General features: G+C 39.7%; 2 protein-coding genes across 3 annotated transcripts; one reads left to right on the forward strand and one right to left on the reverse strand.

Moving 5' to 3' along the window:
• Window positions 1-11,232: 11,232 nt before the first annotated feature.
• APOO (apolipoprotein O) lies at window positions 11,233-66,089 on the reverse strand. The gene is made up of 9 exons (XM_055393328.2): window positions 65,879-66,089; window positions 40,824-40,931; window positions 39,534-39,653; window positions 36,983-37,037; window positions 34,206-34,301; window positions 29,307-29,398; window positions 25,878-25,958; window positions 14,945-15,010; window positions 11,233-11,418 (listed from the first exon to the last, which is right to left on the reverse strand). The coding sequence occupies exons 1-8, from the start codon at window positions 65,885-65,887 to the stop codon at window positions 14,975-14,977; spliced, it is 597 nt and encodes a 198-aa protein (XP_055249303.1). The 5' UTR covers window positions 65,888-66,089; the 3' UTR covers window positions 11,233-11,418; window positions 14,945-14,974.
• Window positions 66,090-66,220: 131 nt separating this feature from the next.
• Window positions 66,221-88,240, forward strand: CYHXorf58 (chromosome Y CXorf58 homolog). 2 transcript variants are annotated; one of them, XM_055393326.2, is made up of 9 exons: window positions 66,221-66,407; window positions 68,850-68,985; window positions 70,275-70,371; window positions 72,240-72,334; window positions 72,759-72,870; window positions 79,002-79,133; window positions 84,245-84,474; window positions 86,871-87,033; window positions 87,581-88,240. In XM_055393326.2, exons 2-9 carry the CDS (start codon window positions 68,870-68,872, stop codon window positions 87,755-87,757), a joined length of 1,122 nt encoding a protein of 373 aa, XP_055249301.2. In that variant the 5' UTR covers window positions 66,221-66,407; window positions 68,850-68,869; the 3' UTR covers window positions 87,758-88,240. The 2 variants fall into 2 exon arrangements, with proteins under 2 accessions (XP_055249301.2, XP_055249302.2); XM_055393327.2 differs by lacking the exons at window positions 72,240-72,334; window positions 72,759-72,870.
• Window positions 88,241-135,445: the final 47,205 nt, after the last annotated feature.

Below are 135,445 nucleotides of genomic sequence, written 5' to 3' on the forward strand. Positions count from 1 at the left end.
CAGAAAACGAAGATCATGGCATCTGGTCCCATCACTTCATGGGAAATAGATGGAAAAACAGTGGAAACAGTGTCAGCCTTTATTTTTTTGGGCTCCAAAATCACTGCAGATGCTGATTGCAGCCATGAAATTAAAAGACGCTTACTCCTTGGAAGGAAAGTTATGACCAACCTTGATAATATATTGAAAAGCAGAGACATTACTTTCCCAACCAAGGTCCGTCTAGTCAAGGCTATGGTTTTTCCCGTGGTCATGTATGGATGTGAGAGTTGGACTGTGAAGAAAGCTGATCGCCGAAGAATTGATGCTTTTGAACTGTGGTGTTGGAGAAGACTCTTGAGAGTCCCTTGTACCACCAGGAGATCCAACCAGTCCATTCTAAGGGACATCGATCCTGGGTGGTCATTGGAAGGACTGATGCTAAAGCTGAAGCTGCAATACTTTGGCCACCTCATGCGACGAGTTGACTCACTGGAAAAGACTCTGATGCTGGGAAAGTTTGGGGGCGGGAGGAGAAGGGGCCGACCGAGAATGAGATGGCTGGATGGCATCATCGACTCTGTGGACATGAGTTTGAGTGAACTCCAGGAGTTGGTGATGGACAGGGAGGCCTGGCGTGCTGTGATTCATGGGGTCGCGGAGAGTCGGACACGACTGAGCGACTGAACTGAACTGAACTGAACTGAGCTAATCCCACAATCACCTAAGCCAATTCCTTGCAGTAAACCTCTCTCTGTATATATCTCCTAGCTGTTCTGTTTCTCTAGTTGAATCCTGATTGATAACCGTTAACTCCACTCCCACCCTCCACAGTCCTAAGTAAGCACTAATTTACTTTCTTTCTCTCTGGATTTGCCAATTCTAGACATTTCAAATAAATGGAATCATACAATATATGGTTTACAATACGTGACTCATTGCTTTCACTTAGCATAAGGTTTTAAAGTGCCATCAATGTAGCCTTTATCAGTATGTTATTCCTTTCCATGGCTGAATAATATTCCACTGTGTGAAAATACATTTAGTTTATCCATTCATCTGTTGATGGACATTCGGTTATTTCCACTGTTTGGCTGTTATGAATAATGATGCTGTGGACATTTGTATACAAGTTTTCATGAAGACCATGTTTTTTCTCTTGGGTATATAGCTAGAATTTCTGGGTCATATGAAAACTCTAGGCTCAATATTTTGAGTAACTGCTGGACTGTCTTCTCCACATTCTCCCCATTTATTATAGCCATTCTAGTAGATGTGATGTGGTATCTCACTGTGGTCTTCATTTGTATTCCCCTAAAGACTAAAGATGTTGAACATCTTTTTTTTTTTTTGTCTGTGCTGTGCAGCTTGTGAGATCTTAGTTCCCAGATCAGTAAATGAACCTGGGCTCTTGGCAATGAAAGCAAGGAGTTGTAACCAGTGGACCACCAGGGAATTCTCATGAACATCTTTTTCATGTATTTATTGGCCATTTGTAAATCTTCTTTGGAAAAATGTCTGTTCAAATCCCTTGCCTAGTTTTAATCAAGTTATTTGTCTTTCTATTGTTGAGTTGTAAATGTTCTTCATATATCTGGACACAGTCCCTTATCAGATACACATCTTACAAATATTTTCCACTGTCTTCTTTTTTCCAATTTTTATTGGAGTATAGTTGATTTATAATGTTGTATTAGTTTCAGGTATATAGCAAAGTGAATCTGTTATATATATAATGGGTTGTCTTCTAATTTTCTTAAAAGTATTGTTTATAAGCACTAGAGTTTTTAAATTTTGAGGTGGCTCAGTTTATCTGTTCTTTCACTTGTGCTTTTGTTGTTGTATCAAAGGAACCATTGCCCAATCCAAGGTCATGATTTACTCCTTTACCAAGAGTCAATCGACTCTTATGTTGTTTTCTGAGAATTCTGATTTTAGCTCTTACATTTAGGTCTATGATCCCACAGTCTAAAAGTCTTACCTATTTGGTAGTGCTTTTCCAGGGAAATAGTTACGGTACCATCAAAAAACAAACAATTAAACTATTGTGTTTAAAACAAAATGTGCAATGTGTGCTCTTTAGCATTCTGATCTAGGCTGAGAACAATATTTTTGAAATGAGCTAGTGCTCTCTCTGTAGGACAAATAAATGCTTTCAGAAGTACGTCACTTTTGAATGGAGTACAGTTTATGACCTATTTACTTATGAACTAGCCCAAACAGTTTGCCTCCATAGCGTGAGGAAGAAGAAAGACTCTATTGTAAGAATTAGGGGAAAAAAATCCAATCACTAATTTGGTCTAAACAAGGGAGCTTAGAGTTTTCAGTGGCTTTCAAAAACTACTTTCTCTTTGCTTAAAGAAAATGAATAAAAACTGTTTTAATGTCTTTGAGTACTGCTAGGAAAACTAGTCAACCACTTATAAAAGAATGAAACTAGAACACTCCCTAACACCATACACAAAAATAAAGTCAAAATGGATTAAAGATCTAAAAGTAAGACCAGAAACTATAAAACTCTTAGAGGAAAACATAGGCAGAACACTCTGACATAAACCACAGCAAGATCCTCTATGACCCACCTCCCAGAGTAATGGAAATAAAACAAAAACAAACAAATGGGACCTAATTAAACTTAAAACCTTTTGCATAACGAAGGAAACTATAAGCAAGGTGAAAAGGCAGCCATCAGAATGGGAGAAAATAACAGCAAATTAAACAACTGACAAAGAAGTAATCTCCAAAATATACAAGCAGCTCATACAGCTCAATTCCAGAAAAATAAACGACCCAATAAAAAAATGGGCCAAAGAACTAAACAGACATTTCTCCAAAGAAGACATACAGATGGCTAACAAACACATGAAAAGATGCTCAACATCACTCATTATCAGAGAAATGCAAATCAAAGCCACAATGAGGTACCATTGTACTGGTCAGAAAGGCTGCCATCAAAAAGTCTACAAACAATAAATGCTGGAGAGGATGCGGTGAAAAGGGAACCCTCTTACACTGTTGGTGGGAGTGCAAACTAGTACAGCCACTATGGAGAACATTGTGGAGACTCCTTAAAAAACTGGAAATAGAACTGCCATACAACCCAGCGATCCCACTGCTGGGCATACACAGTGAGGAAACCAGAATTGAAAGAGACACGTGTACCCCAGTGTTCATCACAGCACTGTTTACAATAGCCAGGACATGGAAGCAACCTAGATGTCCATTGGCAGATGAATGGATAAGAAAGTTGTGGTACATGGACACAGTGGAATATTACTCAGCTATAAAAAGAGAGTGCATTTGAATCAGTTCTAATGAGGTGGATGAAGCTGGAGCCTATTATACAGAGTGAAGTAAGTCAGAAAGAAGAACACCAATACAGTATATTAACGCATATATACAGAATTTAGAAAGATGGTAACAACGACCCTTTATGCAAGACATCAAAAGACACACAGATATAAAGAACAGATTTTGGACTATGTGGAAGAAGGCAAGGGTGGGATGTGAGAGAATAGCTTGAAACATGTATATTACCGTATGTAAAATAGATGACCAGTGCAAATTCGATGCATGAAGCAGGTCACTGAAAGTTGGTGCTCTGGGACAACCCAGAGGGATGGAGAGGAGAGAGAGTTGGGAGGGGGGCTCAGGATGGGGGGACACATGTACACCCATGGCTGATTCATGTCAATGTATGGCAAAAACCACCACAATATTGTAAAGTAATTAGCCTCCAATTAAAATAAAGACATTTTTTAAAAATTTTAAAAAACTGTTTTAAAGTCTTATGACCTGGAAATATTTAATGTAAATATAATAGTCTTTTTATTTATGCTTTTCCTCTAAAGCAGAGGGAGATGGCACAACATAAATAAAACAAATACCATTTTGATATGCTGTTTTGGGGGGGTCCCCAAGGTTACCCACACATTCAACAATTCGCTGAGATGACTCACAGGACAGCATACAGTTGTCCTTGTCGTGTAGGTTTATCACAAAAAAGGGTACACAAGGCCAGCAAGGAAAAAAGACAAGGGCAGAATCTGGAGAAATGCATGCACAAGCTTCAGAGGCTCTCACCCTCCCAGCCTGGGAGGAATACATGAGCATTTTCCTTTCTCCAGTACAAAAACTGCAGCTTAACATGTGCAATGCTTCTGCTGTAGAGAAGCCGATTACAGAGACTCAGCAGCCACAGTTCTTACTGAAGGCTGGTCATAGAGGCAGCCCCTGCCTAGCAACTACCAAAATTCATGATCCCCAGAAGGAAATCAAATGTTTACCATAAATCACAGCATTTGCACAAACAATCTATGTGACCTGACAGAGCAGAATCTGGTGTCCCAGTCTTTATCAGATTGGGGACTTCTGAGAAGCTGTTTCCTAAGGGCCAACCCTGAGGTCTCTCTGGAGACCACAGTCTCAGAACTGCGAGGTTAATTTTCTTACTGCACAGAAGCCATGACACTCACTCAAGCTCTAATTTGAAATTTACTTAAGGAAACATTCAAACTTGGGGTCTAGTAACAGTCTGATTTTGTCATCAGTTTAGTTAGATGAAGTTTATACTATCAATGAATTTTTTAAGTATATTACAACAGTAAATATTGCATGGTGTGTGTTTTAAGCTAAGAGATTTTTCTTTTTGGGTGTGCAAAAGAATGTTTAATGCAGACTGCACTTAACAATTAAAAAAATCTAAATGTCTACCAATAGGGAGAACAGACAAGTAAAATGTGGAATATTCATACAATGGGATGCTATTAAAAAAAAGCAAAAAGATTTTTAAAGGACAGTGGTATACCTTACTATGCAAATGGGTATTAATTTTAATTTTTTCCTATTTTTTTTTGCCACATGCAGCATGCAGGATCTTCGCTTCCTCACTAGGGATTGAACTCATGCTCCCTGCAGAGGAAGCATGGTGTCTTAATCACTGGACTGTCAGGGAAGTTTCTAATTTCAAATTAAGTATATTTATTCATTAAAGCACAACCTGCAGGATCTCACCTGGTGTAACTCTTAGCCAGACATTTAAATTCTTATTCATACTGAAAGTAATAAGACATTAAATCTTTTCTATATGCAACACATGTGCAATAACATTAAGGAATAAGCTAGAAGAATACAAGGGTGCCTCAAAAGCCCAACCCCAGGCTAACTCCTGCTGAACTTACTGTGGAAGGTGTTCCAAGGAGAAACAGCGATCACACAAAGACAGCACAAGTTAGGTCCTAATGCAGTAAAAGTAAAATCACTCATTCAATGTCCTGTTTTACCAGGCTTGTTTCCTCTGATTACTTGACTTCCTTCTCTGAAAAACAAATATCCTTGGGTGCTTCTTTGCACAAGACCAATATACAGAATCACTGTCTATAAGACAGTTAACCCGTATGGTATAATGCTGCTCCCCTGTAATTATTCTAATTGTTTTGTGTACTTGCTTTGTCTTTGCATCTGAATTCAAACTGTATTTCTCCTATCAAAACAAAATATCTAGACCATGCACTCAACTGATTCTTAATAAATCTAAAGAGAAAGTTACAGGGATTGAAGGTCTTTACAGAGTACTCAGTCCAATCTTCTCTGTTTTGGAAATCAGAAACACAGGGAAACACAGGGACACACACTCTCAGACAGGTGACAGTGAAACAAATCCAATGCCTATGGGTATCCTTAAAGATTAAGGAAAGGAAACAATGGACTTCCTATTCTGGAAAACGTGCCCCCCAGTGCATCACAGTCCCCCTCTTGAGCAATGCTGCAATCAAGGGTTGCATTCCTGATGAAGGACTCAGAAAATGAATCACAGATATCAACCACAAAATGCCATAAAGACAAAGACACACCATAACCTTCTCAACCTTTAAAAAATGGGGAGAAATGTATCACAATGCATTCATTACAGGAGGGGCCCCACTGGACACATGAAACCAAAACATACAAAGTAAACATGAGACTTTTAACTTTCTTCCTTTACTTAGAATTTAAGTATTTTCATTATTTTTCTTTATGTCAATGTTATGTGGGTACAGGGTTTCAAGAGCTGAACAGTTCCACTAAGTCTGCTGTAAAAAACAGAATCATATTGTCTGCCTCTCCCTAGCCTTTCCTAGGGCACTAGTGCCATCTTAACCCCTTTCTTCTCATCTTCCCAGGGTTTCCAGAGAAAGTAATGTATGTGTTCAGACTCTATCATTACCTGAAAGTTGTTTTCTCATAATTCAGAAGAGTTATGGAAGATAAATGAGATGGTTGATCTTTAAAAGCTGCTGTTTTCCCTGTAGTGAACAAAAGCATATAAAATCATCCCTCCAACCACACTCAAATTTGGAGTCACTAACAAAATCCCAGTCTGCGCCAAATGAGCATATGACTTTACTTCTGAGTGTCAGAGCAGCCTTTGCATCCTGTATTTTTCTCCATCTTTGTCTTTTGCTTTTTCTTCCACCTGTCTTGTACACTCCCAAGACAGGCCAGCACTGAAAGAACCCTTCAGTGTACCTTCAGCGTGTATCTGAGAGGAGAGTTTATGGACTGACTCTGCCAATGCTGAGTGTGAAGACTACTTCACAGGTGGGAGGGTTGGCAGGAAACAGAGTCACTTCCTTCGCTTTTCTTTTGCCTTCAAGTGTCATAGCTAAAGACGAACAACGAAGCACTAGAGCTGATTAAGAAGATAAAGGCTCTTAAATGTGAAATACAGGTGACTCAGCACTAAACAAAATGTGAAACAGGTGAAACACTTGTTTATGAAAACAAACTTTTCTCCCCCTGAGAAATTTGCTTGGCTATCATTTCATAAACTAAATAAGCCTGAACTTCGGTTATGTTTGGAGTTTGACCTAACTGTACCCTTAGAACTATGTGCTGGCTATTTATTGACTTGAAATCTGAACCGATCAGAAGGTAAACAAAACATCAGACAGGAGGTGGATAAGGTGAATACCAAAATCTCAAGTGTTTCTTTCAGTGGTAAACAAAACCATGACTGCAAATACTGACTTTTAATTAAAATTAAATCTCAGATGAGGGTTCATTGCACAATATACTGCTGGTCCCTCTGACAGTGGTTTTTCCATTAACTTAAAATTTCCATTAACAAATTAAAAAGTGAAAACTTACACGCATAGTAAATCTCTCAGCTCATATAAATTATCATGAATAATGCTGGTCACAAAGAAAAATGTCCCTCTAAACATCCAGCCTTTTTCAAAATGTAAGTGAAAAGTGTGTTCATAGAAAAATGAGGAAAAATCTCTTTTTGTTGTTGTTGAACTCAAACATTCTTTTATTTTTATTTTAAAATATTTTTATTTATTTGGCTGCACTCGGTCTTAGTTGTGGCATGTGGGGTCTAGTTCCCTGACTAGGGATCGAACCCAGGCCCCCTGCATTGGGAGTGGAGTCTTAGCCACTGGACTACCACAGAAGTCCCAGAATTTTATTTTCAAACTAATGAAAATCATTACTCTTTACTTGGCCTAATTTTAACTGTCATTTTTGTTGTTGTTGTTGTATAGCTAAGTCGTGTCAGACTCTTTGCAACCCTATAGACTGCAGCACACCAGGCTACTCTGTCCTCCACTATCTCCCAGAGTTTGCTCACATCCATGTCCATTGAGTAGGTAATGCTATCTAACTATCTCACCCTCTGCCACCCCCTTCTCCTTTTGCCTTCCATCTTGCCAAGCACCAGGGTCTTTTCAAATGAATCAACTCTTCGCATCAAGTGGCCAAAGTACTGGAGCTTCAGCTTCAGTCCTTCTAGTTAATATTCAGGGTCGATTTCCTTTAGGATTGACTGGTTTGATCTCCTTGTTGTCCAGGGGACTCTCAAGAGTCTTATCCAGCACCACAATTCAAAAGCAGCAACGCTTCAGCACTCAGCCTTCTTTATGGATCAACTCTCACATCCATACTCGACTACTGGAAAAACCATAGCTTTGACTATACAGACCTTTGTTGGCAAAGTGATGTGATGTCACAGATTTGCTATTTAACCACAAGTAAGTTGCATTTTTCTATCTTTATATGTGAACACAGGCATTATACATACATTTTGAATTTTCTTTGGGTCATTTAGATATAATGCCACTGATCCATTAGGGAATGCCACTGATCCATCTGCATCACATGGGCCACCACTGGGCTGGAATCCAGCCCTGCACTTAGCACAAAAGCTGCTGACCCAGCGGCCCAGGCACCTGCTACTCCACAGCCTGGATGGGGCCTTGATTCTTCTACTACTATTACCGTAACTTTGTCCCTAGGTGTGACAGGAGTGATAAGATTGATGAAGGCATTCTCTAGTATCACTAGTCTCTTTTCCCCCCCATTGAAACAACTGCTTTTAAATCTTGATTTTTGACACAGCAATCTTTCTTAGGACATATTATCACAGAACAGAGCATGCCACATTTGTCTCTTCAGAGAAGCTTAGATGACGCTGTATGGTAAAGAAGCTTCCTCCAAAGCATTAAAGTTATCCAAACAGAACTACCCTGATTAAGTTACAGATAAATTGCATTGACAGTCAGTCTTGTTTTGTCTTTTGGCCATGCTGTGCAGCATGTGGGATCTTAGTACCTTGAACAGGGACTGAAACTGCGCCCGCTGCAGTAGAGGCATGGAGTCTTAACCACTGGTCTGCCAGGGAAGTCCCCAAGAGTAAGTCTTATTATAAGAAAAAAAAAGGTTATAAGAAACAGAATAAAAAGTGTAACTGTAAATAGAGAATATTAACTCAGGATTTAAAAAAAAACAGAGTACAAATGCAGTGAGGTAAGGAAATAAGCCATAAAGGAAAGATACAAAATGGTACTCTGGAAAGTATGAAGTGAAGTTAAAGTGTTAGTTACTCAGTCATATCCAACTCTTTGTGACCCCATGGACTGTAGCCTACCAGGCTCCTCTGTCCATGGGATTCTCCAGGCAAGAATACTGGAGTGGGTTGCCATGCCCTCTTCCAGGGGATCTTCCTGACCCAGGGATTGAACCCGCACCTCTTACATCTCCTGCATTGGCAGCCGGGTTCTTTACCACTAGCACCACCTGAGAAGCCCACTATAAGAGTATAAAGAGCTAGGCAAATGCAACATATTATAAGATGCAAATTTGATATACCCTACAGTTCAAAGTTCATGAAAGGCAGGCAAAAATTATTAAATACAAACAAAGGCAGCATTAAATCCAAACAACCATGAAAGGAAAAGATGATAGTATAAAAGCAACTGAGTTACCATGGGTGGGAGGTGATTCCCTTGTTATCCTAAATATGGACCAGAAACTACTGGGCACTGGCTCTGTGAGACCTACTTTCATCTTCCCCTCCTTGGAGGAGTTAAGAAGTTTCAAAGTAATGTTTCAATGGGATCAAAATGTTCAAAACGGAAGTAAATACCTTCCAGTTAGGAGGCACTGAAACACCTTTTTTTTTTTTTTGAAACACCTTTTGATTGAAGATCTCCCAAGCACACTGTGGTGGGGGCCATCCCTTCACCTTCTCTAGATCAAGAACAAGGAAACCTGTGGATTCTCTACTTTCTGGAAGCAATGTAGGAAGCCAAACCAATGGGAAAAGTCTGAAACGGTAATAGTATGTTTGGACTATGAAGAAAGCTGATCTCCGAAGAACTGATGCTTTTGAACTGTGGTGTTGGAGAAGACTCTTGAGAGTCCCTTGGACTGCAAGGAGATCCAACCAGTCCATTCTAAAGGAGATCAGTCCTGGGTGTTCATTGGAAGGACTGATGCTAAAGCTGAAACTCCAATACTTTGGCCGCCTCATGCGACGAGTTGACTCACTGGAAAAGACTCTGATGCTGGGAAAGTTTGGGGGCGGGAGGAGAAGGGGACGACCGAGAATGAGATGGCTGGATGGCATCACCAACTCGATGGACATGAGTTTGGGTAAACTCTGGGAGATGGTGATGGACAGGGAGCCCTGGCATGCTGTGATTCATGGGGTTGCAAAGAGTTGGACACGACTGAGCGACTGAACTGACCTGAATGAGATAATTTAGGCATAGCTTTAATATATTTGGTTGATTGATATGGTAACACAAATGTATTTCAGTATAAAAGGAAATAAAAGATTTCTGGGTCACTTGGGGGATTATTCTAGAGACAAATATGCTTTGGCTCATTAATCCAGTAACAATGCTGGCACCATTCCTGGCATCTTGGTTCTATTGATTGTATTTAATATTAACATGTGCATGTTCCATTTGTGTATTACTATCTTACCAACTGCTATCAGTTCTTGAAGATCAACAATTTAGGAATTAGATTGATGCTGATGGATGCTGCAAGAATACAAACGTGACTTGTAATTTTTAAGTCTGACTGAAATTTAGCAAGTCTCAATTCTTCATCTAGTTTCCCCCGCCATCCTTCCTGGCTGGCTGACAAGTCAAAAGAGACTCCTGCCATTCCCACCAGCACTGGGAAGATGGAGTTCAATGAGCTGGGAATTAAGAGGTCACAAAGGCAAACACAAGGCCTACATACAGAGAATCAACACACACAACCACATACCATTCCTCCACCAGCAGAGGACAGAGATTACTGCATTACATGTCTCCCACTGGCAGTCAAGAACTGGAAGATCTATACAAGCTGGGAGGCAATGGTACAAAACAAGGAGTCATGGTCATTGTTTTCTTTTGTATGTCTTCTCATTAGGGCCAGGCAAACTATTACTTACAAGTTTTGTTCCTTGGGCTGGCAAAAGAAGCATGATCTCTCAGCTCCAGAGCCACTCATTTTTTATTAAAAAAAAATTTTTGTTTACCTACTTTTGACTGCATTGGGTCTTGGCTGTGGCGCACAGGCTCTTCATGGTGCTCGGGCTTCTCTCTAGTTGTGTTGAGCAGGCTCCAGAGCACATGGACTCTACAGTTGTGGCTCTCAGGCTTAGTTGCTCCACAGCATGTGGGATCTTAGTTCCCTGAACAGGGATCGAACCTATGTCCCCTAGAGCCACTCTTCTTAATGCAACCTTTGGAGACTGCCAGCTGATGCTAAGAAGAGTGGATGGTTTTCCTTAACACACATACACACATAACATGTACACACATACATGAACACTCAGACACATACCATATATACACACAGGGAAGGGACATCAGGTATACTTAAACTGTCACTCAAATAATATCAGGAAAAAAAAGGACAATTTTTTTAACTTAGATCTTTAATTATGTACATAAATAGCAACATGAGAATGAGGAGTTCTGAGGCTTATACATTATCTCCAGGTGGAAGAATTTTATTAGTCCACTTGGAGTATGGCATCACCCAAGATAACAAAGAGGCCTAGGATAGTTTTTCCAGAAGAAGAATGCCAATTTACTACATTCAATACTGACTTCTCTGCCATTTTTCTGTAGAAATACTGGTTTACCATATGGAGTTTCCAATGTTTACCTATAACTAAAAGAAAAAGAAAAACATAAATACAGTGTCCTCCCAGATAAAAACAGCTCTAAGAGTTTGCATTTTTAAAATTTCTTAGGTTTAAATAGAGAAAGTCACATCAAATACATATATTACCATTATATGACATCACAATGAGCTGGTGAAAACTGTAATTATTCCTATTTTATAAAAGAGTACACTAAAAACCAGAAAGGATTTTGGTTTATCCAATACTATATGCAGATTCTCGACTGGCTGTATATCTGAGATAAATTAACCAGATGGATGGGTGAATAAATTAAAAACAACTGCTTAAATGGCACAATACACACTACATTCCTCCCCTTCTGAAAATCAAACAACTATATTTCCATCCATCTGCTAGGGGAGAGCATGATGATATCACAGCACGTCCGACACATACCTTTCCTCACATCACCCCATCATTCTTTTCTGGAATGAAACATACATCAAATCCAAAGATAAAGCAAAGACAAGCCAACTCTTCTTCAGATTGCTTTTCTCCTAATATGTAATGAATCTACTTAGTAATTAGAGATTTATAAAAATTTTAGAGGCCAGTGACTACTTCTTTGATCTTTTAAAATAAAACTAAACATTTTTAAACTTGTAAACTACTAGCTTACCTTTTCTATCTCAGTTTATTAATCTGTTTTGAACTTCTCTAAGAATTCAATAGATTTACTGCATTGTTAAAAAAAAACCCAAAACTTCAAACTGCCAACAATCTATATTAATAACATTTTAATAGATCATAGCAGTCCATACTAGGAAATTATTAAGCAGCTAAAGGAGGAATAAGTACCAACAGGAAAAGACGTACACAATATATTAAGTGACCAAAAGAATCAAGCTAATGCATAAAATAGATAACTAATGAGAACCTACAGTATAGCACAGAGAACTCTACTCAATGCTCTGTGGTGACCTCTGGGCAAGAATACTGGAATGGGTTGCCATTCCCTTCTCCAGGAGATCTTCCTGATCCAGGGATTGAACCTGGGTCTCCTGCACTGCAGGCAGATTCTTTACCATCTGAGCTACCAGGGAAGTCCTGTCATTGATAGCTGATTCACTATGTTGTACAGCAGAAACTAAGGCAACATTGTAGAGCAACTATACGCCAATAAAAATTAATTTCAAAAAAGAAAGTTAATTCATTCAGCACAGCTAAACATAGCAGTGTCTGCAAAGTATTCTTATCAAAAAATTGAACCTAAATCTGATTAAGCCTTCAGATCCAACAGTCAGTTTATGGGAAATGCAGAGAGGAGAGGAACCAAGAGATAAAACAGAATGACACTAAATGGATACACGCAGCCACAGCCAGAACATGGGAAATTTCTAAAAGACAAATAAGCCCGGTTTTTCAACAAATAAATGGAAAGAGAAAAATGAGGGAGAAGGAACTATTACAGCTTAAGAGGGACTTAAAATATCTGAAAACACAGTTTATATCTTGGTAAAAAAAAATGAAAGAGACTTAAGAAACTCATCAGTCAAATGCAATGGGCAGATCTTGTTATGATCCTGACTCAAACAACCAAAACAACTATAAAAAGTTACTAATGAGACAATCAGGGAAATTTGCATACTGTGAATATTAACGGTATTAAGGAATTAGTGTTAATTTCTCTAGGTGTGATAATAAAATTGCAATATGTGCCTGCATGGAGCTTTTGGTGTACTTGCAAAACAGTACAAGGAATATGATCTCATTCTATCAAAAACCCAAAAGCATATTTGGATGTGTGTGTGTTACACATAGAGAAAAAGTTTGGAATGATATACCAAACTATTAACAGAAATTACCTCTGGGAAAGGAATGGAAGACAAAACAAGCTTTCAAAACATTTATCTAAAAATAATTCTTTATGGCAAATATGTATCATTTTTATAATTAAAAACTGCATTTTCAATAAACAACTTAGAAAACAAAATCAAGTTTGTATACACAATAAGCTGAACTCTGGCACGGAACATTTTTGAAAAAACGAAATGAATATGTACACAGTTTCCCTATATTCTGTGACTCATTGTCCCTAGAGAGAAATATAATCATATCCAGTGTCAAATCTCTGACGAACATGTGTGACTTCCTGGCTGCTTACCCACTAGTCACCCAGATGCACATCTGGCCCCACTCCCCAGAGATGCCAATTGTGGGGCGGGGCTTAAGCCTCTGCTTTTAACAATCTCCCACGTAATTTGTATCACAAAATGTGAGAAATGCTGACCTAGGGTTTCTATGTGAAGGGCTGGGATATGAAAGAGGATCTGAATTTATTTTCTGTGACTGCTAAAGCAAGATCAGACCACTGTGGAGGAGTTATACAGAGACATATTTTTGCTTAGTATAAGAAACAGCTTCCTAAAAATTAGAACTGCCCAAAGATGGCTGCCCCGTGGGGTGCTTTTCCTATCAGTGGAGGTAAAAAATGGGAACACACAGGGTTACAGAGAATTTTGCTTGAGGCTGGGTGTTATACCAAATACTTCTTTAAAATTCTAAGATTATATGACTCTCTGGGTCTCCAAAAATGTGGGGACAACATGAGAAAGAAAAAGCTCAGACCTAGAGCTTTCATGAGTTTTAAACAGTAGCCATGACTTACGATAAATTAACACTGATTTTTTAAAACAAATTTCTATTATAAAAGAAAATTTACATTCATTGCAAAAATTTAAAAATACATAGTTATATAGAAGAAAAAGTATAAAAATCATCCATAATTCTACTACCTGAAGATACATACTTAAATTTTTTTTGTATTTTCTGGTAATTATCCTCTCTAAAAATGTATTATACTAGCTTCTTTTTTTCATTTGATAATTGTGCATATGTGTGTCTGCTAAGTCAATTCAGTCGTGTCCAACTCTTTGCAACCCTATGGACTGTAGCCCCATAGGCTCCTCTGTCCATGGGATTTCCAGGGAAGAATATTGGAATGGGTTGCCATTTCCTCCTCCAGGGGATCTTCCCAACCAAGGGTCTGAACCCACGTCTCCTGCATCTTCTGCATTGGCAGGTGTATTCTTTACCACTGAGCCACCTGCGAAGCCCAGCCTCAAGTTACTCAATCTTTAAAGAAAGAAAATTACACCTGTGAATTCCCTATGTCACTTATTCTATATAATCTCGCGCGTCTCTACCAAAGTCATGCATTCAGCAAATGTTTATTGAATGATTATTAGGTGAATACAAGTGTGCTGACTATAGTGAAATGCTGTCTGAACAAAATAAGCTTAAGAAATGATCGTCTGAAATAGGTTTGTAGACAAATCGCAACTGTCGAGTTCTAGCTTGTCTAAAAAACCCAGGTACTTCTCAGGTACAAACACAATTAAAGAAATCATAGCACTTAAGCCTGGAAATTAAAGATGAAATATCATCCTGGCCCTTATGTTTCCACCACACAAAGTTTAAACGGCTATAATTAATTTAATTAATTAAAGACAAGTCATTTCAATTGGTGCTAATAATGCTAAAAATAACCACAAAGTTTTTTTTGTTCTTTACCTGATTAAAATGGGCAGAGCATGGAGTATTCTACTTATTTCCAGGTGAGTTCTTCACATTTCCTGACTTGTAAAACAGAAAATAAGAATATTAATGCAGTTTGAAAAGAAATAGCAAAACTTCTAAAGAAATAGTGCACTGTTTCAAAGTGCACATCTTCACTATTTGAATATTATCTGATGCAAAGTGACCCATGTCTCCATAAACTAAAGGAATGACTAGGGCTCCCTGAGGGCCCTGTTGTAGAAACTGACTAGGGCCCAGAGGAGGAAATAAAACTCCAGTAATCCTCACTAAACAGATTTGGCCAACAGCTGATTCGATAAAACATCCAATCAACAGTGAAAAGATTTCTTCACTACTTCATGTCATTGTCCTTGTTAAAGGTTACTGAATCACTTTGCTGTATACCTAACACAATATTGTAAATCAACTAAACTGCGATAAAATTTAGAGGAAAAAAAAAGAATAGTCACTATGATTGGAACATCAAAAAAAAAAAAAGGTTTTACACATATGGTAATACTTCCTGTAGGTAATCTACTCTGTATATCGTTCACTGGAGGGGTCAAATCACAAAACGTGTTTATTCTGAAAGAGGTTATAATCAGACCACACCCATCCCGCCTGGCTGTCATCTGAGAACATATAATTAGGTCATGTCATCCATGAGAAGTGATGAAGGAAAGGTTCTAGAGGGAAAAATTCATGGGCTACATGTTTAAGACCTTACTCTCTTTCCCATATGTTCTTAAGACTGTAATTCTGCAAACACATTAATAAGACCTGATGTACATGAAGGAACTGAGCTCCCATGAGTGGCAATCTGAAAAACACTAGGCTGCATTTGGGTGAAAATGGGGCTGTGATTCTGTGGGCGACTTGGTGCAGGTTCTCCTAGTGGCCTTCTCTCAGAGTTACCCATGAGTGAAGGAGGGGGAAAGTGAAAAAGCAGGAACAAACGCCTAACCCTATAATTTCAGAGCATGGTTTCTAGGCAACGTCAGGCTTACTGTAGGGACTAAGAACCTGTCTCTAAGCACAGTGATCATACATTCTGGTTTGCTCAAGTTATCCATACTGGTTTATACCCGCTGTTTCAGTATAATTAGTAAGTGTCCTCTTTCACTCTCAAGGGTATCCTGTTTTGGATGACAAATTATATGACCACTGTATCTACAGACCACAACCACTTGATGATGGAGTTCTGGGGAATAAAGCAAGATGTATTGCTTGGTGGTTCATCATACAATATCCAAGTTCACTTGCTGCTCTGAATCTACTCTCTCTCTCCAGAGCCTCTTTCTCACACAGTCACGCACACACCAGAGGCTCTTCCAATTTGCCAAGCTCCTTCCTGGGATAAGACCTTTGCAAAACAAATCCCTTGACTTAGACTGGTCACTCCCAATTTTCACCTGGCTAAATGCTATTGGTCCTTTAGATCAAAGCTGTCCTCTGTCCTTCTATTCAGATGCTCTCTATTCACAGAGATAGCACCCATGCACTTCCTGATTTGAGGAATTCTTTCATTCATGTTTGAATCCTTCACTAATACATGTTTCACAAGGGCACAATATCCCTAGGACCTCTTAGCACAGAGCATTCAAACATTTGTTGAATAAACAAATGGAATGAGGTAGAACCTAGAAATCTGATGAGTGTTTAAAAAAAGTTTGGGCATGTAATTAATGAAGAGATTAAAAACAAGCTTCTGAAGATAAGTGAGATAACCATGTCCAACAACTGGGTATGTCATAAAAATCATGTGGTTCCCTACCTCGTTAAATGTATTTCAGGTTTGAATTACCTTAACATAATGCTTGCCAAGTGCTTTCAGTGATATCTTATATATTCTACTATGGGTATTTGCCAGCAACTCGATCTCAAAAATATACACTGCTAAGTTCATAAGCTTTTTAATCTTTTGGACATTAAAAAAAAATGAGCACATGAAAACATTCTTCTGGTTGAAGAAAACAACTCTGTTGCTAGGAAATTTTTCTTGCTTGATTATGTATTACTTATAGTATAATAAAACATGACAGTCAAATATCTCACTAATGAAATAGTGAGCCCATCCACGCTATTACAAATCAGATCTCTCTTGGCAGAAATCATCCTGATTTCAGCAAAAACAATATTCTGACTTCAAAAGACAGTTTGTGACTTAGCACAAGTCAGAAATCAATTTTTTTGCATCTCCAGATAGTTTTATTTAAATATTTTACAATGCAACCATTCTCCTTATAATTTAATTTTAATACATATTGGGTTTCACTGTTCTTTTTAAGTGATTAATGCATTTTAACCCAACACATCTAAAAAATATTATACTATTATTGCAATCAATAACATGTAATCAATATAACATCAATCAATATTAAAATCCTGAGATAGTTTACAATCTTTTTAATTTAGACCATGTCTTCTAAATTTTGTGTGAATTTGCCCTTATAGCACACCTCAGTGCAGATCAGCTACACTTCATGTAGTCCATAGCTGGTATCTGCCATATTAGACTGCAAAGGGCTACAGGAATTAATCAAAATATTTATTTCTAATTAATATGTATTGCCATATGAAGGGGTATTTGTAGATAAACCTTTAAGGTATAGTAACCCACTGAAATGTCTGAGCCCTTCACTAGCTGAATCATTTTGATTAATTACTTAACTTCTCCAAAATGCAATTTCCTCAGTTATAACATGGGGATAATAATAGCTGGTTTAAAATTCAATGTTCAAAAAACTAAGATCATGGCATCTGGTCACATCACTTCATGGCAAATAGATGGGGGAAAAAATGGAAACAATAAATCACTGCAGAGAGTGACTGAAGTCATGAAATTAAAAGATGCTTGCTTCCTGGAAGAAAAGCTATGACAAACCTAGAGAGCATAATAAAAGCAGAGACATGACTTTGCTAACAAAGGTCCATATAATCAAAGTTATGGTTTTTCCAGAAATCATGTATGGATATGAGAGTTGAACCATCAAGAACGCTGAGTGCCAAAGTATGATGCTTTTGAACTGTGGTGTTGGAGAAGACTCTTGAGAGTCCCTTGGCCAGCAAGGTGATCAAACCAGTCAATCCTAAAGGAAATCAATCCTGAATATTCATTGCAAGGATGGATGCTGAAGCCGAAGCTCCAATAAGTTGGCCACCTGATGCAGAGTTGACTCAGTGGAAAAGACCCTGATGCTGGGAAAGATTGAAGGCAAAAGGAGAAGGAGATGACACAGGATGAGATGGTTGGATGGCATCACCATTTCAATGGACATGAGTTTGAGCAAACTCTGGAAGATGGTGAAAGACAGGGAAGCCTGGCATGCTGCAGTTCATTGGGTTGCAAAGAGTCGGACATGACTGAGTGACTGAACAACAAATAATAGAACCTGCTTCACAGACTCTTCCTGAGCAAAGAGTTTAGCACCCAGGGCCAAGCTCCCAGCAAGTACTCCATAAATGTCACATATCCTATGTGGTAGGTCACTTAACTTTTTTAATGAGGAAATAAAAGGTAAGGGAAAATGACCTGTCAAAACCCCAATGAAATTCCAGTTCACTGGATGTGGTAGGCAGAATAATGGCCCCCCCAAAGGTGTTTGCATCCTAATCCTGGAACCTGTGACTGTGCTACTGTACATGGCAAAGGAGAATTACAGTGGCACTGGAGTTAAGGTTGCAAACCAGCTGACCTTACGATAGGGAGATTATCTTGGATTATCTAGGTTGGCCCAATTGAATCACATGGGTTCCTATAGCGTAAGAGAACAGAAGACAGGGTCAAAGAAATAGGATGTGAACAGGGCTCATCTGCAGAGGCTGGCTTTGAAGACGGAGGAAGAGCTGGAAGACAAGGAATGCTGCAGCCTCTAGAGGCTGGGAACTGCCCTCAGCTGACAGCGAAGCAGACCTTGATCCTATAACCACCAAGAAACTGAATTCTGTCAACAACCTGAATGAGCAGGAAGCGGATTCTCCCCTGGAACCTCCAGAAAGGAATGCAGTCCTGCTGACAACTTGATTTAGCACCGGACGTCTAACCTACAGAGTCTAAGAAAATAGATTTGCATTCCTCTCAGTCAGTAAAATTGTGGTCATTAGATAAGGCAGCAAACAGATACAAGGACTTTTGACTAATGAGTGTAATAAGCTCTATGGCTCCATTTTCCATCAGATGTTACCTTCTCCCGTGCAGATGTCACATGACATCTATCACGGCTACCATGTCTAAAGTTGGTCCATTTTCTCTGCTTCTGACATGGATAAACCCACTGAATCCTCGAAACAACCCCCATTTATCAGAGCACCAGAGCAATTTCCCAAGGTTCCCTGGTGACTCAGCTGGTAAAGAATCCGCCTGCAATGCGGGAGACCTGGGTTGGGACGATCCCCTGGAGAAGGGAAAGGCTACCCACTCTGGTCTTCTGGCCTGGAGAATTCCATGGACTGTATAGTCCATGGGCTCGCAAAGAGTCGGACTCAACTGAGCCACTTTCACTCACTCAAGGATTGTAAGAGGTGGGGGTGGCGTGGGAGTTGGAGAAGACCCTGACGTGTCCACTATGGAGTCTACTCTCTTGGCTACCAGGTCACGCTGCATCCTGCCTTGTCTACGTTTTCTGATACCAAAAGTGTATGTCTTTCAAAAAAAGGAGAGACTTTTTCTTTCAGGATTTCTTACTTTTTATTTTGCTAAGTAATATTGTTTTTAAAGAACAAAAGAAAACTCATTGCCTAGTACCTTTATTTCTTAGCATTTTAATAACAAAAACTAGAATGGCAGAAATTCAGAACAAATTTAGCTTTATGGAAAACCCACTATACTGTCCTTATTTTTATTTTATTGTGGTAAGAACACTTAATACGAGATCTGTTCTTCTGACAAATTTTAAAGTGTACAATACTGTAATGCTAACTATAGGCACTATGCTGTACAGCAAAACTCTAGAATTATCCATCTCATATAACTGAATTGTATACCCATTAAATAGCAACTCCCCATTTTCCCCTCACCCCCAGGCCCTGGCAACCACCATTCTACTCTGCTTCTATAAATCTATTTTAGATACTTCATGTAAGTGGACTCAAACAGTATTTCTCCTGTGACTGCCTTATTTCAGAGATGATCATTTTATTTTTTATATTAGATTCTGCTCTTATATTTTATTTTTAAAATCATATCACTTACAGTTAAACTTGAGGGTGTTTAGAAAGCTGAGGAATTTTGAATGGAGGAAGAGAAAACAGGATTTACTCAGGATGGTGGCCACTGTTTCCCTTTTATTTTCCTGCTGAGCTAGCAAAGGCTTGAATACAACTATTAAAAGCTCAGCATTAGAAATTCTGCTCAGTTTTCACATTAGTAACAGGTTTATATTTCTTTATATTTTCCTGCCCTTCAAAGAAGTATTAAGTTCTTGGCTTTTAGTTATTGTTGATCTTTAACAGTCATTTTATAATTCTTTGATAGTAAATTGTTACAAGTTTTTAAAACCTAGTGAAAATTAAACATGACTTTTACTGAAACACATTGCTGTGTTTGGTTAATTTAGAAGACAATTCCAAAAGGGCCATCTGTGACCCTGGGGCCTGACACCCACCACTGGCCTCCATCTCTGAAACTCAGACTTTGGGCTGGGACTATTCTGAAGGGGTTTCAGATTAGCAATGAACAATCAATGAATACTTTCCTGCTTTTATTAAGTGCCTAGAGTCAAAGAGTGAAAACTGTAATGGAAGCGATCTATGAATCAACTATATTAAGAACTCCTGATCATCATCAAAAGACACCAAAACTGAAAAGACTAGCCTCAAACCGGGAGAAGACATCTGCAAACATGTGACCACAATATTAGTATCTAGGAAAAAATTAAGGCTTTTACATCAATCATTAAGAAAGGAACTAATGACCCACATAAAAAATGCCAAAAGACATGAACAGGCATTTCAAGAAGAAACCAATAAACATGTGAAAAGATGTTCAACCTCATAATCAAAGGAATGTACACTAAAACAAAGAGAAATTTGGAGACCACTGTGACATGCCAGACAGCCAGGAAACTATTGCAGAGTTCTTGCATCACATCAGAGGACACAGAGCCACCTTCTACCAGCCAAAATGAGCAACCTGAACTCCAACAAGGATAAGAATTACAAAGCATTCAAACCCAAATATGTTTAAATCGACAAATTCAAAATGATTGTTAAAAAAAAAAAACTAGTTGGAGACATTCTGAGGATGTAAGGGAACAAATTTATTACTCTGAAAGCCAGACAAATTCAAGAGAAAAAGCTGAGCATTTATCTTGTCTTTCCTATAACTAACTAAACAGTTTATGAGGGGAAGGAGTTCTTTATTCAAGTGCTCTAGCTATCATGTGAAAATGAAATGACAGAAATAGAATATCACCATTTTGCAACTCCCAGTGAATCAGTGAGTCTAGGCATTGATCCTCAACAGCCACTAACACCAAAAGTGAAGCAAAAACTTAGATGCCTGTGGACCCAGCAGCCAATCTTCAGGAAACGTAGACAGGAGAGGAACACTTTCAACTGCACCTAAGTGTGTAATCAGTAAAACCCAAACTGTTGGAAACTCTACAAGTCCAACATGCCAGGTCCTTTTAACAGATACAGTGTAAGGAAAATAAGAGGATGGAAGGAGAAACTGTAGATTAAAAGTGACTCAGAAGGGGAAAAAAGCCTTAAAAGAAATATCATGTCAGAGATAATAGTGGGCAAGACTGAAGAGACAGGGATATATATTTAGGTGATAAAGCTATTAATAGTTGCAGGAAAGTACATTATTGGGGCAACTAAGGAAATCTGACTATGGACTGCATATTAGATAATGTCTATGTAAACAAAGAAATGTCAGCTTTCCTGAACATGATAATGGTACTGTGATTCTATCAGTAAATGACCATATTCTTTAGAAATACAGGCTGAATTAGATATGGGTAGAAAGCGCCATATCTATACGTCTCAAATGGTTCAGAAAAATAAAATACACATGTGTGAGTGCCCAAGCATGTGTAAACAGACAGACAAAGCAAATGTAGCAAAATGGTAACTGGTTAATCTAAGTGAAGGGTATATTCATTATACTATTCCTGCAACTGTTCTGCAGTTCTGAATTTTTCTTTCAAAACAAAAATTGGGGAACAAAACAAAGCCACACATACATACACCCCACAGTGAAAAACTACTTCAAAGGCACCAGACTGGCAAAAATAGAAAACTTGTCATCTAATAAAATTGATGTGCAGACCCTATGAACTAGGAATCTCAGCCTAGAAAGACTCTTAATAAACCATGACACACGTACAAAAATATGCTCACAGCTGTGTGTGCAACAACAATATACTGAAAACCACCCAACTAGCCATCAACATGGGATTTTCCCACAAAGAAATATTCTATAGCAGTATAAATTAATAAACTACGGCCATACACAGCCCATAAACATAATGCTTAGGGAACAAAACAACTTGCAAAATAATACGTATAGTAAGACTCCATCTAGACAAACTATATATTTATTTATATGTGTATCTGATATAGTTACTTATGTTAAAAGGCAAAAAACAGGCAAGCTGAACTATAGTGTTTTAGAATAAATATGTATGTGGTTAAACTACAAGAAAAGTTTAAAGAAGAACAAAGGAATAAAAACTTCAAAATTCTGGATAGTGGTTCTCTCTGGGTAGACAGAGGGGCACAGGAAGAAGTTGAAAGACATTGGTAATTTCCTGTTTTTAAAGATGGATGGTTGGTTGGTATATGAATGGTCATTATATTGTTGGATTTTAAACTGTAAATATACATATACACAGTTATTGTACATATATTTTATATATTCTTTTATCCCCAAAAAAAATAAAAAACCCTGACCCACTATGATGACAATTATTCTGGACACACCCATCTTTGCTTCACAGTTCTGCCAAAGCAAAGAATTCATTTTAGCTGAAGCAGATTAATTCCTCTTCACCAACCAATCACAGAACTGAAAGATCACCTCATTCAAATTTCATTGGTAGAAGACTCACTGCAAACATTTAGAATTAATTCCTAAAAGGGAAAAGGGATGTGGCGGACCAAAAAACGCCACAGACTTCCTTAGGGTTTTTGAGAGCAATACAGCTCCATGGGAAATAATTAACAACTGAACTATCATTCATACCACTTATAATTTCAGGGCCCCATTTTAAACACAATGGCCACAAATTTCTTTTGATTATTTACAACCAAAAGTATGTATATCTGTTACATGATTGTAGTACAAACAATTACGAATCAGACTGCACTGAATTTGAGACTAGTAATTAAAGCCTGACTTGAAAACCAATTTCTAAACATGCTAAGAAACAAACAAAAATCTCCCCCATGAAGTGTTCCCCAATTCCCTTCAAAGAGTTCCTGAGCTCCAAAAGATTCCTGTTCCAGGGTAGCTTAAATCTTTACTCTCATTAGTAAAGAAAAAACAAACAAAAAAATACTGAAACTCACAAAGTCCAACAAGGGGGGTGGCAGGGAAATCAATAAAAAACAAAAGCATTTCACTATCAAATAATTCCCCAAATCTAAGTACATCAAATCTTGGATTAATAGGGCCTTCTGATATTTTTCACTTAGAACTTGTGCTAAACGTTTAAGTTGTCAATATCCATTTTATTACCTTCTAGTCAGGACAGATAGCTGTCAGGAGAACTGTGCTTTGAGAGTAAATGAGTGGAGCTCTCAGTGATGCTCAAGAGGGCAAGGGCACAGACAGGAGACCAGAGAAGAAATATAGACCAACCTCAGGCTAATTAGGCATCTTTGCTACCTCACTCCCCTTATCCAGCATTTTCAAACAGCCATAAAGTGCTGGCCTGTTCAGCTTGCATTCCAACCACAGTCCAGTTGGTGAGCACGCGTCTGCCTGATACCACAGTGACCACTCAGACTCCCAGGGGACACCACCCCCCAACCATGGCTTTTGTGTGCATCAGTTCTGTATTGATGCCACAGCGAGCATGCAGAACTGAGGTGGAGTTTCATTTTCCAGATTTCTTTCTAAGGCTGTGTGTGTATAGCTTTCCTGACAGTCTACTTCCTTTCTCATATTAAACTCAGTGTGGACTTAAGGAATTTTTTAAACAGGAAAGAGAGCTTCCAAAGAAAATGTCAGAGAAATGAAAATAAAACTATGAGTGTTTATTCTTTAAAATGGATTGCCAAAGGGCACTTGATATTAATATACAACTTCCTGGCTGGTTTTAAACAGGCTCAATAGAGGTTAATTCCTTTAGAAATCACCAGTACAAAACCTAGTCTTAAGATTTCACTGGAAGACTATTTATGTAACAAATGAGAAGGGCTTATAATTTATTCTACAATGTTACTTTCAAGTTCCAGTTTGAAATCCTGGACTTTAATTTTGAGACAAGTATTTATATTTTTTAAAAAGAGTATTTTGATTTGACATGACCAGAATCAAGTGTTCTATGATAAGGTATGTTAATAATAAGAGCCCTAGCTGATCGCCGAAGAATTGATGCTTTTGAACTGTGGTGTTGGAGAAGACTCTTGCGAGTCCCTTGTACTGCAAGGAGATCCAACCAGTCCATTCTAAAGGAGATCAATCCTGGGTGTTCATTGGAAGGACTGATGCTAAAGCTGAAACTGCAATACTCTGGCCACCTCATGCGACAAGTTGAATCACTGGAAAAGACTCTGATGCTAGGAAAGGTTGGGGGCGGGAGGAGAAGGGGATGACAGAGAATGAGATGGCTGGATGGCATCACCGACTCTGTGGACATGAGTTTGAGTGAACTCCGGGAGTTGGTGATGGACAGGGAGGCCTGGCGTGCTGTGATTCATGGGGTTGCGGAGAGTCGGACACGACTGAGCGACTGAACTAAACTGAACTGAAGTGAATTCTTCCTCATTGAGCTGTGCCTCTGAGTGCTCAGAGAAGACATGATGCCTTGTTCTACACTTACTCTTCCTTATCAGAGGAGAGAGAATGTTCCAGCAAACATGGGCAACATTTAATCAGCTAAGTGGCTGTGAGAAGAGACAAAAAATGGCATGTCCTTATAATTCCACAACCTCTTCCCCTCTGATGCTCGCCCACGAGTCAGTAGAGTGGCCTGTAACTGGTGACTGGGCCCCTATATGCCCTTAACTGGGCCCAGAGGCTAGGGGATGAACAGATACAGTACTGATAAAGCAAAGAATGGAGCCTATGATGAGTGAAATAGCAAGAGGAGGAGTCTCGGCTATTCATCTTCTGCTGGGAACATACCCTGTTTCCATCTATTCTAGTTTTGATAAACCTTCAGATAATACGCAACACTCTGAACAAATTATAAATACAAAAGAGTGGAAATTATGGTCTAAGACTGAAGTGGAATGCATTCTATGATCCCCACTTATATTCAGCCCTGCTGCTGCTGCTGCTGCTGCTGCTAAGTCACTTCAGTCGTGTCCGACTCTGTGTGACCCCATAGGTGGAAGCCCACCAGGCTCCCCCGTCCCTGGGATTCTCCAGACAAGAACACTGGAGTGGGTTTCCATTTCCTTCTCCAATGTGTGAAAGTGAAAAGCGAAAGTGAAGTCGCTCAGTCGTGTCCGACCCTTAGCGACCCCACGGACTGCAGCCTACCAGGTTCCTCCATCCATGGGATTTTCTAGGCAAGAGTACTGGAGTGGCTTGCCATTGCCTTCTCCGATTCAGCCCTGCTAAAAACAATCAAATGTATAGAAGTTCTATTGCTCCTCCAATAAAGGCCACCCGAGAATCTGAGCTACAAGCATAAGGAAATACAAACACAAACAGCAGCAGCAAGCAACAGGGTTATCAAGAATTTTATAAAACCTGAGAGAAACCACACATTTAAACTGAAAGGAAGATAATGAAAAACATCTTTCTCACCTTTTGAAAGTTCTCCTTCCACAAATCTTCTACGACAATGTATCCTCGTAAACCCCAGTCATACAATTTCTCTCCACTGACCTTGAAATAAAATATAAAAGGATCCATTGCTATTCCATATATGAAGTGGTAAGGAAGAGAATTTCTTGCTTTCTTTTGTCCCGTTTCTAAAAGAACTGTATTTAAGCATACAACTACCACAGGAATCTTGGTTGAACACACACATTAAAGCTATACAATGTAAGCAAATAAAAGATAGCAAGAATGATAGGGTAAGAAGAAAAAATAGTTTGCCCATGTATAGCTACTGTTTAAAATAATGTGCCATAAATTATAGGTATATATTTCAACCTTTCACAATTTCAAGGGAAAAAATGTGGGAAAAAATGCTGATATGAGAAATTCCTAAAAAATCAGATAAGAAAGAAGGCTTCTACCTATCACATCTAACACGTAACAGCCAATCAAGTCTGAAACTCAAGATGAAAATCATTCATTCATTTTAGGGGCTAGGTAAAAAAACAAGTGAGCCCAGTAAAGATGGTCAGTCTTCCCAGATCCCTCAAAACATAAAAGTCTTTGAGTTTCTATAGGACTTTTGCTGTCTGCTCCAAAACCCTTTCTACAACATGCAGAAAGGTAGGCTCCAGGGTCAGAGAATATTTTGGGGGTAAGTGAGCTCCCTACCTTAAAAGGTGCTGATCCACCTTTGGCCTGCTGACTTTAATTACTGGAAACTTTTTTAAAAAATATTGAGCTTTCTTAAAAATAAACTTCCAATAATTTGCATTCATTGGTCCTACTTATGACAATATTGATTAGTCTTCTACATGAAACTACTCTGATTTTCTGAAAGCAGTTATTATGCTCTTCCGAATTTTTATAATCATTTGTCTCTATATAGCATTTTACTTTACCAAGCACATTCACATGATTTATCTCTATTCCATATAACAATCCTATATGGTAAATAGGCAAAGATTAATAGGAAATATTCAGAGGCCAAATGACTCATCCAAGGTCACAATGCTAGTAAATCCAGCATTTGGCTGCAACATACTTGTTTCTTACAAGTTATATTCTTCCAATTGTGCCAACTGTTCTTAAAATACGATATGATTCTCAGACTCACTGGTAGATGTAACAAGCATTTACTATCAGTATAGCACTGTTCTCAGTGTTTTAAATTTCTGAGAGAAAAATAATACTCGCCCATCACTTTCAGAGTTTTCTGACAATACTATTCTCCAAACACTACTGAACAGAAAACAAAACATGAGTGATTAAGTGGCTTGTCCAAGGTCATGGCATTCATTAGGAGGGAAAAAAAAAGAGGAAGTAGAAAAGAAACTGTGAAATAGGAACTAATTCTCTTTCAATCACTGATGTTTATTTTGTTGTGCAAAATACACATGATATAAAATTTACCATTTTAACCACTTCTAGGTGTACAGTTCAGTAGTAATTACATTCACAATGTTATGTAACCATCACCACCACTATTTTCAGAACTTTTTCATCATCCCAAACAGATCACTAATGTTTTATATCTAGTGAAAACAGTTAATTGTTTTGTTCTGGCTTACTCTAGGTACAAAAAAAAAAAAGACAAAACTCCATCCCACTCACTTCAAAAATAAATTACAATACAACTCAGATTTGTATGTTACTATCTTGGTTGTGAATATAAAAAATTCTTTTGCAATGCATGCTGTGGCATGGAAGATAAAGACCTCTACTCAGAGGGCTACTACATATGCTTCTCAACCACCAGCCAATTTACTATTTAAACCATAACAGACTGAGATGATATTTGATTATTTTTGTGATCTAGGGCTGGCAGACATGATTCACTGTTCCAGAGCTGGGACTGAAGCAGACAGAGGATTGGTAACTGCCTCCAGGACTGCTATAAACAACGCCAAACCCATGTTATAAAGATTGTACTGGTATTTGCCACCAAAGCCAACAATTTCCCACAGCTGGATCCACTGGGCTCCCACCTACAGCTAGAGCACCATCCAGGCATCTAGACTTGATGATATTGCAAGGACTCCAGGGGGCACAGTGTCTGGTCAGACTGGCTCAGAGCTTCAGGAACTAGTTCTGGTGATGGCACTGCTCTTCTTCCTAGAAACCAGTCTCAGTGTGATATGGCAGTCTAGCAAATGAATCCCCATCTCCAAAAGCTACCTAGGATCTCAAAACTTTAAGTCGGCCTCGTTCTTGCCAATTTTCCAAGGAATTTCAAGTGTACAGTCCCTCCAAGTCCAGACACCATTGCCCTGAGGGAGTCTAGTCTTTATCAGTGGTTCTCAAATATTATGGGCTTGCAAAAATCCCACAGAGGGCCTGCTAAAACACAGACTGCTGGCTCTAACTCTCAGTGTCTGAGTCGGGGCCTAAACACTTGAATTTCTAATAAGTTCCCAGGTGATTCTGATCCCACTGATCCAGGGACTACAGTCTGAGAACTGCTGGTCCAGCTGTTATGGACTGAACTGTGTCCCCCAAAACTCATGTGTTGAAGCCCTAACCTACAATGTGAATGTTTGGAGAAAGGGCCTTTAAAGAGGTAATTAAGGTCAAGTGAAGTCATAAGGGTGGAGCTCTAATCCACTGGTGTCAGTATAAGACAAGGATGACACATCAGGGAAGTGTGCATACAGTGACAAGGCTACACAAGGACACGGAGAAGGTGGCCGTCTGCAAGTCAAGGAGAGAGGCCTCAGGAGAAACCAACCCTGCTGACACCTTGTTCTTGGGCTTCCGGTCTTCAGAACTGTGAGAAAATAAATTTCTATTATTTAAGCCTCACAGGCTGTGGTATTTTGTCATGGCAGCTTGAGCTGACGAAGGCATAAGCTGTACTTGTGTCTCGGCCACTATGTTCTACCTGCCAGGATGCCATCAAGCTGAGGCCTCAAGGGTAAGAAAGGAGCAGCCAACTGACAGCCCTGAAAAGGGCATTCCCAACAGAGCGAACTGCACTCCCTAAAGTCCCCAGCAAGGAAAGTGAGGCTGGCACCAGAAGAGGGGGAAGGTGGCAGAGGGCCAGAGCACAAGGCCCATGCCTACAACGCCAAGGAGGGCAGGCTATGACCAGGTACACCCAAACTGAGAATGATCTGTAAACACCAACTCTGGAATTTGAGTCTCTAGGCTTCCATGTAATTATACAAAAAAGGTATATTAAATTTTCTTTGATGAATCTTGCCTTCTCTGAATACTGACATTGAAAGGAGGGCCAGAACTGAGGTATACAGTGGAGAAAACCATTTAAATTTGCTGCAAAACCATTTAAATCTATATGTGCAAAGAAATTTTACTCCGGTGTTATAAAGTCTGAAAATAAAATTAAATGAAGCAGTAAACCCATATATACATGAGCAAGAACAAGGGACATGCAAGCTTACTGATATAACTTACCTGGACAAATACAATGGCTTGTTGTGGATAATAAAGAGAGGCAGCAAATCCCATGAAACCAGGTGGATACATCAGCTTCTTTATCTTTGAACCTATTAAACAGAAGGTTGTGGACACCATCAGAGGATTTATTATCTCTATCATCACAGCTTGCCTTGTACATCTAACACTGTGTAAGACTCCTCCACACCATGCCAGTGCCAAATTGCTGTGGTCAGGGCATCTCTCCAGACAAAATCTTAAAAGGGGCACAAGGTACCTCTAAAGAAATGCCATAGATTTGCTGCTGAAAGCCAAGACAGCTGGTGTAATGGCATGCGTGTGTTAGTGGATAGAGTCCAGCCTCGCTCAGGTGGGCATTGTCACCACTCTCCTTTAAGGTCAGTTCCCTCTCAGCTCACCCAGAGACAGAACCTGCTCCCCAGCAAGTCCCATCTATATGTAAAAAGTTCTTATTAGTTTCAATCACCTTGCTCTTAAATACAACTGTACAACCGAGGAAAGGTGAAGAAAGCTCACAACATAAAAGAGAACATCAAGACAAGAAAGACAGAAAAATGACCGAGGAAAAAGAACTTAAAACCAAATTAAACTTATTCTTAGGAATCATCAATAAATTTAAGAAACTACTGCATTAAAAGAAAAATGAGCTCTGTGAAACAGAGCAGAAAAGAGCCCTTGGAAATGACCAAAGTAAAATAATTCAAAAGAAGAAAATAATCTAGAATATATAAGAGAAATCTGACAGGGGCTCCCCAGAGGGCTCCATGGTAAAGAATCTGCCTGCCAGTGCAGGAGACGCAGGTTCGATCCCTGGGTTGGGAAGATCCCCTGGAGAAGGAAATGGCAATCCACTCCAATATTCTTTCCTGGGAAATCCCATGGACAGAGGAGCCTGGTGGGCTATAGTCCATGGGATTGCGAAGAGTTTGACACAACTGAGCGACTGAGCACTGTGCACAGAGAAAGCTGATAGGCAGCTGCTCTTGGGTTTCTAGCTCCAACTAATGTACACAATGAGCTGGGGGTCATAGAAGTTCTGGAAGGAAGTACAATCCCCTGCTTCCCTGCCTGTTTCCACCCCCACACTTCCCAAGAAGCCAGTGATGTAGACTGTAACTGTCAGCATGGCCAGAGGGAGCCTCCAGAAGGCAACAACAAAGGGCAACAACCACCTGTCCTCCTTGAGTGGCCTGGCTGGGCCTACTCTTCTGAATAATCACCCATTCATCTCTCTCCCAGAGAGATACCTCTTGTCATCACCACAGTCCTGGCCACCCTCATCACCATTATCTGCTAAATGCACAAGAAACCTATCCGTATGATCTGGCAATCCCTCGTCTGGGTGTATATCCAAAGGAAATGAAGTCAGTAACCTGAAATACCTCATGTTCATTGCAGCATTATTCACAATAGTCAACACATGAAAACAAACTAAATGTCTGGAGTGGAGGAATGGATAAAGAAACTGTGGTATACATTTGCAATGGAATATTATCAAGCCTTTAAAAATAAGGACATTCTACCATGTGCAAAACTATGGATGAACCTAGAGGACATTATGCTAAGTGAAATAATTCAGACAGAGAAAGAAAAAACAGCACATGATCTCACTGATATGTAGAAGCTAAAAAAGTCTAATATACAGAAGCAAAGACTAGAAGGGTGGCTATCAAGAGTAGGGAGGTGGGAGAAATGTGGAGATATTGGTCAAAGGATACAAAGATGCAGTTATGTAGGATGAGTAAGTCTAGAGATCTAACGTGTAGTATGATAACTACAGTTAATAAAACTGAACTCTGGACATTTACTAAGAGAGGAGATTTCAGATGCTCTCATCACAAAAAAGGTAACTATGTGAGAAGATATATTAATTAGCTCCACTCCAGTAATCATTTCACTATTTATACACATATGTTGTTGCTGCTGTTGTTCAGTCGCCCAGCCGTGTCTGACTCTTTGCTGCCCCATGGACTGCAATACACCAGGCCACTCTGTCCCTCACCATCTCCTGAAATTTGCCCAAGTTCATGTCCATTGCATTGGTAATGCCATCCAGCCATCTCATCCTCTGATACCCTCTTCTCCTTCTGCCCTCAATCTTTTCCAGCATCAGGGACTTTTCCAATGAGTCAGCTGTTCTCATCAGATGACCAAAATACTGGAGTTTCAACTTCAGCATCAGTCCTTCCAACAAGTACTCAGGGTTGATTTCCCTTAAGATTGACTGGTTTGATCTCCTTGCTGTCCAAGGGACTCTCAGGAATCTTCTCCAGCATCACAGTTCGAAGGTGTCAATTCTTCACTGCTTTGTCTTCTTTACAGTCCAGTTCTCACAACCGTATATGACCACTGGGAAGAGCATAGTCTCGACTATACAGACTTTTGTCAGTAGAGTAATGTCTCTGCTTTTCAGCACACTGCCTAGGTATGTCATAGCTTTCCTGCCAAGAAGCTGCCTTCTGATTTCATGGCTGCAGTCACCATCCATAGTGATTTTGGAGCCCAAGAGGAAATCTGTCACTACTTCCACCTTTTCCCCCTTTATCTGTCATGAAGTATGGGGACAGATGCCATGATCTTAGTTTTTTAAAATAGTTAGTTTTAAGCCAGCTCTTTCACTCTCCTCCTTCACCCTTATCAAGAGGTTCTTAATAATTCCTCTTTGCTTTCTGCCATTAGAGTGGGATCATCCACATATCTGAGGCTGTTGATGTTTCTCCCACCTATCTTGATTCCAGGTCATAACTCATCCAGCCCAGCATTTCTCATAATGTGCTCAGTGTATCGATTAAACAAATAGGGTGACAGCAGACAACCCTGTCATATAGATACATACATATCAAAACATCAATTTGTATACTTAAATACATATATATTTTTATTATAGATTATTTTCCTACTTTAAGTACAACATACTCTATAATAATTAATATTACTTTACAAAATGGGGAGGGGGGAAATTATGATAAACAATTGCCTAGCATTTTAGAGATATTTACTATCAAAAAAAAAGTCCTGATTATAAATGAAACCTGTCTATTGAGTTGTCAAGCCCTCGTTAATTTGTATACAGGCAATTCATACAACTGTGTGTACTTAAGAAAAAAACTGAATTTCTTTATTCAAAAAATAAAATAAAATTATATTAAAATAAATACAATGTTTGAAAAAAGAAAGAAAAGAAATCCTACCAGGACAGACTTAGCCCATCATACTGCTGCCAGCATCTACCTAAAGGGGCCTGCAAATCACTCTGACCACACATAAACATACTTACCCTCCCACTCATTTTGCTTAGGAACGCCCACCCAATGGTGTTTACCTCAGGCTCCTGTATCCCAGCACCCATGGGAAAAGATCTATTGTACAGTATGTCTGCATGTGTACTTTTCTGGAAAAGAATTAAGGTTTTAAAGTATTTTAGTACAACTAGAGCCCTCTCAGGAAAAGGAAAAAGAGAGGGGAACATTTAAACAAACAAGCAAATAAAGAAAGACAAAGGCAAAGGCCCCACAGCAGCAGATGTCCTTCTGTTGCTGATCTGCTCAGGAGAGCACAGTTCCCGGTCGTCCTCAGGACGGTCAGCCCAGTGGATGTGCGGAGGAGGAACACAGTGTAGAGCGCATGCATGGCACAGGGAGCTGTAAAACTGTTCCATGTGCTCTCCCCACGGAGAGGGAAGGAGGAAGCTAATCTCACTTGATTCCACATTCCTGGCTCCCTAACAGTCAGTCAACATTCCAATACCCTGGCCTTGGGATCTCCATAAATTCTAAACACTATCTAAATAAGATAGGAATGCTTTTTTGGACAGCTTTACAGAAGGAGGGGAAAGAAGTTTGGGACAAAAAGCTGATTCAACTATTGCCCAAGTCGATTAGCAAAAATAAACTCTGCTTTTAATTCTTATATATTCTGTGCCAAATGGGAGGAGGACACAGAAACTACAACAGGAGTTCATTCCACATGCTCGGGGAGTGGCATCAGGACAGCCTTCTTCCATATTGTAAAAGAACGGTTAAGGCATGTATAGAAAGGTTCTTAATATTGAGAAATGGTTATCAAACTAGCCTCTATAGTCATCTCTTATGGGAACCTGATTACAGGGTTCATAATCTTTCTAATTAAGAAATTTTTGTAATCTGAATTTTACAACCAGTGAAACTTCCAAGTAGTTCATAACAAATTCATCTCATTACGGTAAAGTATTTTATCATCCTGTATTTTCTATAAAGACTTTGTAATCCAGTAGTAAAGTGTAGTAATATCTCTAAGTTGATATTTGTTAGCTTTTAACTTTAAGTATTTTAAAAGATTTTTTATCATCACCGACTGAAGCTATAAGACATCAAGAAATTATAAGCCCTCTATGAAATCACTGTACTGTGATTAATAGCCTGATATTTTTTACTAATCTTTCATATTACAAAAAAATACTAGGGTGCACAACCTTGAACATATGCCATTCTACACGTGTACAATAACATCTAAGACGTAAACTGCCAGAATTCCAACCAATTAGCCTGATCTTAACAGTGAAATATTTAGAAACAGTTTCTCAGGTGTGACAGGTCTTGGTTTACAAAAGTTCACTTTCTGTACTAAAGAGCAACAGGAATTTGACCAAGTAAATGAGCCTATGAAGGATAACTAACTTCTTCTTTAAATCAAAAGTACATAATTTTTTTCATTTTATTTTTTTTTTACAATTTCTATATATGTTTAAAATCAAATATACTGAAGAAAATAATCATATCAATTATACACCAAGAAGGCCATATGCAGAAGCCAACTCATTATTCCAAAAACTGATAAATGAAAACAAAGAACCAAACATATATCTTATCTCTGATTTATGAAGTTTTTTCCTTAAAAAAACTGCAAAATTGTACCTACCTCTAGCCAGAACGAGTCCAACAACTCCAGCAAAACCAATAACACCAAGTCTTGGAAAAAATCCAGGAGGTGCATTTTGGAGATATTCATAGCTGTCTACAATAGAATCAGATCAGAAAATAGTACCATAAATTGCTCATTAATAAATAAAACACACACACCAAGTATATTTCCATTAAAAATAATAAAAAAAAGAACAAAACAAGAAGTCATATATAAAAGTATATGTAGTATCAAACACTTTTCAAATAATGTAGTCTGCTGTTAATATGCTTCAACAAGTTCTTTTCATGTGAGAGATAAACATGATTTACTAGTCACATAGTAAGTATCCAATTCTCAAACACTTTTTAGTCTGATGATAATCTGGCAGTAACATTAGATTATCTTCATAATTCTTGAAGGCAACAGATCTGAATCAATTATTTATAAGGGGAGAAATATAAATTCAGGAATCTCTCGCTATTGAAACACAGGATCAGAATAAACTTGGATAAATCTTTGGACAGATGTGTCACTGTCTGAAGCTTTGCTAATTGCTCTCTAAAACTCAGGAACCAAATATATCAGACTCAGGGGGGGACAAATGTATCTTTTGCCATCTGAATTCATTATTCAGACTCAAGAAATGAAAAATCTGAACACTGAAGGAAACTTGCAGTGCAAGTACATGCGGGAAATAGTCACTGTTGATAGATAAATACAAACAAATGCGACACGTGAGCCTATTTGCAGGCCTTAACATGCCTGATGACCTCATTTGCACGATGCCTCCTCAGAACTCCTTCCCTGACTGCTTCCATCTCCCCAATCTCTGTTAAACTAGTCTCTTTCCTCTGTACCTTCGATGGTGGTCTACGACTGCCTCTGTATTTGAGACAGTATTGAACACTTTATTATATGCACCTCAGTGATTGTGACCACTGTCTTCCTCAGCCTCTCTCTTCAATGCCCGCCATGGGGGTGACTTAACAAATGAAAGTGGAACTGAACTAACTGGAATACTCTGTAATTCTCTCCTCCAGATAAGACTAGACACATGCCAGTTTTCCTTTTCTTGGGTTCTTTGGGAACTGTGGTGATGATCTGAAATACTGCTATAGGGTTTGTGCTGCTGCTACTGCTAAATCGCTTCAGTCATGTCTGACTCTGTGCAACCCCACAGACGGCAGCCCACCAGGCTCCCCCATCCCTGGGATTCTCCAGGCAAGAACACTGGAGTGGGCTGCCATTTCCTTCTCCAATGCATGAAAGTGAAAAGTGAAAGTGAAGTCGCTCAGTCGTGCCTGACTCTTTGTGACCCCATGGACTGTAGCCTACCAGGCTTCTCCGTCCATGGGATTTTCCAGGCAACAGTACTGGAGCGGGGTGCCACTGCCTTCTCCAATAGGGTTTGTGCCGTTTGCACCAATTCCTGTCTTGCCTTTAACCTGATTTTAACTTGCCTGGGTCATTTGAGGCAATTTTCTACTTCTCTTTATTTTTGCCTACCAGCATGTTATTTTCAACTGTAGCCATGAACACAGAGCAGGTGATAGGACACTCAGATGCCTTGGTGAGCTGAGCCAAAACAGGAAAATCACAAAGAAATGGGACTCTAAGACTGCACTGAAGCCGAAATCCAGCTTCTAGTTAATACATCTTGGCTGTGACTGCCAAGATGTGGACTGGTTGCCTTGGCAGACAACAACGCAACTCATAATAGAATGTTTCTTCTTAAGAGCCTTTGCAGTAACTGGGTCCAAGAGAAGAAAAAAAAGACTCATATTGCAAATACTGCTTACTTCTATGGGAAATGACAGGTGACAGCAAAGAGATCACCTCAGTCACACAGAGATAAAATATCAGGACATCTTTAGCTTCCTGAGGGGAAAAAAGACAGTAACAAAGTACCTAATTGCCAGGGTTGTTATGAAGACTCTACATCAATTAATACTTGCAAGTCACATAGATTAGCTCCTGGTACTTAATAAGCACTGAATAACTGTTTTTAAAATTAAGATATTAATCCACATGAATAATTTAAAGAACTGGTAAGCCACTAATATGTCTATCTTCAAAGGAAGACTTTATTTATATGGTAGGTAGTCTCAGGGGTATTAGCACATCAGTGCTCTGATGATCTTCACAGAGAAATAAACTGCACTCATGTTTATTCTGTCATGGAAACAAACACTTGTAAAAAGAAGAGGATGATCGGTTTAGATGTCCAATAAAGGAAATAAAATATGATTAATGTCTATTAATTTCCTAATATTAGTTGAACACAAGACTGTGAAATCAGTTTATGGGTGTATGTGTTTAAGTGAATGTGAAAAACAATTAAAGATGATAAAAAACAAATGAAAACATGTAAGAACACATGAATCATGCAATAAAGCCTTTCCTAGGCACACTAGCCTAGTTCCTTCCTGTATCTAGACTTCTATAACATGTGTTAACAGCCATGCCAATGAGTGATCCTGATTTCGAAAACCTATAAATGAGCTAGGACACTGCATCTGGAAACAGATTTTTAAAAAAGGAAGCCCAGTGTATCTGCACCTGCTAGGTCAACAATCCTAATGATCTTGAAGAGACTTACCTGAATGGGGACACTAGTTTTCTAAAATCTGATGGAAAAAAACAGATCCTCTTTCCAGAAATATCCAAGTAGCTCTAAAATTCTACATATAATTTTAAGGAATTCACAGACCCCCTGGAGCCCATCCATGGAATACCAGTTAAAACATCCAATGTCAAACAAACTGACTGTGCCTAATTAAAAATCAACTTACCTAACCCCCATTGAACCAAACTCTGCATCTTGGGCTTATTTTGGGAGTACTTTTCCTAAAAAGATAAGAAAAAAGAATGAATAGACTTTGTTGATTAGAAAGTAACAATAGATATGTATTTGTCTTTACTGAATAAATTATCATGTTATTAGCACTTCTTGAACAAAGGGGTCTACTGTCTATCTGAAGGGTTTTGTATTGTTTCTTTTTTCTTTTGTAATTTCCTGTTCACCACAAATTGCTTAGCAGAATGGCTTATCATTGCCACAGGAAGCAAAGATTTCAAGTAGAGTGGTTTCAACAACCTGGCCTTTTTATTCTTCTACTGAAACTGAAGAGGATGAAAAACACTCAATCCCCTTGATAATTAAAGTGGAAATCCTTTCCCTGTGAGATTAAATCTTTCATATTAAGTCTATTTCCTGATTTGCCATGATTTTAGAGCCTGTATCTGAAAACTGCCCATTTGAAGCAGAAATGACCCGATTTAATGTGACAAAGGAGTCTATATCCAGATTTGGAGACATGTGCCCCAATCCTGAGCAAATGAAGTATTAACATTCTCTTAATAACAATAAAAAGACTTTTTACATGAACATCAGATGATCCTAAAGTAAACAAGGAACTAGGCTAGAAGATATCCACCTTCAAGAAGTCTACAGTAAAAAATGGAAAAAGAGATATGTGGGTATTAGAAGATATCAGAACCAGCTGCCACTTGGAAAATGATTTGTTTATTTTAATTTGGTTCAAGTCACAGCAAGTTATACTAATACTGTTAAATGGCCTTAAATAATAAATGCTGAATTTAGGGGAGGACATAGAACATTAAAAAAAAAACTTGAGTATTGCTTCATTAAAATCCATTATTAGTTTTTTCTGCACATAAAAAAAGAAAAGCTACAGATCAATGTCTAGACTGACTGCCCACTTCTTCTGCTAGCATAATCTGTTAACTATGAAGAAAAACTAAATCGGTTCTTAAGAATTAGAATCAGTTCTAATTTAAGAAAATTAAATTAGTTCTTAAAGAAAGGGACTAGAACTTGTAGGTCTGAAAATGGAGTCAGGAATAAAAAGTATTTTCATTCATGAAGAGTTCAATCTACAGGAAAATAAAACTAGTATAATCACAAAAAAGCTTTTTTACTTATAAGCAGTACAAATAAACATGTTGATTACTATTGTGTCAGCGTCAGAGGCATTTTGCTGCACTAAGCATCAAGCACAGACAAGAAAGTAAAAAACAAAAAGCAACCTCAGGTTGAAAGGTAAAGAGACAAAGTACTTTAACCACCAAAAAAAAAAGAGCAAGAGAGAAATAATAGTAGTCATGCAGTCATGCCTACATGGTACAAAAATATTTGCAAATGTGCTGACCTTATCTTAACCACCAGCAGATGGTTTACAAATCTTCTAGAACAAGAGAATAAAGTCTAAATGTGTTACAGCACATTATGTGTAAAGTCTTTAGGTATTTCATAACTCTATAATATGGTTATGATACTCTAGTATAATGGCCTAATTTATGTCGTTGACAGGGTCTATGTTTACTATTTTCTTTCTAAACTGGAGAACGAAAGTTCAGCACTTGCACAGACAGTGGAAGTTTAAAATTTCAAAAGATCTGGATGAAAACTGAGTTTATAAATCTCAAGCAAAGTAAATCTAGACCACAGCACACACATCTACATTCTGCTTCTTTGTCATCAATTTTCAAAATCAAGTATGGCAAATATATAGATCAAAGTCCACAAAAACATTCTGTAGACTGTAAACTTCAGTTTCCAATGTTAAAAGCTGCAGATGTGCTTTCATGAACATAATGACATATGTCTGATCTAAAACCTGAGCAGCACAAGTCAATCCGTAGATGCAGATCTTTGAGCACGAGAGGAAACATTTCAGTACTCAAACATGTAATTCCACCCTCTTTTAGCTATCTACTCTCTTATTATTGCATTTGAAATGCTCTGTACCCATCCTGCTTAAAGTGGTACTGACTTGTAGAATCTCTGTGAGGAGAGAAACTTCCTAACTTTAATATATATAAATGTTTGCATTGTACCCTTTTCCTCCTACTAAAATTCCAGTCCCAGTATCCTCCCTGGTGGACAATAATGTTTTCATAGCCATGACCAACAAGGTACCATGGGGGAATTCCCTGGTGGTCCAGTGGTTGGGACTCAAGAGCTTTCATGGCTGTGGCTGGGGTTTAAGCTCTGGTTGGGGGAACTAAAAGATCCCACAAGCCAAGCAGGCCTGGCCAAAAAAAAAGATAAGTACCATGGGCCTCTTCTCTCTAGGCAATGTGACATTCTCTGCCCAGTGGGAAGGAAATTCTCTCCTCAGCTATGGCAACAGCTGCCACCAGGAAGTTAGGACTCTCTCCTCTCTTCCAGAGATGGCACTGATGAACATTTTTAAGTTGGGCACTCTTTAACTTGGGGCCCTTTGTTGTGCCTTTTTCTGAAAACTCAGAGCCAATATAGACTTTTCACTACTGACTCTAAACAGAAATGCATTCATTCTATTTTCAGAACAGCTGTACCTGACACCAACTTGTATATGGTTCGCAATAATGTCGGAGATGAGAGATGCTTTCTTCAAGTTGGGTCCTTGGTTCTTCCACATATTTAGACTGATCTTCAGGAACGGAGTAGAGTGAAAGCTGCAAAGATTGAAAAACAAAACAGAAAAAAATGAAGAAGGGTAGACAGCAATGAAATAACAATCAACTGTCAAATTTATAAGCATCATATTTCTAGTAATTCATGAACTACAGTGACTTAAGGATTATGTGCACCCTGAACCTTGCTTTAGACCATCTTGTACCATACTTACTTTCTTAATAAGGCTTAGGCCAACAGAGCAGGGCTCTTATGAGGTGTCGTAGCCTCCTCCGACGCTGCTCGTAGCAGACAAAGCAGCCCTCTTCACCCATTTTGTATACTGGTATTTGTTATTTCACCTTAGATTTAGTTTGAAAAAAGGATTCTATTACTCTAAAGGGTGGGTGGGAGGTGGGGTAGGGAAAAAAGCCTGAGAGTAACTGAAGAGTCAGTCTAGACTTAGTTCTAATCTAATCTAATGATCAGTCTAACGCTAACGCAAGCAGGAGAGCAGGTCTGTTCCCCAGGCAGAGAGGAAATGTTTCAGAGCCACCATGGGCTGCCTTCTTCACCCTCAAAGATGCCACTGCCCCAAGGCCTGAAAAGAAGAGAGTAAAGGGCAAAAAAATAAGCTATTCAGCTTTATGTAAACACTGTTCAAGTAACCCTGATCATGACTGAAGGTAGATCTTTATGATACTTTACTCAGAGTATTTTAGTTTCAAAAGAAACCAAATAGCCAAAATAATCAGTGGGAAGTAGAGACAAAAAGGAATGTAAACAATGGAGAGATGATTTCTTGTTTTATATATTCAATATTTATTAAGCATCTACTTATAAGCCTCTAATCCAGCCAAGAAGCAGGATGAGCCCTGGTCTTTAATTGCTTAGGAGAGGAAAAAATGTGAATGTTTTCCTGGCTTAATAGGCAGTCTAGAAATAAGAAGATCACTTAGAAGTGACTTGTGCTTACAATCTACTGAGATAGAGCAGTTTCCCCAGTAAAAATCTAAGAAATATTCCTTAATTATGCCCTTAGCTAAGTAACATTAATTAAAGTTGAAAAAGTCATAGTGTAGCAGTGTCCCACATATAAAAACAAACTATAAGGAAATATATTTCCTCCTTTTAAATATCTTTCAAATTATTATATCTTCCTGATAGTCAATTTGTATCCTTCCGATAGTAACTCTATCAGATATTCAAAATATATCACAACATATTATTACCTCATTAACCTTCACAGTATCTTTGTGAGGTGAATCCTTTTTTGATGATGCATAGACCTTGAAGGTAAGCAGGCTCAGACTGGCCGGCCCCACGAACCTCTGAATTACCTGAAACACAGAAGCAATTTAAGCTTTCTCCCAATTCTCCAAACTGAAGGTGTATAATGTGGGCACACTTGCAACCTCAGCCACTTCTGCTCCAAAAGCCTTATTGTGTGTTATGGGAAATAAATGCATTCTTGAAGTTTTATGGAAGTCAGAACCTAAAAAACATGTTCTCATGGACTCAAAATTCCAAGTCACCTTTATCTTCATTTCCAAAAGACAATAGTTCCTGAGTTTTCTACTTAGTCTTTTAAGTAAAATAAAAGATACACCACACACACACCCCAATAACAGGGGAAGGAGTTTTTCATGATCTCACCAATTGATTCATTGAACAGAGTGAAGATCCTTTCTGTAATTCTAGGAATGAAATGTTCAGCAGCTCTCGCTTTCCATTCCTACCCAGAGCTGCTCTCCCCTAATCTCAGTTCCTGAACTCATACTCTCTCTGTGCCTTGCTCTCCCTGACCGGGTCACTCATGCCCATGGCTTCAACACAAAGCCAGTGACTCCCAGACATGCAACTCCAAGCCAGAGCTTTCTTCTGAGCTCCCAACTCACTTATCCTATTACTTCTGGACATTTCCACTTGTATGGGACACAAGCTCCCAACACCAAACACACCCAAAACCAGCTCATCAGGATCTTGACTGTGCCTCCAAGTCTATATGAGGCCTGATAGGTAAATGTGTGCTGTAGAATCAAGAAAAGTTTTTAAAAATAATACATTTAAAAAATTAATACACAGCACTTGACCATCTTGAATCTTTCCACCAGAAATGCCCCCTCTTTACATACTTCTTCTCTCAGGAACGGTGCCACCCTCCAACTAGACAACCCAATCAGAAAACTCTAAGGTCATCTCCACCCCTCCATTCTATTGGTTATTAGGTCCTGTTAATTCTGCCTGTTAAAAGAACTTAATTTACTCTCTCCTCTTTTCTTCTCCCCTTGGGCCCTTGTTTCTTTCCTGGATTGTTTCAACAGCTTAATTCTAACTGTTCACCTGGCCCTATGATGACTCAAACCACCGCACTGCAAAAGAAGGATCTTTCTAAACTGCAAACCTGAGTATCTTCTACCTGTATTTCAGATCCTTTGGTATTTATTACCTAGGACTTCTATGTGAGTCTAAGAGGCCCATTTATGATCTGACCCCAACCATCTTCTTAACTTCATCAGTCACTCTGCCTTTTCCCATAAAACTTGGACTCCTGCATTCTTCCCATGCTGTTTTCCAGCTTTATGGGTTCATTCATGCTGGTTCCTCCACCTAAAATGTTCTACACTTGCTTTGCTTTCTGTACAATTGCCCAAGAGCATGGAGGTTTATAGCTTTTCTTATTTATCCATTTATTTATGTCTATGACATTCTCCCTCCCAAACTAGAAGCCCTTTTAGGATGGGGCTGTGTCTCCCCCTGTATTCCTCATGCCTACAACTGTGCTCAACACATTAAAAATGCTCAAGAAGAGTTTCTGCCTGCATGAAGGGACAGAAGACAGGCAAAAAGTAAAATGAGTGGTTGACCTGTTCTAACTACTCAGGCATGATTTAGCATCATGGAAATCCTATTCCTAAGATTTGCAATGCCTGTAATGTGAAAGACCAGGCTACTCAGAAATACTCACAAAGCATATAGTGCTAGTTAAAAACCTCAAAAGGTCTGTTGAAATTTATGCCTGGAGTCACACACACACACACACACACACAAAAGGAAATTCCCATATTTCAGAAGCAAACAAAGAGCTAGAAGCTATTTTTTAAAAAAGAAATGGTTATTACTTAAACTGGTTTAAAAATAATGACTACACCCCGAAGCATTAAGTGGAATACTTGAAAGGTATTAATTTCCAGGCAATACTGCCACTAATTTCTTTTGCTTTCAGGGTAAAGGTTAGTGAGCCACTGCTGACAGTATGCCCCTCCCCACTCCCCAGGAGATGGCCTATAGGCTGCCGGTATCTGGAGGTGCCAGCTCAGCGCTCTCTGCCCTCTGGGTCTGTTCAGACTACTGACAACACTGCTGATACTGGGGACTTTCCACTGAGCCAGCTGGCTGGCCCCACCCCGACTTTGTTCAATTCCCCTTCTTACCAGCAACAGTTGGTGCCTCATCCCTTTCCCACTTCCCCATCCAAGCATTCTGGGTTCACGCTGACCCCTATTTCCTCCTCATTTGATACAATGCCTTGTGTTGACCTTTTCAATTCTTGATTCCTGCTTTCAATCTTTAATCCTCCCTACTTTTCACATATGGCATCTCACGGCCTTCTACTGTTTTGATTCAGATTTCTACTTTTATGTTCTTAATGATTAATCTCACTCACTTTCATCTTTTATTTTCAATCTCAACTCATTTACTTTTTAAATTAAACATTTTACTGGAATTTATATGCATTTTTCCAGGTCTACTGAGAAGTAACTGGCACACATTGCAGACTAAGTTTGTGTACAGCATGGTTAATTTGCATATATTGTGAAACAATTACAAGTTCAGCTAATGTCCATCTTCTCATAAATGACACAAAGAAAAAGAAAAAAATGTTCTCCTTGTCGTGAGAACTCTTAGGATTAACACTCTTACCAACTCTCCTACATATTGTACACCACTGCAATCTATAGTCACTATGCTGTACCTTACATGACTAGTACTTATTTACCTTACAGCCAGAGGTTTGTACCTTTTGACCACCTTCTTTCGATTCCCCCTCCTCCCATCCTCCACCTATCATAACCAGAATTCTGATCTCTTCTTCTATGAGTTAGGGTTTTTAATTTGTTTTTAGATTGCATTTATAAGTGAGATCACATGATATTTGTCTTTCCGGCTTATTTGACTTAGGATAATGCCTTTAAGGTCCATCCGTGTTGTCACAAATGGTAGGATTTCATTTTTATGGCTGAACAATATTCCATTATACATATATGTATGTGTGTGTGCACAATATACATGCATTTCTTTATTTACTCATCTATCAATAGACAGATTGTTTCCTTGTCTTGGCTATTATAATAAATAATGCTACGAACATGGGGGTACAGATACCTTTTCGAGTTTGTGTTTTTGTGTCCCTTGGATACAGTCCTAGAAGTGGAACTGCTGGAGCACATGATAGTTCTGTTGCTAGTCTTTTTGGAAGAATCTCTACACTGTTTTCCATAGTAGCCATATCAACCTAGAGTCCCACCAACAGTGCACAAGGGTTCCCTTTTCTCCACATCTATGCCAGCATTCATTTCTTGTCTTTTTCATGATAGCCGTTGTAACAGCAGTGAGGTGATATCTCATTGTGGTTTTACTTTGCATTTTCCTAATGACTTGCGATGTTGAACATCCTTTTATGTATCTTCTGGCCTTTTGCATATCATATTTGGAGAAATGTCTATTCAGGTCCTTGCCCATTTTTTACCTGGGTTATTTGGTTTTTTGCTACTGAGTTGTATGTGTTCTTTCTATATATTAGATATCAACCCTTTATCAGCTGGTGTGCAAACATTTTTTTCCATTCCATAGGTTGTCTTTTCACTTCGTTGGTGGTTTTTTTGCTGTGCAGAGGTCTTTCAGTTTGATGCAGTCTCACTTGTTTATTTTTTATTCTGCTGCTTGTACTTTGGGTGTCATTAACTTTTTTTTAATTAATTTATTTTGGCTGTGCTGGGTCTTCATTGCTTTGTGGGGTTTCTCTAGCTGCAGTGAAGCAGGAGCTTCTCACTGCAGTGGCTTCTCTTGTGGAGCACAGGCACTAAGCAAGCAGGCTCAGAAGGTGCAGTTCCAGGGCTCCAGAGCACAGGCTCAGTAGCTGCGGCACACAGGCTTAGCTGCTCCGCAGTATGTGGGATTTTCCCAGACGAGGGATTGAACCCGAGCCTCCTGCACTGGCAGGCAGATTCTTATCTGCTGAGCCTAGGAGTCATTAATCTCTACTTTTCCCCACTCCTGCCCATTTTTCTAGTTTTAATATTATGCTAAGCCTGCCCTTTTATTGCCCAAGTTGTTTTCTTCATCTCCCTCTTCTCCTGTCAGCCTCCCCTGATCCAAGCCTACCTTCCCTCCCATTCCACAGCAGGAACTGTGGCCCCAAGGGTGGCAGCACTTAAGAAAGCTCTCTCCTGCAGTTGCCCTTTCAGTTTACTGCAGGCTCTCAACAAATTAAAACAACAACAACAACAACAAAAAAACACCTCATCCCCAGAGACCTGGGCCATCCAGAAATTAACACTCCCCAGGGCCAAAATTCTCTCTGCAGAGGTTTACTTCTGGGTTTCTCAGTCTCAGCAATGTTGACATTTGGAATTGGATCATTCTCTGCTGGGAGGCTGTCCTGTGCACTGTAGGGGGCACAGCAGCATCCTGGCCTGTACCCACGAGATACTAGTGCAAACCCCTCCCAGCCATAAGTCAAAAATGTGCCCAGAAACTCACAAAAGTCTCCTTGGATGCCTCCTCCCACCTTGAGAAGTGTCAATTTACTTGATTAAATATTATTTCCCTATATCTCTCAGATGTATAGAACAGTCTTTGGGACTCTATGGGAGAGGGTGAGGGTGGGATGATTTGGGAGAATGGCATTGAAACACGTATGTTGTCATATGTGAAACGAATCACTAGTTCAGGGTCAATGCATGTTATAGGATGCTCGGGGCTGGCATGCGGGGATTGACCCAGAGGGAGGATAAAGGGAGGAGGGAGGTGGGAGGGGGGTTCAGGAGGGGGAACTTATGTAAACCCGGGGCAAATTCATATCAATGTATGGCAAAACCAACCAATATAATATTGTAAAATAATTTGCCTCCAATAAAAAATAAATTAACTACAAAAAAAAATAATAATAAAATAAAATCTGTGGCCTTAGTCCTAATATGCAGTGATAGAAATTAGCACAGTCAATAATTGTCTCCTGAGAAACCAGTATGCAGGTCAAGAAGCAACAGTTAGAACCAGACATGGAACAGACTGACTCAAATTTGAGAAGGGAGTACGCCAAGGCTTTACACTGTCACCCTGTTTACTTAACTTCTATGCAGAGTATATCATGTGAAATTCCAGGCTAGATGAATCCCAGGCTAGAATCAAGATTGCTGGAAGAAATATCAACAACCTCAGATATGTAGATGATAACACTCTAATGGCAGAAAGTAAAGAGGAACTAAAGAGCCTCTTGATGAGGGTGAAAGAGGAGAGTGAAAGAGCTGGCTTAAAACTCAACATTCAAAAAACTAAGATCATGGCATCCAGTCCCATCACTTCATGGCAAATAGAAGGGAAAAAGTAGAAACAGATTTTATTTTCCTGGGCTCCAAAATCACTGTGGATGGTGACAGCAGACACAAAATTAAAAGACACTTGCTCCTTGGAAGAAAAGCTGTGATAAACCTAGACGGCATATTAAAATATAGAGACATCACTTTGCCGACGAAGGTCCTTATAGTCAAAGCTATGGTTTTTCCAGTTGTTGTGTACAGATGTGAGAGTTGGACCATAAAGGCTGAGCACCAAAGAATTGATGCTTTTGAACTGTGGTGCTGGAGAAGACTCTTGAGGGTCCCTTGGACTGCAGGGAAATGAAACCACTCAATCCTAAACAAAATCAACCCTGAACATTCACTGGAAGGACTGATGCTGAAGCTGAAGTTACAATAGTTTGGCCACGTGATGTGAAAAGCTGACTCTTTGGAAAAGACCCTGATGCTGAGAAAGACTGAGGGCAGTAGGAGGAGGAGACAGTGGATGAGACGATTGGATGGCATCACCAATTCAATGGAATGAGTCTGAGCAAACTCTGGGAGATAGTGGAGGACAGAGGAGCCTAGTGTCCCACAGTCCATGGAGTCACAAAGAGTCAGACATGACTTAGGAACTGAACAACAACAACAATGCTTGGGAGGTGATGTGTGTGGGATAGACTTGTGGAGAAGGGGAACAATGGGACTTTCTGCAGTGACAGAAATGATCAATATCTTGATTGGGTGAGAGTTACAGAAGGTGTATACATTTGTCAAAGCTCACATTACAATCCATACAACTTACAATCTGTGTGTGTGTATAAATTGTATGTCAAAAAATTCATACACACCTAAATCATGTCAAGTTTATGCCAAAATATGGGTGGAAACTGCAGGTCAAGGGTCATTCTCAACAATGAGTCAGCCATATCCTGACCATGGTAAGGATCTGGTGGTATTGACCTGTGCAGTGGAAACTCACAGGAAGAGCCTGGGTAAAGGATCCACAGGCAGAGAAGTCTGATGCTGATTCACTACCCAGCATCTTGGGTGGTTTATTTTCTTTTTTGGTATCAAAGAGGGCTCCTCTTGGTGACAGACTACTCCATCCAGCTTGACCAGACATTATCAAAATGGAGATTCTCAGTGGTGGGCCCCTATCGGGTGGCTATCATAATTTGTCAGAGCTCATATTGACTGTTTGGGTTAAGCCACTCAATATCAGAATTTAAGAAGGAAAGCCTGTTAAAATGGGCAGAGATCACCCCCAGGAAAGTGTGAGGGTGATAAAAGGAGCAAAGAAGAATCTTCTTTAATCTTTTATCTCCTCAATGAAGAAAAAGAATATAAATCTGGAAGCTTGATGTCCTCAAGAAAGATTTAACCAACTGGGTCATAATCACTAAAGTGCTGGCTTTCTGACCTTTTCTTCATGGGCACTCCTGTTATGCTGCCCTGTGAGACATGAACACAAAGGTGTTCTCTCTCCATGAGGGATCCTGACCCATCATGGTACAACCAGACTGAAAATACCTCCTGGGAAGTGGTGAGGGGCTAGGATCTCTATAGACTATGTGTACCCATGGCCTGAGCACTCACCGTCCCAAGTGACAGTCCTTAAGGATCTTTCCTTGTTTGCCAGGTTCACTCTCCACCCAGGGCATATGGCTGGGCTCAGAAACTGGGTACATATGCACCTTCTAAGAGCCGATTAAACATTCTCTACCTTGAATTAGAAGAGTCTGGTTTGATAGATCAAAATCAAGTCCACTCTGTATCTTCAATGAGTGCTAAGCTACAGCCACGGGACTAACTAGATCCAAAGGCTGCACTGCATTAGGTCCAGCCTATCTTCTGTAGTGTACCCCTCAGTCACTAGACGCCCCTCCTAGAACTCAGCTAGTTGAAGGTCTCAAATTAAGGAGGCCAATGTATTAGCTTCCTTGAGATTTTAAAGGTAGCTGTAAGAGACCCATAGTCAGGGAAAACAGGTCAGCTGGTGACCCTGAGTTTGCAAACTTCAGAGGGAGTATCATGGAGTTCTCTGGCTCATGTGTAAACCCTCTTTCTTTCTGGCTGACTATATTCCCTAAGAATACATCTGATATGCTGTGCTTATCAAGGTAAATTCTCCATCTTAGACCTGTGGACTCTGTCTCTCAACTTTTATTTTACATAGTCCACAGAGCACTTGATTGTCAATGCAAACTGAGCACCAGGATTGGCAGTTGGCTGGATGGAGCCCTAACAGGAAATACTGTAAAACAGCAGGCCACCACTGTTTAAAAGGCTTCCACTTCTTACTCTCTCCACTGGAGCTCATCAAGGACTGACGAGAACCAAAACAAATCTGGCTAGGGAAGTAGTATTATATAAGATAGAACAATTGGAAGAGTTCAACGAGAACTTCATTTTCAAACAAATATTTTCTATATATATATTCCACATCAGGTGCCACGGGTTTCCCAGGTAGCACGAGTGGTAAGGAAACCACCTGCTAGTGCAGGAAACGTAAGAGACACAGGTTGAATCCTTGGGTCAAGAAGATCTCCTGGGGGAGGGCACAGCAACCTACCCCAGTATTCTTGCCTGTAGAATCACATGGACAGAAGCACCTGGCAGGCTGTGGTCCAGAGAGTCACAAAGAGTCAGACAACTGAAGTGAACACACGCATGCACACCATGATACGACACTTAGGCAGACATGGTCCCTGAGAGTTTACAGGAAGCTTACGAGTTAACTCAAAAAAACTCAGGTTATAACTTTAAAAAAAAGGTTTTTTTTTAAGACTCAGGCATAAGACTGAGTTTAGCCTTCAGCACTAGAAGCAAGGGCAGATTCCTATACACAGTTAACTAAGATATTAATCAGGTGAGTTCACCCTCGTATCACAATGGTACCCAGAGGCTAAACTGTCCCTGTTTTGCAAATAAAAGTGTACTGTCCAGAACTCTAGCTCCAGGACAATTTTCTGATTGTGTCCCAGGAAAACTGCTCTGTTGTTGCGGTTCAGTCACTAAGTTGTGTCCGGCTCCTTGTGACCCCATGGACTGCAGCACCCCAGGCTTCCCTGTCCTTCACTGTCTCCCAGAATTTGCTCAGATTCATGTCCATTGAGTGGATGATACTATCGAACCATCCCATCCTCTGCCGCCCCCTTCTCCTTTTGCCATCAATCTTTCCCAGCATCGGGGTCTTTATAAAGAGTCAGCTCTTCACATCAAGTGGCCAAAGTATTGGAGCTTCAGGTTCAGCAACAATCCTTCCAATGAATATTCAGGGTTGATTTTCTTTAGTATTGACTGGTTTCATCTCCTTGCAGTTCAAGGGACTCTCAAGAGTCTTTTCCAGCACCACAGTTCGAAAGCATCAATTCTTTGGCGCTCAGCCTTCTTTATGATCCAACTCTCACATCTGTACATGACTATTGGAAAAACTATAGCTTTGACTAAACAGACTGCTTTAGGGACACATAAAAATCTCAAGTTGAATCAGTCAGCCTCAGAATTATTCAAGGATGCTCAGGAACGGTGGGGCTCAAACCCCTGACAATTCGCTTTATCAATTTTATGGAAAACATAGCATATAGTCTCTCTCATTATTAAGAAGGGTATACTTTTATTTTCCCACCATTACAGATCTATTATTTTACTAGAATTTCCACTAAAAATATATGCCAATTTCCTAACAACACTGTAAATCAACTATAGGTCAATAAAGTAAATTTAAATATCTATACATATATATAAATTTAAAATATGGATACACATATATGAGTGTGTATTTCCGTATGTATACATACACACACCATTTTCCTTTTCAATAAAATGTACTGTGTACCAGGACTGCATAATGTAAAAGGTTTCAGCATCACCTGGGAATTTTTTTTAGACTCACAGATTCCAATGCCTTCCCCCAGAGTGTCTGATTCAGTAAACCTAAGAGAGTCCCCAGAATCTATTCCCACAATCAGTCAAGTTTAGAAAACCACTATTTCGAAAGCAGATGCTTGAGGAACAATTATTCAACTTAAGTTTGTAAAAACACTGAATCGTACTTACTTTTAAAAACACTTGAAAGGATGAAATGAAAATTGTCCTAAACATAAAAAAACAGTGATTGGCCCACCACTAGAGAAGTTATGGGATTTATTTACATTCAAGAAAATCTTTCCCATCTTAAACACAACACAATTCCATTTACCCCTAGTCCCCTAACTACTGTCCTATCCTTCTATCTCCCTCCACTGACATTAAAAAAAAAAAAAAGACTGGTTAGAAGACAGAACAGTGGATATCCTTAGTGAGCTGGGGAGTAACTTAGAAGGGCCCTGGAGGTTTCTCGAGTACAAGATATACCAGTACAGTCTGTTTGCAAAAATTTCTTGTGATCTGTGTACTCTCCTGTACGTATATGTCAACACAAAGTTAGAAAGACAGATTCTGCCTCCTTTCTCTATTTTATTCCCTCCTCCCCTCACTACTCAAGATATCTAAAAGTGGCCTTTCCCAGGCCACTGATGACCTCCCAGTAACTCAACTGCAAAGGACACCTGGCATCTCAGTTGTGCCCTGAAACTGGTGACCCCTCCACCAAACTCTCTCTTACTTTAGTTTCTAAGATTCTGCTCTAGCTCCATTCTCTAAGCTTGTAGGGCACTCCACCAATCTCTGTATGGGCCTTCTCTTTCTCTGTCTGCCCATCTCTTCAAAGTTGATGAGTCAGAGTAGTACTTAATCTTCTCTTCTTCTCACTCCAGCACAATTTCATTAAATCTAAGTCTTCAACTCCCATTCTCTGCTGCTGCTGCTTCTGCTAAGTCACTTCAGTCGTGTCCAACTCTGTGCAACCCCATAGATGGCAGCCCACCAGGCTCCCCCGTCCCTGGGATTCTCCAGGCAAGAATACTGGAGTGGGTTGCCATTGCCTTCTCCAATGCATAAAAGTGAAAAGTGAAAGTGAAGTCACTCAGTCGTGTCTGACTCTTAGCGACCCCATGGGCTGCAGCCTACCAGGTGCCTCCATCCATGGGATTTTCCAGGCAAGAGTACTGAAGTGGGTTGCCATTGCCTTCTCCACCATTCTCTGCTGTTCTGTTCTGTTCTGTTCAGTCGCTCAGTCGTGTCCGACTCTTTGCGACCCCGTGGACTGTAGCCTACCAGGCTTCTCCGTCCATGGGATTCTCCAGGCAAGAATACTGGAGTGGGTTACCGTTTCCTTCTCCAACCATTCTCTGCTACTGATACCGAAATCAGTAGGCCAACTCCGAGGCCTGGTCACTCCCTAAGCCTCAGCTTGATTGTCTAGCACCCCATGGACATCCCCATCAGGTTTTTCAATTGCTACCTCATAATGAGTTCTCTTTTTCCAAAAAGCTCTTTTTCTCTGAATTTCCCTACATCCTTTAATAGCCTTACCAAGTCACACACAAGACAACATCAAAGCAATTCTTTCATGAAACCGTGAAAATAGACTTCAAAGACAGTAAGATGCGGTCACTGCTAATAAAATTTGGATAAACAAATAATTACGCCACTTGTGATAAGTGCATTACCAGACAAAGGACAGGAGTAACACAGAGAAAGGAATAACGGACCACAACTGGAAATGCTGGGGAACAACTGTAAAGAGAAAGCAGAATCAACCATCAGAAAGTCTCTGCCTGCCTTCCTGTCTTCCTGGCTTTTTTTAAAGCAAAGTCACCCAACCGATTGATGCTAAAACTCAGTGTCACTAGGAACAGTCTCTACAAAGAGTAACAAAGGAAACAAAGGTTTGGATCATAAGGATGATTTCTCATACCACACTACAATCTTTTCAGTTATATTCATAATTAGCTACAATCTATGGGCTTCCCAGGTGGCTCAGTGGTAAAGAATCGGCCTGCCAAGCAGGAGACCTGGGTTGGATCCCTCAGTCAGGAAGATCCCGTGGAGAAGGAAATGGCCACCCAGTCCAGTGCTCTTGCTTCCTTTTTTTTAAAGCAAAGTCACCCAACCGATTGATGTTAAAACTCAGTGTCACTAGGAACAGTCTCTGTAAAGAGTAACAAAAGAAACAAAGTGCTCTTGCCTGGAAAATCCCATAGACAGAGGAATCTGGTGGGCTACAATCCACGGGGTCACAAAGAGTCAGACACAACTGAGTGTCTAAACAACAACAGCTACAATCTCGAGATGGAACAAATACAAGCAACCATAAACCGTGACTTTTACATATCAATATTCTCAATCCAGAAGCTCTCTTTTAATCTCAAGATCAGATGGGGTTTCAACGATAATCTACTCAAAATAAATAACCTTGTATCAAAACTGTATAAATAAATCTAATGCTTTAATTACTGCCCATTTTAGCTATTACATAACTAGCTGTCACATAACCTGTACACTAAAATGTGTAGCTATTTCCAAAGTTATTGGATAACATCACTTTTGCATCTATCACTGTGGGTAGAAAATAAATGGCATTTGGGAATACTTTAAAAGTAAATGCCATTTAAAATTAGATATTCCTATATTTACAGGAAATGAGGCACAATTATGAATTTTCTCCCTAAATGTTACACTACTTCTTTGATCCTCAATCAACCTTTTCTGCAAAAATTTCCATCTGAAAGCAATTCACTTAAAAACAAAATGCTTTTAATCTGATTCTTTCCAGTTGTTTACGAGGAAAAAATCTGATAGGGATTATTTTTTACGTCGATGAAAACTGACAATACTTTTGAGGTTATTCATGTTCTAAAAAAAGAACATAAAACAAAAAATAGATTAAAGAATTTAGGGTAAAACAAAATGACAATAAACAATTTTGCCCAAATCAGGCTGCACTGCTGTCCTTAGTAATGTGCCATAAACTGAATAAAAAATAAAGAGAAACTAAATGAGTCTGCATTCTCCAAACATCAAAGAATATGCCTCCCCCCATAATAAGCATCAGTACAGTACCTACATTTGATACAGCAATCCTTTCTAATCTGGAGGGTCACACACCAAACTGGTAACAGGGGCTTTCTCTTAGAAGAGGATTAGAGGGACACAGATGATGGAAAACAGATAATTATCATAACTGTACTGTTTGACTTTTTACAAGGAAAAGTTATTTTTTTAGCATGATTTACACAATTTTTCAAATAGGTATTTTCTCACCTCATACCCCTCAGGGTGGCTACTATGAAAAAAAACAGAAAATAAAAGTGCTGGAGAAGATAAGAGAGAAAATGGAGCCCTTGTGCATTCATTATTGGTGGGATTATAAAATGGTACAATCACTTAGGAAAACAACATGGAAACTTCAAAAAATTAAAAGCAGAATTACTGTATGATCCATCAATTCCCCTTCTGGATATAAATGCAAAAGAATTGAAAGCTGGGCCTCAAGGATGTATTTGCACACCCACGTTCATAGCAGCATTATTTACAACATATAAAAGGTGAAGTCACCCAACTGTCCATGGACAGATAAATGGCTAAGCAAATGCCATATATACATACAATGGAATATTAGAACCTTAAGTGAAATAAGCCAGTCACAAACACAAATACTGTATGATTTCATCTATATGAAGCACCTTAAGTAGTCAAATTCATAGAAACAGAAAGCAAAATGGTGGTTACCAGGGGCTGTAGGGAAGGAGAAAATGTGGAGTTGTTGTTGAATGGGTACAGAGCTTTGGTTTGGTAACACGAAAATCTTTTCCACAATATGAATATATGTAATGCACTTGACCAATACACTTAAAAATGGTTAAGATGGTAAATTTTATGAGTTTTATCACCATAATTAAAAAGTATGGAACTTAAGAAAAATGATTAAGGTGGTAAACACCAAAAAAAGCAACCAGAAAACAATACAGTATACCTTTTCCTCCTCAAAAATAAGTTTTCTCTCCAAAGTAGTAATCTTGATAGATCATATCAGAACTTACTGTAACTATTTATATAACAAATTAATAAAGGAAATTTACTTTCAATATGTGATCATACAGCTTTCATTTCTAAATGCCTTCACATCAAATTTTAAGACTGTAACAAAACATCTCAATATATCTGAAATAAAAGCAGATTAGAAAATGAAATAAAGTAGATTTTTTTAAAGGGGTGGGGGATTTGTGAGGTTTTTGAAAATATCAAACTAAGGATGTCTATATAAGTATGCCCAGAAATGAGTCTGAAAAAGATATGACAGTAGTTATATACAGATGGTGGGATTAAGAATGATTCTTTAGAATTAACTGAATATCCTGAAGTTTTTACAATGAATATTAATTTTATAATATGCAAGAAACAAAAATGGCTGGCTCCTGAGGATATTCTAAACAATCTGCCAGAGAATGCGATGGTAAATCCAATGAAAAAGGATGATGACATTTCTGGAATAAATATACTGATCAGTGACAGCATGTTTGGAAGAGATGTATTGAAAAGGTAATTAAATCTGTCCTCTTAATAATGACTATTTTGACAGGCCCTCATTTGCATGTAGAAATCTGGGAGCCCTTACACTTCAACAAGACAAACCACAATCATTTCGATCTGTTTCACAGTGAAGGGACTATAAAGTCAGTATTTTAAGAGTTCAGACTTTAACCAACGAAAAGAAAAACTGTATTCCAACTATGACAAACATAGAACTATCTTATGAGAAACTCTGAATTCTGTTAATTCTGTGCTGGGGTAACTGATATTTCCTAGTTATTCCTCATCCACTATAAACACACTGTGATCTAAAGAGATAAGGGAAGAAAAAAACCAAGGCTGTTTTCAAGATTAATTTTTTTTTTTCCAGAAAACCACCTTCTATTTTATCATCGGAGGGCAGAATTCACCACAAAATTAGGTCAGCAAAGCAAAGCAAATATGTTTCATCTGCAATTGTTTCATCTTTTAAAATAGTTACAGAATTTTGTTGAATTCACACAAAAAAATAAATAAACTTGTCTGATAAACAGGAAGGAAACCTCAGAGCCAAAGAGTGAGATAATTGTTCATTCGGGCAGGTTTTGAGTCATCTGGTTGGGCTGTACTGGTTTCACAGACTTGGAACAAAGATGACATATAATTTACCATGTAGCAAATTTATTCCGAACTTCCTCATTCAGACAGAAATTTAACAGTGCTTACCTAAACCCAAATGGCACCCCAAGATCTATTCAATCTTTTCTAAATTAAGGAAACATAGGCAGCAAAATTAAAAAAACACAAGGGAATATTTACTTCAAGACTTCCTTTTCAAATGCTTCTACGTTTTCTAACAACTAAAACGATTTCCATCTTCTAAGAGGAAGAGGTATTCTGTCAAAGTAAAGTCTATCTAGACCCAGGTTCCTTTTCCTAACAGACCACTGTGTGCACAGAGGACGCTGAACTCACTGACAACTGCCCTCAACCTCATCTCAGTTATTCACAGGCTTTTTATCCTTCAAAGAAAAGGAAACTGCAAAATTCTTTTGTAAAAAAAAAAATTGTGTGCAAGGCTCAAATCAGCTGATGACAGTCTAGACTCATAATGAAAATCTCTGCGAAAATAAGGAACAAAAACAGGAAAAGTCAATATTTGGACTAAACACAGCAACTTTTAACAGTGCTCCCGAACCATGTGACTCTACCAACAGGCTCAGTGTCAATATTTGCCAAGTGAGGTAAGCCATTAGCAAACGATTTAGGAAACTTGGTGGAGTCCTCCTATCACTTGGTGTTCACCGACTCACTCACCAGTTTAACCCATGTCATCAAATGACACATGAAGCAGCACCTTTAATGGGAAAGGAGATTCATTTCAGCAAGCACAAGAAAAGCAAGCTGTTATTTCACAAGACTGACATCCACAGAGTTGGGGGTGGGGAGAAAAATGAATCTTTATTGTTTTCATATATCCTATTTTAAAAGACTGTTCAAAGGAATGAATAGGAACATCTGAAAAAAAGAAACCACTGTGTCTGTGTCCCAACTAAAGCAGTGAACATGTACTTGTAAACCTGTCTCTAGCTCCCACAGAGGGTTCCTCATCCTCACCCAACCAAACAAAGACGTCCTTAAGTTGGAGCCAGTGAGGGCTTGGAACAAAACAAACCGCTTGCTTCAAAGAGTGCGAAAGAAGTAGGAAGACAAAGGGTGGCTGTATTTAAAGTGCCTTTAAAACAATATTCATTCAAAATACAACTTACTGCCTATAGTGCTATTATCATGAAAACACAGCTTAATATTCAGTTATAGACTGTCAGCATAATGAAAACTAAACAACCCTTGCTCTAAATTCCTCCTTCTACAAGTTTTAGTGTACAATGTACCAAATTCTGAAATCCACCACATCAAGTAATTGGCACTTCAAGGTTTCTAATAAAACTGGCATGAGGCCATGCAGCAAAAGTGAAAAACAAGTAGTTTCCAAATTCTAAAATATATCTTGAGACTGAGTTTTTTTCCTCCCTGAAAATACCCATATGACGTTGCATGTTGTATGCACTAACCATAAATTTCCACTTTAGCATTACTGGGGAAAATCAACTGATACAAACTCTTCTAATTCCTTCATTTACAGAAATCTTTTGGCGTTTTCCTGTCATATTATAAGTCAATTCTCAAGCTTTTGAAATAGGCATGTATCATTGCTACAGAGATTTCTTGCGCATCTCACTACTTGCAGTAATTTTAAATGTACTGTACAAATAAGCATTAAAGTTCATTTCTCAGGCTCTAAGAAATCCCTGCTAGCCTAGAAAGGACATGGGTGTGGAGTACATAGACATGTAATTAAAACATTAAACCTTTAAATCATAAAAAGTCAGTAAATATGCATAGGTCTCATGGGGCAATAAATTCATCATAAATGTCAAGTGCATTATCTACTGTTCCCCATTTTGTCTCTGCTCTCCGTTCTTCTAGGGTATAATTCATCTACTTCCTCCTTCTCTTCTTCCAGTGTTTGGCTGCACATGAGAAGCTATTTGCATTTTCAAAGTCGTGGGAAGAGTGGTACAGTGTCCTGAGCAGAATTCAGTTCCAAATGAGAAGTGAGTTTACTCAAGTTTGAGCTACTTTTTATAGCCCTAGGTTGACGATGCTAACCTGAAACTCTAGGTCGTTTTGGTGGACAGGTATGATGCAAAAGGGATCAAAAGTACCTTACATTCATTTAGTGCTTGGCAGCTTACCGTTCTTCCTACATATGTTATTGCATCTAAACCTTCCAACAACCCTGTGCCATATGGGGGGCCTGCTACTGCCCCCACAGCACCTTGATAAGGGGACTTGGGGAGATAAAGAAACCTCATTAAACTTGCTCAGCCAGAAACCAGAAACACAACTAGAACCTGAGCCTGTGCTTTCTGACTGCAGCCCGCGGTACAGAGCAGTTTTTCCTTCTCCCTTGTGATCTACCACCCAACATCTCTGAAGGGTAAGAAAGGAAGAATATTCAGTTAGTTCTGCATGTAAATATGTTTTTATGTGAGCAAAATGTATTCACTATAATTCCTCAAGGAGAATTCCCTCAGAGATACTTAAACTGTAAGGGCAAAAATTTCAAAATATGTGACATTTAATGTTCATGTAAAATAAAGTTACAGTACTTCTTTTCCAATTTACAGATGATTTTCCTTTTCCATTTATCAGTGTAATTCTCCCCTCAGTTTCTACTAATAACATACTATTCACGATAAGAAAATTTATTTCAGAAAGACAGGCAATAAAGGCATTACATCAAGACCAAACAGTCACAAAGCATATTCGAGGTAGTAACACACCTTATAGCCAAGAATACGGTCACCTCAGGCCCTTTTGAACAGTGAGCTCTGAGTACAGGTCATATCTCCGTCCTACAGGAAGGAAGTGACATAGACCAGCTCTCACTAGGCTAGCTTCTGGCCCTTGAGGCATTTGATGATTCCTTTACCTTCAGCCCACATCTCCTCTCAGGAAAACTCCACCCTCTTGGGTTCCATGTTAACTGATTACCACCTCTAATGTCCACAGATTCTGGTGGCTCAGAGGTTAAAGCGTCTGCCTCCAATGCGGGAGACCCGGGTTCGATCCCTGGGTCGGGAAGATCCCCTGGAGAAGGAAACGGTAACCCACTCCAGTATTCTTGCCTGGAGAATCCCATGGACGGAGAAGCCTGGTAGGCTACAGTCCACGGGGTCGCATAGAGTCGGACACGACTGAGCGACGGAACGGAACAGAAATGTCCACAGAAACGTCTACAAGTCCAACCTATTCAAAAGCAAGTTATCATCTCTTTCAAGCCAAACTCAGCCTTCTTCCACATTCCCATCTCATTCAATAGTTCTAACAGCCACTCAATTTTCCAAGCCAAAAGCCTGGGCAGCATCCTGAGATTCTCCTTCTCCCAACTCTGCCACATCCAATCAAATACTAAGTTTTGACATTAAACAATAATTTTGGAAAGTCCCAAGACTGTGCACCACCATAACACAACTATAGCAGCCTCCTATACAAGACACCAACTAAAAGATATTAATAGCTCATGTCTACAGAGCACTTATCTTGTACCAAATGCTGTGCTAAACTCTGGGTCTGAGTTAATTTAAATCCACATAACAATTTAAGGTTGGTACTAGTCTTTTGCAGGGGGTGGAGGATGGGGCAAGGGTGCCTTCACCAACTGGTGTGTGGAATCTTAGTTCCCTGGCCAGGGATTGAACTTGAGCCCCCTGCACTGGAAGCACAGAGTTTTAACCACTGGACTACCAGGGAAGTCCCAGGTTGCAACTAGTCCTATCCTTCTTTTACAGATGAGGACAAAGCTACAGAAAACTTCAGTATCTCACCCCAGCTAACACAGTGAAGCCCAAGGTTTTATCCTGGCACTGAACTCTCACTTGTGTCCTTGCACGAGCTTTCTCTCTCTGCTTAAGAAGGCTCTTTCAGCCTTGTCTGCCCCGTTTCAAAGACCAGGACCAGAGCATGTTCTCCTCTACCAAGTCTCCTGATGCCCCCTGTTGGTGCCTGTTCCTCTAAGTCAGTACTTCTCAAGTTTGGCTACATGCCCTACAAACTAGACACCCGAGATTCTGATGGCATTGGTCCGGTGCAGTCTGGGCACAGGGACTTATAAAAAACTACCGTCAGTGAAGGCTTCCCTGGTTGTCCAGTGGTTAAGAATCCACCTGCCAATGCAGGGGACACAGATCCGATTCCTGGTCTGGGAAGACCCCACATGCTTGGGGCAACTAAGCCCATGAGCCACAAATACCGAAGCCTGCACTACAGAAGCCTGTGCTCCACAAGGAGCCTCAGATCCCTGCAACTGGAGAAAGCCCCTGAGCAGCAACAAAGACCCAAGGCAGCCAAAAATAAAAATAGACATAATTTTTATAAAACTACCCAGGTGAGTCTAACATGCAGTCAAGGTTGGAACTGCTGCTCTACATTTCCCTGACTCTTACATCAGAGCACTTGTCCGAGTGCATCCAATGAACTATCCCACTGTGCCACTGATCGCATTATGAGCTCCTAAAATGTAGGTTTCACAGTCACCTGAGGGGCTTTTTCAAAACTAGAGGTTCCTAGACCTCACTTAAAAACTCAATCAGATCCGTGAGCAGCACCTTGGAGACTGTCTCACAAATAATTCTGCTATGTGGCCAGATTTGGGGATTCTCTCCCAAGTTAAAAAAAAAAATGGGTCGTTTCAGTTACACCTGGCAAGGTACAGTAGAGTGCCCAACTCATAGATGAACTAACTGTGATAGACATATGTGCAGTGAATGAAATCTAGTAACATGAATCTGGAGACTGGGTGTATGAAGTCAATATTCAAGCTTCTGGCAGCAGCACCTGGAAAATCTGCTTCCTGAAATAGAATGTAAATACTGGAAAAAAGTGAAAGTGTTAGTCACTTAAGTCGTGTCTGATTCTTTGCAACCCCATGGACTGTAGTCCGCCAGGACCCTCTGTTCATGGGATTTCCCAGGCAAAAATACTGGAGTAGGTTGCTATTTTCTTCTCCAGGGGATCTTCCTGACCCAGGGATCCAACCTGCGTCTCCAACATTGCAGGCAGATTATTTTATTTTATTTTTAATTTTAGTTGGAGGCTAATTACTTTACAATATTGTATTGGTTTAGCCATACATTGACATGAATCCGTGCAGGCAGATTCTTTACCATCTGAGCTACCAGAGAAGCCAAAGCACTAAACACTGGGCAGCTTTGCAAACGTGTTTTGTAATCCACCAGTGCCCCCTACTGACTTGAAGATGGATAGCTAAACCAAAATAGTGGTTAAGAGTTTCAATATTTTAATTGTATATGCATATAACATACGGCATCACCGACTCGAAGGACGTGAGTTTGAGCAAGCTCCAGGAGTTGGTGGACAGAGAAGCCTGGCGTGCTGCAGTCCATGGGGTCGCAAAGAGTCAGACACGACTGAGAGACTGAACGGAACTGATACACATAACCAGCCACACAAACTTTACTTTTTCCATCAACACCTGTATTATCAATTATTCTGTTCTCCAGTCCTAGCTGACACAAGCTGATAAACCTGATCAGTCCCTACCATTTGCTCATCCCCACTCCTAGGCTGCAATCATAAGAGAGGGCTAGTAGCAGTTCTCAGCAGAGCCCTCAAAGCCTCTCATTTATCTTTTTTGCTCTTCGGTCAATGCCTCTTCCAAATCTCACCATGCTCATAAAATCACTCACCTGGAAAACACACACAAAAAAATTCACTTCCCAATTTGCCTCAGTTCTTGCTATTCAAATTAAGAAATGAGACACGCAGCATCTAAATCACCCAGGAGCCTGTCAAAAAAAAAAAAATGGAGACTCTGAGGCCCCCCACCCAGACCTCCTGGATCAGAATCTGCATTTTAACAAGAGTCGCATGCACATTAAAGTTTGAGGAGCACTGGTCCTTAACTTCTAGATTTGACACCTCCATTTTAAAAAATATTTGTTTATTTATATATTTATTCTTCTGCATGAGGTCTTAGTTGCAGCACTCAGGATCTTCGTTTTGGCCCACGGACTCTCCAGTTGCGGTGTGCGGGCTTAATTCCTCTGAGGCATGTGGGATCTTAGTTCTCCAACCAGGGATTGAACCCACTTCCTCTGCATTGCAAGGCAGATTCTTAAGCACTGGACCACCAGGGAAGTCCCAACACTGGCATTTATGACAAATAATTTTCTAAGTAACTCCTGCTATTCGGTTGGCCAAAAAGCTCATTCAGGGTTTTCCCATACCAGCTTGCAGAAAAACTCACATTTGTTGGCCAACCCAGTATCTTGAAGTAAAATTCATCACCCAGCTACACATATGTGTTTTGTGTATTAAGTCGCTTCAGTATGTCCAACTCTTTGCAACCCTACGGACTGTAGCCCATCAGGCTCCTCTGTCCATGGGGTTCTCCAGGCAAGAATACTGGAGTGGGTTGCCATTTCCTCCTTCAGGGAATCTTCCCAACCCAGGGATCAAACCCACATCTCTTATGTCTCCTGCATTAACAGGCAAGTTCTTTACCACTAGTGCCACCTGGGAAGCCCTACACATATAAGTCCAAAAAAAGAGACCAATACATTGATTTGATGGTAACACAATAGAGAACGAAAAGGAAAGATTTATAAGCATTATATTTCACCATATGAATGTTCAACACAACTAAAAGATGTGAAGAACAGGGACGTCCCTGACAGTCCAGTGGTTAGGACTCCATGCTTCCACTGCAGGGGGCACAGGTTAAATCCCTGTTTGGGGAACTAAGATCCTGCATGTCACATGGCATGCCCTCCCAAAATTTTTTAACAAAAAAGATGTGAAGAACCAACCAAGTTTCTAAAACATACCCAAGGCAGGTGATACCATCTAGTTGAGAAGCAGTGGTCTATCATCACTGCCATCCTTCTTCCCCTTCCATCTCACAAGTGGAAGGGACTATCTCTGCTCCTTTTCAAAGCTGAGGGATTCTCTTTTGTAAAAGTTGCTTCCCTACATTCTTCCCAAGGCCATGGGGTGTGTATGTTTGCATGCATGCACACTCAGCCGTGTTCAACTCTCTGCGACATCATGGACTGTAGCCCGCCAGGTTTCTCTATGGAATTTTCCTGAGGCCATAAACACTGCCAAACCTTGAATACTGCAACAACCACAAAACAACTCTAAAATCTTGATCAAACACATCCCTCTAATTACTATATTCTCCCTACTTCCCTTGACAGTCAATCTTCTAAATTGCATTAACTCATCTTTCAGTCACCAACCCATATTAATCTAGTTTTCACTTCCACCAGTAAACCTACATGTATAAAGATCATGAAAGTCTTCCAACTAAATTGCCCAAATCAGTGAACACTTCTCCAAACCCATCTAACTCATCTTTCTGTAACAAACATTGCTGTTGCACATCCAGTTTCCAGTGTCCCATTGTGTTCATGGATTCATTTCTCTCCCAGGTGATTAAGGTAGAGTGACCCCAACCTGAGCTGATTCTGTTTTGTCTAAGCCCATCAGGTCATGCCATTCCCCTGGCACTGGCTATTGGGTAAGGTGCAGACACCAGACATAAGCTGATCCAATCAGATTGAAGGAAGAGTGTAATCCAAGCCTAAAGTTTTGTCCTCTCTTGCTCTAGCGGATGAGAAAGTGTGTGTTACTAGCAGTCATCTTGCAAACTTAAGGGGAACCAACCTTACTGCGGAAAGTCAAGAAAAGAGATGGGGACCGTGAAGACATTGTTGACCCACTGGAATCCACCCTTCCTCTGGATTTTGTGAGATAATTTTCCTTACTGTTTATGCCATTCGGTTTTCCCAAATTGAAAGCATCTACTCCTTGGAAGGAAAGTTATGACCAACCTAGATAGCATATTAAAAAGCAGAGACATCACTTTGTCAACAAAGGTCTGTCTAGTCAAGGCTATGGTTTTTCCCATGGTCATGTATGGATGTGAGAGTTGGACTATAAAGAAGGCTGAGCACTGAAGAATTGATGCTTTTGAACTGTGGTGCTGGAGAAGACTCTTGAGAGTCCTTGGACTGCAAGGAGATCCAACCAGTCCATCCTAAAGGAGATCAGTCCTGGGTGTTCATTGGAAGGACTGATGTTGAAGCTGAAACTCCAAGACTTTGGCCACCTGATGCGAAGAACTGACTCATTTGAAAAGACCCTGATGCTGGGAAAGATTGAGGGCAGGAGAAGGGGACGACAGAGGATGAGATGGTTGGATGGCATCACCAACTGAATGGACATGGGTTTGGGTGGACTCCAGGAGTTGGTGATGGACAGGGAGGCCTGGCGTGCTGCAGTTCATGGGGTGGCAAAGAGTTGGACACAACTGAGCGACTGAACTGAACTGAACTAACATCCCTGAACTTCCCTCTCTTCATTTTCTAAATATCATTCTTATGCCCCTGCTTCTACTTATCAAAAGTTGCTTTTCAAAAATTTCTGGCCTCCCCTCTTCCTCCTCCTTACATTTTGGTATCCACCAAAGTTTGTTGTGAGCTTTTCTACTCAAAAAAAAGTTTCAACGATTTCAGCTCCCTTTATCTTTCCCTTGATACAGCAGAACTAAGTTAGTGGCACTTTCCCAATGGAATACCACTGTTGCTGTTCCCCAACTCAATCAGTTGAGGAACTCCTGTCTCTCAAAACTTGCCTCGTCTGAAGTCCCCAGGGCTTCCTTGCTCTTTTGCGCCATAGACCTCTTCGGCAGCCTGATGAGCCCTTTGGACCTCTTCTCCAAAAAATGCTTCTAACTGTGTAAAATGCCAATTACAGTGCAGTATAATTGTTTGTAAGACCAAAAATCTGATACAGTAATGTATTTCTTTATTAGCTCATTAAATAAGATATAACAGTGAGTCTTATAACTACTAGAATTTTGATGTAATGAAGAATATAAATGATATTTGGAGATCTGCAACAACTATAATGTGATATGACAATGTGTGTGACATGCACTGGTCCTACTGACTTCGACTGGTGACAGGTACTGCTAACACCACTGTAGCGTGTTGCTGTAGCAGCTTATTAAATGAATGGCTCCCAATGAACTCTGTGCCCTCACATCTGTGCTCTGTGTAGTCCCCCACCGTACTGACTCTGGGCTTGGCCATGTGACTTGTCTTGACATCAGCAAATGTGATGCAAGCAGGTGTTCATGCCTCAGGACAAGCCTGCTTGGAAACCAGTAACCATGTGAGAAAGCCCAAGATAGTCATACTGACGGGCCCCAGGCCCACAGATACAGGAGAAAGGCCACCTTGTAGTCTAGCCACCAGCTGAATTTAGAACTGCCCAGCCAACCTATAGGTGGTGAGAAATAAAAAATCATTGTGGTTGTATCCAAAAATGGATAACTGAAACAGTTACCTACATTCATAACTGAAGGAAATGCTAAACTTCACCAGAAGATTAGTGAAAAAGATTCTATTTTCCCATCAAAGTTCAGGGAACCCCGAATTCTACCCACAGACCCTCTGAGGAAACAAGATCCACAGGTTGAGAACCCCTAGTAAGACAGATCCTACTCTCCTTTTTACTACCACAGTACATTAGTAACAATATAAACTGATCCTAGCATATCCTTAGTTGCTGCAACCCTAAAACTGAGCCAAACTCCTAGCATGTACGTGTTTCAACACAAATTTATGAAATGAACGCAAGATGCTTTTGTGATCTGTTGTCCTAACTAAACTGTGAGCTGCCTGAAAACAAAATAAAAGCAAATACTTAGATGTCACTTCTATGTGCCAGGGCATCTTCCAAATGCTTCACACCTAATGTATTTATTCCTTATAACAACCCTACGAGGTAGAAGCTAGTTCCCCAATTTCACCAATAGGAAATCAGGCACAGAAAGGCCAAGTGACTTGCCCAAGGTCACACAGCTGGAAAGTGGCAACGGCACAAGTGTAAGGCCAAATCCATGGTCTGATTGTATACTGTCCTAATGCCCCCAAAGCACATCGCAGCTCAATAAAACATTCAAATAAATAGGACAATTCTGACATTTCATTAGCACTATTTTATGGGTGCACTGCTTCAAGACTCGATTTTGTAGACTCCTTTCTAATAGCCTGTGATGTTTTTCGTGATATACAAATACGATTTTCTCTTTTTAAAGGAGAATAAAGCTTTCATATTAAAATGCAGATTTTTGAGACAGTCTTCACTGTAAAAGTCAACTTCTTTCAAAGGACACGAGTTCATAAAATGGAAAAAAGGAAGTCAATCTGTTCATACTATATAACGTTTGCTGGGAGGGGGAGAGAAGTTCCAGTTGCTCCTTCTCACCCAGCCCTTCCCAGGCCAGCCTCTCCGACTTCCTGCAGCAGTTTCTCCAAAGGTGACCCTCCCCCATTCATACAGCAGGTTCTGAAACCTGACCTTGTCAGGCAACCGAAACCGAACCCCGCAGTGCCCTGATGTGGCCTAACTTTCCTAACGAACGCAATACGGGACCAGCCAGAGGGTGGATACTTTGAGGGGTACTTTAAATTTTTAAGTGTTTTATTCACGAGAACACAACCCAAAAGGCCCCACCCAGCCACCCCGGGTCTCACGCCTCCACCCGGCAGCCGCTCGCTCCACGCGGACCTCTGAATGAACAGAGAGGTCGGGACGCAGCCGGCCCGGAGGCGGGAAAAACCTCGGGACGAGCCGGGCCTGGTCTCCGGAGAGGCCCACGAGAGCGCGGGGAGGGCTCCGGGCGGCCGGGAGGGGGCGGTGACAGCTGTGACCCGGCTCCACTCTCTCACCTTGAACATGTCGCTGGCAGCGGCAGCTCCGGCGGGGTCACCCCAGCCTTGGCCCCGCCCACTACAGAGAGAGGCGGCTACGGCGGCCGGCTAGGGCCCGATTCTTCCGACCGCAAATGGGCCGCCGTGCGGGTAACGGCCGTACAGCCAATTCGGTGCGGCCAAAGCTTAGCTCGGAAGCCGGGGTCTGAAAACCGCGTTGTTGAACTGCAGCGCGTGGCGCCTCAGGCGGCGAGCGAACGCTAGCCCCGCCTTCCGGAGGCTCCGCCCCTGCGCCGGCGGTTGCTAGGCGGCGGGAAAGCGCCAGCTCTGTGTGGGCCGCGCGCGGGGGCGCGAGGAGGGAGGCGCCGCTGCCCGCGTTGCGCTGGGAATCGGCCTTCGCCGCGGTGATTGGACGCCCAGCGGCGTAGGCTGAGAATCCTGTGTGCGGAGGCCGCCAGGCGGAGGCGCTCGTCAGGCCTCTGGCGGCATCGAAAGCCTCGCAGACGCAAACCGCCGACCTCTGGGGCCTGGATTTACCTCACAAAAGGTTTTTACTTGTGTGCTCTTTGTTTTTTTTCCACTCTGGGCGGGACAGTTTTAAGATTTTAAATTTAAACTGATTTGCCACATCCTTTCATCTCGAAAGACCCTGAAATTTTTTTTTCTTCTTTAAAATAAGCTTCTCTCTCTTACTGGGAATCAACGGTTGTTCCCTTAATACTAATAGAAATAAGTAATAATGGTAATAATTATTTTATTGACAAGAATAACAACAAGCAACAGCGTTTACTCTATGCCCGGTTCTTACCTAAACTCCATACACATATTGTCTTCTCTTTCCAACAACCCAAGTACGTGGACACGGTTATTATTCCTCATCTAGTAGATGAAGAAACTGAAACACAGAGAATAGGTGCAAGGCCACAGAGAAGGAAAGTGGGAAGTCAGGATCCAGATCTACCTGGTCGAGCTTTAAAGCCTGTGGTCTCACCTCAGCGACTGTCACGGTGGCTCATAACGGGGTTGTGTTTCCTATAATATTTCGTTCTGTATTTCACATCTAACACCATAGCAAGTGTAAGCCCATCCAGGCAGGCATCTAGAAGGGGTTTGTGTGGTGCTGTGTCCCTGCCCTCCAGCCAAAGACCACCAGGAACACATCTGTAGTTGAACAAGTTGGGTTTGTTTCTTGCAGCTGCTAGGAAAACGCACACCTTGGGAAACAGTGGGGCATCTCAGTGAGAGAGTGTTAGAAAGATTTGTTCTAGGATTTGGGCTTTGGTTGGGTGATTTGGGGGCGGGTTCAAGGAAGCAGGGCTTTGCTCTGGGTTGGGTGGTGGTAGGAAGCCAGGGTTAACACCTAAGCCCAGCTGTGAATGCCAGGTCAGCTCCTGGATATTAAGAACTGCTTTTCTCAAGAGATCAGTGTATTCCAAGCCATCCCCATCCCCATTTCTAAGGAGAAATACTGAGACTGAAGGCTCTGCCTCAGTAATGGAATGCCTTATGTATATAAAAGTGTGACTTATAAGTGATCAGTTAGGGCAGGAAGTCTTACTTCAGGGAGTATGTGAACTTGGGAAAAAATTGCAACTTTATTTTCCCAAACCTCTACCTGAACTTTAGCATTTCTTTCAATTATATGTAGGTAGCAAACCACAGTAGTATCAGCAGTACCTGTGACTTTGTCATCAATAGAAAACACAGTATTTTCATATCACGTTACAGTCACAGCAAATTTCTTGAAATACTGTTTCTACTTACTACCACTTCACAAGTATAGAGCTCTCATATTATTTAATGCATAAAGAAGATGCATTTCTAGAATTTTGTCTTTGAAAATATTTTGACAATAATTTCAAGATAATTGGAGTCTTTCATAATCCCATATATTTATATTATGTATTTTAAGAAATATAATTCTTAGAAGGAGTTTGTCCATAGAGGTCCATGGCACCAAAAAAAAAAAAGATTAAGAGACCCTGGTTTAGTACAGGACACTCAGCAGTGACTAAGAATTTGGGAGCTGCTTCCAAATTGGAGTAATGTGTAAGGGATAGAAAATCAGAGGTGGAATCAGATCACTTACTACACATCCTCTCACTTTACCAGAGAGGGAACTGAGTTACTGAGAGGTTACGGGACTTGCCCAAAGTCTCACAGCTATTCCAAGATAAAACCAGGATGAAAAGTTTTTAGAAAGCATATAAAAACCCTCCACTCTGATGTGCATTGAGGATTCCATGGATAGCAAGATGCCTCGTGCCCTCAACCAACTTGTTGGAATGACGGCCAAGAAATCAAATTATGGTGCATATGAGAAGTACTGTGAAAGAAAAACATATACAGTATTATGGGACCTTGAAGACAGTAGTGAGTAGTTCTGTAAAAAGGAGACTTCAGAGAAGAGGCATCACTTAGATGGGATCTTGAAGGGTGAATTGATGTTTGCTGGTGATAGGAAAGTTGTTTCAGGTAGAGGAAATGGCATGATCATCAGCACAGAGTTGTAAAATACTGACTTTGGCAAGAAATTCTTATTCTCGTAGAGTATAGAGAGGAATGCTAGTGGAAAGTTGGTATTTTGAGATTAGAGAGAGAGAATGGAGCTAGATTGTGAAAAGACTTGCACACGATTCTAAGGAGTCTTCACTTTAGCTTGGAGGAAATGAGGTGTCCCTGAAAGATTTTAAGTTGAGTGATAAGGCTGGATTATTATTCTGAGAAGTTAACTCCAGCTGCAGCGTGTAGGATGAAGAGACTGGAGGCCCAGAGACCAATTAAAAGGCTATGGGTAGATCCACTGTCTTTCCTATTTACCTCATAATTCTTGTAACACACAAAGGGGTGTAAGTAACATTGAGATCTATGAAGCCTTCCTTTTTTCAGGGGCTCTGGAATTAGCCTAACAATCATATGGAACTTGAGTCTCATCCAAACAGTGTAATAACAGATTGTGACCTCAAATGTTTAATTTATATACTTTCAGAGTGTTTCATTGTGAGGAAAATGAGTCATTCCCCGAAGAAACCAGTTACTGGTGTCCCAAAATCAGATAATCCACGCTTGGGAAAAGGTGACAAAGTACGTTTGTCAAATACCGTAAAGACAAAGGAAAAAGAACAGTAAGTAGCCTTCTTTTGCCTTGTATCATCTTCTACAACTGGACAGTTTCCGTATGGTATTTACCCAGCTAACATCAACACTTCTTGTTTTGTAAATTAGAGGGGTTTTTTGTGTGTTTTAAAATTACTTTTGAATTGAATAATAATTATTATAATTATAGTATTTCATAATTGACAAAGCATGTTAACACACATCTCTTTGATCTTAATACAACTTTGTGATGCAGTCTTGTTACCACATTTTGTAAGTGAAGAAGTAGCAACTGGAAGAAGGTAAGCAATTTGCAGACAGTTAATAGATGGCATCAGCTACTATTCAAGGGTTTGTTTCCATACTTCAGGACTTTTCTGCTCTACATCTTGTAGTCTGCACTTTGCCAGCCGGCACCGACACTATACAGGAGTACCTCTCTTTGCATGTAACCCTGTGAGGGGTAATGATAGGGTTGTAGGGGGAAGTTCTTGGAGAGTGAGATTCCTACAATCTGCCAGTGCTGGGACATGATCAAAGTAGAATGATGCTCTGACCTCCTGACTGGGATGCTGCTGCTGCTGCTAAGTCACTTCAGTCGTGTCCGACTCTGTGTGACCCCATAGACGGAAGCCCACCAGGCTCCCCCGTCCCTGGGATTCTCCAGGCAAGAACACTGGAGTGGGTTGCCATTTCCTTCTCCAATGTGTGAAAGTGAAAAGTGAAAGTGAAGCCGCTCAGTCGTGTCCGACCCTTAGCAACCCCACGGACTGCAGCCTACCAGGCTCCTCCATCCATGGGATTTTCTAGGCAATAGTACTGGAGTGGCTTACCATTGCCTTCTCCGCCTGACTGGGATGAGACTGGCTCAAACAAAGATCAGAGAAGGGAATTTCTTTTTCTAGGGCATGGTCATCTGCTCCCAGAAGAACATTGGGCCTCCTGTAACTTCACATATTCTACATTCTATTTTCTTAGCATTTGAACTAGTTGGACAATGTTTTTAAGAACTAACTCTAATGGAATCATTTTAGGTCATGGATGTTTTTAGAAAGCACATTTTTTTGATGATAAAGTTTTACCAGGATTTTTTTTTTTAATCTCGAGGGAAGTATTTTCAAGTATTTCATATCCTCATTCTGACTAGATTCTACAGATGACCAGTTCTAATTACCGCATCCAAATGTTCCTCATTAAGTCAGTCTTAGGGTGGGGGATGGGGAGGTGCAAGAGGAGGAAGCATAAATTCGTAGTTCCCCAAGATTTTAGGAAAATGAAAACTACTTCACAAATCTTAAGCTCTTTTGTTTCCTCTCAGAAATAAAGATGTTTCGGCTCACATGATACAGAGAGCTTGGTTATCTCATCTCGACAAAACTGTATTTCAACTCCTTAAGCATACAATTTGTGCAGCGGTATGTATTTTGCTTTTTGTTTGCTCTGACAGATATAATTACTTATCAAGGTAAAAGGTGTGTTAAATAAAGATAGAATATATAGCCTTTTAAAATCTCTTCTCTTTGAATCCAATCATATTGCAGGGGGTTGTGGGATTTCTTCTTTGGTTAACCCTGAATGGATATTTCTGGATTTACTGTTTTAAATTAATTATTTTAACTGGAGGATAATTACTTTATAATATTGTGATAGTTTTTGCCATACATCAACATGAATCAGCCACGGGTATACATGGATTTACTTTTAACCTGAGTAACTATTGTTTCTTTTTCTGAAACCAATGTGACTTTTTAAAAATTCCATTCCTTATTTGAAGATGTGAGACAGTGATCTTACAACGCTAAAAATCTCTGAAATTAAAAGTACCTTTACTGTCCACCCAGCAGTTTTACTTCTAGGAATCCATTCTACAATATATATAATTCATTGCAGTATTGTTATAACAGCAAATAAAAAAAACCCTGTAATGTCCATTGATAGGATACTAGTTAAATAAATGTTGATACTTTCATACTGTTGAGCCTTGCAGCCTTGCATTTGATTCTGCAATAGAAGGTAGCTAAAATATCTCATTAGTGAACAAGGCAAGTGCAGCACATTATGAATAATATAGCCTTATTTGAATAAAAACAAACCAACAAATAAAAAGGTGCACATCCCCCCACTCCCCAAAGAAACAACTCTGGCAACCCTGGAAGAGTATTAAGCCTTCTTTCATATAGTACCTAATATTCTCCTAATAAAATCCACCTGTGATTACAGTAGTCTATAATTAGTAATAATTACATTAAGGGAATTTTAGCCGTCCTGAAAAAAATGATAAATGCTGAGAAATGTGTACACTTTCTCACCATCTGACCTACAGACCCATTTCTGATGAGAGCAAAAGCAGAATACCTCAGAGAAAACCCACTCAGGTAAACCTGTGACATTTCAGGTCCATTGTCTATTGTCTTCACATGTGGAACGTGTATTTAATTATTGTAATGCTGGTTTGTCATAATTTTAGACTCTTTTAGTAACAGAAAAAAAGAAACTCTTTTTTAATTTGTTAACACTTCAAGTTACTGCAATACCTTACATTAATAATGCTTTGTCATTTGAAAAGACCTGTAGTGTACATTTTTATGTGATTGTCATAGGCATAAAGGTTGGGCAGGGTCATAGAGGGGGAAAATGGGGGCTTTAGAATTAAACAGATCTAAGTTTGAGTCCTGGTTTCTCTGCTTACTACTTTTATGCCTTTGAATGGGTTACAGACACTTCCAGAGCCTTAGCATGCTCATCTGTAAAATGGGGATGATAATATTCAAATATTTATGTGTATAAGGTACCTAATGTAGTGTGGTATATAAAAGGTGCTTAAAATCTAGTACCATTTCTATTATTATCCTCATTTTACAGTGATTCACTCAACATCAAATACTTATTTAGTACCTGCTGTGTTCCAGGCACTGTACTAGATACTAGGAATACAACAGTAAAAAAGAAATACATGGCCCCTGCCTTCATGAAGCTTACAATCTAGTAGGAAACACAGACACATTTATAGTTAGTTACAGCACATTGTGAAAAGTGCTGTCTTAGGGAAAGAATAGTGCCTTGGATCTCAAGGAGAGATACATACACAAACTTGAAGGCCAAAGGGATAAAGTAGTGACTCAAGGTGACACAGATGATAAGTGAGGGAGCCAAGACTAGAACTCAGATCTTTAGAATACCAAGTCTGGTATACTTTCACTTTACCATGCCTCCTGTGTTGTTTTTAGTAAATTGTGCCTGGGCAGGGTACCGTGTCCATTGATAGCACCATCATCTATTTCAGGAACATCACGTGACACATGAAATTTTGAAGAAAGTGAGCCCCTTAGAGGCTGAGCTTGTGAAAGATCCTTGCATGAAGTGTAAAGTTAGATTCAGGTAATGTTTTTATGCAGATTCATTTCAAGAAGTACTTAGTATGAAGAAATCTTAGACATTTATTTTCTTAAGTCCTCATAACTTCTCACATTATGATTACAAATTAAGTGTCTTGTTCTTATTTACATCTATTATGTGAAGAAGCCAAGGCATGACTCTCTCAGGCCAAAAGTTGCCTTGAGAGTAGCTCTCATCTCCTATGATGTGTTCAGTCTGACACACATATGAGAATAGTTGTGAGCACACATGCCAAAGTGGGGCTCTTTCTTCCTTTGTGATCCGTTTCATTGCTAGTTCTTTTCATGCTCTGGTATAGCCTTTAACCTGCGTGTAAGAAACTATGTGAATGATCCTAAGTACAAGAGGGAGAAGTAACTGAGTCCCAAGTCTGATACCAAATGACTAATTTTGGTCTTTATTTCAGATTTAGTGGCGAAATATTTCCACCTTTCATCGTATTTAAAATTTTTCTTCACACTGAAGGCCATGGTTATAAGTATTTCAGCGGAAAAAAATTTTTAAAGCCGTCAAGTGAGGTGATGTTTCATGATGTAGAGTTTGTGTTAATTTAGCTTCTTAACATCTCTGTGATATCTGAATTGCATTCAAAGTATACAGACTACGTTATTTCACCATTAAACAGCCCAGCAGGCAGGTAGTATTTTTTAAGCATCATGTTTCAAAGTCTCTTTGCTTATTAGCTAAAAAAAAAAATTTGGAATGAAGTACTTGTATAAGGACCTAGAAAATATCCATCAGTTTTCTTTGTACAAAAATTTTGGTTTGTTAATAATGAATTACAGTGACTTATTGGTCAGGAATTTTATTATTAATTTATTAATAATGTTTATTATGTTTGTTATGATAATTTAATTGTTAAATATTTTTATTTTTAATTATGTAAAACATTTGATACTATTTTGTTTTAATGGTATTTTATCATTGTCTCTTTGATTCTGGTAGCCTCTTTAGAAAAAGTGTGCTAGAGCATTGAAAAGGAACTTTTAAAATATTTATCCTTTCTTACATGAGTTCCTGTACTTCTTACCTTCGTGAATATTCATCACAGTTGTGTCTACAGCATAGGACTCAGCTGATCTTGTTAAAATACAGTTTCTGATTCAGTCAATCTGGGATGAAGCCTGAGATTATGAATTTCTGCCCAGTTCCTAGATGCTGCAACTGCTGCTGATCCATGGTCCACATTTAAAAAAAAAAATTATTTCTCTGGCTGCACTGGGTCTTAGTTACAGCACTCGGGATCTTGTTGTACCACTGACTCTCTAGTTGTGGCACTCAGGCTTAGTTGCTCCAAGGCATGTGGGATTTTAGTTCTACCCAGGATCAAACCTGTGTCCCCAGCATTGCAAGGTGGATTCTTAACCACTGGACCACCAGGGGAGTCCCTAGACCATATTTTTAATAACAAGGATCTACAACATAAGTTTTATTCCTTTGACCCTTATACATGACTATAATTGATTTTTTTAAAGGGTACATTCTCATATTTAGCCTTTTATAAACCATATATCAAAGGTTATTTTCTTGTAGACTTCTGGAAATATTTTACATGAAAGATATGACCCACCTGAAATCATCAGTACTGGCATGTATTCAGAATAAAAGACCACACACCCTGGCAGTTTCTGACCAGATCCAGCATGTGCAACATTTATTCTCTGCAGAATATTAGAAAAGAAAAAGAGACTGCTTTTCTACGTCTTCTCAGGCAATATCAGAGGAAATTTAGCTTGGCTTCAGAAATGTAGCATTAAGGACTAGTGGTTTCATGTGGAATACGGTGTTTTAGAAACATTAATATTTGTTCATTTATATGTCAATAGGAAATGGCAACCCACTCCAGTGTTCTTGCCTGGAGAATCCCAGGGACGGGGGAACCTGGTAGGAGACCGTCTATGGGGTCACACAGAGTCGGACACGACTGAAGTGACTTAGCAGCAGCATATGTCAATAGAGTGATTTCAGTTGCAAAAGTATATATTTATTCTCCATTCCAGAGATAAATTCATATCACATATATCTACAGAATAAGCTTATAGTTGTCCCTATAAAGTCATCAGTTGTTGCTTTTCTTATATAATGGGGCTTTTTTAGGAACTTACATTTTCCCAAGACAGTTCCTAGCAGACCCTGCTATGCCCAGGCTGCTGCAAATGAGAAGCTTGGAGTCCATGACTGGAAAGCACTGTGCATATATTACAAGGCATTAAAAATGCTATACAGTAACTTAAATGTATTTTAATTACAAAGTAACTGTTGAAAAAAAGGAAATAGAGATTTCTTTAAAAAGGAAAATATACCTTTCTTCTTTGTGCTGCAGCTTTCATTTACCTGGGATGATCACTATTAATTGTTGTATATCCTTCATTTTTTCCACAAAAAATATAAATATATTGCTAAAATTTTTGGTCTTATTTTTTAAATGAGACTATACTATTCAGCTTTTTTCACTGAATATTATAAAGGCTTATAAATGGTCAGAACATACCTAACTTGAAAAGAAGAGTTTAGGGTTCCTTTTACCCTTTATCCTTTACTGTTCCTTTACAGTTTACCCTGCCTGATTTCAAGACTTAAAACACTACAGTAATCCTGACGCTATAATGATGGCAAAAAGACAGACATGTAGATCAATGAAACAGAAAAGATAATCTAAAAATAGACCCACACATATATAATCAGTTGATTTTTGTCAAAGGTTTGAAGGCAGTTTAAATGGTGCCAGAACAACTGAATAGTCATTTGTATAAAAAAGATCTAATTTCATTTACCTAATTCAATGATCTATTTCCAGAGCAATCCTTATCTACACAGGGTTGTAAAAAGCCTTGCTACTCAAAATGTGGTCTGCAAACAAAGGAAACTATACAAAAACCAAAAACAGTTTTTAAAACTAAATATAAAATAAAGTGTGATCTGCAGACCTGCAGCAATGGCATTCCCTGGAGCTTATCAGAAACGCAGGCTCTCAGGCCCCACCTCACACCCACTGAATCAACAAGTGCATTTTAACAGGAACCCCAGGTGATTCTAGGCACAATATAGTTTGACAAGCACTGTCATAAAGGTGCCCTACCCCGTGACCTAGACAACTCTGGGTAGTTGACAATTCCTTAACATTCAGCAATTGTTAAATTGAAAATTCCTGTTCTTTTTTTATTTTTTAAAAATTTATTTATTTTAATTGGAGGCTAAGTACCCTACTCCAGTACTCTTGCCTGGGAAATCCCATGGACGGAGGAGCCTGGTAGGCTACAGTCCATGGGGTTGCTAAGAGTCAGACACGACTGAGCGACTTCACTTTCACTTTTCATGCATTGGAGAAGGAAATGGTAGCCCACTCCAGTGTTCTTGCCTGGAGAATTCCAGGGACAGGGGAGTCTGCTGGGCTGCCGTCTATGGGGTTGCACAGAGTCGGACATGACTGACGCGACTTAGCAGCAGCAGCAGCAATTACTTTACAATATTATATTGTTTTTGCCATACATTGACATGAGTCTGCCCCGGGTGTACATGTGTTCCCCATCTTGAACCCCCCTCCCACCTCCCTCCCCATACCATCCCTCTGGTTCATCCCAGTGCACCAGTCCCGAGCATCCTGTATCATGCATCAAACATGGACTGGCGATTCATTTCACGTATGATAATATCCCTGTTCTTTTTGAGGATTGAATGTTTATGTACAAAGGGAAAACATATCGTTAATAATAGCTGCCCTTATTGAGCACCATCAAGTATGATGTTAAACATTTTGAGCACATTATCATTTAATTCTCATAAATTCTAGAACATAGATTCTGTTATTGTCTTCATTTTTTAAAAGATTAAGTAACTTGCCTAAGGTCTCACAACTACAAATTGAAGGAACTGACATCAAGACCAAGTGAGCCTGACTCCAGAGCCGTGTTCTTAACCACTTCTGAGTCAGGAACCCTACTAAATATGTTTTCTTATGTGGCCCTCTGGTAACTCTGATGAGGTACGTGTCATTCCCATTTTTCCTGTGTGGAAGCTGGAACTTGGAGAGGCTTGTCAGAGCCAGAACTGAGACTTGAACACTTCATATTTCCACCGTACTGTGCACACTTCAGGGTTGAAACAGTGTCAGTAGTGATGGTTGTTTTGTTAATTCTGAGCTTATATATAATTGAACTTTTCTAAACCAAGATACCCTGTTCCTGAGCATTTATTACTACCTTCGTGAGTGAGAATTTCCAGCCAGGGAGGGAAGTGACTTGAGATATGAGAGTAACTTAACAAGCCCAACTGTATATCTTGGCCAACAAGTAGCCACGAGGCTGTGGGGGCTTCTGGGCCACAGCTATGCTAGCTACCAGGAGAGGTATCAAATTTAGAGATGCCCCCCTCTGACCTGGGCTTCCCTGGTGGCTCAGTGGTAAAGAATCTTCCTGCCAATGCAGGAAACTTGAGTTCAATCCCTGGGTCAGGAAGATCCCCTAGAGAAGGAAATGGCAACCCACTGCAGTATTCTTGCCTGGGAAATCCCTTGGACAAAGAAGTCTGGCGGGCTACAGTCCATGGGGTCGCAAAAGAGTCGGACACAACTTAGGGACTAAACAACAAAAACAACAGCCCTCTGACCCTTGGAGTCACCCACTAAGAATGGAACCTGCCTCTTGAATCCTAGTCTTGATTGGCTGCTCTCATGGAATCCTTGCCTAATTTTACCCCTTTCTTTTCTCCTTTCTTCCTTTTCTCTTCATTCCCATCCCTTCCTACCCAGAAGGACTTTCTGAACCTGGCCATAGACAGCCAATGTCTGAGATAGAACATCTTGGCCACTGGAGGGCAAACTTTTTTCAAACCCCTGACACAGCTGGGCAACAAACCTGCCCTGTGCTGCCAGGCGCTGGGGTTTTTTGGCTGAGAGACTGGAATGGGTTTGACACACCTGAGCCACACAGCTGAGCTGCCGTACGAATAAGGAAACTGGGGCTTGGAGAGATTGGTGGTGGTGGCTGAGTGGAGTAGAGTAGGGAGGAACTGACAAGAAATACTTTTTCTCTCTTTTTAAAATATGTGTTTACTTATTTGGCTGCACTGGGTCTTAGTTGCAACATATAGGATCTAGTTCCCTGACCAGGGATCGAACCTGAGTCCCCTGCCTTGGAAGCACAGAATCTTAGCCAGGGAAGTCCCAGAAATACCTTTTCTAAGTAACCTGAACTAAAGTAAACTATATTTATATCTACTAAAGAAATTCTCAAGGCAGAAATTATGTGGTTTTCAGACCTGTTCAGTGTACAACTATTTGCCTTTACCTTTAGTGTCATTGTGGGGATAAGAATTAGAACCCACAGGAAACTGCAAGAAAGCATAATGGAAATACGTGCCAATATACTGCCTTTTCTTTAGATGCATAGTGTTTAAGGAAACTAATGAAAGAGAAAACAAAAATGATCTGCCTAAAGGAAGGTTCCATCACATTTTTAGTAAACTGTTTCTATGCCTTTGATTTAGTGCATTTGGAATCAAACTACAACCATTTGAATATTTTCTTTCATTTTCCCCATGTGTCTGTGTTCTACGCTTTGCAATTTAAATAAAGAAATACATAGGAAATATTCTGGATAACAAAAGTGAGAATGGGAATAAGAAATACATTAAGGCTTCCTGTTATTTTGTGTAAGTAAAAAGAATAGAGATTCTGAGTTTCAATCCTATCTCTATTCTATAGCCTAATATCAGCATGAAAACAGAGTTCCCACACTTTCACAGTATCATATTCTGAGATACAAAGAAAAAAAGAAACTGATCTGGAATCTAACGATGCTTGAATTTTCATCTATGCCACTCTCCCTTCACATAAGCATAATCTCTGTGGCCAGAAGCATGGATATGTAATATAAATATGTATTAGAAGAGTCAGCACATACTTATGGCGGGGTAGGGAGGAGGGTGGAGAGCGCTGAAGTCTCTATTCACAGTCTATGTATAGCTATTAGCACAAGGACAGGTATACATGAAAGGGTATGCAGCAAATATGGCTAGACAGGATTTGTGCCTCCATGTTTTCTGTGATTCTTCTGTCTCTGCACTCTCAGGTCTTTCCTTGAGTACAAAATGTTGACATTTGGGAGAGAAAAAAACCCTTTGTTTGCTGCTCTTTTGCTACCGAGAAGAGCCTGAAGGAGAGGGAGGTCTGAGCACTCTGAAGCGTACATGTTTTCATTTGGGGGCGACGTATTAACTACACATAAAAGAGAGCTGGCCCTGGTACCTTTCATTGCGGTTCCTAGGGCAACCTGTTTAATAACCAGATAGGCTTTCTCTGCATTGACAGCATGAATGACGTTAGAGGTTTGTTTTGCTTTTTAAAGGAAAATAATGTTTTTTTAAGGGGGAAAAACAGATTAAAAAAAAAAAGACTGGTCCTCTGGGGATTGTAGACTCTGCTACTCCTCTCGCTGCATTTGAAAACTATGTAGATATGGTTATGGAAACAGATTTTAAGTGGTTTAAAAATCTACATAATCTTTTCTTTGTAAATACAGTCTTTTTATTGAACAGCAAGTTACTAGAAGAAAGGAACAATATTTGATGGATTTGTCTCAAAAATATGTAAAATGTGTGCTGTTATTGCTATTATATTAGTATTTTAAAAGTAAGTCTTTTCTCTTTATAGGCTGAGGCTGATGCTTTCAAAATAATGGGGGGAAAGAAATTTTATCATCAAATTAAGGAAGATGAACATCTATTCCAGAAGTTCAAAATAACTGATGACAAAGATATTGTCACCCTGAAAGATTACATGCAAGTAAGAAATTTAGATTTGCATATTGAAAACAAACAACAGCAAAATAAGCCTTGTGATCCTATCTTTCAGGAAGTAAGAATCATATATTAGTTTATTGTGGTAAAATGCACACAATATAAAATGTGCTATTTTATTTTTTTTCAGATTTGTTATTATTTTATTTTTCTACAAGAAAGGATAATAACAAAAAAGAAATAGTTACATAATCTCACCAGGCAGATAACCCAATAGATACTTTTTAAAATTAGTAATGTCATGTATAGAGGTTACAGCTTCACTTACCACCCTAGTTCAGTTCAGTTCAGTCACTCAGTCGTGTCCGACTCTTTGCAACCCCATGAATCACAGCACGCCAGGCCTCCCTGTCCATTACCAACTCCCAGAGTTCACTCAAACCCATGTCCATCGAGTCAGTGATGCCATCGAGCCATCTCATTCTCTGTCGTCCCCTTCTCCTGCCCCCAATCCCTCCCTGCATCAGAGTCTTTTCCAGTGAGTCAGCTCTTCTCATAAGGTGGCCAAAGTATTGGAGTTTCAGCTTTAGCATCAGTCCTTCCAGTGAACACGCAGGACTGATCTCTTTTAGGATGGACTGGTTGGATCTCCTTGCAGTCCAAGGGACCACCCTAGACTTTTCTCCAAATCCAAAATGTGCTATTTTAAAGTGTACTATTCAGTGGCATTAAGTACAATCATAGTGTAGTACAAACATCACTACCATCTAGTTTAAGAACCTTTTTGTCACCCCAAAGGAAACCTCACATGCATTAAGTGGATTCCCCCATTCCCCTTCACTCCAGCCCCTACCAACCACTGATCTGCTTTCCATCTCTCTGAATTTGCCTATTCTAAATGTTTCATATTAATGGAATCATATAATATGTGGCTTATTGTGTCTGGGGAGTAATAGCTAAGGAATGTGGGGTTTCTTTTGGGAATGATAGAAATATTTTGGAATTAGTAGTGATATATATCATAAATTTACTACACACTCTGAATTTTATACTGTAAAATGGTAAATTTTATGTGAATTTTTATCTCAATACAAAAAATTGAAAAATAAAAAAAAATGCATGGTGCTAAAAAGAGTACATGATGGAGATTTGACCTAGTAAGGAAGGGATCTGTTATTGTTTGGGTGCTTTCTGCTACAAGTAACAGAATACCTGCAACCACAAGAGGCTTAAACAATGAAGGACATTTATTTTCCCACGTTAGAACATCCCTGGACAGGAGCATCATGGAATAGCTAGTGCCACAACTCCAGGATATCAGGGTTCTTAGTCAGCTTCTCTACAGTCCTTTCAGCTTCCTTCACACAGTGACAAGATAACTAGCACATTCTCAACTATACTCAAAGGCAAAAAGAAAACTCGGCATCTTTTCCTCTTTATCTCAAGAAGAAAGATCTTTCCCAGAATCCCCCAGCAGACTTCTCAGATATTCTTAGTCAGAACTGGATCACATGCTCCCCCTAAACCAATCACTGTAAAGGGAAATGGGATCATTTTCCCATAATTGATGTAGAACAATCACGGTTCCTATGCTGGGGCCTTCCTTCCCAGAGCTTATGTCTGTTCTGTATGTGAAAAATAAATAAATATACCAGGGCTCCTTAAGCAAGGGAGTTGGGGAATGGTTGATAGACAGGCAATCAACAATGTGTCACAGCCTCAAGGTGGTGCACCCCAGGCAGGATTCTGTGGTAGGATGAACTGCAGGGCCTGAAAAAGAGTTTGTGAGCCTGGAGAAGGGAGGGCACAGAAGGCGTGGAGGGCTGTCAGCCTGGAGGGCTGGCAAAAGATCATCATACAGGGCTTTTGACCATAGTAAGGTGTTTATTTTTTTCCTTGATTCTGTATGCAGTGGGAAGCTGGTACAGTATCTTAGGAAATGAGGTGATCTAATCTAATACTTGAAGAGATCTGTCTGGGTGCAATGTAGATAAGGGATTAGAGAACAGCAAGAACTGTCTCCTTGTTTGGAGGTTCCTGCAGTATTTTAGGAGAGATGGTGGTATCTTGGTTTAGGTCAGTGAAGCTGGAGATGCAGAAGATAATTAGGAAATAAAAGCAGTGGGCCTTGGGAACAGAGAAGTAAGCTAAAAGGTGTCCAACATGGCTCCTAGGTTTCTGGTTTGCATAACTGGTCTGACAGCAGTGCTGAATCAGGGAACTTAAACTAGAAACCTGAATAGTAATAATAGCAAATTCTGATGTAATACTAACTCCTATTCTCATAAGAACACTAAGAAGTAGATACTATTATAACCCCTGTTTTATAAGTTCTAAAGAAACAAGGGATCCCAGAATTCTAGCTAGTAATAATAATAGTAGTAATATATGGCCTTAACTATTCACTCAGTTGCTTCCATGTGAAACATGAAATTAATGCAGTGTTTTAGAGACTCCCAGTTGTGTTTTCTTTCTTTTAGAGCCCTAACCTAGAAGATTAGAGAACTGAACCAGGGAAGAAGTAGAGCTTGGGGATGTCAACTATCTTTGTGAATGATGTGGGTCACATACTTGCAGATTGTTACTATGCCAAGGACTGGTGTCACAGAAAGAAGTTCCCAGACAGACATTGAAAGAGATATGATGACGGTGGCATTTATTGAGCCGTTTATGGACACAACCTTGTTTCTAGCTCTTTAAATACATATTATCTCCTTTAACCTTCAAGTTTGTAAATTTTGTGACCCTTTAAAGATGAGAAAAATGGAGCTTAGTGAGATTTTTTAAAACTTGCCCAAGGTCATATAGTTAATAAGTACAGAGCAAACCATTGACAGGTCTGAGATGTTTACCCATTTTGCCATTCCACTCTCAGGAAGTAAAATGTACAGGCAGTCCGCACTTTGCATCATAGTACAGGGTCATAAAAATGACCATGAAAGCTGAAACCATGCAGACCAAACTTAATCATCAATGGGAAAAATCATGATTGTTCTGTGCCTTTAAAAAAACCTTCAGTCAGTTCAGTTCAGTTCAGTCGCTCAGTCCTGTCCGACTCTCCGCGACCCCATGAATCACAGCACGCCAGGCCTCCCTGTCCATCACCAACTCCCGGAGTTCACTCAAACTCATGTCCACAGAGTCGGTGATGCCATCCAGCCATCTCATTCTCCGTCGTCCCCTTCTCCTCCTGCCCCCAATCCTTCCCAGCATCAGAGTCTTTTCCAGTGAGTCAACTCGTCGCATGAGGTGGCCAAAGTACTGGAGTTTCAGCTTTAACCATCAGTCCTTCCAATGAACACCCAGGATTGATCTCCTCTAGAATGGACTGGTTGGATCTCCTTGCAGTCCAAGGGACTCTCAAGAGTCTTCTCCAACACCACAGTTCAAAAGCATCAATTCTTCGGCGATCAGCTTTCTTCACAGTCCAACTCTCACATCCATACATGACCACGGGAAAAACCATAGGTTCACTTTACTTCTTTGTAAAAAGCTTATCATTTAAAATATACTAGAAACCATTGAATTATACACTTTAAACTGGTGAATTATAAGAGATGTGACTCTCAAAAAACCTGTAAAAAAGCTAGTTTATTAAGAGTAATTTAAAAAGTGCTTGCCGCCTTATTCTCATATAATTTACAATAAGGACTGAGCATTTTCTCTATGCCCTGGAAAATTGTCATACTCCTGAGTTTGCATCACCTGCCGACATTTTACCCCTTGTACTTTTTTTCTCCATCTGGCTTGCAGGGTCTTAGTTCCCTGATGAGGGATCAAAACTGGATTCTTGGTAGTGAGAGCACTAAGTCTTAACTAGTGGACCACCAGGGAATTCCCTATACTTTGTACTTGAAGTGTTCTGAAATATTTCAGGGCTCCTTTAATATGAAGTTTCTTTTTTGCCAACATTACTTCCTCTAAGAAAACTTTGCCCTTTCCATCATTGCCATTTTCCCCATCTATGTTGATAAGTTCAGTTTCACTAAGTCCCTCTAGCAGCCTAGCTGCAGTCTCCTTAATGATGAAAGTATCAACATCTCCATGGTCACCTGTTTCTTCTAGAACCCTGTTTACATTTCATTTGAATTTCACTTCCAGGTTTACCACTTTTTTTTTCTTTGTTGGACTTTTCCCTCTTTTGATTATCTTTATTGGTAAAATGTCACATGGGGTTATCACTGGGAGACAAAAAGACAACACAGTTACATACTTTGCTGTCTGTGTGTGAACTAAAAAGCAGATCCACAGTGTCCAATCACTGACACACTTTGAAAGAAGTGACATGATTTGTCATCTACCACCACACATGCCTATTATTTCTGTAGTAATCTATGCATTGAAGAGCTAGCAACAGAGTTTTGCACTTTATGCATTTAATTCAGCTATACTGTGGTAGGTGAAATTTGAACTGTGTTGTTGAAGGACTGAGCTTCTTTTGCTAAATGATGGTAATTGGAATTTGTACAAGCCTAAATGATGCAAAGGGAGGACTGCTTGTATGTTTGTGAGTTAGAGAATGCAAGAGAGAGAGGGGGTGTGTGTGTGAGAAAGAGATACCCTAAATGCCTAGCATAGTAGTTTCTCCTGCCCTATTCCTGTCTCTTAAATGAATATTTATAAGGTTGAATTGATTATATATACATTTTAAATTCCTAATTTGATATTTTAAATGTAAAAAAAGAAAAGTGGGATTTCTACAAATACTCCACATGAAAATAGTGAAATGCACCACTTAGCACCAGAGGTGAATTAATTATTTCTCAAAAGGTTTGTGCTTTCAATGCAAGCATGTCATGAACAAGCAATGCCAGGTATGTAGATCATACCACTATTTTCAATTTTATCTGAAAGATATTTACTGTAAAGATTTAGCATTTATGCATTAAATAAATATTCAGTGAGTATGGTACTATGTGCACAATGCCATGGGACAGGGATCCTGCCTTGTCACAGCAGGGGAGCTAAAACATACACAGGCAGCTAGAACATCGAGTAGTCAGTGATAAGAGCATAGAAGAGTGAGCTCAATACAGTCCAGAGATGGGATCAGCGAATGCTTTTTGGATGAAGTAGCGTTTGACTGGATTCTTGGGAAATGTGTCTAAAAACTTCTAGAACACCACAGCCAATCATGTTTGGTTGTTTTTCATATAGTATTCCAGTCATCTAGATGAGATCCCTGCATCTTCTGGTGGCAGAAATAACTGTTGGCGAAGATTAAGCCTCGAAAACATTCCCAGGACAATGATGATGTATGACATAGTTGATTATGCGGAGTCTGGAATAATCTCAAAACGTCTGAAAAAAGAAATGAAGTATCTATTACAAAGACCAAAAACAGAAGAGATGCTTCAGCACCAGCTACGGATTGTTTCTGAAGTTAGGTAAAAGTGGTACTTCATTGGAGTTACAGTACTAGGGAATTTCTGGAAATGTTCACATTCTGCCAAATAGCTCAGGAAAGATAATAACAGAGCATGTGAGAAAAATGGGTTGGAGCAGATTGCTCAAATTTTATGCCACTTTGTAAACAGAGCACTAGCAAAAAGAACATTTGGTACCTGGGGAGATAACTTGTACCACCAGACAGGCCACCAGAGCAAATATCAAAAATGTAGAGTGAAAATACTGGTGACCCTTTAATTAGAGGAAGTAGTAGGCACTGAGACAGTGCAGATGGAAGTGGAGCGCTGGGCCAGTGTGGTGACCTTTTAAATAGAGATGAGAAGCAGTGCGACCTGCCACAAACCAGGAACCACACAAGGCAGAAAGTAGGGTGGAGGGCTGTAAGGGTAGATTGTGTGTGTTTGGGGGGCTGTATGGGGAGAGAGCATTAGGTGCCAGTGTTATTGTTATTTTCATAAATATAACCAAAAGGGCTCTCATTGCCCATGCTGCACAGAGCATTTTCCTTTTCTGCTGAAGGTTATAATTCTAGTCTTGCTATTCTGGCTCCCTTTGCAGAGGATAAATTGCATATAAATTGCAGTGACATTATTCCCTTCTTTACCAATAACATGTGAGCCAGTTCACATTATAGAAAAACATGTAGTAGCAAAATAGACTGTATTATGATCTGAAACAATATGGACAGGCTATGACTACACTGATTATATTCTTTTTTCCTTTCCATTACCAAATCTCACCTAGCCCATCTTGTTTACAAATTAAGCTTTTTTTCTTAAGAAAAAGAAAATAATAAGATTGAATAGGACCTGTTGGTAATCTCTTTTCACACAGCCATATTTGAAATGAAAAATACTGCTTTAGTACATGAAAAGACACTGGTGACACACTGTCAGGCAGACACATTGGGTTTTTTTCCAGGAGTAGAGATGAGTGGGAGTTGACCCAATAACATGATTTATCCCATTTATTTTATGATCAAGGCTGTACATTTGCCAGACAGATGGCCTAGTGTAGGGCGCAGTCTGTCCATGAAATAGATTTTCTCTAATTTATCCATATAAGCATTGAATAGGGGACTTAACCCTATTACCACCAAGGTCAAATAAATGATGTAATTTTCTCTGCCACCATATATAACTGTAGGCTCCCTACTATTTAGACTCATGCTACTGATTATCCAAGAATGAGTCACTTAAAAAGCCAAATAAGTAACCAAATTCTAAATCAACTGAAGAGGGGAAAGTACTTTCATAAAGACTCCTTTGAATGCAGTCGTAGTTTGGGATCTCCCAGAAGCAAACCCTGAGGTAAGGATTTGAGTATGAGTAGTTTATTTCGGAGGTAATCCCAGGAACCATTGATGAGAGGGGGTGTTGTGCTAAGTCACTTCAAGGGGTAGAGAAGTGAAACAGGGAACGGCCAGCAGCCAAAACAGTGTGTGCTAGCAAGCAAGTTGTTACTGTGGGTAACAAGCTTAATCCCTCCTGGGAATGACCTAGCCAGTGTAGAACATGCAACTCAAGTTATCCCACTGAGGGAAAGGGAGTTGGGATATTTATACACCAACACCCATCAGTCACTGGTGAACGGTAACTTAGGAGGGGAGGTATTAATTCTGGGACACTCCCTGCACATGGGCTCTTGTTTTCATAAGAAAGCTCTCAGAGTAAATTAAGCCAATGCTGACAGTTAGAAGTTGGGTATATATGCCGTATGGCCAAGGGAACTAAGAGCATGGCACCAACCATGTCTGGTTCCAACACTGATATAAACAACTTGTTTCAGCCATTATGAAATTTAATACTTGTTGGTGTTCATATATAGTATATATTTTTGAAAGAGTCAAATGGCTGTTACATGGTGTTTTCCAGGAAAACTGATTTTAAATTGAAACTACATTTTGTAATTTTCAATATCATCATCATAAACATCGTCTATACACCTTCATGGCCTTTCCTGGTGGCTCAGCAGTAAAGAATCTGCCTGCAATGCAGGAGACTCGGATTTGATCCCTGGATAAGGAAGATCCCCTGGAGGAGGGCATGTCAACCCATTTTAGTACTCTTGCCTAGAGAATCCCGTAGACAGAGGAGCCTGGCAGGCTGCTGTCCATAGCGTCGCACAGAGTCAGACATGACTGAAGCGACTAAGCAGGAACATCAGCATACACCTTCATAAATGGGAAAGAACTATGCTGTGTAACTCAAGCAGAAATGATAACTTTGGCCAAAATACTTACATGCAATATTGTTCCAAGCACTAAGGTTTATGATATAGTTGCTAAAGGGTGCTTTAATAAAAGTTGGAACTTGTTTTACATGTAAATTTTATTTTGTGCAATTTTTCTGTCTATACTACAAATATTTTCTAGGTCCCCTTTATCCTTATCAAGTCTTCAACCTTTATATCGGCCCTACCAACAGCAAAGTCAAATTAGACATCTGGGTCGTCAATCCAAACAAGCTCTAATGAAAGTTGAAAAAATGAAAAGAGCTTATAAGATGGCTAAAGAAAAAAATGCTTCCATGGGGTCTGTAAGTTTAACTTGTACTGAATTCATTGTTTTGGACAATATTCAAACTGTAGGTAATTCTACTTCCTTAGGTAGAATTTTCCTAATCTACAAATTCACGAATGAAACATACATTTGGTATATACTTTAGATGGTATAAAGTTACATTCCTCTTGGTAACACATATTTTAAAAATTCTTAAATACGAGTAGCTATTCTGATAAATACCAGCCATTTTGGCTCCACATCAGCATGAGTTGGCAAAAAGCCCAATTGTTTCTGTATATTAACACTGTTAATTCAACACATCTCTAATGGTGTGTTTCTCAAAATGGAAGTCATTTTTATCTACACTTATTGAGAGCTATAGTGTGGAAAGTCAGCTTCAGTATACTACATTGAAAGAATATTTTCAATGAACATGTATTCATGTTTCCTTCATAGTTTTTTAAAAATCTGCTATAAATTTTTTTCAAATGAGGTTAAGTATGAACAGTCAAATATGAAAACATAAAATAGTAGAAACCAACTATAAAACACTTTCCATTTTTATTTATAATTTTACCTAGGAACCAAAAATGGACATACCAGGTGCAAAGCAGAAAGAGACAGTTGTCTTCTCCACCCCATCTTTTGACATTGTGAAAATTAAAGAACTCCTGTCAGATGACGAATTGGAAAAAGAGGAAAAGGAATTATTTGCCTGGTGTCAAGACTTGTTTATTAATAACTCTCCATCATTTTAATGCACAGCTAATTGACAGAAAACCAACTTACTCAACAATCTGCTTGTCTGTCTATAAATGAGTATGTGCATTAAAGGAAAACAAAATATATACAAGTGCTCAGTATGCTCTCTTAAGCAAATGTGTGACAGATTTTAAAGCCCTTTCTGTATTACCATAGGTACAGGTATTTTTTTACTGACAGAATTTTAATCTGAGTAGTTTCAAATAGGTGCCCTCAAACTAGCTGTATAAGATTTTCTTCAAGAAATGGTGAGTATTTCATCTCTGGAACTTTAATTCAATTTTTATTTTCCTTCATTAAAAAAAGTATCTGAACAGGACATGCTTAGCATAAATATTAGAATTCACAGAATAAAAGGCTGCTCTTGAGTCAGCCTCCAGTGTCTTTTTTTTATTAATAGCATGTTGTTTTTACAGAATAGCTTGTGATTGACCCATTCTGAATTATAATAAAAATAATAATGAATTTGTTGCTATAGAAGGCACAGCATAGCATACATAATTATTGAGCATTGAAAACACCTGGGACAGAATGCTGCAGGTGCTTCACTGTTGTACTTTGTTTTTAAGTATAAAGACTATTTTGAGTAATATCTATCAATTTCCTTTGAATTGATAAATTCTCATTCCTGATATAATACCAAGTAATGTATTTTTGTGGTGGTTCAAGCTATTAGATTATATCAAACCTTACCTAAGGCTATGAAATTAAAGTGCATTATTTATTGCACTTTAAAAATATAATTTTTGATTTTGCTTAATATTTAAAATGTGAAGGTTGATTCCTGGTTTAACTTAGGCAAAGCAGGCTAAAAATGGATCTCATTCTCTATTAAAACATTCTCTTAAATGATAAAGAATATTGGAGTAAATGTATATAATTCCCACTAGAATATATTTAACATGTGTGTACACTTCAATATTAATATATCCTCATTCAATTTCTAAAAATAGGATGGATAATCGTGTTATTTTCAGAGCTTGTACTGGACACTTGTTGAATACAAGACATAATTTGTCCTCATGAGTCACACATATTCTCATTCATTAAGTTGGGAAGCAGTCTCTCATCTAATCAAATGCATATCAGGTCCAGTCCACTCACAGTATGTGCAGTAGCAAAACCAGCAACATTTCAGATAACAAGATGAAGGAAAAAGTCAAAGGACAGATTCTTTATGTTTAACGGCACCCATTTCTCATATTTTATTAGCTGTGATATGACTTTGTCCCATCATAATGCCTAGCTACAAGGGAGGCTGTGTGGAGCAGTTCTGTACCCACCTAAGATTCTATTGTTATAAAAGAAAGGGATAATGGACACTAAGGCATAACTAGCATCAGCTGCCAGACTGAGATGTGTCTTCTATCGATTCTTTTAACTCACATTAAACAATGTAATCAGGCTTCCCTGGTGGCTCAGATGGTAAAGCATCTCCCTGCAATGCAGGAGACCTGGGTTCTATCCCTGCATTGGGAAGATCCCCTGGAGAAGGGAATGGCAACCCACTCCAGTATTCTTGCCTGGAGAATTCCATGTACAGAGAAGAGCCTGGCTGGCTGCAGTGCATGGGGTTGCAAAGATTCGGACATGACTGAGCGACTAACACACAATGTAATCACATCACAAAAAAATTATTTTAAAAGTAGAATTACAGGGCTTCCCTGGTGGCTTAGTGGGAAAGAATCCGCCTGCCAATGCAGGGGACACAAGTTCAATCCCTGGTCCAGGAAGATTCCACATGCCAGGGAGCAGCTAAGCCCTTGTGCCCTAGCTACTGAGGCTGTACTCTAGAGCCCAGAAGCCTCAACTACTGAGCTCACGTGCTATAGAGCTTGTGCTCGGTAACAGGAGAAGCCACAATGAGAAACACGTGCACCGCAACTAGAGAGTAGCCGCCACTCACAGGAACCAGAGAAAAGCCCAGGCAGCAAGAGACCCAACACAGCCAAAAATAAATAGACTTATTTTTAAGAAGTAGAATTACATATAATCTCATCTCTATAATATAGTGACTGTTTTCATTTACTCATACGTTTCTGATCTGTCTAAATACACATATATTTTCACATAGTTGTAATCATGAGTAACATATAAAGTGAAAATTTAGAACCTGTTTTAAATGTGGTATGTTTTAAAATAGGAGTTTGGGATTAACATATACACACTACTATATATAAAATAGTTAAACAACAAGGACCTACTGTATAACACAGGAACTATATTCAATATCTTATAACAACCTATAATGGATAATATGAAAGTCAGTCGTGTCCGACCCCTTGCCACCCCATGGACTGCAGCCTGCCAGGCAACTCCGTCCATGGGATTTTTCAGGCAAGAACACTGGAGTGGGTTGCCATTTCCTTTTCCGTAATGGATAACTAAATCACTTTATTGTATACCTGTAACTAATACAAAAAATAAAAGATAAAAAAAAATTGGGAATTCCCTGGTGGTCCAGTGGTTAGGACTCAGCACTTTCACTGCCAAAGTCCTACCTAGGTTCAGTACCTGGTCGGGGAACTAAAATCTCACAAGTTGCACAGCCAATAATAAAAACAATAATAAAATAAATTTTAAAGTAGCATCACATATAATCTCATCACTATAACAGCTGTTTTCACTTGCTCATATCATTCCAATCTGTCTAAATGCACACACTTTCACATGGTTGTAATCATAAGTGACATACAGATTCTAAAATATTCACTTAATATTATATCTTAAACATGGTCTATTTTTAAAAAGTAATTTTTAATGGCCCATGATACCCCATTGGATTGATAAAGCATAATTTACTTAATCATACTCATATCATTGGATATTTCAGTGATTCAAATTTTCACTATTGTAGGCAATTAACACTAGAGTGAACATCTTCATACATGGTATTCTTCCATTTGGTTATCTTTCTGCTATTTTTAACTCAATTGCACTATAATCAGAGAACATGATTTTTATGATACTGATTCTGGGAAACCTGTTGAGACTGCCTTTATAACCAAGTATATGGTCAGTTTTTATAGGTCTTATTTGTACTCTGAAGAAAAATGTACATTCTGTATAGAAAGGTACAACATTCTATACATGTCCTTTTGATCAAGCTTGTTAATTAATTTATATTCTCTATACTATGCTACTAATTTCTGTTCTGTATGAAATCAGTTACTGAGAAACATATGTGTTATAGCCTTTGATGGTGATAGACTTCCTGGTTTTTCCTCATAAGTCTGTGAACTTTATTTGTGTGTGTGCTTGCTCAGTAGCTCTGTTGTGTCTGACTCTTTGTGACCCCATGGACTGTAGCCCTCCAGGCTCCTTTATCCACAGAATTTTCCCTGACAAGAATACTGAAGTGGGTTGCAATTTCCTTCTCCAGGGATCTTCCCAACCCAGGGATCGAACCTGCATCTCCTGTGTCTCCTGCATTAGCAGCTGGATTCTTTTTTTTTTTTTTTTTTTGCAGCTGGATTCTTTACTAGCAAGCCACCTAGGACTCTCCTGAAGATATCATTAGGTATATATATAATTTCAGAAACTGCATCACTTCCTGATGAATTGAATCTATTATCATCATGTAGTTACTATCTTTATTCCTAATAATACATTTTTCTTTGAAGACTTCTCCATTATGAACAGAGCTACTCTAGTGTTCTTCTGGTTAGTGTCTGCCTGGCATATTCTTTTGCATCTGTTCTTATTTTCAACATTTTTATGTGTCAGAGACTGGCTAGATGTTCACTGATGTCATTTCCTCTTCCTGTGAGCACAAGATACATTTCCCAATCTTTTTATAGTTATTTTGGGACCACCAGAGGAATGTGGGCAGAAGTGATGTATACTCCTTCTAGGATTGTTCCCCAAAATGTTATGCATGGTCTTTGATGCTCTCTTTCCCCTGCTCATGTGGCTCAGTTCAGTTCAGTCACTCAGTCGTGTCCAGCTCTTTGTGACCCCATGGACTGCAGCATGCTAGGCCCCCCTGTCCATCGCCAACTCCCGGAGTTTACTCAAACTCATGTCCATTGAGTCGGTGATGCCATCCAACCATCTCATCCTCTGTCGTCCCCTTCTCCTCCTGCCTTCAATCTTTCCCAGCATCAGGGTCTTTTCAAATTAGTCAGTTCTTTGCATCAGGTGGCCAAAGTATTGGAGTTTCAGCTTCAGCATCAGTCCTTCCAGTGAATATTCAGGACTGATTTCCTCCAGTATTCTGGCCTGGAGAATTCCATGGACTAAATCCATGGAGTCCCAAAGAGTCAGACACAACTGAGCTCATATGGCTCAGAGCTAAAAATAAACTCCAAAATGGTAGAACTAGGGCTGAAAGATCTTAGATTCCTTTGTGTGTGTGTGTGTGTGTGTGTGTGTAGCAGAGTTTTATTAAAGTAAGAAAAGGGACAGAGCAAGCTGACACAGACATCAGAAGGGGAACGGAGAGTGCCCCCCTTGCTAGTCTAAGCGAGGGAGTTACATAATTTTTTAACTGGTTATTACAATAAATCAAAAGAATGTCTCAAGGTTGTAAAGATCTTATCAGACCTACTCCCCTATGTCACTGATTGAAGAAGCAACAGTCAAAGCAGAACCCTGACCTGATGAACTGTGATGTGAGCAAGAAATAAACTGTTGCATTAAGTCCCAGGGATCCTAGGAGTGGTTTGTTATAGCAGCTAGCATTAATTATTCTGATATACCATGTCTTTGTGTTTTAGATTTACTCTTGTTGTTTAGTTGTAAAGTTAAGTCTGACTCTTTTGTGACCCTTAGGACTGCAGCCTGCCAGGGTCCTCTGTCCATAGGATTTCCCAGGCAAGAATCCTGGAGTAGGTTGCCATTTCCTTCTTCAGGGAATCTTCTTGAGGGTTTGCACTCACATTTCCTGCTTTGGAAGGCAGATTCTTTACCACTGAAACCAAAGTTTACTCTAGGATCACAGCAAATATATGGATTGTTTAGTTTTGTTTTAATCTAATCTAAGGATTTTAACTGGTGGTTTTAAACAAGTTAAACAGTTTAAGGCTTTTAACTGGTGGGTTTTTTTATTTTTTATTTTTTTTGCATATCAAAAACCAAGAAATAGTTCAGCATGTTTTTATTTTTTATTTTTTTTTCAACAGATATTCCTGCAACTTTACTTGCTTTCGTTTTCAAGCCTTTGTTCACATTAATTTTTTTTATTTTTTTTTTATTGGAGGCTAATTATTTTACAATATTATATTGGTTGGTTTTGCCATACATTGACATGAATCCGCCCCAGGTGTACATGAGTTCCCCCTCCTGAACCCCCCTCCCACCTCCCTCCTCCCTTTATCCTCCCTCTGGGTCATCCCCGCACACCAGCCCCGAGCATCCTGTAACATGCATCGACCCTGAACTGGTGATTTGTTTCACATATGACAACATACATGTTTCAATGCCATTGTCCCAAATCATCCCACCCTCACCCTCTCCCACAGAGTCCCAAAGACTGTTCTATACATCTGTGTCTCTTTTGCTGTCTCGTATATAGGGTTATTATTTGCATCTTTCTAAATTCCATATATATGCGTTAGTATATTGTATTGGTGTTTTTCTTTCTGGCTTACTTCACTCTGTATTATAGGTTCCAGTTTCATCCACCTCATTAGAACTGATTCAAATGCATTCTTTTTAATGGCTGAGTAATACTCCATTGTGTATATGTACCAAAGCTTTCTTATCCATTTGTCTGCAGATGGACATCTAGGTTGCTTCCATGTCCTGGCTATTATAAACAGTGCTGCAATGAACATTGGTGTACATGTGTCTCTTTCAATTCTGGTTTCCTCGGTGTGTATGCCCAGGAGTGCGATTGCTGGATCATATGGCAGTTCTATTTCCAGTTTTTTGAGGAATCTCCACACTGTTCTCCATAGTGGCTGTACTAGTTTGCATTCCCACCAACAGTGTAAGAGGGTTCCCTTCTCTCCACACCCTCTCCAGCATTTATTGCATGTAGACTTTTGGATAGCAGCCATTCTGACTGGTGTGAAATGGTATCTCATTGTGGTTTTGATTTGCATCTCTCTGATTATGAGGGATGTTGAGCATTTTTTCATGTGTTTGTTAGCCATCTTTATGTCTTCTTTGGAGAAATGGCTGTTTAGTTCTTTGGCCCATTTTTTGATGGGGTCATTTATGTTTCTGGAATTGAGCTGCAGGAGCTGCGTGTATATTTTGGAGATTAATCCTTTATCAGTTGCTTCATTTGCTATTATTTTCTCCCATTCTGAAGGCTGTCTTTTCACCTTATAGTTTCCTTTGCTGTGCAGAAGCTTTTGATTTTAATTAGGTCCCGTTTGTTTATTTTTGCTTTTATTTCCAATATTCTGGGAGGTGGGTCTTGGAGGATCCTGCTGTGATTTATGTCGGAGAGTATTTTGCCTACGTTCTCCTCTAGGAGTTTTATAGTTTCTGGTCTTACATTTAGCTCTCTAATCCATTTTGAGTTTATTTTGGTGTATGGTGTTAGGAAGTGTTCTAGTTTCATTCTTTTACAAGTGGCTGACCAGTTTTCCCAGCACCACTTGTTAAAGAGACTGTCTTTTCTCCATTTTATATTCTTGCCTCCTTTGTCAAAGATGAGGTGTCCATAGGTGTGTGGATTTATCTCTGGGCTTTCTATTTTGTTCCATTGATCTATATTTCTGTCTTTATGCCAGTACCATACTGTCTTGATGACTGTGGCTTTGTAATAGAGCCTGAAGTCCGGCAGGTTAATTCCCCCAGTTCCATTCTTCTTCCTCAAGATTGCTTTGGCTATTCGAGGTTTTTTGGATTTCCATACAAATTGTGAGATTATTTGTTCTAGTTCTGTGAAAAATATCATTGGTAGCTTGATAGGGATTGCATTGAATGTATAAATTACTTTGGGTAGTATACTCATTTTTACAATATTTATTCTTCCAATCCACAAACACGGTATATTTCTCCATCTATTAGTGTCTTCTTTGATTACTTTCACTAGTGTTTTATAGTTTTCTATGTACAAGACTTTTGTTTCCTTAGGTAGATATCTTCCTAAGTATTTAATTCTTTTCGTTGCAACAGTGAATGGAATAGTTTCCTTAATTTCTCTTTCTATTTTCTCGTTATTAGTGTACAGGAATGCAAGGGATTTCTGTGTGTTGATTTTATATCCTGCAACTTTGCTTTGTTTAGTTTTGTTTTAATCTAATCTAAGGATTTTAACTGGTGGTTTTAAACAAGTTAAACAGTTTAAGGCTTTTAACTGGTGGTTTTAAAGTTATATTTTATTGGTATTTTAATTAATTGTTGATATGTGGAATCATGTTTACCATTTTGTGCTATCTGTCCTGATTTTTCTGTCTGTTCTCCCTTTTCCTGTTTTCTTTCAGATTGTTCTTTTGATTCCACATTTTCCCCCTCTATTATTTTGGAATTTATAACTTTTTTTATTCTTAGGGATTACTCTTAAAGTTTATCACGTGTACTTGAAACCTAAATCTCCACTCCCTTTACCAAATTATCCAAAGGTCTTAGAATGCTAATCACCATCCCCTTGTCTTAAAAGTTATTGTTATCCAATGTTTTAGCATCACCTTGTTTTTAACCTCCAAATTCGACATCATTGTTGTTTTATAAATCTCAGACTTTTTTCTGAGATCATTTTTCTTTGTCCTGATGGATACTCTTGAAAGTTCCTTTAATGGACATCTTTTATTGATAACTCAGTTTTTTGCTTTCTGAAAATGTTCTCATTTCACCCTTAAATATTATTAAATGCATAATTTCAGTAGTTATCAAAGTCTACAGTGACAATGTTTTCTCTCAGCAGTCTGAAGTTGTTCCCCTGTTGCTGCCAGTCTACTAGCTGTGACTTTTAGATGCTGTTTTCTCTCTTGAAACTTTAAAGATTTTCTCTTTGTATTTTGTGCTCTTCAATTATACTGAAGAAGATTGTCCCATATTCTGTCTTTTCTCTCCCCATTTTCTTTCACCTCATTGTCCTTTTTGAGAGGCTGGCTTTATGCGGAGGTCTCAGTCCCAACCTGTCTGAGCCCAGGATCTTGTCTCCCACATACATGAGGTCATTAAAACGTGAGACTTTAGGTTCCTGAGAGTGACAGATGTGCTCGGGGCCATCAGTCACTTACCATGCTAGTTTGTAGCTCCCTTTTTATTTTTCACTCCTGAGGATTTTCCTCACAAGTTCAACTATCCTTTTAAAAGATTTTTTATTTTATTTTATCTAGGGTTTCTGTGGGTTTTGCAGTGGGTTGGTTTTTCAGAATATTTAGTGTATAATTTTCTCATAAATATAAGTCCATATGTTGTCATTTAATTCTGTTGAATTATCTCCTTAGGATAAAATGCCGAGAATTGCACTACCTACTGCATCAGACAATGGCAAGCCACTCCAGTACTCTTGCCTAGAAAATCCCATGGACGGAGGAGCCTGGTGGGCTGCAGTCCATGGAGTCGCTACAAGTCAGACATGACTGAGCGACTTCACTTTCACTTTCACACACTGGAGAAGGAAATGGCAACCCACTCCAGTGTTCTTGCCTGGAGAATCCCAGGGACGGGGGGCCCTGGTGGACTGCCGTCTGTGGGGTCACACAGAGTCGGACACGACTGAAGTGACTTAGCAGCAGCAGTAGCAGCAACTGCATCAGAAATTTTAAACATTTTTATAGCTGTTCATATACATTGTAAGATTGCTTTCCAGCTATTCTCTTTTTGAGTGGTGAGTACTATATTGATTCTTGTTTATCCACTTCATGGAGGCTGAGTGGTATCATAGAGTATGAGTTTAAATCAGCCAAATCTGGTTCTCACTCCCTACCCCATCTCTCTCTATCCTGCCAGTAGTCACATATATAGAGGTTAGAGAAACTCTTTCCCTAAAAAGTTTTGTTGTGGTTTGAGATGCGAAAGAATTAAGAAAGAAGGCACTCTTTGAGGAGAGAATTAAGATACACATAGAAGGACTTCTGACTAAAAATGCTGGCTTGAATATCTATTTTAGTCTTTTCTCCCCCCACAAACCCCATTAAAATAACAGTAAAAAGATTTTTTAAGGCATAAACTTTCAGTGATAAAGAGAAGGCAGTGAAAGAATTTTGTTAGTTATGAAACATGAGTTTTTGACATAGTTGACATAACATATCTAAAAAAACTGTATCTTAAACAGACTAAGCAAAGCTAAGAAGCAAACTAGTTTATACCATGCGACCCCTAAAAGACTCGGGAAATGGCAACAGCTAACAGGTTATTTTTGGAAGTGGGGGTAAAGTGAAGGAGAAAGAATTGGGTGAAAATCTGTTTAAGACACAATTAAAACATCAGATCCCTTTCCCACTGTTAACGGGTTGAAATGTGTCCCATCTTCTTCCCCAGAATATATATGTTGAAGTCCCAGTACCTCAGAATGTGACCTTATTTGGAAACAGAGTTGTTGCAGATGTAATTACTTAAGATGAGGTCATCCTAGAATAGGGTGGGCCCCTAAAGCAATAGGACTGGTGTCTGTATAAGAAGACAGCCATGTGAAGACAGAATCCAATAAAAGAAATGGTTGCCTCTATGAATCAGAAAATGGAAAAAAGAGGAGTGATCTAGTGGATTTTACAGCAATCATTGTAGAACTCTTTGACTTCTAAAACTCTGTGCAAGTATACATTTGATTTTAAAAACTAAAGTTTTTTTTTTAAATACAAGAAAGCAAGCAAATTGATTGGATGCAGACAGGAGTGTGCCAGAGCAGCTCATACTTAGCTTGCTCAAGCTGGTTGTTAAATTTCCAGGAAGTTCATAAACCAGTTGTTAAATAGAGCCATTATTAAAAATTAAATGTATAGGCTTACAATTATGTAAACTATTATATTAAAAGCACAGTTAGTTACTCAAAACTCAAGACTTCCTCGTTATTTTACTGTGATCTGTGACCTTGCTGTTGTTTATATCTATTTTATCTGTCTAATGGAAATACTATACAATGTTGTGCTATTGGATGTATCTTCTCAATTCTGTGTTATGAAATCAGGTTGGAAACTAACTTGAAAATATATGTCTTTCTTGTTTATTTCTTAAACTTTTTTATTGTTAAATATAACACATCAGTAGAAAGCTATATGACTGATACACAGTTTAATGAATTATTGGAAGCCAAGACACTTTTGTAGCCACAATCCATGTCAGAAAAAGAACCATGGCTAACCACTTCAGAGGTTCTCTAACTGCTCCCCTTCTCCTGAGAGTAACCATACTTCTGACTTTTATGGTAACCATTTCATTATTTTATAGTTTCTCCACCTAAGCATGCATCCATAAACACTATGGTTTAGTTTTGCTTATTATTTTTATATGGCTAATACCTCTTTTTAATCTGTAGGTTCCCCATTCACCTTTTTTTTCTCCTTCTTACAATTTGTTATCAAAACTGGATCATTTATCTCTAGCATATCCCATGATCTGGATTTTGCTGATTGGATTCCCATGGCATAGCTTAACATGTTCTTCCACCCTGTGTATTCCCTGTAAATTGGTTGGTAGATCTAGAGACTCATTCTTTATTATCAACAACAATGACAATAGCAAAAATACTAATTCAGTAGATATATGTATATTGAACATTTATTATATGGCTGAATCAGTTCAGTTCAGTCGTGTCCGACTCTTTGCAACCCCATGGACTGCAACACGCCAGGCCTCCCTGGCCATCACCAACTCCCGGAGTTTATTCAAACTCATGTCCAATGAGTCAGTGATGCCATCCAACCATCTCATCCTCTGTCGTCCCCTTCTCCTCCCGCCTTCAATCTTTCCCAGCATCAGGGTCTTTTGAAATGAGTCAGTTCTTCCCATCAAGTGGCCAAAGTATTGAAGTTTCAGCTTAAACATCAGTCCTTCCAATGAACACCCAGGACTAATTTCCTTTAAGATGGACTGGTTGAATCTCCTTGCAGTTCAAGGGACTCTCCAGAGTCTTCTCCAATACCACAGTTCAAAAGCATCAATTCTTGGGTGCTCAGCTTTCTTTATAGTCCAACTCTCACATCCATACATGACTATGGAAAAACCATAGCCCTGACTAGATGGACCTTTGTTGGCAAAATAATGTCTCTGCTTTTTAATATGCTATCTAGGTTGGTCATAACTTTCCTTCCAAGGAGTAAGCATCTTTTAATTTCATGGCTGCAATCACCATCTGCAGTGATTTTGGAGCCCAAGAAAATAAAATCTGTCACTGTTTCCACTGTTTCCCCATCTATTTGCCATGAAGTGATGGGACCGGATGCCATGATCATAGTTTTCTGAATGTTGAGTTTTAAGCCAACTTTTTCATTCTCCTCTTTCACTTTCAACAAGAGGCTTTTTAGTTCCTCTTCACTTTCTGCCATAAGGGTGGTGTCACCTGCCTATCTGAGGTTATTGGTATTTCTTCTGGTAATCTTGATTCCAGCTTGTGCTTCATCCAGCCCAGCATTTCTCATGATGTACTCTGCATATAAGTTAAATAAGCGGGGTGACAATAATACAGCCTTGACGTACTCCTTTCCCAATTTGGAACCAGTCTCTTGTTCCATGTCCAGTTCTAACTGTTGCTTCCTGAGCTGCATACAGATTTTCTCAAGAGGCAGGTCAGGTGGTCTGGTATTCCCATCTTTCAGAATTTTCCACAGTTTCTTGTGATCCACACAGTCAAAGGCTTTGGCATAGTCAATAAAGCAGAAGTAGATGTTTTTCTCGAATTCTCTTGCTTTTTCGATCATCCAGCGTATGTTGGCAATTTGATCTCTGGTTCCTCTGCCTTTTTGAAAACCAGCTTGACCATCTGGAAGTTCACAGGTCACATATTGTTGAAGCCTGGCTTGGAGAATTTTGAGCATTACTTCACTAGTGTGTGAGATGAGTACAATTGTGCGCCAGTTTGAGCATTCTTTGGCACTGCCTTTCTTTGGGATTGGAATGAAAACTGACCTTTTCCAGTCCTGGGGCCACTGCTGAGTTTTCCAAATTTGCTGGCATATTGAGTGCAGCACTTTCACAGCATCACCTTTTAGGATTTGAAATAGCTCAGCTGTAATTCCATCACCTCCACTAGCTTTGTTCGTAGTGATGCTTCCTAAGCCCCACTTGACTTCACATTCCAGAATGTCTGGCTCTAGGTGAGTGATCACATGATCGTGATTATCTGGGTCATGAAGATCTTTTTTGTATAATTCTTCTGTGTATTTTTGCCACCTCTTCTTAATATCTTCTGCTTCTGTTAGGTCCATCCCATTTCTATCCTTTATTGTGCCCATCTTTGCATGAAATGTTCCCTTGGTATCTCTAATTTTCTTGAAGAGATCTCTAGACTTTCCCATTCTATTGTTTTCCTCTATTTCTTTGCACTGATCGTTGAGGAAGGCTTCTTTATCTCTCCTTGCTGTTCTTTGGAACTCCTCATTCAAATGGGTATATCTTTCCTTTTCTCCTTTGCTTTTCACTTCTCTTCTTTTTGCAGCTATTTATAAGGCCTCCTCAGACAGCCATTTTGCTTTTTTGCATTTCTTTTTCTTGGGGATGATCTTGATCCCTGTCTCCTGTGCAGTGTCACAAACCTCCGTCCATAGTTCATCAGGCAATCTGTCTATCAGATCTAGTCCCTTAAATCTATTTGTCACTTCTACTGTATAATCGTAAGGGATTTGATTTAGGTCATACCTGAATGTTCTAGTGGTTTTCCCTACTTTCTTCAATTTCAATCTGAAGTTGGCAATAAGGAGTTCATGATCTGAGCCACAGTCAGCTCCTGAATAGGATGCTATAAAAATATGAAGTAATTTTAAAGGACTTACATTATTTTCAGGTAACTGATGGAATCTTCTTGAGGGACAAATTGTTTTACTTCCCTCTATAGCATTAGCTTGGTCACCAACTCAGGAGGCATCTGCAAAAGTGTTAGGTCTTATATGTGAAATATATATTAACTGACAGAGGGACTCTTGATAATAGCGTAGAAGTAGTGCAGCAATGCCTTTGTGAAGAGATTATTAACTGCGTAACCACTCGTATAGAAACCTCTGTTTGCTTTTCAAAGCTAATCCATTAACAAACACCACTGACAGTGATTGCAAATTTTATAGGAACAGTTTATAGGAAGTCAACAGTAAAGGATTTTTTAGAAAGAAAAGGAGGGAAATTGATTACATGATTCTAAATGTTCAGAACCTGGGAATTCCCTGGCAGTCCAGTGGTTAGAACTCAGTGCTTTCATTGTTGAGGCTGGGGTTTGATCCCTGGTTGAGGAACTAAGATCCTGCCAGCCAGGTGGTATGGCCAAAAAAAAAAAAGATTCAAAATCTTAAGTTTAAAAAAGGACACAGAATAATAAGACTTTAGTACTTGATGTTCTCGGTAACTTTTTCCCATGATGAAGCAATAATACAGTCTCCTTGAAAGTGTTAGTCTCTCAGTCATGTCTAACTCTTTGCGATCGCATGATCTGTAGCCTGCCAGGCTCCTCTGTCCATGGAATTCTCCAGGCAAGAATACTGGAATGAGTAGCTGCTTCCTGACCCAGGGATCGAACCCATGTCTCCTGAATTGCAGGTGGATTCTTTACCATCTGAGCCACCAATGCTAATTATTTCTAGAATAATACTAACAACTCAAAGAACTGTTGATTTGCTTTAAATCAAACATCAAGGCTTCCTGTTCATAAATAGTACTAGGCTAAATTATTTAAAGTGTGATTTAATTTAGAATAGTTTTGTGGCTTATTTTCATAGTGTATAGTGATTGTTTTACATATATATTATGTTTATAAAATTAATGAGGTTTTAGTAACAAGAATTTACTTCACCTCCACTATTCAATCTTTGTTTGGAAGTAAGGTAAGATGCTCAGATTTGTGGACCAGAAAGATAAGAAAGAATGAAGATTGCCCAAATACCAAAAAGTTTCAACCCCTTTCTATAAAGTTACAGTATTATATTCAGCTATGATTCATAGGAATGACATTAAGTTTAAAATATTCATATGTATCATTTTTTAAAGTTCTCCAAGAGTAAGTCATTTCCTTCTGTATTTTTGGAAAAGTGAATATTCATTTCTCCCTGGTAATATTAAATTTTGACAATCTTTGGCATTAAAATTAACCTGTCAAATTATATTCTCCAACGTTTGCAGAGATATGAGAAACTTCTAAAAGTGAAAATATCAATGATGGTTAGGGACCAGACTAAAAAAATAAATATCAAAAATTATACCATTCTGTCATGGATTATTAAGAAAGAATCAAACACAGCCTGAGCATATGTTGTATCAACAATTACTACAACTTTCTATAAATTAAAAAAAAAAATCTTCTGGTGTTAAAGGATGTTGGATCAGCATTTCCGGAAATCTATGACTAATGCCATTATACTGTCTGTCCCAGGGATTTTTATTATGATATCATCTCTTGAGAAACTTTAAATATGAATCCATAGGTTATTCTCAGCATACAATCCATTGCTTTTTCCTCATTCAGAGTACTTTCTCATGTGGTGCATATAAGTTGATGTGATTCTTTTAACATGCTACATAGGATCAGATGATGATATTCAGGTTTGTATTAATTTAAACTGAATAAAAATGCTCTGTGCAAAGACTATGCATTGCCAGTCCCTTATTGCCTTCACAGATTATTTCCAAAGGCATAGCATTAAAGGGATATTATTTTTGACAAAAATTTTACAGGTCACTCCCAGAAATATGTTTCTGTAGTTTGAGTAATTTTGGAATAAATTAAATCATGATATTCATTTTCTTTCTTTTGGCCACATCAAGGGGCATGTAAGATCTTAGTTCCCCAACCAGGGATGGAACCCACACCTCCTGCATTGGAAGCATGGAGTCTTAACCACCAGACTACCAGGGAAATCCCATGATATTCATATTTTCCTAATAAAATCACACAAATCTTTCTCTGTAAGGTAATTTCACTGTCTCCAAAATGTGATCCCCCTTCCCAGCTGTGGCAAATGCTATAGATGTCCTCCATGTATCCCCTTGCCTTTACCACTTTCATGAACACAGCCTAACTTCCAATTTACCAAGCCCTAACCACCTTTATTCTTTTTATTCATTAAATTGTGTATTCATATTTAAGAGCATCATTAGAAAGACCACTGCAGGGTACTAATGGTAAACAACTTTTTAGATGTAAACCGGGGAAAATGTAATTTTGAGAATTGTCATTATAGAGAGATGAAGAACCAGAAAAAGAAGAAAAGAGTGGATTAAAAACATTAATAAAGATTGGGACCAACAGGTAAAACTGTTGTTTTTGTTTTGTGTGTTTATGTGTTTGGTTTTTGTTTGGTAAGCAGGCTGACCTTTGTTTAGGGCATTCTGCTGCTGATTTTTACATAGCAGGGCAGAAGTGCCAGGCAATTAATGCCTGAGAGTCTCAAGAGTGAGACTAATTCAGTGCCTGAAAGAACTTGGTGTATAAATATCCCAGCTCCTTCTGTCTTTGGTGGGGTCACTGAGGTGCGTATGCCTTAAACTGGTTCTCACATTTTCCACAGCACGATTAAGTTCCAGTCACCCATAGTGGCAATAGACTTAATAATTCACTCTGTTGGCTGCCTTGCCTTCCATGTCTTACCTTCCCAATAACTTCCTCATTCTCCTACTGAGGGATTTGTTTGATTTTATACCTTCTAAATAAGCTGCTTGCACTGAATTCCTTGCCTCAGAGTCAGCTTCTGGGAAAACCAACCAAGGACAGGCTCTTACTGCTTTGGCTCGTTCTTTACTCAACATTTGAATTCATTTGTCATTTCCTGGTTTTATAGTGCAATAAAGAGAACAAATATCAACTTAGTTAAGAAATGACTGTTCAGCTCCTTCTGAACATACTATCTTCTTTCTATTCTGTGTCAAGAATAGTCACCTTAATTCCTTTGTAATCCTCCAAGGTATAGAAATCTGCAATTGAATTTGGTTACCTGGAGAGGAAAAAAATGAGGTCTCTGGTGTCCTTGTTGGAGAAGGAAATGGCAACCCACTCCAGTACTCTTGCCTGGAAAATTCCATGGATGGAAGAGCCTGATAGGCTACAGTCCATGGGGTCGCAGAGTCAGACACAACTGAGCAACTTCACTTTCTTTTTTCTGTAGTTCCTTTTGGAGAAGGAAATGGCAACCCACTCCAGTGTTCTTGCCTGGAAAATCCCATGGACAGAGGGGCCTGGTGGGCTACAGTCTATGGGGTTGCAAAGAGTCGGACACGACTAAGCAACTAACACACACACACACACACACACACACACACACACACTGATGTCCTTGTAGTCAAATCAAGGTCCCAGTCAGTAATCAGTGATTTCAACGGTGCCTTCCAGCTTTAAAATTCTTTGAGTTTTAGCACTAATGTACAGAAACTCTTCCAGAAAGTTAAAGAGGAGGAAATACTTTCTAACTCATTTTGAGGACAATATAATAATACCCAAACCAGACCAAAGCAGTGTAAAAAGAAAACTTTAGAATAGCGTTGCTCATAAACTTAGACACAAAAATCTTCAAAAAATTTTAGCAGATTGAATCCTGCAATTTATAAAAAGAAGTATATACACCATAACCAAGTGGGCTTTATATATAAAGGTAAAATATTTAAAATCATATCAACAGGCTAAAGTAGAATAATCACCTGATAATATAATGGATGCAGAAAAAGCATTTAACAAAATTAAACACTCATTCATAATAAACACTCAGCAAACTAGCAATGTAGGGGAACTTCCTTACCTTGATCAAGAGCATTGAAAAAATTTATTTTAAAAAACCCTATAGCTAACATTATAAGTGAAAAGTGTTAGTTGCTCAGTCGTGTATGACTCTTTGCAATCCCATGGACTGTAGCCCACTAGGCTCCTCTGTCCATGAAATTCTCCAGGCAATAATACTGGAGTGGGTAGCCATTCCCTTCTCCAGGAAATCTTCCCCACCCAGGGATTGAACCTGGGTCTCCTACATTGCAGGCAGATTCTTTACTGTCTGAGACACCAGGGAAGCCCCCAGCTAACATCATACTTAAGAGTAAAAAATTGAATGCTTTTTCCCTAGGTCAGGAATGAGGCAAGGATTTCACCACTTTCACCACTCTTATTCAACATAGCACTGTGAGTCCTAGCCAGTGCAATAAAAACGATAAAAGGGAATAAGATGTTTACATATCAGAAAGAATGGAAACTGTTCTTATTTGCAGATGGCATGATTGTCTACATAGAAAATCCCGAGGAATCTACCAAAAAAAAAAAAAGAACTTATAAAAGCAACGAGTTCAACAACTTTGCAGAGTACAAGATCAATACCCCGAAATCAATCTATTTCTGTATACTAGCAATAAGCATATGGAAACTGAAAAAGAATACCACCTAAAATCACTACCAAAAATAGCCCCACCCAGGTACGAATCTAAAAATATCATGTAAATAATCTGTATGCTAAAAAAATTTTTTTTAATGGATGAAAGAAATCAAGGATTTAAATAAATGGAGAGACATGCTGTGTTCATGAGTGGGCAGACAATATAGTAAAAGTATCAATTATTTCTAAGTTGATATACAGGCTTAACACAATTCCCATCAAAATCCCAGAAAGATTTTTGTGTAGATATGAACAAGCTTATTCTAAAAGTTATATGGAAAGGCAAAGAAGCTAGAATAGCTACATTTTGAAAAACAGGAATAAAGTGGGAATTATACCTCCACCTGATGTTAACATACTATATAGCCACAGTAATAAAAACAGTGTGTTATTGGTGGAGGAATAGATATATAGATTGACAGAACAAGACAGAACTCAGAAATAAAATAAATACACGAAACTGATTTTTTTTTACAAATATGCAAAAGCAATTCAATGAAGGAAGAATAGTCTTCTCAACAAATGGTGCTTGAACAATTGGACATCCATAAGCAAAAATAAAAGAACATTAACTTGAACCTTAAATTGAAGAAAACCACTAGACCATTCAGGTATGAAAGAAAGTGAAGTCTCTCAGTCATCTCCAACTCTTAGCGACCCCATGGACTGCAGCCTACCAGGCTCCTCTGCCCATGGGATTTTCCAGGCAAGAGTACTGGAGTGGGTTGCCATTGCTTTCTCCGCACCCATCCACTGGTAACCACTAATTTGTTCTATATATCTGTGAGACTTCTTTTTTGTTATATTCACTAGCTTGTTGTATTTTTTGGATTCCACGTGTATGTGATACCACATAGTCATCTGCAAACAGTGAGAGTTTTTACTTCTTCCTTTCCAATTTTGATTTTCTTTTCTTGATTGCCATGGCTAAGTCAAATCCCTTATGATTATACAGTGAAATGACAAATAGATTCAAGGGATTAGATCTGTTAGACAGACTGCCTGAAGAAATATGGACAGAGGTTCGTGACATTGTACGAGAGGCAGAGATCAAGACCATTCCCAAGAAAAAGAAATGCAAAAATGCAAAATGATTGTCTGAGGAGGCCATACAAATAGCTGTGAATAGAAGAGAAAGAGTGAAGTCGCTCAGTTGTGTCCAACTCTTTACAACCCCATGGATGCAGGAGCGTACCAGGCTCAGGCTCCTCCATCCATGGGTTTTTCCAGGCAAGAATACTGGAGTAGGTTGTCATTTCCTTCTCCAGGAGATCTTCCTGACTCAGGGCTTGAACCCGGGTCTCCTACATTGTAGACATACGCTTTACCATCTGAGCCACCAGGGAAGTCCAAAGAAAAGTGAAAGGCAAAGAGAAAAGGAAAGATATACCATTTGAATGCAGAGTTTCAAAGAATAACAAGGAGAGATAAGGAAGCCTTCCTCGGGGAACAGTGCAAAGAAATAGAGGAAAACAATAGAATGGGAAAGTCTAGAGATCTCTTCAAGAAAATTAGAGATACCAAGGGAACATTTCATGCAAAGATGGGCACAATAAAGGATAGAAATGGGATGGACCTAACAGAAGCAGAAGATATTAAGAAGAGGTGGCAAAAATACACAGAAGAATTATACAAAAAAGATCTTCATGACCCAGATAATCACGATCATGTGATCACTCACCTAGAGCCAGACATTCTGGAATGTGAAGTCAAGTGGGGCTTAGGAAGCATCACTACGAACAAAGCTAGTGGAGGTGATGGAATTACAGCTGAGCTATTTCAAATCCTAAAAGGTGATGCTGTGAAAGTGCTGCACTCAATATGCCAGCAAATTTGGAAAACTCAGCAGTGGCCCCAGGACTGGAAAAGGTCAGTTTTCATTCCAATCCCAAAGAAAGGCAGTGCCAAAGAATGCTCAAACTGGCGCACAATTGTACTCATCTCACACACTAGTGAAGTAATGCTCAAAATTCTCCAAGCCAGGCTTCAACAATATGTGACCTGTGAACTTCCAGATGGTCAAGCTGGTTTTCAAAAAGGCAGAGGAACCAGAGATCAAATTGCCAACATACGCTGGATGATCGAAAAAGCAAGAGAATTCGAGAAAAACATCTACTTCTGCTTTATTGACTATGCCAAAGCCTTTGACTGTGTGGATCACAAGAAACTGTGGAAAATTCTGAAAGATGGGAATACCAGACCACCTGACCTGCCTCTTGAGAAAATCTGTATGCAGCTCAGGAAGCAACAGTTAGAACTGGACATGGAACAAGAGACTGGTTCCAAATTGGGAAAGGAGTACGTCAAGGCTGTATTATTGTCACCCCGCTTATTTAACTTATATGCAGAGTACATCATGAGAAATGCTGGGCTGGATGAAGCACAAGCTGGAATCAAGATTACCAGAAGAAATACCAATAACCTCAGATAGGCAGGTGACACCACCCTTATGGCAGAAAGTGAAGGGGAACTAAAGAGCCTCTTGTTGAAAGTGAAAGAGGAGAATGAAAAAGTTGGCTTAAAACTCAACATTCAGAAAACTATGACCATAGCATCTGGTCCCATCACTTCATGGCAAATAGATGGGGAAACAATGGAAACAGTGACAGACTATTTTCTTGGGCTCCAAAATCACTGCAGATGGTGACTGCAACCATGAAATTAAAAGACGCTTGCTCCTTGAAGAAAAGTTTTATGCATAGCAGCATATTAAAAAGCATAGACATTACTTTGCCAAGGAAGGTCCATCTAGTTAAAGCTATGGTTTTTCCGGTAGTCATCTATGGATGTGAGAGTTGGACTATAAAGAAAGCTGAGCGCTGAAGAATTGATGCTTTTGAACTGTGGTGTTGGAGAAGACTCTGGAGAGTCCCTTGGACTGCAAGGAGATCCAACCAGTTCATCCTAAAGGAAGTCAGTCCTGAATATTCATTGGAAGGACTGATGCTGAAGCTGAAACTCCAATACTTTGGCCACCTGATGTGAAGAACTGACTCATTTGAAAAGACCCTGATGCTGGGAAAGATTGAAGGCAAGAGAAGGGGACAACAGAGGATGAGATGGTTGAATGATATCAAGGACTCAATGGACATGAGTTTGAGTAAACTCCAGGAGTTGGCAATGGACAGGGAGGCCTGGAATGTTGCAGTCCATGGGGTCACAAAGAGTCGGACATGACTGAGCGACTGAACTAAACTGACTGAACTTGAATCTCACACCAATGTTTCCCATATTTGGAGCTTCACTCTGATTAATTTTTCATATGCCATTATTGTTGCTACTGTTTGTCTTTTCAGAAAGGGACATGACTCCTTAAATGTCTTAAATGTTTGCCTTTGCTCGTGAATAATAGCTGGAACAGGGAATTGTAGCTGGAATGTGAATTATAGAGTGACATTCCTTTTCTGACAAAACTCCATTTTCTTCTATCACTCCATTCTAGACTTGAAGCTACATGCTAGTGAAACTAATAATACTTTAATTGTATTTTGGCCAGACTGAGATGAGAAACCAACAATGATAATGGACAAAGCAGTATGATAAAATTTTTCAAATTTAAGTTTTATGTTTTATCTTTCATTTATTTCCTTCCTGATTTACTAAAATGCAAAACATTGTAGCTGAATTTTGAAGTACACTGACTGAAGAAGTTTAATTCTGCAAGTAAAAAGATAAATTATTTTCAAAGAGGAGAAAAAATAACTGAGCCTTTTAATCCCTGCTCTTCTGCCTCTGATAACTAATAAATGATGAGTTTCTAGTCAAGCATGACTATGGTTATAATCCTCAGATAGAAAATTGGGCCAGGGAAAAATATTTTCAATACACAATACACAAATCTTAATTTTTTAAATTTCAACTGCTTTGTTGAGGTATAATAGACATATGATAAATTGTACATATTGAAAGGACAATTTGAGAAGTTTTGATGTACATATATACCCATAAAACCATCACCACAGAGTAGTGAATACATACTCCGTCATCCCCATAAGTTTCTTCATGCCACCGTAGTCCCTGCCTTATGCCTTTCCCAGCCCCATCTGTAAGCAACTGCTGATCTGCTTTCTGTCAGTATAAATTAGTTTGCATTTTCTAGAGTTCTGTATAAGTGGAATCAAATAGCATGTGCTGTTTTTTTGTCTAGCTTCTTTCATTCAACATAATTATTTGGAGATTCATCTGTGTTGTTGCACGTACTCATCTGAATAGTATATTTCATTTGGACACACCACAATTTGTTTATCCATGTTGGGTAAGTCACCTGTAATGGACATTTGAGTTGTATCCAGTTTGGAGCTATTACAAATGAAACTACTATTTTGAACATTTATGTACAATCTTTGTGTGGATATAGGCTTTCAGTTCCTTGACATCATCAATCTCTTTAATTTTGGCCATTCTGATAAGTGTCAAGTGATATCTCACTGTAGTTTAATATGCATTTTCTCAAGGACTAATGATGTTGAACATCTTTTCATGTGCTTATTTGCCATTCATATATCTTCTTTGGTGAAGTGTCCTGCCAGATCTTTTGGCCATATTTTTATTGGGTCAGTTGTTTTCTTATTTTGAGGTATTGGGAGTTTTTATATACTCTGAATACAAATCCTTTATCAGATATATTCTCTGCAGAGATTTTCTCCCAGTCTGTGGCTTGTCTTTTCATCACAAGTCTCTTGGGAAGAGCAGTTCTTAATTTTGATGAAGTCTATCAGTTTGGGCTTCTCTGGTGGCTCAGTCGGTAAAGAATCTGCCTGCAATGCAGGAGACCTGGGTTTGTTCCCTGGATTGGGAAGATCCCCTGGAGTAGGAAATGGCACCCTACTCCAGTATTCTTGCCTGGAGAATTCCAGGGACAGAGGAGCCTGGAGGGCTACAGTCCATGGGGTCACAAAGAGTCGGACACAACTGAGCGACCTAGCACAGCACACAGTTTATCAGTTTGGTTTTTAATGAATTATACTTTTGTCATCCTATCTAAGAAATCTTTGCCTAACTCAAGATCACAAAGCTTTTTCCATGTTTTCTTCTAGTTTTTTAAAAATAATGTTATTGATGTATTTACTTTTGTTTGTGCTGGGTCTTCCTTGCTGCATGGGCTTTTCTCTAGTTGTAGCAAGTGGGGGCTACTCTCTAGTTGTGGTGTGTGGGCTTCTCATGGCGGTGGCTTCTCTTATTGGAGAGCACGGGCTGTAGGGGTCAAGGGCGTTAGTAGTTGCAGCTCCCAGGCTCTAGAGCACAGGCTGAGTAGTTGTGGCTCGCAGGCTTAGCTGCTCTGTGGCATGTGGAATCTTCCCAGATCAGAAATCGAACCATGTCTCTTGCATTGGCAGGCGGATTCTTTACCACTGAGCCACCAGGAAGCCCTTCTTCTAGTTTTATAAATATAGGTTTTACATTTATTTTATGATCCATTTTGTATTAGTTTTGGTATATTGTCCTCACCATATGGTGTGAGGCTTGGATCCCAGTTCCTTTTTTTTTTTTTTTGCACGCGTGTAACAAATTATTACATACCAGTTTTTGAAAAGGCTATTCTTTCTCCACCGCATTGCCTTTGCACTCTTGTTTTTAAAAAGTAAGTTGTTCGTGGACTTCCTTGATGGTACAGTGGATAAGAATCCATCTTGCAATACAAGGAACACTGGTTCAATTCCTGGTCTGGGAAGATTCCACATGCTGCACACAACTAAAGCCCGTACATCAGAACTACTGAGCCCTCAAGTTGCAACTACTGAATCCATGTGCTGCAACTACTGAAGCTCTCAAGCCCTAGAATCCTGCTCAAGAGAAGCCACCACAATGAGGAAAGTCTATGCACTGCAACTAGAGAGTAGCCCCTGCTTGCCACAACTAGAGAAAAGCCTGCACAGCAGCAAAGACCCAGCACAGCAAAATAAATAGTTTTTAAAAATAATAATAAGTTGTTCATATATGTGAAGATTTATTCCTGAACTCTCTATTTCATTAATCTATTTGTCAACGTTTTACCCAAAAGAAATTGTGCTAAGACTTTGGGGTTGCATTGAATTTTTGATCAATGTGGGAGAGAATTAACATCTTTGTGGCCACTTGTATTCCTTCTTCAGGTGGAATATAGGAGGATGGATGAAGGTCCCTTTTTCCATCTTCAATGCTTATCGCTCCAGTTATCTGCTTCCATTATCATATTACCTTCTCCTCTTACTCTGACTTCTCTTGTGTCGCCCTTATAAATACCATTGAAATTACATGAGGCCCGTCCAGATAATCCAGACTTATTTCCTCATCCCAGTAGCCTTAATTTAATCACATCTGCAACTTGTTCCCTTTACCATGTAAAGTAACTTTCACAGATTCCAGGAGTTATGATGTGGGCACATTTGGAAAGCAATTACTCAGCCTATGTATGTTTAACTTTGTAAGTGTGTATTCAACTTTATAAGAAACTTTCAAACTCTTTCCCAAAGTGGCTGTAACATTTTGCATTCCCACTAGCAAAGTATAGGAAAAAGTAAAAATTAAATTAAAAAATACAATTTAATAGGTCAAAAACTGCTACACATCCTTGATTTGCGCTTGATGTTATTAGTCATCTTAATCTTAGCCATTCTAGAGGGAGTGGAGTGATATTTCATTATGGTTTTAATTTGCGTTTTCCTAATAACTAATGATATTAAGCAGCTTTTCATGTGCTTTTTATCATCCATATATCTTCTTTAGTGAAGTATCTGTTTAAATATTTTGACCATTTTTAGTTGGGTTGTTTGTGTTCTTACTGAGTTTTGAGAGTACATTATGTATTCTGCTACAATTCCTTTATCAGATATGTATTTTGCAAATATTTTTCTCAGACTGTGGTTTGTCTGTTTCTTTTTCTTAAAGGTGCTTTTCAAAGAGCAGAATTTTAGTGAGTCCAACTTATCAGTTTTTTATATATTGTCCTTTTAGTGTCAGAGATAAGAATTCTTTGTCTAACGAAAGTCACGAAGATTTCATTCTAAAAGTTTTATTGCTTTAGATTTTGCCTCTAGGTCTGTAATTTATGCTTAATTCATTTGTGTATATGATGTGAGGTATACAATGAGGTTCTCCTGTTTGTTTTGCATGTGAATGTTCAGTGGTTCCAACAACATTTGTTAAAGAAATTATCTATGTAAAACTTGCTTTTGTGCCTAGGTCAAAAATCAATTGACAATATATGTGTGGGTTTATTTCTGCATTCTCTGTTCTATTTCATGGATCTATGGGTCTATCTTTTTGCCAATACTACACTTAATTACTCTAGCTTTATATCACATCTTGAAATCAGGCACTGTGAGTCCTCCAGCTTTGTTTTTGTTTTTTTGCTTAACTTTATTTTATTTTTATTATATTTTTTTAATTTTTATTTAATAAATGGTACAAAGCACAATGCCAAAAACATTAACAGTTAAAATTACACCAAATGAAAAAATGCTATAGAATACACAGTTGTAAAAAGCTACATTAAGTTATTTTACAACTGCCTCAAGCTGCAAAAAGAAAAAAAACCCAGTACCATACCTAAGTTATCCCTCTCTCAAAGTAATGCCATTTATGTTATAAACCATGAGCACCCCATCAAAAGATGGGAACTGTTTTGTTAATTCATATATATATATATATATATATGACTGTATCACTTTGCTATACACCTGAAACAAACACAACACTGTAAATAAAATATAGTACAATATAAAATAAAAATAAGTAACAGACCTTTGGGGCTTTACACCGAGTTAGAGTTCCTATCAGAGGGATAACAGCACCACAGCCATACTGAATCCACATGAAGGAGGCACACGAATGACTGGATTACAAGAGTTACAGGAATGAGAGCTGCTCACTTCCCAGAAACTACAGCTCACAGAAAACCAACAAAGGCACAAGATACAGACCATTCACTTATGAATGTGTAAAACTCAAGAAAGTCCACATTATTCCTCCAACATGTTGAAAGTGCTTCAGAATTCACACAATACTAATTTTCTTATGGTTCTGGTTAAATTATATATATTTTTGCCAATACCACACTTAATTACTCTAGCTTTATATCACATCTTGAAATCAGGCACTGTGAGTCCTCCAGCTTTGTTTGTTTGGTTTTTTCCTTCAATACTGTTTTGACTATTCTAGTTCCTTTGCTTTACCGTATCAATTTTAGAGTCAGCTTGACAACTTCTGACAAAATCTTTCTGAGATTTTGGTTGGGATTGCATGGAATCTATCCATCAATTTGGAGGAAATTGACATTGTCTTATCTATCACTACATAACTAACTCACCTAAAATTAAGCAGGCTACATCATCAAGTATTTATTACCTCACAGATTCCGTGGATCAGGTGTCTCAGTTTAGCCGGGTGCATCTGTGGTGGTGGTTTAGTTGCTCAGTTGTGTCTGACTTTTGCGACCACATGGACTATAGACCAACCAGGCTCCTTTGTCCATGGGATTTCCCAGGCAAGAATACTGGAGTGGATTGCAATTTCCTCCTCCAGGGGATCTTCCCTACCCAGGGATTGAACCTGTGTCTCCTGCATTGCAGGCAGATTCTTTACAGCTGAGCCACGTGGGATTCCCAGAGTGCCTCTGGCTCAAGTCTTTGCATCAGGTTACAATACGCTGTCAGCCAGGGCTTAGTTGAAGGCTCAACTGGTGGAAGTTCTTCCAAACTCGCCCATGTGGTTGTTGGCAAGATTCAGTTCCTTTTGGGGTGTTGACTAGAAGCCTCCCTCAATTCCTTTACCCATGGGCCTTTCTTTACCCATGGGACTTCCCTGGTGGCTCAGACGTAGTGTCTGCCTACAATGTGGGAGACCCGGGTTCGATCCCTGGGTCGGGAAGATCCTCTGGAGAAGGAAATGGCAACCCACTCCAGTACTCTTGCCTGGAAAATCCCATGGACGGAGGAGCCTGGTAGGCTACAATCCATGGGGTCACAAAGAGTTGGACATGACTGAGTGACTAAACTTTCACTTTTCTTTCATGGGCCTTTATTTAGAGTAGCTCACAACGTGGCAGTTAGCTTTCTTCTGAGCAAGAAGATGAGAGAGTACTCAAGACAAAACCACAGAATCTTTGCCACTTAACCTAGAAAGCAACATCATGTTTGCCCTATTCTCTTCATTAGATGTGCATGATCTGGTGTAGCCCACCTTCAGGGGGAGGGGTTTGTGCAAGGGCATGATTACCAGAAGGCAGGGATCATTAAGGGTCATCTTAGAGGCTGCCTACCACAGACATCTTAACAATGAGTCTTCCAGTTTATGAAGATAGTATATCATTCTGTACTTAGGGCTTCTTTGATTTCTTTCATTGATATTTTGTCATTTTTAGCTTATAAATCTGGCACATACTTTATAAGAATCATACCTAAGGATTTCATGTTCCTGGTGCTCTTATAAATAGGACTGTTTTCAACTTCCAATTGTTTATTACTAGTATACAGAAATATAGTTGATTTTTGTAATTGACCTCCTGTTCTATGACCTTGAAAAACTCACTTATTGTTTCTAATAGTTTTTTGGTAGACTCTTTGGGTTTTTATACATGGAAGGGTTGTTTGTCAATATAAATGAGTTTATTTCTTTTCTGATATGTATGCTGTTTATTTCTTTTTTCTTGCCTTTTTTCATTACCAATGTTCCAGATATTCCTCTTAGCATCATTTTTATCCTTCTGGGATATGTTCTTTAAAAGTTCTTTAAATGATGTTTGTTTATGTCTGAAAATGTCTCAGACCATAATTCGTGAATTTTTCAATTTTATCTTTAGTTCTATCTGCTCTTTATAACATCCTTTGAGTTTCTAATTTAAATTATTACTTTTTATTGCATAAGCTCCTATTTGATTTTCTTTCCAATATACCCTAGTCAGTTTTGATAGTCTCTTTGCCCTTAACTGGCAACCCTGTTTTTAGTTCTTTATATACAACAAACATTAGTATTTTATAATCAGTACCTGAATATCCCATATCTATTGTTTTGTGTGTTTAGGTACCTGATTCTGTATTTCGATGTTTATGCTAATGCTCACAGGTTTCATGATTTACATATTATTCTAAATTAGTAACTTTCTGGTAATTCTTAAAGCTGGTAAATGTGTTTCTTCAAAGAAAAGCTTTTGTTTTCTTCTGGTAGTTTTCTCAGGGCACTTCCCAGGACCACTTTGAACTCTGTTTTGGGCATGGGGTTTATTTTGGCCACAGCAATTGAGGCTTAGATCTGGCCCACACCCATGCAAGTTTGCTTGTGCGTGACTGTTCCTATGAAGTTGACTTTCCCGAGCTCCATCGGCAAGGTGGGTTTTTCCCAGCTGATCTTCTTGAGGCTGTTGCTCTTTGGCTCTCCAGCCTTGATACAATCATCTCCATCCTGACCTCTCACACTACTTGGGCTCTAAGCTTTGTGTCCTGTCCCCCAAAGCAATGGCTCATTAAAACCTGGCTCTAGGCCATCAGAAATCAGCAGATACCTCCAGAGTAACATGATATCTAACTCTTGTGGATGTGTGCTTTCTTATCATTCCTGCCCCCACCGCAGGAATTCCCACCATTGCCTATGTATTAAAACATTAAAACTTCTCTCTTTTTTGTCATTTAATGCGTTCTGAAGTAGGAGTTTCTCTAAATATCTAGTTCTGCATATTGTTGGAAACACAAGTTCTGATGTTAAATTATTAGTATTTTTCTTTATGGAAAGTTTTTCGATATGAGACATGTAATCTGTATAATAAGAAAACACCAGGCGTCCTGCTTTATAACTTGTTGTTGTGTCATTTAGCAATATATTTTGAATATCTTTTTTATGTGAATAACTGTGTCAGCAGTACTGTGGGTGGGGTTCCCAGGAAACAGACTCTGGAGAGATTTGAGTGCAGGAAGTTTATTAGGAACTACTCTTAAGATCAACACCACCGGGAAAGGGAATAAAGTAGGATTAGGCAGAAGGGGAAGTTAGGCAATGGTGCAGTCGTCACTGGGGCTCCAGCTCTGGAGCTGTGGGGCCATCCAAGTTGAAGAAAGAAGGCTGGACCTGTACCCTCCTGTGGAGATGTTGATGTGGGCTGCCTTGCAGGGCTGGTGTGGGGGGTGATGTGACACTGGGTAAGGCAGCCCACTTCAACTGAGTGCAATACCTGGAGAGAGCTGGCAGCCGAAGACTGGCAGCCTGGAGCACTCTTATTATCTGGAAGCCCTGAAGGGACATCTGAGGAAGCACATCACAGCATCCACCAAGTTAGAGAAACTTTGAGCTCCAAATAACAGAAAACCAAGCAACTCTTGCATAACAAATAGTTAAAATTTTCTCCCTTAATGTAAGGTCTGCAGTAGATGTTTACTGGCTGAATCAACAGAATCTTTCTCTTTGACTGGTGGTGGTGGTTTAGTCGCTAAAAAGTGTCAGACTCTTTGTGACCCTATGGACTGTAGCCTGCCAGGCTGCTCTGTCCATGGGATTCTCCAGGCAAGAATATTGGAGTGGGTTGCCATGCCTTCAGGGGGTCTTCCCAACTCAGGGATGGAACCCGCTCTCTTGCATCTCCTGCATTGCAACCAGATTCTTTAGCGCTGAGTCACCTGGGAAGACCTTCCCTTTGATTAGGAAAGCAACAAACTTTCTCAAAACCTCAGTAGATTTCTCCTTATATTTCATTGACCAGAACTGGATCACATGGCCACTCCTAGGTGTAAGTGAAGCTGGGAAAACTGGGAACAGGATTGTCATGATTTTCTGCCTGGAAAGTGAGCATTGTCGCCCTGAACAGTAGTTGGGTTCTGTAACTAGAGAGGCAGAGGGGAAAGGATTGTAGACATGCAACTAACACAGCCTGCCACAACAGACCCGCACGAAACTATTTGGAATAATTAGACATGGATATAACTTAGTGAAGTGGTCCCCATGTTACTGGACATTTTATTTCCAATATTTTGCTATTATACACTCCACTGCAATAAACATCCTTGCCTGCCTATATCCTCAATTATACTTGAAATGCCAAGTGTGTAACTTCTGGACCAAGAGAATGTACATTTTTAAGGATTTTGATATAGATACTAAGAGGTACCTCAGTAAAGGTCTATAGATTTATGTTTCCAGGAGCAGTAAATGTGGAGACCCAGTTACCCTGGATCCTTACTGATGCTAGATAAAAACATTCTTGTGAATTTTCATCAGACTTATGTTCTCAAAAACATACTTTGTTATAATTTGCATTTTTATTACTTTGTACTCGTCATATTTATTCATTTTTTTGAATTATGGTCCAAAAATACAGTTTAAATGTTTTCAGCATTCTGGAAATTACTGAGTTCTGCTTTGTGTTTTGCTATTGCACTGGAAAGGTGAATCACAGCAGACCTGCAATTAACCTGAGCTGTTTGGTAAAATTAAAGCTCCTGCTTGACAGTGACTCTTGGTCATAGCACAAAGCATTGATGTGTAGTGTGTCTACATATCCAGGAGTCCAAAGACTTTCAGGGTGGTTTGACCCAGATTGTCAGCCTTGTTTATTAATAACGATGAGCTTGAAGAGTTGCACCCGGTTTGGTGTGACACTCCCCATTGCCTGCCCTAGGGTTCTGCTGGTTCTACAGCAGGGCTAGGCCTAGGTGGTGACCAAAATATAAATAAACTCAGCAAAGACTTCATTTTAGTATCTCTGGTTCCGAAGTGTTCTGTGCATACGTCAGTGGTTCCTGATCCACAAGACATCTGGCCTGGCCCTTCCAGTGAGAGGACAATAGGAGCCTGCACCTGGCCTCTCCAGGCCCCTGCCGTGAGTCATATGCTCTGATGTATATTCTGACTTTCACGCTCTTGCTGCAGTGCGTCCTTTCCCTGTAATAAACTGTCCATTTGTAAGCTTTGCCATTTGGGGTCCTGTCAGTCTTCTTCAGCAGTTGAATCCTGTTTAAGCACCACTGTTACTACAGCTATATATTTAGTATTTTTCAGTCCTCCATGGGCACTAGGAAAAAAGATATATTGTCTGATATACATGTCCCTTTCCAGGAAGCTGTAAGGCTTACTGTTATTATTTTTTAGACCTTTTTTAAAAAAATAATTGTATTTATGTATTTGTTTTTGCCTGTACTGGGTCTTCATTGCTGTGTGGGCTTTTCTCTAGTTGCAGTGAGTGGGGGCTATTGTCTAGTTGCAGTACACAGGCTTCTCATTGCAGTGGCTTCTCTTGTTGTGGAGCACAGGCTCTAGGCATGTGGGCTTCAGTAGTTGTGGCTCCCAGGCTCTAGAGCACAGACTCAATAGTTGTGATGCATGGGCTTAGTTGCTCTGCGGCATATGGAATCCTCCTGGACCAGGGATCGAACCCGTGTCTCCTGCATTGGCAGGCAGATTCTTTTCCACTGAGCCACCATGGAAACACAAGACTTACTGTTATTATTGAGGATCTATCCTTCATATTTTTGTTTTATACATTTCCATGCCATTTCATTAAGTTTTGGGTATCAAATTCTAAGTATTTTGATCTTGATTTCCCTTAATTTATGTCTGTTTTGCATATATTTTCCCATTCGTTTTTTGTGCCTTGGGTGATACTTTTAAATACCATAGAGTTGATTTTTTAAAATCTAGTCTGGGAAATTTTATTTTTAAATATGGGAGCAGATTCCATTTATATTTGTCATTATAGCTAATACATCCAGTTTATTATGTTTCATTTTTTTCTATGCTATTAAAAATTTTTTTGCCATTTCCTTTAGTTTATGATTTGTTTTTCTCTTATGAGTATTTCCTTTGCTTTTATCTTCTTCTTGCTTTGTAGAGCACATATACTTCTTTTAGGACTAGTAAATTGTGACCTTTAAGCATTCTGTGGATTTGTGGAAGGACACATACAAGATGTTCTGATAGCAATAAAGCTATCAGAGACTGCTGCTGCTGCTGCTGCTGCTGCTGCTAAGTCACTTCAGTCGTGTCCGACTCTGTGTGACCCCATAGACGGAAGCCCACCAGGCTCCCCCGTCCCTGGGATTCTCCAGGCAAGAACACTGGAGTGGGTTGCCATTTCCTTCTCCAATGTGTGAAAGTGAAAAGTGAAAGTGAAGTCGCTTAGTCGTGTCCGACCCTTAGCGACCCCACAGACTGCAGCCTACCAGGCTCCTCCATCCATGGGATTTTCTAGGCAATAGTACTGGAGTGGCTTGCCATTGCCTTCTCCGATCAGAGACTGCTAGATTATGGCAAAAGGATTCAGGAGCCAACATTGCTCCCACTAGCTATAGTGGGGATCATTTGAGCATCAATAAAGCTAATTGCAGTGGTGTGAAACACATCAAATATGTTTGAATCCATGACTTCATATTATCAAAAAACCCTTACTGCTTACCTTTTTTAAAAAAAAAAATTTACTGTTTTTCATTTAGAGATCTTTATAGTCCCAGCTATATTTGGAAAACTGCTAAATACTGATAAAATACTCAAGCAGAACAACAATTTTTAAAAAAGCATTCTGTGGCCTATATTTCTTAAATTATCAGAATTTTTAAAAATAAAATGGTAACGTTTTAGTTCTTCCTGACTCAGCCAAGTTGAGCTCACTTTTACTTTCCTCCCTCTTTGTTATTAAATCTTACATTTATGATAGATACAGATTAATCATTTAGACTTTCAAAAACCTTTTGTTTTTACATGATTTTGACCTCTGTTTCTTTACTCTCTTGTTGCATCATACATTTTTATTACATTTTTTCCAAGAAGTGTGTGTTGATGATATGCTTTTGAACCATGACCTTGTGGGAGGATGGTTGCCAGCATGGGTTTAGCAGATCAGATTGCCTAGGCGCCACCCTGGCTCTTAGATAAGATCCTCAACCACTCTGGCCTTCTATTTCCTCATCTGTAAAATGAGGATAATAAGAATTTCTGTCTTACAGTGTAGACCATGGAGTGGATGAGTCAATACATATAAAGCCCTTAGAACAGTGCCTGTCACACAATGTGTGTTTTGTGTTTGTTCCCTATTGTTGTGAAAGACAATTTGTCAGAGCACACAAATCTTCGGTTACAGTCTTTTCCCCCCAGAAGTCGAGCTGTTGCTCCATTTTCTTCTGAAAACTGATGTTGCAGAGAAGTCTAAAACCAAACTGGCTCTGTTGCCTTCGAGCACAGTGGTTACAAGCTCTGGTCAGACCGCCTCGCTTTGTGTCCTGGTTCTTTGACTTGCCCGGGATGTGCGACCTTGGGCAAGTGACTTGACCCCTCTGATCCTCTCTGATCCTTACTGTTGTCCCCTGTAAAGTGGGGCAGCTCCTAGACTTCCCTGTCATGGGCCCTTTGGCTCTGTTAGCCAGACCAGCCTTCCTCTCCTTTCTTTGTCTGTTTCTTCTGCCTCTAACCTTAGTTCTGGTAGGACTTCTAGTCGCAGTACCCTCAGCCCCTGCTTGAATATCTTACTCCATCCTCTTGGCCACCGTCATGGATCCAAGGGTGAGCACAGAACATAAACAACCGGTGTCCTTCTGTGGGGAAACCAGAAGAGGGACTCTGTCTTCTTCTGGAGCAGCTGAGCTGGGACACTGTGAGCCCAGAGCTGCCTGTGTGCATCTGGGGGAAGCCTGCCTGCTCCCACGCGCAATGAGAGAGCTCAGGCAGCTGGAGGGCAGAGGGATCCTGACAAGATGGTCCGAGTTGCTGAATCCAGTCCACTTAACGGCCAGCACCACCATTTTATTGAAAGGCTATGAGGGTTAAATGAGAGAATTCATGGAAAGTACCATGTGGACTGTGGAACTCAGTTAATTCAGTCAATCAGTTCAGTCGCTCAGTCATGTCTGACTCTTTGCGACCCCATGAATCACAGCACGCCAGGCCTCCGTGTCTATCACCAACTCCCGGAGTTCACTCAAACTCATGTCCATCGAGTCGGTGATGACATCCAGCCATCTCATTCTCTGTCGTCCCCTTCTCCTCCTGCCCCCAATCCCTCCCAGCATCAGAGTCTTTTCCAGTGAGTCAACTCTTCGCATGAGGTGGCCAAAGTATTGGAGTTTCAGTTTTAGCATCAGTCCTTCCAATGAATACCCAGGACTGATCTCCTTTAGAATGGACTGGTTGGATCTCCTTGCAGTCCAAGGGACTCTCAAGAGTCTTCTCCAGCACCACAGTTCAAAAGCATCAATTCTTCGGCAATCAGCTTTCTTCACAGTCCAACTCTCACATCCATACATGACCACTGGAAAAAACCATAGCCTTGACTAGACGAACTTTGTTGGCAAAGTAATGTCTCTGCTTTTTAGTATGCTATCTAGGTTGGTCATAACTTTCCTTCCAAGCAGTAGGCGTCTTTTAATTTCATGGCTGCAATCAGCATCTGCAGTGATTTTGGAGCCCAAAAATATAAAGTCTGACACTGTTTCCACTGTTTCCCCATCTATTTCCCATAAAGTGATGGGACTGGATGCCATGATCTTAGTTTTCTGAATGTTGAGCTTCAAGCCAACCTTTTCACTCTCCTCTTTCACTTTCATCAAGAGGCTTTTGAGTTCCTCTTCACTTTCAGCCATAAGGGTGGTGTCATCTGCATATCTGAGGTTATTGATATTTCTCCCAGCAATCTTGATTCCAGCTTGTGCTTCTTCCAACCCAGCGTTCCTCATGATGTACTCTGCATATAAATTAAATAAGCAGGGTGACAATAATACAGCCTTCACGTACTCCTTTTCCTCTTTGGAACCAGTCTGTTGTTCCATGTCCAGTTCTAACTGTTGCTTCCTGACCTGCATACAGATTTCTCAAGAGGCAGGTCAGGGGGTCTGGTATTCCCATCTCTTTCAGAACGTTCCACAGTTGATTGTGATCCACACAGTCAAAGGCTTTGGCATAGTCAATGAAGCAGAAATAGATGTTTTTCTGAAACTCTCTTGCTTTCTCCATGATCCAGTGGATGTTGGCAATTTGATCTCTGGTGCCCTCTGTCTTTTCTAAAACCTGCTTGAACATCTGGAAGTTCACAGGTCACATATTCCTGAAGCCTGGCTTGGAGAATTTGGGGCATGACTTTACTAGCGTGTGCTGCTGCTGCTGCTAAGTTGCTTCAGTCGTGTCCGACTCTGTGCGACCCCATAGACGGCAGCCCACCAGGCTCCCCCATCCCTGGGATTCTCCAGTCAAGAACACTGGAGTGGGTTGCCATTTCCTTCTCCATACTAGCGTGTGAGAAGAGTGCAATTGTGCAGTAGTTTGAGCATTCTTTGGTATTGCCTTTCTTTGGGATTGGAATGAAGACTGACCTTTTCCAGTCCTGTGGCCACTGCTGAGTTTTCCAAATGTGGTTCACTGGAGAAGGGAATGGCAAACCACTTCAGTATACTTGCCTTGAGAACCCCATGAACAGTATCAAAAGGCAAAATGACAGAATACTGAATGAGGAATTCCCCAGGTCGGTAGGTGCCCAGTATGCTACTGGAGATCAGTGGAGAAATAACTCCAGAAAGAATGAAGGGATGGAGCCACAGCAAAAGCAACACCCAGTTGTGGATGTGACTGGTGATGAAGCAAGGTCCGATGCTGTAAAGAGCAATATTGCATAGGAACCTGGAATGTTAGGTCCCTGAATCAAGGCAAATTGGAAGCGGTCAAACAGGAGATGGCAAGAGTGAACGTCGACATTCTAGGAATCAGTGAACTAAAATGGACTGGAATGGGTGAATTTAAATCAGATGACCATTATATCTACTACTGTGGGCAGGAATCCCTTAGAAGAAATGGAGTAGCCATTATGGTCAACAAAAGAGTCCGAAATACAGTACTTGAATGCAATCTCAAAAATGACAGAATGATCTCTGTTCGTTTCCAAGGCAAACCATTCAATATTACAGTGGAACTCAAACCCTCCATTAATGATGACTTGTTTTCTCCTCCCTGAATGATGGCATGGCTTTTCCCCCTCCTTAAGCATCATTGCCAAATGTCTCTGTGGGCAGGTAGTTAATTTTCTGTGAACCGTGGCGAGTTCTTTCAGTCCACAGATACAGATCTTTCTTCAGCTTAGGAAGAACTTCTTCTCAAAGAGCTCTCTTCGCATGCCTTGGTGGGAACAGCGAGTCCCTGGGTGCGGATGCTCCCTCTCTGTTCTCTGTATCTACCATCTCTCTCTTCATCCCTCCCTCAACTCTGATGAGTTCTTGGGGGCATTGATGTGGGTGACTCCTTCCTTGTTCTACCCTCAACCTCCTGGGCCACAGAAGGCCCAGATTTGTGCCATTTGTGTGTCCGTTAATGTTTGAAAAGCTCGGCTCCAGAGCACAGGCGTTTTCAACCCTTTTATTCATAATCCTTTTTTTGTGTGGGGAGGTCTACTGACAGAGTCATTCTTTACAGCAAAAAACTTCCCAGACTTCTCACCAGACCACATCATGTCATGTTCTCTTTACTTCTTACTTCATCTTCATGTGAATTTTCCCTTCATGTAATGTCACTACCATAAATTGAGGGCTCTATTGCCAGGGACTTGGAATCTCATATGCACAACTCATACTTTCTTGAAACTTTAATTTTACCAGTTCAGACTCCTGATCTGTCCCAGGTTTGCCTCACCTTTTCGAGAATTCCAAAACTTGCCATAGTTGTGTCAGTAGCTTCTGTTTGGTTCTTCCCTCCCTAAGAACTCAGTGATTTGAATACTTTCTCCTGGAGTTTAGAAACTTAAGTAATTTGTTTCCACTCACTAACCTGGATATATTTTTTCCCTCCAATATTGGATCAATATTGCCTACCCAACAATACCAAAATAATAATGGCTAACATTGGTTACCACACACTCTTGACATGGTGAATCTCATTTTATTCTCATCATAACTCCATGAAGTAGATTCAGACATTCCCATTTTTTTGGATGAGTTGGAGTTGGGATCGCAACCTAGATAGCATATTAAAAAGCAGAGACATTACTTTGCCAACAAAGGTCTGTCTAATCAAGGCTATGGTTTTTCCAGTGGTCATGTATGGATGTGAGAGTTGGACTGTGAAGAAAGCTGATTGCCGAAGAATTGATGCTTTTGAACTTTGGTGTTGGAGAAGACTCTTGAGAGTCCCTTGGACTGCAAGGAGATCTCACCAGTCCATTCTAAAGGAGATCAATCCTGGGTGTTCATTGCAAGGACTGATGCTAAAGCTGAAACTCCAATACTTTGGCCACCTCATGCGAAGAGTTGATTCACTGGAAAAGACTCTGGTGCTGGGAGGTGTTGGGGGCAGGAGGAGAAGGGGACGACAGAGAATGAGATGGCTGGATGTCATCACCGACTAGATGGACATGAGTTTGAGTGAACTCCAGGAGTTGGTGATGAACAGGGAGGCTTGGCGTGCTGTGATTCATGGGGTCGCAAAGAGTCAGACACGACTGAGCAACTGAACTGAACTGAACCATTCTCATGACAAAATATTATACATACTATGGTGGGTACATAGAAATTCAGTATATAATTCTACTTTTGTGCATCTTTGAATACTTCCATCAGGAAAAGGTATGTAAAAGCAAAATAAATAAATATTGTCGGTAATGGTGAATGACTGTCCATTGTATCTCTGCAGTTCTGACTTCTCTTCTGAACTTCATCTAGATGTCTATCTAGGAACTTTTTGAACCTCTTCACTGGTGAACACCTCCCAAGCATTTGAGACCTGATGTGTCTGAACCTGCATTCCTGCTGATCCCTCCCCAAATTGCTCTTCTACCCATCTCTCCCATTGTAATTTATGGCATCATCATATGTACTGTCCTCAAGATGGTCCCCTCTCCAACACTTCTTGTACCCAACCCATCACCAGGTTCCGCCAGTTGTAATCTCCCAAGTGTGTCCTAACCATTCGCTTCTCTGCCATCACCCTTCACACTTCGCTGACCCCTCAGTGAGATTTCCAACTCCATCCTTATTGCCATTTGGAAACCAGATCACCCTTTAAAATATAAATCCTATTAGCCACCTACTAGAACGCTTCAGTGACTTCCCATTTCTCTTAGAATAAAATAAAAACACCTCACCCAGCCATCAGTGGTGTCGTATGATATGGCCCTAGTAGCTCTCCCATCACAATGTGCACCACATTCTTACCTTCCTCTCCTCAACCCTCTTTCAATCTCTCTGCTGCTCCACAAGAATTTTTTGCTGCACAGTTACACACCCTGTCCCACTCTGTATTTTTTTATCTTCTTTTACTCACACTTTATATCTCTGGCTATATATACCTTCTTTAAAGAGACCTTTCCTAACCATCGAAACAGAACTGGCTTCTGAGCAGTCTTTATAGTGCCAGTTGTGATAGCCACCACAATGTGCAGTTATATTTATGTTCAGTTCAGAGGCTCAGTCGTGTCCGACTCTTTGTGACCACACGGACTGCAGCACACCAGGCCTCACTGTCCATACCAACTCTGGGAGCTTGCTCAAACTCATGTCCATCAAGTTGGTGAAGCCATCCAACCATCTCATCCTCTCTCATCCCTTTCTCCTCCCGCCTTCAATCTTTCCCAGCATCAGGACTTTTCAAATGAGTCAATTCTTTGCATCAGGTGGCCAAAGTATTGGAGTTTCAGCTTCACAATCAGTCCTTCCAGTGACTATTCAGGACTGATTTCCTTTAGGATGGACTGGTTTGATCTCCTCGCAGTCCAAAGGACTCTCAAGAGTCTTCTCCAACAACACACTTCAAAAGCATCATTTCTTCAGCGCTCAGCTTTCCTTATAGTCCAACTCTCACGCCAATGCATGACTACTGGAAAAACCATAGCTCTGACTATACAGACCTTTGTCGGCAAAGTAATGTCTCTGCTTTTTAATATGCTGTCTAGGTTGGTCACAGCTTTTCTTCCAAGGAGCAAGAGTCTTTTAAATTCATGGCTGCAGTCACCATCTGCAGAGATTTTGGAGCCCAAGAAAAGAAAATCTGTCACTGTTTCCAGTGTTTCCCCATCTATTTACGATGAAGTGATGGGACCAGATGCCATGATCTTAGTTTTCTTAATGTTGAGTTTTAAGCCAACATTTTCACTCTCCTCTTTCACTTTCATCAAGAGGCTCTTTAGTTCCTCTTCACTTTCTGCCATAAGGGTGGTATCATCTGCCTATCTGAGGTTATTGGTATTTCTTCTGGCAATCTTGATTCCAGCTTGTGCTTCATCCAGCCAGGCATTTCGCATGATGTACTCTGCATATAAGTTAAATCAGCAGGGTGACAATATACAGCCTGCAGGTACTCCTTTCCCAATTTGGAACCAATCTGTTGTTCCATGTCCAGTTCTAACTGTTGCTTCTTGACCTGCATGCAGATTTCTCAGGAGGCAGGTCAGGTGGTCTGGTATTCCCGTCTCTTTTAGAATTTTCCACAGTGTGTTGTGATCCACACAGTCAAAGGCTTTGGTGTAATCAATAAAGCAAAAGTAGCTGTTTTTCTGGAATTCTCTTGCTTTTTCTATGATCCAACAGATGTTGGCAATTTAATCTCTGGTTCCTCTGCCTTTTCTAAAACCAACTTGAACATCTGGAAGTTCATGGTTCACCTACTGTTGAATCCTGGCTTGGAGAATTTTGAGCATTACTTTGCTAGCGTGTGAGATGATTGCAATTGTGTGATAGCTTGAACATTCTTTGGCATTTCCCTTCTTTGGAATCGGAATGAAAACTGACCTTTTCCAGTCCTGGGGTCACTGCTGAGTTTTCCAAATTTGCTGGCATATTGCGTGCAGCACTTTCACAGCATCATCTTTTAGGATTTGAAATAGCTCAACTGGAATTCCATCACCTCCACTAGCTTTGTTCAAAGGCCCACTTAATCTCACATTCCAGGATGTCTGGCTGTAGGTTAACCATTGTGGTTATCTGGGTCATGAAGATCTTTTTTGTATAGTTCTGTGTATTGTTGCCACCTCTTTTTAATATCTTCTGCTTCTGTTAGGTCCATACCATTTCTGTCCTTTATTGTGCCCATCTTTGCATGACCTGCCTTTGCACCTGACCTGCCTCTTGAGAAATCTGTATGCAGGTCAGGAAGCAACAGTTAGAACTGGACATGGAACAACAGACTGGTTCCAGATCGGGAAAAGAATACATCAAGGTTGTATATTGTCACCCTGCTTATTTAACATATGCAGAGTACATCATGAGAAACGCTAGACTGGATGAAGCACAAACTGTAATGAAGATTTCCAGGAGAAATATTAATAACCTCAGATATGCAGATGACACCAGCCTTATAGCAGAAAGTGAAGAAGAACTAAAGAGCCTCTTGATGACAATGAATGAGGAGAGTAAAAAAGTTGGCTTAAAGCTCCACATTCAGAAAACTAAGATCATGGCATCCGGTTCTGTCACTTCATGGCAAATAGATGGGGAAACAGTGGAAACAGTGGCAGACTTTATTTTGGGGGGGCTCCAAAATCACTGCAGATGGTGCTGCAGCCATGAAATTAAAAGACGCTTACTCATTGAAAGGAAAGTTATGACCAACCTAGAGAGCAGAGACATTACTTTGCCAACAAGGGTCCATCTAGTCAAGGCTATGGTTTTTCCAGTAGTCATGTATGGATGTGAGAGTTGGACTATAAAGAAAGCTGAGCGCTGAAGAATTGATGCTTTTGAACTGTGGTGTTGGAGAAGACTCTGGAGAGTCACTTGGATTGAAAGGAGATCCAACCAGTCCATCCTAAAGGAAATCAGTCCTGACTATTCATTGGACGGACTGATGCTGAAGCTGAAACTCCGATACTTTGGCCACCTGATGTGAAGAACTGACTCATTTGAAAAGACCCTGATGCTGGGAAAGATTGAAGGCAGGAGAAGAAGGGGACAACAGAGGATGAGATGGTTGGGTGGCATCACCAACTCAATGGACATGAGTTTGAGTAAACTCCAGGAGCTGGTGCCTGGCGTGCTGCAGTCCACGGAATCGCAGAATCGGACAAGACTGAGTGAGTGAATTGAACTGAACTTGCATGAAATGTTTCTTGCTGCTGCTGCTGCTAAGTCACTTCAGTCGTGTCCGACTCTGTGCAACCCCATAGACGGTAGCCCACCAAGTTCCCCGTCCCTGGGATTCTCCAGGCAAGAACACTGGAGTGGGTTGCCATTTCCTTCTCCAATGAATGAAAGTGAAAAATGAAAGTGAAGTCGCTCAGTCATGTCCGACCCTTAGCGACCCCATGGACTGCAGCCTACCAGGCTCCTCTGTCCATGGGAGTTTCCAGGCAAGAGTACTGGAGTGGGTTGCCATTTCCTTCTCCGGAAATGTTCCCTAGGTATCTCTAATTTTCTTGAAGAGTTCTCTAGTCTTTCCCATTCTATTGTTTTCCTCTATTTCTTTGCATTGATCACTGAGGAAGGCTTTCTTATCTCTCCTTGCTAATTTGTGTTTAAGGATTTAATGAAAGCCTCTCATACTCTCAGGATTGAGAATATGAAAGCCTTTAGATCCCAGCACTTTGCACAGTGACTGGCACCGTAGTAGGTATTCATGAAGCATGTGGTGAGAACTAAATCTCCTTGTCATTTTCTCATGCACTCTGGGAAAGCACCTCAAAGATGCCTTTCACATCAGCAGGTTAATTTTCTACAACATCCTTTCTATTCTTTACTGACTTCATATGGATTTTAATTCTCTTATTGCCTTTTCTTACAGTCTTTGAGTCAATGACCTTTTCAACTTTTGCTCATTTACCTGTGACCTTTTGTTCCTCACACACAGAGGTTATGATTATTTGCAATCTTTTGAAAATACCAAGCAGTGTTACTTATTTCTTCAGGATCTGAAAGCAAATAATTTTTCACAAATATTTCCTTTCTCTGAGTCTCCCAACTACTTCTTTTATACCATAGTGTGTGTTTGTAAACCCCAACTTGTTTTTTCTCTTAATTCATACACAAACAAGGGAAGACCTTTCCAGTCTCGGTGTGTCAACAGAACGTGTGGGTTGCCTTTACTCTTAGCTTCTATCCATTGGGTAATGGTTCCATTCCTCTGATGCATTTGCAGTTGGAAAGTGGGTAAGGTGATGAGCATTGCTTCCAGTCCACATTTCAGCTTCTAACAGGCTTTTCCCTCTTTGTGCCTCTTTCAACTCTGATGCTTATTGCCCTCCTCTCGTCTCCTTCTCTAGTACTGGAAGCCAGTGGCAGTAAGTGCAACCGTCCTTCCTATGTCTGTGGTCACCTACACTGATTAATGGGGGAGGATATTACTGGGCTTGTTCTGTCTCAATGTGAAAATACAAAAAAACAGTGGGTAGACTGAGGAATGGAGATGGGGGCCAAAGGGGTCAGAGGGTGCTGGTGGGGGTGAGGCGTTTCAAGGCAAGAGGCAAAACTCAGCAACAAAATTGCTTCCCTTACAGTGTAGCTCCTTGGAATCGAAAGAATTGAAGGGCCAATTCTCTAGCTAGTAAAGGCACAAATCTCTGAGTCAGGACGCATTTGGTGGAGCAAGAACAATATACCTTTAAAAAAAATCTTTCTCTGATTTGCTGTCTATCATGAAGGGAAGCCTGAGTATTCTATAATGTGAAGTATAGATCTGTTTTTCTCAGTCTAACTCCATTTGCCTTAAAGTTTTCAAGGCTGCTCACAATTTTGTATTACGTTGTCTGTCAATCTTTCATTATTTTAATGGGTTTTTATTCATTTCTGTAAGGCCATGGAATATTAGTGAAAAGTTGTGAGGCATTTCACTGGAGGGCTGTAATATCCAATTTTTCTCTTATCCTCTTTCAACAAAGAACTCTGCAGATCCACAGAATATTCATGAATATGATTTTTTTTTTTTTGCTTAACATCTGCTCCCATAGCTCTGTCAGTGAGGAATTCATCATTCCCAAAGCATTCCATATGCTTTTCCACTCTGCATTTACCCATGCAATTTCCCCTGGCACAAATCCTCTTCATTTTTTGGCCTCTAGCAGTTCAGGAACAGGATGTTTCTAGCCTCCTCTTGTTTTGAGCCCGAGGACACTGTGACTCCATGTTTGTGAGTACAAACATTCTAATCAAAATCATGCCAACATTGATGAAATTTAACGAAGAACATATTTTCCTGAGCAAACTCAAAATCAATTTAATTTCTTGATATCCTTTTTCTGTACAATGCAGGTAAAAATGTTTCTAAGATATATTTAAAATTTTTTACTTGCTTTCATTTTACTGAAATTATTTTCATCTGGAAAATTCTTGTTCATAAAAATGTTACCATGGAGACATGTTTTAAAATTTGTCCCAATAAAAAAATCTTAGCTTTAACCTCTTACAAGGTGAGTTTACTTTTATGGCAATAATGTCAACCAATTTCTTGAGATGCAAATTTTGTGGCCCTAAATTTTGTCAATATGTGATTCTTCTAATAGTTTTGAGTCAATAACAAATGTAGTAGATAGTAGTTGTGGCACTCCCCATACTCCCTTGGCACTCACCCTTCCGAATACATACGTGCAATTCCCCACCTGAGGGCTTTCTCTCAGCCACACACCCCAGGCCAGAAGTGCTGGGGAGTTAATGTGCCTGCAAGTAACCCTAAGCCAGTGACAGATGGCAATCAGTACCTCAGCTTCCTAGTCCTCTGGTGGGGATGATTCGTGGTTTTTCGCAGTACCCTGGGGAGGGCGGTGGAATTGAACCCAGTCACCCCCAGTGAAAAACTGCTTGATGATACACCCTTTACTGATTCATCCCTATCTTTTTTTTTTTTTTTTCTTGTTCTCTCGAGCTTAGTTGCTCTGCAGCAAGTGGGATCTTGCTGGATCAGGGATTAAACTCATGTCGCCGGCACTGGCAGGCAGATTCTTTACCACTGAGCCACCAGGAAAGAACCCCCATCCTTGTCTTATTTCCCACCTCCCTAGTGATGCTTTCTGGAATGACCTCTTAGATAACTTGTATTCACATTCTAGTCTCAGATGGAGTCAGCTACCAGGGAGCCCAACTTACAATTACAAATGTAATTGTATAAAGTTTTTGCCATTCTCAGTTTTATTGTGTTACTTCTACAGAGCCTAAATTTTCTATGGTAGCTATTTTTTAAATTCTCAGAGATAAATAATTTTAATGAGTTAAATGAGCCCTTAGATTAAAATGAGCCTTTTTTTTCATCTTAACAAAGTTTACTAGGTGCTCTTCTATGTTGATTATTTCTACCAGTACTAGAATCCACTTGAATAGAAAACTGGGTACATGATGGATTGGATCTGTGTGCATGCCTGGATCAGAACCTCCCGCCTCTTGTGACCTCCTCAGATTTTTTGCATGATCTTTCTTTAAAATTCTTCTTCATATTTTCCACTTAGAGAAATCCAAGTTAATCTTCATGACCAACTAGAAATGCCAGTTTCTCCATAAACCTGATTCTCATCAATAGTAACTAACTTCCTGAGCTCCCACAGCATCCTGTTTTCCCCTCTACTTGGCACCTTTTCTTGCCTTAAGTGACTTTTGGGTGTCTATGTTTCCTCATTAGATTGAGAGCAAAGGAGATCTTTTCTTTCACTCCTACTAACACCCACATAGCAGGTATTCAATACAAGTGTGAATATATGTTTCCATTAGAGAAGATGGCACCCTACAAAGAAAATTCTCATACCTCAGATCTAAGGGGTATGTTTGTTAACTTTTGAATAAAGGTTTCCTTTGAATTTGTAATGTATACCATGCTTTTCTCAATGTTTTTGTCAGCTTCTCCTCTCTCTCAAGTATATTTCTTAATCATTTTGTTCCATCAGTATAATCTCCATCCCTTTGTTTTCTCTAAATTGTTTTGTTTTCCACATTTAATGAAATTTGATTATATGATTTTTAATAATCGCCAGTGATTAAAGATACCTAGGAGGAGCCTGGTGGGCTGCCATCTATGGGGTCACACAGAGTCAGACACGACTGACGCGACTTACAGCAGCAGCAGTCATCATTTGAAATACTATACTCAAGTGTAACAAAGCATTGTTGATGAAGAATCCTTCAAAATCCATAATAAAACACCAAAATACCAGTGAAAAATGCATAAAAGACATGAACAGGAATTCATAGAACATTATGGCAAATAGACATGGGAAATATCACTCAACATTCACTGTAACCAAAGAAATAGTAATTAAAATAGTTTTCACCTATTAAATTGCTAATTTATTTATAAGTACAAGATTTGGTAATAGAGAAATTTATATTCATTGCTGATGTGAGTTTAATATTGTACAACTTTCCTGGAGCTTAGCCTGGCAATATTTGTCAAGGATTTTAGTTCATTTTTTAATTCCATCTTACAAAACTACATAAAGGAAACAATCAAAAGCATGGAATATATCAAATGAAAGAAATTTTTAAAATGTAGTATAGTGTCACAATAGGGGCATAGCTAGATAAATTATGTATAGCCATATTAAGGAACACTAAGCAATCACTACAAATATTTTCAAAGAAATTTTAATGACTTGTGCAATTGTTTTCAATAAAATTTTATGTGGAATACAGGATATAAAACTAATCTCACTCATCTCCACAATACTCTGATCCCTGAGACAGCTTTCTAATGACTCCTTATTTTCCTGGGAATGGTCACTTTGCTGTTTTTTTGCATGTCTCATAATTTTTCACTAGAAACATTATAGATAATATATTTTAGCAACCCTAGATTCTGTGTGGTTGTTTTGCTCATTTTAAAATTTTTGTTTTTTTGGTTTGTTGTGTGTTTAGCGACTCTCCAGGAGGAATTCTATGGAGGCCATTCCCCACTCGCCTCCCCGACCCTTGTACAGCCACTGATGGCTCAGCTGTTTCTTCCTTTTTAATTCTTGTTTTTAAGCTTGGATTCCCAGGGATCACCCGAGTCGACACAGCTTTGTGGTCAACCAATGTCTGCTCAGAAGTTACACTTAAACACCTTAAGCCAATAGGGCTTCTGCTCTTTGCTGAGCAATCTGTGTGGCCTGGGGAATGCATTCAAAGTTTGAGCAGTTTCCAAGTCTGCTGCAGTTTTCTTCTGTGTTTATAAGGTCTCACATCCAGCCAGGGACAAGTAGCTTCATAGGGCCTTCTTAGGACTCCCCTTAGATACACATGGCCCTGTCCACGAGCACAGCTTTCTGGAGCACCAGGAGCTATCTAGTTCCCAAGATCTCCTGGCCTGTCCACTATCTATTGCTAAACCCGATCACTACTCAGACCTCAGGCGAGCTGCAGTGTTAGCCACAATGACACGTGGGATTCTCCACACTCCATTCCAAAAGGCGGCAGGCCCCCTCTGATGACCCTGGTAGAATTTCCATGCCACCAAGTTCCAGGACAGGGAGTTGGAATGGAAACAGCCTCAGGCTAAAACATCAGATTCCCGCCGTTCTTACTCAAGGTTCAGTACATTTTCTCAAATAAATGCTTCTCAAGTTGTTGTATGCCTTTGGTCAGTTTCCAGAGTCTTTACATTTTTTTTGGACGTTTGTTCGCTTTTTAAAATTTATTTATTTAGGCCACACCATACGGCTTGAGGGATCTTAATTCCCCAACCAGGGATAAAACCCATGCCCCTACATTGGAAGTGCAGAGTCCTAACCACTGGACCTTCATGAAGTCTCAAGTTTGTTCACTTTTATCATTGCTTTTTAGGGAGAGGATTTGCTGAGCTCCTTACTTGGCCATTCTGGAAGTCCTGCTCCTTAAATCATACAAGTTGTACAAATTAATTATACAAACTTATCTTACTACTGGGGGTAGAAAGGTGGGACCTTCCTTGGGATGTGAAATCTCCAGGGTAATGTCATCTTGGCAAGATGTTGACTTCAAGCCTGGAATCTAACTGGAGCTGCAGGAGTAAGTCCTACTTTGTAGATCAGAGTGCCTGAATCAGTGGTCCTTTTTGTTTATTTTCTTTCAGTTACTCATTAGCCAGGCTTTTGCAAGAGCAATCATGGATCATATATATTCCACGAAAAAAAGAGCTCAGTGGTCAAATGTTTGATTTACACCTAGCTAAACCAAATAAACGGAGAAGGCAATGGCAAGCCACTCCAGTACTCTTGCCTAGAAAATCCCATGGATGGAGGAGCCTGGTAGGCTGCAGTCCGTGGGGTCGCTAAGGGTCGGGGACACGACTGAGCGACTTCACTTTCACTTTTCACTTTCCACTTTCACACATTGGAGAAGGAAATGGCAACCCACTCCAGTGTTCTTGCCTGGAGAATCCCAGGGAAGGGGGAGCCTGGTGGGCTTCCGTCTATGGGGTCACACAGAGTCGGACACGACTGAAGTGACTTAGCAGCAGCAGCAGCAAACCAAATAAAAATGAATTAACATCAGGACTTCTCAGGGATGTTTATATTTGATGTTTGAGATTCTCGAGAGATGAAATGTAGTGTTTCCTAAGATTATTATGACCACTTAACACTTGCCCCATCCTCCACCCAGAGCATTTCAGGAGATTAATGATCTACAAAACACCCCTTGGTCTTGTTTTATTTAAAGCTTTCAACCTGGGTCGGAAATATTGGATATTAAGGGAAGAACTATCTGTTAACAACTGTATAGCTGTATGCATCAACCTTTTAGACATAGGAGCAGTGGTAGTTGAAACTGAACGGAGGGAAATTCCTCAGGGAGGTCAGTTTTGGCAGACAATCAAGCTCTCTAATAAAATTGCCCCTCCTCACCAGGAGTATTTCATTGGTGACCTTCCAAGTTTCTGGGTTCTATTTTTATTAAGGAAGACTTACCCTGTGCCAGACATTGTCAGATTCTTGGAAAATAAAAAGACAGAACCTTTCCTCAATGAGTACAGTTAAAGAAGACAGTCATAATCAAGTGTCAGAGAAGGTAGGATCTAGGTATCCATAGGGGACAGTTCAAAAAGATGACGAACGCCATGATGCTCAGGCTGGTTCTTGAAGGCCAAGAAAGGGTTAGCCAGGAAAGGAAGATGGAAAGAGCATGTGTGAAGACAGACAGGCTGGAGAAAACGTGACATATTCAGGGAACTCCCAGCATCATGCATAGCTGGAAAATTGGGCACAAGAGAGACCGAACAGGTCCGAACGGCATGCTAGGGAGTCTGGATCTTATTCTTGTGGTGAAGGGGGATTATTAAATGCTGCTGAACCTCAGGACCAGATTAACCTTTTGAAAGCTCCCTCTGGCAGCAGAGTAGAAAATGGATCGTGGAGGTAGATGATGAGAGAGAAAGCTCCAGGAGGACAGTATGGACAGAGAGGTGAAGGCAGTGATACAAGTAGATGAACTAAGACGTTGGGGAGAAGTGGGAGAGAGGCAAGGGCAGACAATTCCAGGTTTCTGATTTGGAACGATCTCAGGC

The sequence above is a fragment of the Moschus berezovskii genome, chromosome Y (genome assembly GCF_049115385.1).
Source record: "Moschus berezovskii isolate FMDL1 chromosome Y, NW_MosBer_1.0, whole genome shotgun sequence".
Lineage (NCBI taxonomy): Eukaryota > Metazoa > Chordata > Mammalia > Artiodactyla > Moschidae > Moschus > Moschus berezovskii.

What these genes read in the sequence shown, in the direction of transcription:
- APOO (XM_055393328.2), bottom strand. An exon ending in TTTGGTTCAATGGGGGTTAG is followed by an intron (nt 34,302 to 36,982) that starts GTAAGTTGATTT and finishes ATTCTATTGTAG; the next exon opens with ACAGCTATGAATATCTCCAA. An exon ending in TGGACTCGTTCTGGCTAGAG is followed by an intron (nt 29,399 to 34,205) that starts GTAGGTACAATT and finishes TCTGTTTAATAG; the next exon opens with GTTCAAAGATAAAGAAGCTG.
- CYHXorf58 (XM_055393326.2), top strand. Translation starts at nt 68,870, where the DNA reads ATGAGTCATTCCCCGAAGAAACCAGTTACTGGTGTCCCAAAATCAGAT. An exon ending in AAGACAAAGGAAAAAGAACA is followed by an intron (nt 68,986 to 70,274) that starts GTAAGTAGCCTT and finishes GTTTCCTCTCAG; the next exon opens with AAATAAAGATGTTTCGGCTC. An exon ending in TTTTAAAGCCGTCAAGTGAG is followed by an intron (nt 72,871 to 79,001) that starts GTGATGTTTCAT and finishes TTCTCTTTATAG; the next exon opens with GCTGAGGCTGATGCTTTCAA.